The 103,184-nt window shown below is 43.6% G+C and overlaps 2 protein-coding genes across 10 annotated transcripts; one reads left to right on the forward strand and one right to left on the reverse strand.

Moving 5' to 3' along the window:
- Positions 1 to 8,694: 8,694 nt before the first annotated feature.
- On the forward strand, positions 8,695 to 31,435 carry UGP2 (UDP-glucose pyrophosphorylase 2). Its single transcript, XM_057423465.1, has 10 exons — positions 8,695 to 8,887; positions 14,388 to 14,515; positions 15,054 to 15,161; positions 24,034 to 24,219; positions 25,636 to 25,769; positions 26,428 to 26,725; positions 27,783 to 27,980; positions 28,112 to 28,354; positions 29,350 to 29,454; positions 30,344 to 31,435. Exons 1-10 carry the CDS (start codon positions 8,869 to 8,871, stop codon positions 30,449 to 30,451), a joined length of 1,527 nt encoding a protein of 508 aa, XP_057279448.1. The 5' UTR covers positions 8,695 to 8,868; the 3' UTR covers positions 30,452 to 31,435.
- A 1-nt stretch (position 31,436) lies between these two features.
- VPS54 (VPS54 subunit of GARP complex) lies at positions 31,437 to 83,339 on the reverse strand. 9 transcript variants are annotated; one of them, XM_057423460.1, is made up of 25 exons: positions 83,265 to 83,339; positions 82,743 to 82,857; positions 72,446 to 72,607; positions 71,490 to 71,595; positions 71,354 to 71,398; positions 69,796 to 69,874; positions 67,424 to 67,458; positions 65,954 to 66,011; positions 62,913 to 63,298; positions 58,422 to 58,548; positions 57,311 to 57,418; positions 54,286 to 54,341; positions 52,393 to 52,489; positions 51,578 to 51,912; positions 49,773 to 49,902; positions 48,874 to 49,055; positions 48,080 to 48,192; positions 46,765 to 46,828; positions 44,706 to 44,811; positions 41,359 to 41,446; positions 39,702 to 39,823; positions 39,510 to 39,590; positions 36,063 to 36,170; positions 35,074 to 35,168; positions 31,437 to 32,675 (listed from the first exon to the last, which is right to left on the reverse strand). In XM_057423460.1, exons 3-25 carry the CDS (start codon positions 72,579 to 72,581, stop codon positions 32,570 to 32,572), a joined length of 2,763 nt encoding a protein of 920 aa, XP_057279443.1. In that variant the 5' UTR covers positions 72,582 to 72,607; positions 82,743 to 82,857; positions 83,265 to 83,339; the 3' UTR covers positions 31,437 to 32,569. The 9 variants fall into 9 exon arrangements, with proteins under 9 accessions (XP_057279443.1, XP_057279439.1, XP_057279440.1 ...); XM_057423456.1 differs by having other exon boundaries at positions 65,954 to 66,085; positions 71,354 to 71,595; XM_057423457.1 differs by having other exon boundaries at positions 65,954 to 66,085; positions 71,354 to 71,595; positions 82,711 to 82,857.
- Positions 83,340 to 103,184: the final 19,845 nt, after the last annotated feature.

Genomic DNA, 103,184 nt, shown 5'->3' on the forward strand with positions numbered 1-103,184 from the left:
TGAGACAGGCTTCCTCCACCAAGGAGGATGGGGACTGGAGCACAAACCTAATTTGTGCCTGTCTGGGTTTTACTGCCTCTTACTCCCCCGCTGCATTAGGCAGCAAATCCCTTGGGGGTGCTGTGGAAACCCAAAACCCGTGTGCACGGGGACCATGCACTTCTGCTGAAGAAACATCACTGTGTGGTGAAGGGTCAATGGGAAAACACTGCACTTCTCCCCTCCAGCAGGGCTGATGCCCTCCCAGGTCACAAAGCTGCCTGGCAAACAGTGTGCAGCCATCCTCTCCCTCACTGCCCAGCTGCAGGCAGCACAGACAAGCCTTCAGTCGCTATTCCTGATCGAGAAGTGGAAAATCCCTTCTCTGGGGAGGTGCTGTCGTGTTGAAGACGTTTTGAGATGCAGCCATGGCTTGGTCTCACCCATACCAGCCAGGCTGGCCAGGTTGGACGGGGCTTTCAGGAACCTGGTCTAGTGGAAGGTATCCCTGCCTATGGCAGGGGCTGGTACTGGATGAGCTTTAAGGTCCCTTCCAACCTAAATTATTCTGTTCTATGACTTCATGATTCTATGATTTTGGATGGAGACCTATAGGCTTTGGTTCAAAGAAGGGACTTCCTCTATAGTTTGAGTTTGCTTGCTGGCCCCCCTGCAGCCCTTTCTCTGCTGGTGCTGTGTCCTACAGCCACCTCCTGCTCCACCAGGACAGGCCATGATTGCCTCCAGGGTTGAAGGAATGGGCTGTGTTTTGGTCACCATCTCCTTGAAAACAGCTAAACCACAGTAATCATGATTTATCATCAACAGATTTATTGTCCAACAGAGTTATCACCCAACATTTAAAGAACAATACTGTGGGCAAATTTTAACCCCCTCGACCACAAGCTTGGGTAGAAAGGATAGCAGCTGATGGTGTTCCAAGATGATTTGTGCTGACACCAGCAGAGCCTGAACAGCTCTGATATGTCATTGAAGTACAACTCAGATTCTTGCTTTGCCACCAAAATGACACGGTAACAATATGTGGTGGTGTGGGCACTGGAAATAAATGATTTTCTGACATTTCTTCTGTCTTCTCCATGACTATTTAGTACTGTTGAGAAAACATTTAAGCTGGGGCTCCAGCTGAAGTCTTTTGTCCCTCTGTAACTAAGGAAGGGAAGCAAACATGGCCTTAATTAAAAGGATTTACTAAGTGCTCATTTAAGGGAGAGTCTGTGAAAAAGAATTGCTTCAGCACAGACAGAGCAGGGGAGTCCAGTGTGGAGCAGGCAAGAACTCGAAGGACAAAATCCACTCATTTCCATTGGGGAAACGGTAGAAGAGCACAGCAGGGTTTGTGGGGAGTCACTGTCCTACAGCAAAAATCCTCGTGAGCATGTCCCAGGGGCTCCACGGAGCTTGCCTGGCAGTGGATGACTTAGCTAGAAATGAAAGATATGACAGAGATGAGAAACATGCTCATTTGCATCAATAAGTACGTTATTTCTATTATAGACTTAATCTTCAGAGAATGTGCCCAAAATGAGAAGACCTAAAATGAAACCAAAACAAAAGCAATGTCAACAATAACAATCCCATTATTTGAGATGGGTTAGCAGCTGGCGTTTCTTGCCTTCCTCCTACATCTCCTTAAACATAAGCACCTGAACCGACACTGGGGGCCCAAAGGGACCACACGTTCTTGTGCAGATTTCTCCCAGGGCAGGACACCCTCACTGAGCCGTGGCTCCAGGCTTGAGGCCGTTCTGGCTCTTGCTCCAGCACAAGCCTGCCAAACTTCCATGGGGATGCCTCATTCCTCCTCCATGAAATTACGGCAGTGTGACCTCACGAAGGTGGTATTTGCACCACGTGTTGTGTCTATGAGAAGCAGCTGTGGAGAGGCATTGGGCTGTTGGGAAGCCTCATGTTGCAAATTAAGTTTTGGGATGCAGCAGCTGTGGTCATGTTGGATCTTCCCAATGCTGTCACTCCGACCTGCAGCCCACTATATACAAAGCAAACCAGTGGGTCCCAAGGCAGCACCTGAGGACATAGCATGTCTGGAAACCCAGAGCTCACCACTGGCCCTTTGTGCTGCTCCATTCCCTGGGTGCTTGGCAGCACTACCATCATGGGATATGCTTCCTCTAGTCAAATCACAGTGGCCCAGAAAAGATCAGGAGGCCTGGAGAATTTGTTATATGCTTGAGAATGGGTGATATTTGGTTCTTTACCCCAGTAGTGGTGTATATAATCCTGCACATGCCAGGGAAGGAGTGATCTGTCAGTAAGGTACTGCTTGGCACAGCCAAGAAGTAAAGAAATAAAATGCAAATTGATTTATTTTATGCAGTTCAGGGGAAAAAAGGGCCCCTTGGACACACTGGGGCTGGTCCTCTGGTTGGTTTTGCAGCATTGCAGGACTAGGAGTTGGCTGAAGAGCACCATTCCCTCCCTGGGACAAACTCCATCATGCTGCCGCGCATGGGCTTGTGAACATGGCTTTGTTTTCCCTCAGAAACTTGGTGTTTGGGTAACCATGCAAAAAAATTATAAATATTTAAAATGTGCTGATTTGGAAAAAAAGGTCACCTCTCCGGATGGGACATTTGGTGGGAAGCCAGTTGGTAGCACAGCTCTGTAACTTCCCATCCTGGATGAGTGCTGAGGTCTGTGCTTCTTGCTCCTGCACCCCTGGAGTGGGTCTGCTGGTGTGGAAGAAGAAGCTATAGCCATCAAGTGTGGACTCAGGGCAAGGAGGTTGCTGCCTCCTCTGCTCCTCCCCATCCTGATACTTGAAGGGATTGTGACATCTCTGTTTTGCTTCCCTGTTGCATCTGTCTCACCAGCATGGAAATACCAGCAGCCCAGTCCTGGTGCCTCTTCAACAGAGCCTCGTCACCTTGTGGCTTTACCTACAACCCCAAAGCAGGATGTTTTGATGTTAGCATCCCCAGACAACCTCAATGGGGCAGCTAGGGATCATTGGTGGGACTCACTGTGAAGCATTTTCCACCTGGGATCTGTAAGCGGGCACACGGATCTACAAGCACAGCTACCTTGTCTGAGCTAGGTCCTGGGTCCAGCCTTGAGCACACAGGGAAAACCAGGGAAGGCTCTCACCCTGCTGTGGCTGCAACAAGCTGTTTTCCTCCCATCTCCCCGGTGCTTGGCTTTCAGCCCTGAAAGAAAGAGCACCATGCCAGGAATTAATACAGCCATGTCCAACAGGGTGAGCTGATACCTGATTTGCCCTTAATTACAGTGGTGGGAATAGACCCGGGGCAAATGTGACACGGTGATGACTGGGTGGTGGTGAGGACAAGACTCATCTGTCATCTGCCATAAGGGCTTGTCCTTGTTTCCTACAAAAAGTCGGAAGAAAGTCTTACAGTGTGTGGAGAAGCAGCTCATGGGACAGGACATACAGAAACCCTGCCTTCTCCTCTGCCACACCAACATCTCCAGACCAGAAAGGGCTTCGTTGTTCCAAACAAAGCTCCCTCACAAGCTTTGCATCAGGAGTTATGTGCATGCTGTTTGCATGCCGACATGCCATAAGGCACAAGGTGATGCTGAATTACTGCAAGAAGGGTGTTAAAAATAGACGCTGAATTATTCCAGTCTATTTGTGGACAAAATAACCCCCATTACCTTATGGTTCCTGAGCTCCTCCAGCCATTCCCACCGCCACTAAACCCCCTCAAAACCAGGAGACCCTGCCCTGTTGTGTGCTGGTTTGCTGCTTCACAAAAACACTGTTCTGAGTATCAATGCCCAAAACCTCCAGACAGACCCTGCCAACACTAACAGGAGATTTTTGGATGCAGCCACGCTTGTTTCTGATCCACTGGCTTTCAGCTGTTGCCCCAAAGGTGTGCTGTGTGTCCTGGCTTAACATATGTAAAAGAAAGAAAGACAAAGAATTTAAATTTAAAATAGTATTTTATTTCATTTCATTACTTTTAATTTAATTTAAAGTTATTTATTTTATTTCATTTCATTTCATTTTAAATAAAATTAAAAGGAAAAGCCCCCAAATGATCAGGTGAAGCACCTCAACAGTTTTCCCAGGATGCTCAGCAGTGTTCACAGGCATCTCCCTATCCATACCCTACTCATGCAGCCCTTGCTCAGCTCCACCTGCTTCCCTGCTGGAGGAGCCTTACCCTGCTGGCCATAGGCTCTTTATGCCTTTTTAACCACTTGGGAAAGATTATGGAAGAACATAGTCGCAGGTTCCTGTGCCCTGTGTTGGAGTCCTGGGGTATCGCAGGCCAGAGCCCAAGGAGGGTGTTCTATAATGATGTGATTTTAAAGCTGTGAACTGTTTGGGCTATTACATTTGTAATACAATGCTTTACATCCTCCCGGGCTTGTGTTTTAGCTCGCTGGTCTCCAGTCAGCAGAGGCGATTTGAAGGGGCAACTGGAGTGGGACCAATGATGCTTGCTGATGAGCCTCTTCTTGCTTATGACACACTGCGAAAGGGTGTTGGCCACAGGAAACGAGTTCCAGGGCACCCTGGGAATCCATCAGGAGGTGTTTGCGCTCGCTGGACAGGCAGGAGGTGGTGGAGCTCAGGCAGGGAGCGCCCCATGCACCTCAGCCAAGGGGTCCAGGAGGTGGATTCACAGCCACTCACTGCCCCTTCCTGCCAAAAACCTGATTTAAAAGACCCCAAACAAACCAAACCCTAAATATGTATTAATATACTAATATATCGCTATATATAATGACATGTATTTTATGTACCTCAGAGGTATAGATATTAAACATGTAGCTATACACAGGCATTTATATTATACATGTATTTATAGAATATATAAAAATATACAAAATATATTGGACTATATAGAATTATATATAGTAATATATACACAACAATACATATTTATATGATAAATATAAATATATATGTTTATACAAAAATATATACACACATACATCCTTGGGGTTCCATGTGTGTAACGGGTCTGCTTTGCTGGACACCCAGATGCATCTCCTGAGATTATATGTATACAGTATAAACATACATTTGTAATTAATTGGACTTATCTATGTATGTTTATATTAGAGATAAATATGTAAATATCTAATTATATAATATAGAAAATACATCATGCATAGTTATGTATTTTTCAATATACACACATACCCATGGACATTAAAGGGTGCTTTCCTAAGTGCAAGACCCAGGGGCCACAAAACTGGGAGTAGACCATTTCAGAAGAAGGGCAGACCTATAAAATTAGGAAATATATTAAATTTTGCAACTTGCACCCCTATTTTCTTAGTCTTGGGTGCACACAAGGCCCTGACAAGGCAACCAAGATACTCTCCAAGCAGAGCCAAGCCCTCAGGCTATTCCAGCTCTACCCTTATACCGTAAGTTAGGCTCAAGCCCCTGCTCTGAAATAGCCTTAGCAGGGGTCCTGGGAAGAAGGGCTCGGGCATGATGGGGAAAGGGTCTCCCCTTGCCTGCTTGCTGGAGCTGGGGATGCAAGGAAAACAGAAACCTGGGACATCGCCGTTCAGCTTAAAGGAGAAATGGCTGTAAAGCATCTGGTTGCTATTGATCTGATTTGGAGCACTCAAAAACTAACTTTTTTTCTATTATCCCCTGTCTTCACACCTTGGCCTTTTCTCAAGCACTTCCTGCCCATGTTTCCCTGGCATTTGCTCTGTCTTTTCCCCCACAAACACTGATTTGCACTATCTGCTGATCCTGCTCAGCTCAGGCGAGTCAGTTAATTCACAATAAATGAAGTGTCTGAAAACCAGACAGAGGATAGAGGGAAAATAAATGTCCCTAGTGGGAAACTCAATAGGGAGAGATAAGGAAGAAATAAATGAGAGGGAGATGAAGGGAGAAAGCCAGAATGGCTTTTTTACCTCTCATGGCACCACCCACTTTCCTACCAGAAATGAGCCCATCCAAGAGCCAAAACCTGAGCCACAGGATGGGACCAGCTCTTCTGGCAGCATCTTGCATTGGTGTCAGCTTCTCAGTTGATGAAACCAAAGGAAATCACTATTATCATATTTATTTTATATATGAGGTGCATTTACAAAGCATTTTACTTATGAGGCACAAGAAACCAGGTGGTTGGTTTGTGTTTGGTGCCTTTCTCCCGTTGCTGCTGTTACATTAGTGACATGTTCCAGCCTGATGTTCCTGGAGGATGCTGAACCCCTGGGTGAGATGGTGACATCAGGCCCAGGGGGAGCGAAAGCTTAATTTATATTCAGGCCATTTCACTGCCTGTTGTTGTCATTTCTAAGGCTGCTTAACCCAAAATGTCAGTGAAAATGAACGGGCTGCCAGCATGTCGCTCCCTGTGCATGCTGCGTTGGGAGTGCTTGGGAGAAGTGACATTGGGAGGCTGTATGCATCCGCTTGCATGTGTCCTTGAGAAAAGCCTCTCTCATTCTATCTAGCTCTTGGGCAATCAGTTTAGTTAACATAAAGCCATGGAACCATGCTGCACAGCCCAAGTAACACAGTGACCTGATCAATACCATCGTCGCTCACTCTTGATTTTTGCCTTACTTCCATAAAACTCGGTGAAGGAAGGAGGGTTTTTTCTGGTTCCACCACAATGAGACAAGTTACTGACACTAGTTCTATTGCAGGCAGATTAGAAGTTATCCCTGTTTATTACCCCATAAGTTTGTCTGTAATTATCTTGTAAAAGAATGACTGTAAAAGAGTTGTTGCGGTGCTACTTGGAGAGCATCCAGCTTGCATTTTTGGCTTGCAGGTCCTGGTTGTGGGGCTGCTCATGCATTTAAGGTAATAGCAAGTTCCCACCATTGTCTGGAAAGAGGAATCAAGACTTTGCTGAAGTCCTGGATTGAATCAAGGACTTTCCCTGCAGTACATCTAGGGCAGAAGAGGAGCATCTTCCTTGACGGGAGGCATGCAGTGAGCTGCTGAACACGTCTGACAGCACAAAGCCCAAAGGATGCTCCCAGGTCAAGTGAATATAAAATTCATTCAGCACTTTAAGTCTCTGCATTTTTGTTTTTCTTTAAAGCTGAAAGAAATGGGCATATCCAGATGGGAACCATCATCCCAAAACAAACTGACTGCCTCAGCCTTCTCTTTTCCAGGCTGAACAACCCAAACTCTCACAGTCTGTCTTCACAGGAGAGGTACTTCAGTCCCCTGATCATCTTCATAGCCTCTTCTGGACTTGCTTCATCAGGTCCATGTCCCGCTTGTGTTGGGGGCCCCAGAGCCAGACGCAGTACTGCAGGTGGGGTCTCATGTGAGCACAGTAGAAGGGGAGAATCACCTCCACAACGTAAGTCCACGTAGAGCTGGTAGGCAGGCAGGAGCACCCCTGCATCCCCTCAAACACAGCAGAGCTGGGCACGCTGACCCACACCACCACTGAAGGGGGGCTTGGACCAGGGTGTTGGGCTGCAGAGTTGCACCAGGGCACTTCCCTTCTGCAGGTGCTGCTGCAGGGCAATGCTCCAGCATGGAGCTGGCCTTGGCCCTACTGCACCTTAACCCTCATCAGCAAAGCTGCTGATCCCACTTTCTCAAGTCCAGAGTTTGTATCTGCTCCCAGTACTGTTGGACTCCGGACTGTGCTGTTGTTTAGTGCCCAAACTAAACAAACAGGGTGCTGCTATCTACCTGAGAGCAGTCATGGTGGGCAGGGGCACGGGCTTTCCTGCCATCACTGGGTGTCAGCACCTTGAAGGGCGTCTTAAAGCAAAAATGGGCAAACTATTAAGCCAAGAGGGAAATTACAGTGGATCCAGAAGCGGTGCTTGGCCTCCAGCACCTCCTTGCTCGCTAAGGATGCTCCACTAGAGCAGTACCTCCATGCTGCGCGCAGCCAGAACTGAAAGACCCAAGGCTAAACTTGATAAATCAGAGCTATTACCCACACCGGGCACTGAATTTCCTTTAATCTCGTCTACAAGCCCCGTTTCTCGAAGCTCCCACCCTTGAACCGCGGATATCGCGACAGAACAACCACCGCGATTCACGTCCACGGGTCTCCCGTGGGGCGGGAGGCCCCCGGGGGGGGGGAAACAGCGGAGTGAAGTACAACAGCGCTGAACCCCGAGCCGAGCCGAGCCGAGCCGAGCCGAGCCGAGCCGAGCCGAGCCGAGCCGGCCTATCCCGCCACAGCCCCGCCCACTTCCGCCGCCTCTGCCGCGCGGGTCCCGCCGGGAAGACTCCGGGACCCCGCCCTGGCCGGAGGGGGAGGGGGAGGGAAAAGGGGGGTCTCCGCTCCGCCGCCCCGCCCCTCCCCGCCCCCCGCCGCCCGCGGTGCCGGCAGCGACGAGGTGGGTACGGTGGGACCGGCGCACCCCCCCCACGTCCCCATCCCCTCCCCGGTGTGGCGTGAGGGAGCGGCGGCGAGGGGAGGCCCCTCCGGGCCCTCCCGCTGCCTAAGGGAGAGGCGGGGCCGCCCTCAGGCCTAACGGCCGCACGGGACACCCGGCCCGGCCTGTCCCGTCCGGGAGCGGGGAGGAGCCGTGCTGCTCCCCGGGGAGGCGGGCGGCCCAGCCCGGCAGGGAGGAGAGAGGAGGGGAGGGTCGGGGGTGGTGAAACCTGGGGCGCGGCGGGTCCGCCTCTTTCATTGATGAAATTTAAATTCCTCGGGGGTTGCCTCCCGCCCGCCGGCCCGGGAGGGACAGCTCGGCGGAGGGGCGGGCGGCCGGGCTGCTGCCACCACCGGGGATACCGTCTCTCCCGCCTCCCCGCCGCGCAGCAGCCGGACCGCCGGCGGCCGGGCTCCGCAGGGGCTCAGGGAGGCAGCCCGCCCTCCCGCATCAGCCTTGGGGCAAAAACCCCCTGAAACAGGTCACTCTATATTTATAAGGGCAAAGTGGTTGTTTTACTTTAGAGCGAAAATGTCGGCTTTTGCGAAAGGTAAGCTAACGCGCGTTGTAGTGTATTTATTGACTCTTCAGCTGTGTGTACTTAGAGCTCTAGGTTTTTTCCCTCACTTACTTCCGTAGAGCTCAGGCAGCGGTAGGTGTAGCGGCGCGATCGGCTGCCGAGCAGTGATGTGCAAGGGCTTGCTCCAAGTGTTTTTGCTGTTTAGCAGCGGGGCCTCTGCTGGCTCGGCTGCGCTCTGCTGGGGATCGGTTGGATGCCTGGCTTTCTGCTGCGGTAGAGGCATACGGTGGAATCAGACGCTTGTAGCGGCGGGGCTGTTATCCACTGCTCGTGCACTGGTGGGATATTGGGGGGGGGGGGTCTTGAAAGCACAAATCACCCCTTTCCACTAAGCGGTCTGTTAAACTTGAGGATGAAAGAGCGCTGGGGTCGAACGTATTCACTTCTTTTCAGAGTGTATGTTGGCGTTTTCTGATCCCGGTAGGCTCCGGTGCTCTCCTTCACTCTCCGCATGTGTGAGCGTGTGTGTACGTGGTCAGAGTTTCAGATTCCGTTATTGTGAAGAGGGGAACCAGCCCAGAAGAGGTCATTTTGGGAAGAAAAACGACTTCGGTGCATTGCTGTGGCAGTTTTCTTCCCCTGCTTTCCCGTGTTCCTAATGGTGCTTGTGTGTTTTTTGTAATGAAATCCGTGCCTGTAGGTTTCCGTAATAGAAATCCATGCAGGCCTATCAACAAATGTAGTGCTGCCCATAGAAGGAACATGAGCAGTCTTTTGCTATGTGAACTTGGACACTGCAGGCAACCAGGGGCCTTGGCAGGCTCTGGGAAATCGCTGTCTCTGTCCCAGTGGATGTCTAGGACAGTTCAACAGTGGTGTGTAAATGCATTGATTGTCTGCAAATGTCCTGTAGCACCTGGGCAAAATGCAGAAGCTGAACGGGGGAAGTGTTTGAGCTGCGTTGCTCAACAGTCCGCTCTGAAAGTTACCAAGATAAGCCCCTTCTTGCAGTCAAACACATTAGGAAACTACATTTGAATTGTTCTTTCTAAATGGAGTTGGCTTATCTCAGCCTACTGCTGAAGGTGGCCATCTTGCAGGCAAGTGGTATTATTTACGAAACTGAAAGCTGGAGAGACCTATAAAAAGATCATCACCAGTTTTTAAAGTATTACCAGAGACTTGACAACCATAGAAGCTTTTTACAAAAGCGCTTGCCATTTAGATACTCTCTTTTCAGGCTCATAGTACTAAAACGTGTTGCCAGTGTCAAGTGATATGTTTAGCATGAGGATCTGCTGCTAGACTGAGGAATCCAGCTGAGTCTGACTGCAACACCTAAACTCTTGGTGTGTGCAGCTGGCAGGAATGGCTTCCTAGGCTGCAAACTTCTGAGTTAGCTCAGGCTAACATGCTCATCAGTTAAGGAAAGAGCACGTTTAGGTTTTGCTTCACATGTGCTTCAGTCCAACGTGTTGTCAAAGTTGCATCTAGTAGTAGGAAAAGAAAAATGTTTGTAAAGGCTGGGTGGGTATGTTCAGTTCTACAAAATCAAAGAAACTACTGTTTCTTATCATTGCACATTATAGTGTGAATAAGGAGAGATATTTACCCTCATCAGGGATAAAAATTGCCTTGAACTTTTCAGGGGAGTTGGTGGAAGTGAAGGCATTCGCTCTGTACCCTCAGCATAAAGTTCAGTTGTTATAACTTACTGGCCACCCTTCCTGATTTTTGGACAAGTAGTCTGGCTCCAAGGAGACCTAAGTCATATTCTGCTGCAGGTCTTTCTGTGTACTGGCTTGGATTGCAAAAGTAATGACAATTGATAACCCTCAGTCCAAAAGATTCCAAAAGGGAACTTCTTGCTTCACTTGTCCCATGATTCCCTCCTCTCTCTACTGGGTCCTTGTATACTGAGTACCAAGGCAGTGAACTTCTCTTCAGAGTGAATTAATGAACAAAACTAATCGATTTTAATGCATCCTCTGCTTTTAATGTAGAATGAGAGGAGGAAATATGTGCAGACCCTTAAGTAAGGGGTCACTGCTGTTCTGTTCTTGTGCAGTTTTCCTCTCCCTTATTTTGTTTCTGACAGTCTACAAAGACCTCCTTTTTATTAGCTTGATATGGTTTATCATATTTTTGTCATCTTGTATATCAATTCTGAAGTCCTGTATCATAAACCATAAATTCTCAGCCATATGCTGTGAGGGCAGGGGCCAGGTTAGCAGTGAGAGCAGAGCACAAAAGCAGGCTAGAAATAACAGTGGGGGCAGGAGGGTTTGAGTGAAGCTCTCCACGTGTCAGACACCACTGTGAGCATGGTGAAAGAGCTTCACTTTCTCTACTACCTGAGGAAGCTGTTTCTACTAAAGACATTAAAATAAGATATCCTGGGTGGTCACTTTTGCACAGCTCAGTGTCTGAAGCCTCAAGTACTTAGACGTGCTCTTCTGTTCTGTGCTAATAGCCTGCGTGGGCTGGTTCCCCAAGAGTCTTCCACTACCTTATCCCACCCTTTTCTTCCTTCTGATGAGTGTTCAAGAACACTGATCCCATAAAAGTGGGCTTAGGCTGAAATCTGAGGCATTGGTTGCAAAATATCTTGGAAGAATCATTTCTTTTTAAAAGTAATTAGTGAGTTTGTCTGCATGTACCCTTGGAAATCTCTTCCTGCAATTACCCAACACCTCTGCTTCCTGTCTGACTTTCGGAGGCACAATAACTACTTTTCATTAAGCCTTAGGAAATTTTCCTTGCCTGTAGGAAGTAACTCTTTTCAGATATGTAGTTGCACTGGCCCTACTTCCTCATTCCTGCTGGGGTGATTGGGGAAATCAACCTTCGCCCAGGCTGTTATATTTAACAGTAGCTCATGTGGAAGGACTGCTATTATCATGTATAAATACCAGGTTCTTCCCAAAAAATCTGAAGGACAGCAACATGGGAATAACCAGTACTGAGTTTGTTCATTTGGAGTGGATGTGCTAATGCCGCTGTTGTGGTGTTGCTTTGGGGGGCCTTTAGAGAGTGCCATAGATCGCCATCCAGTCCAGATTTTGGTGGGCATCTCTTAAGATAAATGCTGAAAATGCCTTGCAGAGGCACCTTAAAAGCAGAAACCCTTTGAGTTGCTATTTCTCTTGTCTGCTTAGTTACAGTATTCAAATTCTTACTTGGGCAGAATAGATACTTTCCTGCACCAGGCAAACACATGCTTTTATGGACTCCAGCCATGTCTACCTCTTTCCTTCCCCAAAATAATAATAATAATAGTACTCATAATGCTTTCCCCAAGCAACCGTGCCCTGGCATGTTGGATCTGGATGAGATGAGTGGGTGCAGTAGTTGTTAAATGGTCAACATAAACCCTAAATATTCCCTGTTGCCACTGCAGGGTGCAGCTGACAGCTCTGGTAGCTTTGGCAGGCTGGGCTTTGGTAAGAAGTGTCTCATGTAGCAGGCTGCTCTGCTTGGTGCTTGGAACGAGCAACAGGTTGGCTTTGCTTCTCTGTGAGGACACGGGTGATCAAATGTGTTTAGCATTTGCTCATTAAGTGGGGGAGAATTTTTAGTATTTTATATTTTTATATATAAATAATATATACAAAAAGGCCCCAAACAAGCATTATCATACATTTACTTTTATGATGCTTTTTTCTTTTGATTTGTGATGTTACTTGATCTTTAAATGCTTTTATCTGGTAGATACAAGCCTTGGCTAATACGAGTGAACAGGATTTTCCTACTTGCACAGGGAAGTTGCTAGCTGGCTCTGCCTTACTTGGCCTCAGTGTATTTAACAGCATGAATGATGGTCCCTGTTGGATAGTTGGTGTTTGCAGAGTTTCTTTTGAGATGTGTTGCATCATATTGGGAGGTTCAGATGTTTTACAGACTGATGAACTGTGAGAAATGGCCACTGTTGCTGTAGCAGAAATCATGTATTACAACATGTTGCCAGGAGGATTACAAACATAGGAAAGCATCTCCTAGCAGTTATTTTTCTGTGTGCATTAAGCCAAACAGTCATGTTTCAGTGTGCATTAACCCAAAATGTGTGCATGGAAAGACCGTACTTGTAGCTGTTTGCTATGAACACACCAAGCTTGTGTAGACCTCCTCGTTTTCCTGTAGGAGGAAGTGCTTCCTAATGAAGAGCTGTCCTGCCCACGTTTTTACATGCTTGACCTGGAAAGATATGCCTAGCAGGCTTTCAACTATTACCTGCTTTTCTACTAAATGAAGCATTTGAATAAAAAAAAGAACCTATTGTTCGTTGCACTGTTCATCTTGAGCTGGCGTTTCCCCTGTGTTGCACCTCACACACTGTGTGCACTGCAGCACTTGTCTGTCTTTTTTTTTCTCCTCCCCTACCTGCAAAACAGTGCAGTCAGGAAAATGGCTTCTGTGGGCTTCAAAGCAAGGATTAGATACTGTCGCTGAGGCTGTGGAATACTTTGCTTAAAAACCCTAAAATAAAATCAAAATTGTATTAAAATGATCTGCCTCTGGCTTTCTTACGTTCAACAGCTTTTTAATGCATGTTCTGAATCAGTAAACTTTAAATGCAGTTTGCTCTTCTAACCATATTTTCTGGCAGTATCACTCTGATCACTTGCAAAGTTTCCTCGTGTCCCTTTTTGCACTAGTATTCAGGGTGTTTCTAAAATCCAGCTATATTTGGCAATACATGACTCTCCGTGTTGCCGAGAAGTGATTACTCAAGGGATTTGGCAGAAATTAAATTAACTGAGGTCTTTAGAGAACATACTCAGAATGTCTTTGGAGAACGCGCTCACTTCAAACACTTTCTGCTGGAAAATAGTCATGTCCTCTCCCGTTTCTGTCTGTGATGTGGACTTCACCGTATAAAACATTTGTGTATTAACTCTCTTTTTCACTTCCATGGAGCTTGCCACTTTCAAAAGCAAAACAAATGCAGAAGTGATAGACAGACTAATTTTCTGTGTTGCTTAGTAACTGAAACACACGCTGGAGTGTGAAAACACTCACACGATAAAGTAACAGGGTATTTAGTGGAACAAACTGAAGATCGTGTGAAAGTGCACTGTATAAATCATTAAAGCATATGTTTTTATTTGCTTGTGTGAGCAGAGGGATACTCTTGATCACAATGTTCTACATAAAAGAACTTTTTTAGTAAAAAGCTATTTCACACTTCCACTTGCTGAAGTGTGTTGAGGCAGTAGGATGTGAATTCCTTGGCTCTCTAGCAAAAAAAGTGTACTGCTCTGGATTATAAACACTTCTTGAGATGGATCATTGGTCTTCTGAGAATATTGAGTTTTGAGAGAAGAATTGTTGTTCTTTTGGTCCCAATTTAAGGTCTGTTCTCAGAATTACCAAGAATAAAACCTAGATTCATGGTGTGCTAGCACAGTAATAAACTGAGGCTGGATTATATGAGTTTATTAATTTTTAAAAGAAAATTGAAGGCTGTTTGTAGTCTAAATAAGCTACTTTTCATGTTTTCCCTTTAACCCTCTTATAATTTCTATTTAAGATTTCAGCAAAGCAATGTCTCAAGCTGGCACTTCACAGTTTCAGGAAGTCATTCGACAAGAGCTGGAGTATTCAATGAAAGTAGAACTTGATAAGATACTTGCAACTGCACCTTCAAATGAGCTAGAGGTAAGGAGCGTGACATGGATGCAATTCGGAGCATGAGAAATTAGATGCAGGAGATAAAGGCAAATATTATGCAGGGAGACAAATCATAGAATATCATGATCCTTAATTGCAGAATATGCTCTGGTCTTGTGTGGAAGAATAGCCTGGATGTAGTGTAAATAGCCTTTCAGTTTTTATTAACTGGATGACAGAGTTACTAAGTGTTTAATTGCCTTTAGTTAGTAAAGGTTTTCTGTGTAATCTTTAATGGGTTACAGAAAGTGAGGATAAAGCTTTTACTGTGAAAATTGGGCCAAATTCTAGTGGTTATGATTTTGCCTTGTCTTTTAGGTGTCCAAGTTGCTTTTGTACCTTGAGTCTTAGTGGAAATGAGCTCTTGGTACCTTCTAGAATTTTTCTTAAATTTTAGCAAATCTGCTTCAGTGCTGATAAAATTACTCTTATGAATAGATTGTACATCAGGTTTGTAGAAATGCTTCTGTGATTGAATAGATAAGCATTAAATACCAGACTTAAGTAATGCATTTCTTCTTTGTAGCACACTAAAAACGACCTGGAAGGATTTAAGAAGCTATTTCATAGATTCCTACAAGAAAAGGGACCATCTGTGGACTGGGGGAAGATTCAGAGACCTCCAGAGGATTCTGTAAGTTGCAATGAAGTGACAGTCTGTAAGGAACATAAAACTGATAATTGCTGCTTGTAGTAAATTGTGTAGTCACCCATGGAATGAATATATCTGCCATAGTTCTGTAAAATCACATAGGACAACACTTTGGGTTTTAACTGAAAAATAATCGCTTACTGACATATGTTGTATGTGTTTCTGAACATCAGGTCGTGCTTAACATATGTGTTTAGTACTTTGGTGTTATTTTGTTAGCTGTTCTTTGAGCAGAGGAACAAAATGGGACTGATGCCATCTTACCATTTGGTACCTTCTGTGGAGTAAATGGTAACTTGTGTTGGAAGGGAAGTAGGTAGGGCCCTGGTTGTTCCCATTTCCCACCTGCCTGTGTGGAAGAAGGTTGCATGCCTCGGATGAAACTGTTTCCAGCGATCCATGCTGCTAAATAATTTGGAAGGGACATATGGCAAGTGGGCTGGCTTATAGCTCATTTAGCAACTTCTGTAACCTGCAGCAGCTCAGTAAAAGTGAGGAATCTGAAACAAGCAGTTGACTGGGGTTTTCTGGAGTATAATTTTCTAATGTCATCTATGTTGTTATAACTTAAAACGTACCACTTGAGCTGCTGCTGAAAAAGCACTAAATAGGTTTTTTTTCCCCAGCACTGTTTAGTACTGAAGTAAATACTTCCTATTAAACCTAACCATTTTATTGATTCATCTGCAGCCCTAAGGCTGTCTCTTGACTCTTGCATAGCTAACAATGTAGTTGTGCTATGAATTCTTGCTTTTCCCAGTGTAGTGATCTTGGCATATTGCAGGACTTCTGTGTCCTCACACATCTGTGGTTTCTCTTAGCCTCTCTGTGGTGATTCAATTGAGGCTCTGTTTCCAACTGAAAGGCAGGCTGTCCGGTTACTTCCAGAACAGATGCAGTGCTGCTCTCTAAAGCGTTGAAGAATGATGCTGTTTTAGAGCAAGTCTAGGGTTTTTCCAAGGTTGAGTGTTTTCTTCTAACTTCAAAAACATGTGATGTCTCTGTCTTCTGTACTGTAGCACTGAATGAAGTGTTACTTTGGGGAGAAAAATCCACCTTCAGTAAAGAGGCCAAGGTGAGAAACTGGAGTTCTAGCTAATGTGACTTACAAGGAAGACTGAAGAAAAGGGGGTTTCTTTTAGTCTAGAGGGGGTGAGAGACTGGGGAGTGATAAGTCTCTTATATATGTAAAAAGGTAGTTGCAACAATGAAAGGAATAAACTGTTCCGTGGGTCAAGATAAGTCCTGGGATTAAATGACAGCAATTTGATGCGAGTGAATGGACTGCTTTGTGAGAGGGAGACCTATTGTCTGTTTTAAAGTTTTGCACACCTTCAGTGGAAAAACTTTCACGTTCTATAAAGGACTGAAAATTACCGGGTAGGACACTGGGAGCAGATGTTAGACAGGAAGGTTATGATAAGATGTTGAAATAGACTGATAGGAGATTCCCAGGCATGGCAAGCTGCTTAAAAAAAGAATTTAGACAAAGGTCTGAGGTCACAGAGGGCTGAAAGGAGGCAAGATTAGAAAAGAGTTCTCTTTTCTTCTCTGTGGCCTGTACTGGCTGATTCTCAAATGTGTCCCTTAGCTGTGTAGCAGCTTGTGACAGAGAGAAAGGTAAGAATCCTGCCAAATCAAGTCACTCTGGGTCAGGCGAGAGGCACGTGTAATCTTAAATGAAATTTTGCTTCCTAGAATGACCTGCAAACCAAATAGTCACGCTTGGTAAATGTCACAGAAGAAAGCTAGGGAAGAATACCTGCCAACAAACTTCCTTCTATGCATTCTTCACATTCATGATTTAGGATTACTTGGATAATATTTAGACTTCCTGATCTGACAGGATGTGGGTTGAGCACTCTCAAAAAGTGAGAGCAAGCTTTTCTTTATTTGCTGACTACAGGAGTTCCATCTTCCTCCCTTCCTCAAACCCTGCATGGATTTATCCTGCCTCCACCTCCTTTTAACATGTCAGTCATGTAGAGAACATATTGTGAAAAGTGCTAATGTGCCTTACACGAAACCCTTTCCAAGTGACCTGCAGCTTAACTTCTCTCAAATTATTCTTTGCTGAGGGGTGATGCCTTCTGGAATTATTAGATAAAAGGTGATTTCTGAGAGACCAGAATTCCAGAATTGTTAGCGTAGCTAGTAATGCAGCTAAGAACAGTAATGTTCTTACCTAATGTAGGTAAGAACAGTATGTGAGCTTCTAAAAGGGGTAAAGGGTGATGTATTTTAGAGGGGCTTCAGAATTTAGACTGCAGTACTGAGTTCCCTGGGACATGTGAATCCATCTGTGAATATATGCAGGTTTTCTCTTGAGTGTTCAGAGTTTTCTTTTCCTAGCTATAAACCCTCGCAGTATGCTTTCCTTCTGGTCTTTTTAAAACAGCACAGAGACTGACAACAGCACACACAGGACTTTGTTAGGAAATTTATTGGTAATCTCACAAGTGATTTATAATTGCCTGTATGGATGAGCTTGTTTTATGAGGTGATGTGGCAGGGTGCTGGCTGCTTTTGAGAATCTCTCACTAGAAGGATCAAGGCCTAGAAAGCATTGACGTACTCTCCCCAGTGTGAATTTATTTGCCTCTGATTCATAGAATCATGGAATGGTTTGTATTGGAAAAGACATAATCAGTTAGAACCTCCCTGCCATGGGCAGGGATCCCTCACCGTAGACCATGTCACCCAAGGTTCTGTCGAGCCTGGCCTGGGTGGAGCATCCCTGACAGGGGTGGAGCATTTACCACTTTTTTGGGCAGCTTGTTCCAGTGCCTCACCACTCTCACAGTAAAGAACTTATTTATATCTGACCTGAATTTCCTGTGTTTTAGTTTTAACCCATTACCCCATGTCCTATCACTACAGTCCCTAATGAAGAGTCCCTCTCCAGTATCCTGTAGGCCACTTCGGATACTGGAAGGCTGCTATGAGGTCTCCACGCAGCCTTCTCTTCTCCAGGCTGAACAGCCCCAACTTTCTCATCCTGTCTTCATATGGGAGTTGCTCCAGCCCCTTGATCATCCTCATGGCCCTCCTCTGGACTGTCTCCAACAGTTCCATGTGTCTTTTATGTTGAGGATACCAGAAGATTGTTTCGGAGAACTGGTTTGCTGCTTTAACAGTCCAAAGCACTGAGAATTCTGCCAAGTGCAGTCTTCAGCTGGTACCTAGTAGAGCTCAGGGTTATTTGTTCAGGCATATATGTACATGTATGTGTGTATGCATAGTCATACATGTATGTGTATATCTATAAAAAAAGCACCAAAAATGTGCCAAAGTGTGGGCTTTGGGGGCATGGGGGGGGGGGGAATTTGTGTTTATTTTTAACAGCTTAAAAAGTTCCTTAACAGTTTATTGCATTTACAGGCTTTGTCTTTTAATTTTCTACCTTACATAAGCCACTTCTGACTTTGTGATTAGGTTGGAAAGGTGTTTCAGGCTTTTTCCCAATGCCACAGGACTGTGCTATGCAGGGGCAGAATTTCTGATCAGACTTCCACAGGTCATGTAATGTGTTATCCGCTGTGCTTGTTCTTTGAATGTAGCTCTCTATTCTTTCCTGAAGCATCTGCTGATAAGTAAAGGCTCTTGCCAGTAAATTGAAACAGAAGTGATTGTCTTGTAATATTCCTCCGTTTTTATCTTCAATGGGAGATTTCATCCCTGACCTCCATGTTTTCCTTAATACTAAAGGACAAGCAACTTGTAAGCGCCACACAACAATAACAGAAGATTGAACCTGTTTCACACTATATTGGTAAACATGTGACTTGTTTTTTCCTTCCAGATGTTTTGCTTCCATGTGTCCAAATGCTTGCAGTGGTAGCTAGCATAGTTCAGACCCGTTACTGTTGCAGTCTTCAGAGAAGAAGGTATACTTAGTCAGAATGGCAGTTAACAAGGAGAAGAAGATAAAGAATGTGGACATGGCAAGTGTAATTTAATCCTGTTAATGTAGATTGCAGCAATCTGTTTGTTTGAATTGGAAGCAGTAACAAAGTCCTGCTGGGAGGACTGAGAGCTACAGTGATTGAGTAAACCTCAGAGCTGCAATGTAAAACATCGTCTAGGAAGTAAAGAGAGCATCCAAAGCAATGTGTGAAAGGAGCTTGTCTATCAGAGGCTTTTTTTCTCCAGCAGTTGGATTCTTGTCTGTAGGTTAGGTTGACATCTCAATGAACTAAATTATGAAGAAAAAGAATGAATATCATGGTTCTACTCAAAACCCAAAATACCTTCCTAATTTTAAACTCTGGAAACAGTTTTTAAGGGTTCACTTGTTGCTATTTCTTAAACTGTCCATTGGTGCGGAGTAAGTATTTCCATGTTGCTCTGTAAGTACATATTGACTAACATGGGTGTATTCCTTTCCAGTCTACCCACGAAGACAGCCCTGATGCTCATTTTGTCTGTCTCTGACAAACTCTTGCAAACCTCCTTGTAGTAGGAGTATGCTTCTGAAATCTGTTAGTCAAACTCCCAACGTTGTCTCATGCAGACTGTTCTGAAAATCACTTCTGTGACATTGTCTGCAAAACCAAAAGAAGCTGCATATGTCATCTTAGAACAATCCCAAACCACAGTTTTGAGACATGTCTCAAATGAGTAATGCTGTAGTCACAGAATCATAGAATCAAGGTTTAAGATTATTAAGTCCAACCATTACCCCAGGACTGCGAAGACCAACACTAAACTGTATCACTGATGCCTTCTTGGCTGACTGGGCACAAGCTGCTGATGTTCAGCTCTGTCAGCACCCCCAAGTCCTTTTCCATGAGCAGCTTTCCAGCCACTTTGCCCCGCATTTGTAGTATTGCATGGGGTTGTTGTGGCCCAAATGCAGGACCTGGCACTTTCCCTTGTTGAACCTCATATCAGTGGCTACAAACTATCAACCCAGCCTGTCCTGATTGCCCTGCCGGGCTTCCCTACCCTCCAGCAGATCAACACTCCCACCAGGCCTGGTGTTGTCCACAAATTTACCCAGGGTGCACTTCATCCCCTCATCCAGATCATTGAAAAAGATACTAAATGGCACTGGCCACAAGCCCTGAGGGACACTACTAGTGGCTGGTCACCAACTAGATGTGATAGAATTTACCACCACTTTTTGGGCTTGTCCATCCAGCCAGTTTCCAGCCCAGTGAAGAATACACCTTATCCAGGCCATGAGCAGCCCATTTCTCCAGGAGAATGCTGTGGAAGACAGTGTCAAATGCTTTACTGAAGTCCAAATAAACTGTGTCCACAGCCTTTCCCTCATCACCCAGCACACACCTGGTAGATTGAAGTCCCCCACAAGAACAAGGGCAAGTGATGGTGAAACTTCTCCCAGCTGTTTGAAGAACACTTCATGTGTAGCTTCATCCTGACTGGATGGTCTATAACGGACTCCTACTAGGATATCTGCGTGGTTGGCCTTCGCCCCGATTTTTCACCCACAAACATTCAGCCTACTCACAATATTGAGTTCAAAGCAGTTGGTGCACTCCCTGACATACAACACAACCCCACCACCTCTTTTTCCTTGCCTGTCCCTTCTGAAGTGCCTGTAGGCATCCGTTGCAGCACTCCAATCATGTGAATCATTCCACCACACTTCTGTGATGGTGGTTATGTTATGATTTCCCTGCTGCACAATGGCTTCCATGCTGCGGGCATTGGCATAGATGCATTTAAGTTGCCCTCAGTCTGGCTCCGATAGTGGCATGCTACCCCATGACTCATGTCTGGCAAGCCTGGTGTTACCCCCTTCAAACCTAGTTTAAAGCCCTCTCTGCATGCCCTGTTAGCTCCTGGGCTAGGATCCTTTTCCCCCTCTGGGACAGGCATACCTTGTCTGCTGCCAGCAAACTTGGTGCTGTATGAACTTGACTGATGGTCAGAAACCCGAAAGTGCTGGTGGCAGTCATGGAGCCAGGAATTAGTGAGATTTTTCTGATGTAACCAATGACATTGATTGAGACTGGCAGGAGGGATGAGAACACTGCTTGGGCTCCCAAACCCTGAACCAGTCACCCCAAGGCACTGAAGTCCTTCTTGAGTCCCCTTAGGCTTCTTGAAGAGATTTCCTCATTGCCTGTCTGGAAGACTAATAAAGGATTGTAGTCACAGCGCCATACCAGATGAGTGACTTTCCTGGTGACGTCCCTTACCTTGCCCCAGGGAGGCAGCAGACTTCCCTATGAGTCTGATCAGGCTGACATATGGGCCCTGTGCTCCCCTTAGGGTGGAGTCAGCAGTCACCACCACTCTTTTTCCTAGTAGAGGTGGTCGTAATATGAGATGTTCTCTGACTCTTCTGGGGGAACTCTTCTGACCTGGATGATCCGTTATCATCATCTTCCTCACTTTTCTGATCCTCATGTACTGGGGTCTTGAATCTGTTGTAAAGGGAAATGCATGAGGCAAGTAAGATGTAAATAAGCCATGTCATTCCTGCCTGGTTTTGTTCCTGAAGTACTTCCCCATCGACACTTGCTTGGCAAGTCCACTGTTCCAGACCCTTAGAGCAAGAATTGATTTTCATTACTGTGGGGCACTTCTTATGCTTGTGTATATACTAAGAGGTGATGAGTTCTGCATATTGGTGCCTACACATGACAGGAACAGCTAGATGATGGCACTGGCATCCAGCAGTCCTGATGCTGCAACAATCCTTCTTGAATTGTAGTTCTTGACATTTATTATTCTCTGAATTAAAGACCCTTCAAAATCCAGGGCTTCTTTGCCAAGTTGTTGTTTCCAATGCCTGTGCCAGAAGAATTGAAATATTTAGCAAGGCTGAGTTATAAATTGTGTGTTGTAGCTGATGCAACATCCAGTGAACTAAGTCCTTGATGGAGCCATTAACTTCATCAGGATTTTACTCTGAGCTTAATGCATAAGTGATTTTCAGGCATGATAGCAAAGGCATGAAAAGGTAGTCGGCGCTTCAGCAAAAGCAGATGATTTTGAGGCAGTCTGGCCCTGAACTGGGTGGCAGACTGCCTGCTTTTTGGAGAGCTATGTTGTGAATGTTGCAAGGAGAATGTAGTGAGACTTGAGATCATCTTTTTGGCTGTTCAGATGGTTTCTGAGCACTGTGGGTGTGACTCACATCCCACCCCGCTAAAGCTCAAACGTCAGTGTTTTAAATGCAGTTGGAGTCTAATATGGAATGGTATTGGCCTTGGAGTGGATGAGAAGTAGTAAATCTCGAGTGTAAATCTCTAGATCCTGCTGGTAAGGAGTTGTTCAGTAAGCTTTCTAATGTTCCTTCAGTACATCAAAATCAATGTTCATCAGTACATTGAAATCAATGCTTATCATCTTTTAGTGACAAGAAGGGTTGTTTTGTGAGGTGTCTACCCAGCCTCAACACAGTCTCTCTCGTTGACAAAACACAGCAAAGTTCTGCTTTTTGCACACTTCTGTTCCTGAAAAGTTCTAGGGGCTTTGGAAGGAAGTTCCTGCGTGTGTCCTGTGTGAAATGGCAGTGGTTGTGTTGCTGCTTGCTGCCTGAGCTGTGCTAATTCCATTTGGAGTGATCTTATTTTTAAACATGCCATAAGCTTTCCAGATTCCATAAGGCAGAATTTCCCTGATGTGAGGGATCTGCTCTAATCTGCTGCCTGTGGCGTGCTGGAATGCTGGAATACACAAACTCTCTTCTCTACCCCCGCACATCCGGGTGAGAAATACGACTCTTGTTCCAGTACAACATGAATTTCCATTCAAACCTCAGCCTGACTTGCCCAACGCAAACAGTTCTGAAAGCTACTCTGTATGTATTTGGCTTTGGAAGTCAGTTGTGGATCTTACACACCCCTTACCAGAGCTAGAATAAATTCCTTGCTGCTGGAATACAAACAGCACTGAAACGCCAAGGCTTTTCTTCACAAGAAAATCTCTAGAAGGGCAGGCAAAAGGATAATTGTATTGATTTTGCTCTAAGAGTTTTGGCATGATGCTTATCACTGCATTGTTACCTTTGCTCCTTTGACTTAGGTGCTTTGGCTTAGGGGATAACAGTGCCTAATGCAAGGCAAACAGTCATTACAAGCCTGATTTTGCTCTCCGTTACTAGCCCCAAATGTAGCCCATACTCTGTTTGTAAATCTGTAGGATACAGCCGTCAGCAAGGTAGAAGACTTTCTGCAAGATTTAATGTGACCTGGGTGAACTCGTCCTGAAAATAGCAGGATAAGAACTAGGAACTTTCTTCCACATTTTAGCATACTGTTGGAAGAGATAAATTATTATATAGTACTAATAGTTGGAATAAAAATAGGTTTAAACTGAGTCAACCAACCTTTTGTCAAGAATGTTGCCTTTGACAACCTCAAAGCAAAGTTTAGGCTGTTTGTGGAAGAAGAGTCTTATGTTCTGCATGCAGGGCCTGTGTTCCTGAATATTGGCCTGACTGAAGAGGGTCATCTTACAGAGGAAGTGAGTTAGGTGGCTCACAAGAAGACCCCTCTCCTTCTGCAGGATAAGAGGAGGGTTGTAGAAACTGGCATAACAGACCTGACTTCTTCCTTACCCTTCTTCAGTCTCAAGTCAGTCCCCTCTAGCTGGAAGAGCAGAGACATCGTTACATCTGGATGAAGCTGATTGTGACTGGTGTCACAAAACCCATAGAACCTCTCAAGAAGAGAGGTTATTGTAGCAACAAATTGGGTTATTTGTGTTTTGTAACGAATCAGATTATTGCAGACTCATTCTGCAAATATTCTGTAGTAAATCCTGTAAATAAATGTGGATGTTATTGCTAAATTTGAAGTTTTGCAGGTTTTTAGCAGAAAGCAGTTCCCTTCCAAGTATCTGACTGCTGAGGCTCGGTTGCTTGTTTTTACAGATCCAGCCCTATGAGAAGATAAAGGCCAGAGGACTGCCTGATAACATTGCTTCTGTCTTGAACAAACTGGTAGTTGTGAAACTAAATGGCGGCTTGGGCACGAGCATGGGTTGTAAAGGCCCAAAAAGCCTCATTGGGGTGCGAAACGAGAACACCTTCTTGGATCTTACAGTTCAGCAGATTGAGGTAACTTCTGATGGGCTTTGCTTTCTGTGCTGGAGGAAGCAAGACACACTGAGCTTTGCTGCATGACCCTTGAAGAGAGATTACAGTGGAGGCTTGCCAAAAGGAAGAGGAGAGGGACATTAGGTCTGGTCACGGTTGCTAGTGGTGAAGTGGGGAATTGCTTTAGAAAGAATAGGCATGAAAGGGACAGAGCAGCCAGCCATTGAACTCTGTTCACTCAATACATGTTAGCACAAGTGTAATTCAGCTTGTGCACACCAACCAGTGCTGATTGTCTCCAGAAACACCATTATTCAAACTGTAGAGCTGGCCTGGCGTGGCTCATTCCTGTTTCTGACTCCTCCAGGTGCGAGTTTAAGTTTAGCTTTTTGAAAGCCTTTTTTATGTGTATTAGAACAAAGCTCTTCAAAACAGCTTCAAGTTCCTTGTTGAATTAAAACTCTCATGCTGGAAGAGATTGCTGGCATTTTCCTCTAAAGAAAGAGAAGTAAAAGAAAATAACAGCTGCTGGTGTTGAGAGGACATTTCAGCTTATGTTTTTAACGCAGAATATTCCTCACACAGCAGATAATTATGGGGCTTATTAGAGTATGAAATTGGGTGTGCCTGTTCCATGGTTTCTGGAGCTCCACAGTTTTTGCCTCAGTGTGGTGTTTGTTTGGAGTGACTCTCCCATGTCTGTCAGACACTTCTACAGCAGACTTAAATTTATATCCAGCTAATGCAGCCCTAATCCTCTGCTGCTGCGGGTGCTTTCTCAAAAGGGTCCTGGTGGAAGCCTCTGACTACACCAGAGGGTAATGATCCCAGCCACTCCCCAGCAGACGAGGACTGTCAGATATATAAAGCTTAAAACTCACTGCAGTATCTTTTTTTCCCTGCATGCTCTATTTTTGGAGGAGTGCTGTTGTGTTTTTTGATTTTTGCCTGTGCACATGGAAATGCTCTTCTGTATTTCAGCTCCATTCTATAGATTTCCAGGGTGATGTTCCATTATGTACTCTTGGTACTCCTGTCCATCTCATAGCCTGCCAAGACAGCTCCAAAGTGAAACTTCACCCTGATGGACTGCAGTAATTGGAGGGAGAACATGCCTTTCGTAATCAACAGCAGCCTAAAATTTAAAATCATTATTTTGTGGTGGTGTGCTTTTCAAATTTTAAATCTCAATGCAGATTTTAAACCAAAGATTAATTCTACATTAATTATTGTGGCCCTTAGCTTTACTACTTATAAGGATTTGTTTTCCTTTACCTAATTTAGTATCCTTTCTGTCAGCATAAGCACATCTTGCTTTTATCTCATGCATTTATTATTTTCAGTCTGTTTTATCTACTTTTTTTCTCCCAAAACCTCAGGTGTCAGGAGTTAAAGCTAACAATACATACTGAATTTACCATTTTTTTCCCATCTCAGCATTTAAACAAATCCTACAACACCGATGTTCCTCTTGTTCTCATGAATTCCTTCAACACGGATGATGACACAAAGAAAATCTTGCAGAAGTACAGTCACAGCCGTGTGAAGATATATACTTTTAATCAGAGCAGGTATCACAAAGCTTCTGCACTTGGGTTGAAAGGCAAAGCTGGTTTGCATTTCTTCATGTTTCCAATGGTGTGAGGTTTTAGTTTGAGACGCTGAGGTAGCAAAATGTCTTCTGTACCCAGGTTTAGTCTCCATTTTGGCCCTCTCTGAAAGACTGAAGCATCATGCTGTTAAGCGGAGTTAAAGGCATTGTATTAAAAATAGGGAGAGGGGTGTGTGGGGATGACAGTTTCTAAGGAATGCATGGGTAATGGTGTACTGGATGCTGGCCACTTGATTCCTGAACTTGCTTTTTGGGTACCTTGGCTCTGGAGGGAAAGAGAACATGGCTTCTGTATCAAGAACAACCTCTCGTGAAGTGGCTGATGATGTTAGAGGTGTGCTCAGCATGCTCTGTCAGGGGAAAGCTGTTTTACAGCATGGTCTGAGAACTGTGGCTTTAAATCATTGAATAAGAGACTGAACTCTGCTGCTTCTCAGTGATAGCTCAGTATTTGGATGGGTCTTTCAATTTGATGTACTTACACCCATCTATAAACATGATACCTTCAAAAGCTGTATGGAAAAGCCTATGTAATTGCACCTTTACTCTTCTATTTTGTTTTCCTTCATGTTAGTCTGATGTTGGTGAGAACTTCACACAGCCCATTGTCTCCCCAGGTATCCCAGAATTAACAAGGAAACTCTGCTGCCGATAGCCAAGGATGTATCTTACTCAGGAGAGAATACAGAGTGCTGGTATCCCCCAGGGCATGGGGATATCTATGCCAGTTTCTATAACTCCGGTCTGCTGGATAACCTCATCGCAGAGGGGAAGGAGTATATTTTTGTGTCCAATATAGATAACTTGGGTGCCACTGTGGACCTTTACATTCTTAACCATCTTATGAACCCACCCAATGGAAAACGCTGTGAATTTGTCATGGAGGTGACAAACAAAACCAGGGCGGATGTGAAGGTAAAGGGAGCTGGTTGTGCAAGTGTGTCTGAATGCTTGGCATGTTGGTGACAATCACAGCCTCTTGTCTCTTCTGTATGCATGAATTCAGACATACATTACATCTTCTTAGTGCTATTTCAGGCAGCATTTAACACATCAGCTGTGATCTAATTCGAGATGCACAAAATCAGCAAGTTTATGAAGTTCTCATCCGTGCAACAAATTGGATCTAGGTTCTGGGCAGCAGGAGACAAGGACAAGCCTGGACTTGGCTGATAACTGAGAACACAAGTGACCTCTGCAGGGTGCTTGTCACAGCCTCCACACTGTCAGTTCCACAGGGGAGGAGTTTGAGGATGGTAAAAGCAGAGCACTGGGAGGTGGGGTCCAGCAGTTTTATCTCCACTGACTGTAAACCACCTCAGCCACTTACCCAGCTGTCAGTCTGCATTGCACAGCTCTGCTTGTCTCTCAGCCTGCTACTGCCCAAACCCCTGGACTTTGTACAAAGTCAAGGTTTGACAACTTGTGAGGTGTTTATGGCACATACTAAATACTTACAGTATGCAGTAGTTCATCCTGTAACTGTACTTTGCCTCTTTTAAATGTGAGGATGGGAAGAAACGCGATTTTCTCTGTATTCATTAGCTACTAAAAAAGCTCTGGCTTAGTCCTGTGAAACCACAGAAAAGCACTGTAGGAATACAGTTCAGGTAACTGAAGTTGTTTCTCTGTAAGTGCCACAAGTACAGAACTGTTGGATTTCCTTTAGATTTTGCTCCGTAATCTGGCAGAGGACTGCTCAAGGTGACTTTTTACAACAGCAGCACTTGCAAATGATTCACAGCAACTTTCATTAGAAGAATTAACTGTCTTGGAGTGCTGAAACATGATCGTTTGACAGTTCTGACTGTACTTTAAACATACTCTATAATTAGTAACCTGGTAGCTAAACACAAGCACCATGTTTTCACCCAGGTTCAACTTTAAATGCCAGCAAACCAGTGTGTCTCTTTGGGGTTAGGGGAGAGTTTGTCATGAACAAGACTTCAGTCTTCCTCTCTGCCCCTTGCAGGGTGGCACGCTCACGCAATACGAAAACAAGCTGAGGCTTGTGGAGATAGCTCAGGTCCCGAAAGCACACGTGGATGAATTCAAGTCCGTGTCCAAATTCAAAATCTTCAATACCAACAATCTGTGGATTGCTCTGTCTGCAATTAAAAGGCTGCAAGAGAAAAACGCTATTGACATGGAGATCATTGTTAACCCAAAGGTAATCCGCTAGGAAGATGTTAGAGGAAACGGATTCAGAAAGGAGCCACTGTGTTGGCTCGGACTTAGGCTCAGCATTAGTTCTGGGTACTGTTACCTGCTGGTTATGTTGACATGAGTTTTCTCTTCCAGACCCTGGATGGAGGCTTGAACATCATCCAGTTGGAGACTGCAGTTGGTGCTGCTATTAAGAGTTTTGAGAACTCTCTAGGGATAAACGTACCTCGTAGTCGTTTTCTGCCTGTTAAGACCACGTCAGATCTCTTGCTTGTGATGTCCAATTTGTATAGCCTTAATGCTGGATCCCTAACCATGAGTGAGAAGCGAGAATTTCCAACAGTGCCTCTTGTCAAACTGGGGAGTTCTTTCACAAAGGTAAACTCCTGTAACTACACTTCAGGCTTTATCTTTTTGAATAAAAACAGTCCATAGCAATAACTAACTGAAAAGTGAGGCTTAGTTTTATCAACCTCTGGCCATCATCTCAGCTTTCCTATGTGCATGCATGACGTGATGCTGTCAGGTGCTCCTTTACCCTGTTCTTTGAGGAAACAGAAGGTGAATTGGGCATTGGGTGCTCTCTAGAGCTTGTCCAGCATGGGTTAGATGCTGCCCTTGCTGGTTCTAATAGTTACCTCTGAAAAAAAAGGTCACAGAATAGTTAGGGTTGGAAAGGACCTTTAGATCATCTCATTCAACCCCCCCCTGCCATGTGCAGGGACACCTCACACTAAACCATGTCTCCCAAGGCTCTGTCCAACCTGGCCTTGAACACTGCCAGGGATGGAGCATTCACAACTTCCCTGGGCAACCCATTCCAGTGCCTCACCACCCTTACAGTAAAGAACTTCTTCCTTATATCCAATCTGAACTTCCCCTGTTGAAGTTTTAACCCCTTGTCCTGTCACTACAGTCCCTAATGAAGAGTCCCCAGTATCCTTATAGGCCCCCTTCAGATACTGGAAGGCTGCTATGAGGTCTCCATGCAGCCTTCTCTTCTCCAGGCTGAACAGCCCCAACTTCCTCAGCCTGTCTTCATACGGGAGGTGCTCCAGTCCCCTGATCATCCTCGTGGCCTCCTCTGGACTTGTTCCAACAGTTCCATGTCCTTTTTATGTTGAGGACACCAGAACTGCACACAATACTCCAGGTGAGGTCTCACGAGAGCAGAGTAGAGGGGCAGGATCACATCCTTCGACCTACTGGTCACGCTATGTCAATAGCAGGTTGCTTTCAAAGTAGCAACTCCTGCATTAACTCAGATGTACATACTAGAAAGGTGCCTGACAGGAGTTTTCAGGGAGCTCCTACACTTGTCTTGATCCATAGATGGGTTTAAAACTGTCCCTATTCTTTCGTGTCTCCAAAAGGTTCAAGATTACCTGCGGAGGTTTGAAAGTATTCCAGACATGCTGGAGCTGGATCATCTCACAGTTTCAGGTGATGTTACATTTGGGAAGAATGTTTCATTAAAGGTGAGTGTGTAATTGGGATGCTCCTGCAATTAAACATGACTGATCTCTGGTCCCTGGTAACTGAGCCTGCTTCAGCCAGGGCCTTTACACACAGTCCATGGAAATGCTCCTAGGAATTAACTGACTGCTATGGCTCCTTCCCTGTACAGTCCTAGTGAGAGATGAGGCTTATCTGTGCACCTTGGAAACACCACCGACCTCAGGATGCTGGCTCCAAAACAGGCCCAGTTCTTTGTCCATGAGCACATACTACCTTGCTGCCCAGGCCCCTTTACAGCCACAGGCCCCTTCTTATCAGTTGGGGTCCTTGAGTCATTGGTAGATGTTGAAGCTGAACAAGTTGCTTTCTGTCTCAAATGTTTCCTTAGGAGCTGGCCAGTCCTAAGCAGAATTTTGTCATGGTCCTGTATCAGTCCAGGGCAGTTCAGCTGCTGCCACAGATCAGTGGTGCAAGCACTCAAACTGAGGCTGTTACCAGCGTACACGCTCAGATGTGTCTCTTCCCAGTTCTTTCTGTGTATTTGCCTCTGGTGGCAAGCTATACTACAACGTACTCATGTGGGCAACATTTTTGCACCTAAAAGCAAGCACACATTAAGAGTGCTTACAGCAAGCACGTGTCTTCAAAGAAGGCATCAGCTCTGCTTATAAACTGATAGTATCTAGTATGCTGGTAATTGTAGTGTTTCCAATATTGCTTGTTTAAAACCTTTGTTGTGGGGAGAAAAAACAAACAGTCCACGCAGAAACAATACAACTGGCTGCATCCAGGCCCTGGCTGTTACAGCTGGCACCTCACACGTCCTCCAGACAGCGCTTCACTTGCTTGACCCAAATCAACAGGTACTGTAAGGTTTCTAAACACTGGTTTTCTTTCCTGTACGCCCAGGGAACAGTTATCATCATCGCAAATCACGGTGACAGAATTGACATCCCAGCTGGAGCTCTACTAGAGAACAAAATAGTCTCTGGCAACCTGCGGATCCTGGACCACTGAGTGGGTGAAAGAGCATGGTCAGTGCTGCAGACTGCTGTTCTAAACCAGCCTCCCGATGGAAGAACCTTTTAAGCATTAGAAATATAAGTACACAGAGGGCCTACGCTTTGTCATCTCCATAGTACCCTGCAGTATTAATTTCCAGTTACTTTCTCGTGCTTATCTCGTTAAGCAGACACATAGCGCCATGGATGTGCGTGAGTAACACTTCAGTCCTTCAAAGAGATTCTGTAACTCAGTTAATATAACCTTGAAGTGCAATACTGTTTGTCTTGCGGTAAGATGGACAGATCTTCTTTGATAAGAAGAGGCTCGCCTCTGACATTTAGTAGTTTTGAATTGCTTGTAACTGCAGAAAGCAAGCTGTGAAGCAATACAGGTGGGACAACGTGGTTAGCTACGCGCGTGACTTTCATGAAGGCACAGTTGAAAAACCAAACGTTTCACTACTGCTAAATGGGCTGTTAAAACCCCTGTAGTTCATGTGCTCACAACCCCAGAGCCCTCTTCAGCCCCCCCAGACTACAAGCACGATGTCTCATCCCAGTTGTACGTTGCGATAGTTGGGGTGAGGCTGCCGATACCTCCATTTCTGTATTGTGAGAGTAGGAATCGTCGCTGTTCCAAACTCACCCAAAGAATCCAATACTTGAGAAAAATGCCTCAGTATCCACGTGTGGTGTTTGCTTTTTCACATCCCCTTTAAGACTGGAGCTCCTGTTCATATCCGAAGCCTCAATCTGCCCTCTTCTTTTTCAATAAATAGATCACGTTGACTACACCCATGTTCATATTGTCACAGCCATGTATGTTAATTTATCTTCTCTTGAGTCATTTCTAAATTTGTACAGGAATTGAAATCCCTGTCCCGATCACTATTGATTTCTTAATGTTTCTCTTGTATTTACATGCAGACAACTTTTATTTTATAAGCTTAGTATAACACTGGTATGTATCATTAAAGAAGTTGGTCTTTAAAAACAACTGTGATTTTAGAGCTTTATTTTGACCGACAATTAATGACATCTGTTCTGCTAACAGATAAGCATGCCTGGCTGGAGAACCCGAGGCGCACACATACACGCACACACTGTAGACCATTCCATCGTACATCAGCAGCACAGGGTTAGGCACTCGGACTAGGGGTCGGGAGAGAGGTGTGAGGTGAGATACACAGGCACTTTTCCTTAGTACTGGCAGCGTCCAGTCTTAAAAGGTAGTGTTAAAAACTCTTCAATAAATTAATCTCAGCTGCACCTTCCTCGGGGGTGCAGCCTTGTATAAGCAGCCTAAAAACTTTAAAATCCTTCCTGCCCTGTTTTCTGTGTCCTCCTCGGATGTTATACCCATCACTTTTGTGTCTGTAGCACTGCAGAGCAATAAGCAAAGCCCTGAAGCACACTCCCTGTCCTTCCCCTCCTGGCAGTGGCCGTGCCAAGGGCAGGAAGCCATCCCTACCCCTTTTACTATCTGTTCTGTCCTCACTACTTCTTTGATGATGGCTTCAGCCAACTGCCTGTTAGAGTCCTACCTTCAGGTGGCAGTTTAGAGCCCAGCTGTGAGAGCCCCCCTGGAACAGGGCTGCTCCCTAACAAATCTGAATCCTGTATGCAAGCAATCAAAAGACATTTATTTATATAAAGTTCTGTAAAAAAATAAATTTTAAACAGCATAGTTTTCATAGAGAAAAACATTTTCTACAGAGTTCCAACTGCAGGATTTTCATATTGTACCATCATTAAATAAGGTGGGACACCGTGTGAATTTCATTGCACTAGAAGAAATGCAAAGCATCTTTTTAATATAAAGATATACAGAGCATTCTAGACAACTACAGCTGTGTTACAGCTATGTGTTCTTTTGGATTTGGTCCAAAGAAACCTGAGTCTGTTTCCAGAGAGAATGAAAAAACATTGCACAGACAGCTGATCGCTTGTTTCTTGCTGAAGGACACTGGAAAGATCACTCCCTGCAGCTCGCTCTGTGTCTAAGTTTCCCCAACTATCAATAGTGTCCTTTCTTGGACTCTGGTCTTAAGTATTCACCTCACAGTCGTCAAGGCTGCTTAGAAGAAAGTCAGTCTGTTGTCAGCGCCAAGTGACTGCTCCCAATGGATTATCACCTCTTCTGCTCCCAGATTTCAGCCATGTTTAGGTCTAAGTTGTTAAGGCCTTTCAGGGCTTGAAGGTTTCCAGTGTAAAAAGCTACATCTGAAGTAACCAGTCTGCAGTGAAACATACAACAAGGTTAGTACCTGAACCTCTCACATCCACCCAGAGCAGTCAGAAACAAGCAGGGTTTGTTCATGACTTGGGTAATTACAGCAATAGATGTTCAAACACTATGCCTGGATGAGATATTTTACCTATCAATTCAAAACTCACTGGTACAGATGTGGTTTAACAGCAGCGATTGTACGTAGCAGGATAACTGTAGGTGCAAAACTAACATTTGACCAGGTAAAGCTTCCCTAAAAATGGAGAAGTTCAAACATCAAGTTCAGAAAACTCAGCAGGAATCTAAAATCTAAAACTTCTCTTCCTGCAATGCCCGCCTTAATCTGGATTTAAACCTCCATTCCATCAATTGGGATATTAATTATTGCAACATTAACTTCTGTATCCTAGAAGGTTAATCTAAAGCAACCAAACAGCAGAACAGTTACACTGTTTGTAGTAGTTATACAGAGTGAAAATCCCTCATGCCCACCAGGACATACATATCGTGTGATCATAACGTTTCTAGTTTGAAAGGAGCAAGGTGGAGGATTAAGGGTTGTATTTTCATAGTAAAAACATTAAACCAGGATTCAGAGTCCTGGATTGTTACTATTACTACAGAAACAAGCAGTTTAAAACAGGACAAGGATCAGAAAAGCACGTTAAGAAGTAGGTCAGTGAAGACTGCCGGAACAGCAGCAAGAACAACAGCAGTGTTTGATGTTTCCCTTCTTCAACAGCCCTGACTCTGCATTCCCAGAGCTGTGTCCTGAAGGAAGAAACTGCTGTGGAACAAACAAGCTCGGGGTAGGCCTGTTCCTAGTGGCAGCAGGGACACCCTTCTGGCAGGGAGGATGAATGTGCTGGGAAATACACCACCAGTACATCACTGGAACACCTTCCCTCAGCCCTCCCATCTCAAAGGGATCCTTTTAGGCCATCTGACTACAAGCATCAGAGAGCAGGATGAAGACAGCACTGTGAAATGCTCCCCAACATGCTCTGGGTGCTCTCCTTTCTGCTGGGGCTGTGCCCTGACTGCCACACAGTAAGCTTCTTGGCTTACAAATACTTTAGGGGGTACCAAAGGCAGCTGGGTGTTATCCTGCACATACACCACAAAGAAGTACAAAAAACCATTTCAGATAAGCTCTTTCACAGAGTACAAGGATAAATAAGCTTAGAGCAGGACAGGCAAGAATAAACTGGATAGGAACAAAACTTCTGGAATCACAGAACGATTTGGGCTGGAAAGGACCTTAAAGCTCACCCAGTTCCACCCCCCTGCCACAGGCAGGGACACCTTCCACTAGACCAGGTTGCTCCAAGCCCTGTCCAACCTGGCCTTGAACACTGCCAGGGATGGGGCAGCCACAGCTTCTCTGGGCACCCTGTGCCAGGGCCTCACCACTCTCACAGGAAAGAATTTCCTCCTAAGATCTCATCTCAATCTCCCCTCTGTCAGGTTAAAGCCATTCCCCCTTTTCCTGTCACTACGTGTCTTTGTAAAAAGTCCTTCTGATTTCTTGTAGCCTCTTTAAAGCACTGGAAGCTGCTCTAAGGTCTCCCCTGAGCCTTCTCCAAGCTGAACAATCCCAGCTCTCTCAGCCTGTCTTCAGAAGAGAGGTACTCCAGTCCTTCATTGCAGTAATGTTTGAAACGTTCATAAGCTTTCCTCTCTGGCTTCTTCAGCCTAAGACAATGCTTTCTCACATACGGGTACACCAGTATCACCCTTACTACACTCTAAATAAGCACCGCCATGTCATTAAGAACAACAATAAACCCCACTGTTCCAGGGGACAACCCAACTTACAGCAGAATTTGGGCTGCAGGAGGCTGATGGCTCTCCTGGGAGGTGTGGGACACCAGGCACAGCCAGCCACCTCCTCCCCAGAGAGGCGCCACTGACCAGTGTGGCAATGGAGGGCTGTGCTGGACAAGGGGAAGAGCTCTGTTAGCACCACCTCTGTTTCCAATGTAGTTCTACTGCAAAACCAGTTTCAGTGGAGAGCTGCCCATGGCACGGATGAAATACCATTTCCTATATTTGCTTTGCTAGCGCCGTGAGTCATCCTCCACGTTTCAAAACTGCTTCATGAATCATGCAATTCCTGCGAATTAAACTGTGGCTACAGCTGTCACAAGAGGAGAAAAAGCAATCCACAAATGAGGAAAGCTGCAGCAGGTTTCCAGTAGGACAATGCCCAACTCCCAATGAGTTACTAAGCTGTCTGCATTCCTAGCTACAGAGGCACAAGTCGCATCGTCCGCTGTAAGGAAGCTCCAGATGGGACGTACCAAAACATGGAGCGCGGCTGCGTTCCGCAATCACAGCTTCTTGCAGCAGACAAAGCCTGCTCACCTAAAGTAAGCAATAAAACCCCAAATGCCCAAGCATACCCGTTCAGAGGTCCTCCATCATTGACCACATTGAGGTGGGCCAGCTGCCTCTTCAGGTGAAGTTTGTAGCTTGCGTTGATGCGTAAAAACAACATCTGGAAGAAACCACAGAGGCAGGGTGAGGAAGCACCCCCGCGCCTGCAGCACTGCTACAGAGGGGAGATACCCTGCGAACACTGAATCACTGACCTTACCTTTTGTTTTGCAATTCACATGATCTTCCCTCTGGCCTCCTAATCTTCGTGGCCATACACAGTTCGTACCACAGAGGACAGTGGACACCCTCACTTAATCATTATATATTGCTCTTAGAGGTCACATTTTTTAGAACATGAATTTTCCTGTTTCCTGAAGTATCTAGTGACTTGTATTGAGGCTATAAAATAACAAGTCTTTTTCCTGTACTATAACTACTTAAAGTCTTTTTTCCCCCAAGAGAAAAACAGTTTGAAGGGACCATTTAATTTAGTGCAAAAGAGAAGCTCCAAGTTGGTATATTCAGTGACTGGTTCAGTCCTTCCCGGCATTAGATTTACAACTCTGCAGTAGAAATAACTGCAACAAAACACCCAGAAAGCACACCTGGTACATAACACATTCAGGGACCTTCAAAAGCCACCACATCTGAGCAGCCTTTCAGAAGAATTCTCTAAAAGGGCTGGACTTGAGCCTCAAAGTGTTGCCATTTGTGTAGCTCAGCACTAGTTCCTGAATTGATTCACCTCTCTAGGCACTAAAATGCCACTCGAAACGCTGGCATCAGTCAGTTCTTTTGCATGTCTTATCGCTCTCGCTGCACATCCAAACACTTCCTTCAGCTCAGACTGAGTTGTCAATGTGACTGCTGCCAACCCCTTTAGTGTGTGGGCTTCACAAAGACTCAAAAAAGAATTCCCTTCCCCCCCGTACAAAGCAGAAGTCTCTCCTGGTACCCAGTTCATGTGCACTTGCACAGGAGGTGTTACATGGATGTCAAAAATAACATTCACCTGAGTTTGCTCCTCGGGAAGGAGATCATATATAGCTTCATGCATCTTTGCCATTTGCTTGCAGATATTCCTGAAGCATGCTGAAGGAACAGGAGCTTTCACTTCATACTGGAAATAAAACCACAACCAGTTACTCCTTCTTACCACTTTAAAACAGTTTATGTAGGAGAGTTCCCAACCTGAAGCCCTGCGTTGCTAATGCCATCACGAATCAGGGTTCATTTAGGACATTACAAATTAAAGCTGGGCATGACCTGGTTCAGCCAAGGACTCACATCATAGTCTTTTAGCATTTCTTGCTTTATAAGCAAGCAGGAACACTCTAAACAGTATGAAATCTGAGGATTTCATAACTCCATCTATTCATCTTTGTTACCCTGAATTGCTTCTCTTTGCTCACTGCTTTTTGCTGGTTTCCACTACCCTGTGAAACAGAGATACAGAGAGAATAATCACTGTGCCAGCTCCACAGATGCACGCCATGTGGCCTGCTAGCTGGCCCACTCCTTCCTATTTGTGTGAGTCAACGACAGACAAGCAGTTCTACCTCTGAGGAATGTGCCCCTCAAGGACCTGATGACAGAAACCTACTTCTCCGAGATCATAAACGTCCCAGTTTCTGAAGAAACAAGGAAAGGAAAGTGTGAAGTAATGGAAGCTCCTGAAAACTCCATATTTATCAAAGAAAAAACCCAAACAACATCCCCCTTCAGTTCCTGGTGGAGAAGCTGTGCTGGCACAGGCCTGGGTTAAACACTGGTAGGTGAACCTTTGGTAGGGCGATTCTTCCCCACAGAGCCTTGCACAGTTCAGTGGAAGAACTGAATCACTGTAACTGAATTCTTTACAAACACACTGGAGGAGATGGTCTCTCTTAGGCTGGGCTGGGTTGTGAAAGAGATCAAAGCTTGCCTGAGTGTGAGAGAATGAAAGAGATGGGGAGCTTTGAGAAAGTCCTTATGGAAGGCCTGGCTTTGACAGGGGAAGTAGCAGAAAACAGTGCTTATTGCTCCAGGAGCCCTGTGTGGGACAACCACAAAGCACACAGGATTGTGCCTCAAGGCATGAGAGTTAGGCAACAGTAATTTACTATGTATCAGTACGCTGTAAAGCCAAAGGGGACTGTCAACCTGCAGCCATGGCTCTTGCATGACTACAGACACATCAAACTCCTCACCATGATGGGAGAAAAGCAACGGCATCAGAGAGAAACATGAGCTCCAGCCCTGGGAGGTGCTGGCCATTTTTATCTCCAGCTAAGGTCAACAGTCTATAATACCATGAGGGATCAGAGAAAAAAATTACTGCTCTTCTGTCCAAGCAGTCACAAGACAGCAACCTCCAGGAGCAGCTCAGCACTCCCACTGGATTCTTTCCATGAACATTTATCCCTTTATAAAAACCTATGCCTTCTTAACATGTTAATTATAGCTGCAAATACCCTGTTCCTGCTTTATCTCCCTGCCAGAGTTAATGGACAGATGCTGGGACTGTCCATGCTGTTGTGAAGCGCCTCCTGAGTGCACAGCCTCATCCCGTGGCAGTGTGAAGACAGAACCTGTTCCACAGAGCTCCCAGAGGGAAGCACAGCCTGGAAATGGGGAAGTAACTTGCCCATGTTACCCAAGTGCCAGGTCAACGTCCCACCTACTGGAACAAACTGCTGGTCTCCTACAAAGCACGTTTCTGGACTGTGCAATGCCAGTCTTCAAACCATGCTGGACACGCACTGCTGTGAAACTCACTTGCTTAGTCATTCATATTCACACACTTCAAAGCAGGTGATCACTTTAACCAGGCACCACTGAAATGGACTCTCACAAACCAAAGGACACAGTGACATGGGTTGCACTGCCATGCCCGTTTACACATTTCCTGGTTTTATGTTCCTCACAGCCTTCAGTGCCAAGATTTTATTATTTCAGGAACAAGATGAGCCAAATTATGGGGTAAGTTGGGAATGGAGGAAAATCAACACGTGGTCTCCTTTTCTCCTGTGCTGTGTGGGTTGCATTCATGTGAGCCAGGCACTCTCACTCAAGCCTTCGAGAACTCTAAAGGATGGGAATATTCTCAGTTTGTATCTCATGCCAGCTCAGAAGGGGAGAATGGGCTGTAAAGATGGAAGGACAGTAAGGGATGGATACTCACTACCATCAAGAACATAAGCAGTGTCACTGGTCTGTTGTGGGCTAGCTTGTTCAGTATCAATAACCTAAATTCTTGTATCTGTCTCTTATTTGCAAGAGATAAGCGGTAAAGTGATAAAAAAGTCTATTTACTTCATAGAACAGGTAATTTTATATGGGGAAAAAAAACAATAAAACAACAACAAAAAAGCAGCAGATCACTACTTGATCTCTAGAAAAGGACATAAACATGGTTTTAAAAGTGCAAACACAAGAACCCTAATTGAAATGCTTTGGCTCTTTTTCCCCCCGAGTTTCAGTAACACTGTTTAACAGCCCAAAGAAACAGGTGAAAAGAGAAAGCACAATATAAAATAAACAATCAAATAATAGAAACAGCAAAGAAGACAGAAATCCTGCCTCTTACAGCTGTCTCCCTGCAGGCTCCATCAGTCCGTCCCCAACCTCTGCTTCTTATAAGCTCCTACAAGGAAGAGCTTGGTCCATGCCAGTAAACTAAATCTGTCACTAAATAATTGATTTACTTCTCTCATGGAACAGCTTCTTTTTAAAGAACATAAGATCCAAAGCAAAACACTCAGCTCTAAAAGCTCATGTTCTCTCCATTAGATCTATGGGCCCAGGAGATCTCATCTTGGGGCACACTGTCAGCATATTCCACCTTGAGTGGATCCAGCTCAGGACCAACCTGTTCCACTCATGAGTGCTCAGAAAGCAAACCACCAGGAACACTTCATGGGTCAGCTATTAACACTGCTACACAGCAGACACTGCTATGCACAGACCTTTAGTCCCCAGGCCTGCAGCCCAATAGATGGGCTGGTCCTTCCCCTCCATAAACTCATCCTCCTCAGCAGTTTTTGCTGTTTCCTCAGCTGCAGGAAATTACACCCTCCCCACTTCCAAAGAGGCACCGTTGGGATGAGCAGGAAACGAGAACTGGCTCAGCCTGCCTGCAGATAAGAGCTGTCTGTGGATAAAATTGCTGAGGGTAGGAGAGCACTTCAGTTTCTAAACACCAGAGCCAAGCACCAAGCAAAGCAGTTCTGAAGTTACTGCTGAAGGAGAAAACAAACGACTTCTTCTGGTGGGGGCAAATGACACCCAGGTGGCAAATGTTAAACACAAAACACATTCACAAGCACAGCAGAGCTCTGTGTTTACATGGTTTAAAGAAGTTTAAACAAGTCCTGATTAGGAAAGTCTATGTCTCCATCTGAAATATCCAGACTGTTGTATACAATGAGACCTCCAGTTGAAATTTAGAGAGCGTGTAATTATTTCCATAAATCATTACCTTGGATAACAGTTTGTCAAATAAGCTATCCATTATGGCAACGAGCTTTGCTGAAATCTCAGCTACGTGGTCGTGATAATCCTGTAATGGAAGAAAGCAGGTTTTATTTACTACCTAATGGCATTCATATTCTTCAGAGCACATCTGAAAAGCAGAACTTTGTGTTTCATTAGGAAATGGCAGAAGAATTACCTTTGTAATGTGGTCAAAATGCCTGAGCATGCTATACTGCTTTGGCTGCAGACGAGCTTCAAAATGAGCCCTGATAATAGGAATGTAGTGTACGATTAGCTGTAGGCAACGTGAAGAAAGGGCTGTAAATCCAGAAGCGAGAGAGGGAAAGAAAAATAACTTTGTTATTACACAGGAAGAGTCATTTTGCACAGACTGTATCCCCTTTAACATAAATAACGGATCTGACAATTTAACATGCCTTTATTCAGTTTTTAAAACAGGAGGTGTTTGTTTCCACTGGGAAACCTCACCCAGTGAGCGCCCCAGACTAGTACCTGGCTGATAAAACCCAGCTTCTGTAAGATATGGGGCAAGGGACTCATTTTACAAGAGGCTTTAAGTGTCTACTTGACATTTTGAGCCCTGAGCACATGCAGACATCGGAGAGATCTCCAAAGACCTGACTCATCAGCTACCTAACCTCGGCAGCAGCCACGTTCTCAAGGCATCGATATTTCTTCTGCAGGAGAAGTACATAAACACCCAGCCCTGCCACTGCTGAGCTGCTCATAACCTGCTCTTGCCTGTGGCACCAACAGGATTTCCAAAGCTGAGCTTCCCCCGTGCTGTCCAACAGGGCCTGAGCCACAGAAGGACACATGGCAGTGCTAGCATGGTCACCACACCGGCTAAGCCTTCTGGAGCAAAGACCTGAGCCAGCTTTTCTTTCTGTGTTGTCTGCTTTGACACTTTGGCTCATGGGCCCCCTCAACTCGTCCTCCTACTTCTCTTTCAAAAAGGGAAAGGCAGATTGGTGATCAGGACATCCTGAAAGTTTGAACACTTGCTTCAACCATCAACTAAAGGCTCTTAATATCAGGAGACAGTTTAAAACTGGGGGCCTCGAGTAGCATGTCAGACTTTTCTGGAGCATGGAGCAGGGCACCTAGTTCTCCCCAGCTCCTCAAAGCAGCTTAGGCAGTCCAGGCGGGTAAGTTGGAGCTGGCAATTCAGCTAAATAGCTGCACACTGAAAATGAGAAACTCTAATCTAACCCACATCATAACTTGGATTCAGCACACAGCCACAGAGTTCTTAAGCTACCTGACTGTGCCGGGACATTCAGCCACATAAAGACTGCTTGATCCAGAGCCACCCACAGAAATCCCTCTGTGCATTACTGACATGTGGTTATAACCCACAGGAGCTATGTGTGGACACAGCATGACAGAATACAGCACCATGGGGCGGAGAGCCCAGCACAGCTCAGCGAAATGCACAGGGAGATAGGGGTTTGGCTGCATTCCCCTACCTATCCCCAGTCTCAAGATCTGAACACTAAGCAGCTCCCAAGCGTGCCTAAGTCACCACCAAAAAAGCAGCTATACCTTCCCACAGGCAAAACATTGTCACGGAAAACTTTCTAGCTCGTATATTTGTTCCTGTTTCCTTCATGTAACACAGCAAAGCTTTACATCTAAAGTGGTCTGGTAGACAGCAAAGGAACTGTATGGATTTTACTGCAACCCTTAATCAGACAGTCAGCTTTTATATATGTTTTACCGCCTAACCGGCAAGGGCTTACTACCCTGTGTTCCATGCACAGCACCACCAAACATAACTTAACACAAATGTTCAGGGTGTTTTTGAGATTTTAAAATGTAGAAATCCATACCTAGGTTTTTTGTAGTGATTGTTTTCAAACCAACAACTTGTAACGCACCAGCCCCAAGCACTAGTTGGCAACTTCTAGAGTTGAAATACTGCGAGAAAGAAAAAACAGGCAGTGAAAATGCATGCTGGCTCTTTAACTACACATAACCACAGTTTAGAAATACCATCAATAAAACTTTGCAAGATTAAATAGATTATTATGAAGGCCACTTCCAGAGTTTCATATTCTGTACTGCAGAGGAGTCCACAACTGTTAAGACAAAACTACTCTCAATAGTCACTGGCCCATAGTATTTTTTGACTCAGCTTATGCTACAGCACTCAAGGCAGCATTTCAGCAAAGGGAAATACCAGTATTAAAACCACAGTGATTTCAATTCAGTGACTAATCTCTGGTTCTCTACGAGACCTTTGGGTGAGGTTTCAAGAGTGTGAAAGAAAAGCAGCAAGTCAGACTTGCTGCACACTATGTTCAGCCTTGCTTTGAAAGCAGCACACAAAACCAGCTTTGTACTAGGAATCTATAAAACCTGCTTCTCATACCGGGGGCTTGGATGGAGTGAAGGGTAAAGATCTCACTACTTCTGCTAAGTAGAGGAGACAAGTGCAATATCAGAATGGAAAAACATGAAAAGAACAAGTTTCTGTTCTGGCTCTAGACCTTCCCCACTTCTGATGTTAAAGAAAACTTGAAAGCACTGAAACTCACTGCTGCTGAGGTGGCTGCATCTGTGTTTGTAACACTATAAAATACCAAGATTAAGAAATTATGTACAGATGATGTTAAGCCATGTCAAAACCCAATTCTGTAAGAATTCCAGATATAGTGGGCAACTCATGACTTGATCTTCCTTAGTTCCAGGAAAAATGTTATCACCATGCACACAGGCCAGCAAAGTCTCTGGACAGTAACACAGTTCCTTTTAGCATATTCTGTCTTATTTTGGAATTCTGCTCCATCACCCAGCTTGAGACACCAGACAATCTAGAGTGGCTTGGGTAATGCAGTAGAGACAGAGGAGCCATTGCTGTTGTCCCTGTCTCCTGCACCGAGTGAGTCCCAAGGCTCATGTTTGAACAGAACTGTCCTATTGACACTGGGGTGGACACTGGGAGACAAAAACCTACAGAGAGCTGACTGTTCCATGCACCTGAAGAAAGATTCACAAGAATTGTGACAAGATCACCCTGCAGCTTGTGTCTGCAGCACAGAGGATTTCACTCGCAGAGAGCTCCTTTTTCTGGGGGCACACAATCCTGCTTCACAGGTCTTGCTTCACGATAATGCAAGAACAGACCCACAAATTTCAACCCAGCTCAAGTAAAAACAGGAAACAATTTTTCTGGCTATTGCTTGGAGTCAGTCCCAAAACTGAGGAGCACTGTGAACCACGCACACTTGCTCTGGGCTGCCCAAGTTGTGTATCGAGGGCCAGAAAAGCAACCCAGACCTAGTGCCACAACTGAACCTGAAATATGTGTGGTCCCTGAGCTGAGAGGCATAATCTACTCTGCTCTCAGACGGAAGTCAGGTTCTGAAACTGACAGTCATTTCATCTCCTCCTCCTGCAAAGCAAAACCTTTTCTTATGCCTCCTGGTGGACTTCAGTAGTAGATCCACTGAGCCAAAGACCTGTATCCTACACAGCCTAAGCTTCTCTGAAGTTATAGTGCTAACTCTTTGACTGTGTGGCAGACCATTAAAAACATGCTTTATAAAGCATGACAGACACTCATCCTCTCGCCCTGCCTGTTGTGCATATTACTCAGCTATTGGACAGCCTGTTGCAGACAAAGCAGTGAGGGAGCAGCATGCCTGAACCATTGAAAGAGCAATATCCCCTCCTTGTGACTGTTTGGAGGATATCATTCCTGTGTTCTGGCACTGTGGCTGCAAGCCCTCTCGTCTGCACCACCTAGACAACTCCAGGAACTATGATCGTGTTTTTATCCATGATAAAATAGGTGCCAGCTCACTCTGGTTGCAGCCACAGGTCAAAACAGCCTGGAATTCCACTAACTGGAAACTCTTTGCAGTTTCCATCATATCTTGCTACCTTCAAAGCTTGCAAACTTTGACAGCTGTCAAAATGTGTGGTGACCTGCAAAGACAAATGAATGGCTCTTACTTTGTTCAAAGCAGTAGCAAATGAGCTTTTATTTTTGCTAGCTGTTCTTGTCATCTTTTCAATTGATGGGACCTTGCTGCCAGATAGGAAATACAGTATTTAAACTGCATATGATGTGTGACTACTGAGGAATAAAATAAAACACAGAGCTGGAACAAGATATGGGAGGGGGAGAGAAGTAGATGCAAATCTGGCCATGTCTGAGGCATCTCCTGCTACTCTACCTGCCTGCAAAAAGGTGCTGCCAGACTTGAGTGAAGCAGCAACTGGAGAACAAGAGGTGAAGAGGGGCATTCCCAGCTCCAGGTTTACTGATTTCCCTTGGACACTGCTTTCAAAGGGAAAGGTTCATGGATGAACCTGAATGATGACTACAGGGAGGAGTGTATCTGCATCTGGTTATTCAGGTAAGAACTATCAACAGGAGGATTATTTAAAGATCCATCTCCCAGGCTGTGTTTCACCTTCCCTGCCCCTACCGTAAGTACAATATACTTCTGAAGAGTAGAATCTCTTAATCTTTTATTGATTATGCTGATTTTTAGAACTCTCAATATCTGACACAACCTTTGTGGGTAAAGACACAAGTGAAAACCTTGAAATAAATGAACTGCTAGGCTTTGGAAACTATATAAATACATGACCGTTTTAAGGTGCATTCTTGTGCTCCTTTTATTATTGTTTACTTATATTACCTTGCTCTATATGTGCTTTACCAGCTTTTCTCTTCTCTAGTGAGAAATAAACGACAAACAGGTCCTGGTCTTTCATCATCTTTACAACAGAAGCTTCATCCCATACTATTTTTCATGCTTCTACTGACTATACCTCTACTGACTTGTAAAAACCCAGGGACTTGTTTCCACTCCGAATATAGATATATCTCTGTGGCATCTGAGACCAAACTGCTTTTTCTTCAGCAGCATTAATTCTACACCCAGCCTGAAGGACAAGCAGCTATGACAAGTACAACAAGATGGGATTTCCCATTAAACAAGAGGAAAGGCAGCCTTCCCAAAGTTAACTCACATAACCAATTGCATCTTTAATGCCCTTAGTTTAAAAGGCCACCTTATGGCACAGTAACAAACACAATCATTTATAGACAATTTGTATCATTTATATGAAATCATAAAAACATGTGAAGCATCCCAGAGTAAGACACGTTCTCTGCCCTGGGTACCCCTGATTAGCACAGATGGTACATCTAGAGCCATACCTTCAGTAAATCGGACAGGCGGGTAAGCATGTCAGTGGTGATGGACGGAATGTTATCCACACACTGGCAGTACTCAAGGATTATTCTTATTAATAACAATACTGTCCTACAAGAGAGGAAACAGCCAAATGTCATCTCAGTGCACGGAAGACGTTGAAAAAAAAAAACCAAATCAAACATGGGCCAGTCATGCTGACAGAAAGCTACCTAATGCTACACGTTATAGCATTAAATAAACCCACTAACTGATCTGACATAGAAGTAAAACATAAAATAAGATACACATAAAGATGGTTATAAAGAATACCCAACTACACAGGGCGGCACCTGGAAAAGTACTTAACATAGTGAGAGAAAATCTCTGAGGTTCCTTGATATAACTTTCTAATCTCCAAAAAAGCTACTAGTGGTTCTAGCGGAACAAGAAGTCTTCACGTAGATGTTGGCAGGGGACAAATAATGCAAAGCTCCTGTCTTATTCAGCTGTATAATTCTGGCCAACTTTGAGCAAGTGTAAAAATCTAGAGAACGTGGACAACGACCACCACCAACCACCACTGAAAAGGATGCAATGAATGCTAAGGAGTCACAAATAGATAAAGCAGCTTTGAAGAAAAGGCACCAAATATTCAAAGATGCTCAACACCCGCCATTTCCCTTCAATTCAGCAGACACTGGAGAATTTGGGAGCTACTGGATGGAATCCAGAAAGAGCACTTATGCTCCTTTGAATTCAAATACACAGGGGGCAAGAAAACAAAGGCAAGATCAAATGTTCAGAGTAGATATTCTAACATTTCAAAAAGTTAAATCTCTTTCTTCCTTGAAGCAGCAGAGTGCACAAAGATGATGAACAATGAACTGGGATATAAATACCTGGAGAATTATTTGGGCTCCTTTTCATGAACGCATTTTATTTGATTAAATACAATGAAACTATATGCAAAAATGTGTAGAACCGAAACAAATATATGCACCAACATGAAGCTGACTATTGCTTCACAAAGCCAAATATATCAAGTTTCAAATAAGCAGAGATGGATTATCAAACACACCATCCGTTAATTCAATTTTATCCTTTAAAGCATGTTCAAATGCTTCTACTCAACCTGAAATGATCTTTTATAATGATATCAGTTGGCTGGCACAGAAATTCTGAGCCATCAGCTTCTGCTTCTAACTGAACAATGATATCATCGTGAAGCAACTCATAAAATGACAGCTGGTCAAAGACATTATGTAAATCAGAACTTTTAAGTTTGGGGTAAATTGATGTTAAGACTCTGGGGAGTGAGATCTTTCAGGTTTTACTCCCTCCCCAGAAACGCTCTCGTGCATATTTAATGCCCAAGCCTCACAGTTGTTGGAAACACAGCATGCTTTTAAATGAAAGATGTATGTGAGTATCATATTTTAAAATGTCTTTGATACAACCAGCTTTAAGAAACTACTTTCCAGTCCAAAGCAATAGCGTATGCAGCTTCTGAGACAGCCCATATCTTATTTCTTATCCTGAGTAAGATAAGCAATCATTCACGAGTAGACTCATGTATTTTGGGGCTGTTCAGTGTAGAGAAGACAGGGCTCTGGAGAAACCTTATTGTAGCCTTTTCGTACTTAAAGGGGGCTTATAAGAAGGATGGGAACAGATATTTTAGCAGAGGGATGGGGACTAAATGACTTCTAAAGGTCCCTTCCAACCCAAATTATTATATGATTCTATGATTTTAACAGAGATAACCTATATTGCAAGAAATAACAAGTGTGGTATGAAGACAAACCTGTATTTTCATGACTATGTGTTTTCATTAAATAATTGGGGGGTGGGGGGAAGTAAAAACTAATGAAACCATAAATTTCAGAGAAGAAACAGCATTTGAATGCACAGAAGAGCTTGCAATGTTTTAGAACTGTTTGGGAACTAAACAGAATCTAGTCTGTGGAAAGAGAAGGGTTTTTTTACCTTTAAAAGACTGTTAAAGCTATTAGCATTCATCACAGTTCTACTCAAAAGCTCTTGCCAACTAACGCACTGATAACAGAAAAGAGTGCATCTTACCCAACTGTTGCATATTTTTGTCCTTCAACAATAAGGAATTCAGCTGGCTTTCTTTCTTCAGTAGCTAGATACGCTGGCAAGAACAGAAAAGGGACAAGTTGAACTAAAAACAAGTACAAAAAATGCTGGTTTCTAAAAATCTAGTGTTCCCTTGCTAAGTCTTGGAAAAAAACACCATCAATCCTTGGAGCACTGCTCTCTTTTACAGTATTTATTAAACAGTTGGTCACCCATCCTAATTAGTACAACCTGTGAAGTTACTTTGTCATCTGCTAGTATTTTAGACCAAAAATCCCCTAAAGCCCCACAGTTGTCATGTAATTAGAAACTTCAAATACAAGGTTACAAACAGAAGAAGAAAAGCAGAAAAAGTCACTAGGTTTTCTACTACACATTCTCAAATGACTTGGCTGGGTATATTAATATTTTAGTTTCAAACACTTCTTCCTCAGGCTTCATAGTAGAAGCTCTTCCTGATGCAGTTCTTCATGCCACAAGTTTCCTATCTTCTTGAAGGAAGCTACAAGAGCTTAGTTTAAGAGCAATGGTCGATGAGCATATTTTGGTGTCGTGTTCAATAACTGGAGTGATTACTGCCTAATACACTCTCTGTATCTACTATATACCTGTTGAAGGGTCAGGGTTTCTCCACCGTGACGCTACCTGATTTTCTTTTCACTCACTCATCTACTGCCATTTTCCTCCCCCTCTATGTATGGTTTCTTCTTCTAGCTGCTCACACACATTAATCACTACAATACTGGATGAGTATCCCCACAAGGTTAAGAATGCATTATCCATTCCCACTTTGCACACAGGGAAATGGGGCATGAGGAGAAAAAAGTGACTTGTCTGAGTTCAAATGAGGTTTCTGTGGCAAGGTAAATAATTGAATGCACATGGGTTTTCACCTCCATGAGCAGCCACATAGCACGCTGCCTTTCATTTGAACAACTGGCAGATGAAGTAATGTGAAGGAGCAAGCTTTGTTTAACACAAGGGGGCTGAGCACACACTCGTGCTCCTTGGTCCCTTGCAACACTTCACTGGTATGTTCTGGGGAAAGACTAAATTTATGCAAAGACAGTAAATCTCTACACTGGGAATACTTATATAAGAAAGTAGCTCTTTCCCTGTGCTAACACTTCAATGGGTTTCAATAAATAAATACTCTTTTAAGTTCAGCACAAGAAGTTTCAGAGACAGCAAGCAAACACAGATCAAGAGTGACATCGGATTACGTCCATCAACATTCTACAGCATAGCAACATTTAATGCTAACAATTCAGCTAACAGTAGGTCTGAAGATACACACCTGCTGGCTTTTTTTCAGGAAGAGAAATTCTGCCATCTGACACTGAATCAACAAGATCCTGAAACTCGGCAGGAACTTCAGCTTGCTTCCAGCGCTCATTGTCCAAAAGCAGGCTAGTTAAAAACACAAAAGAGAGGAGGCTGAGAAAATGAAATGCCTTGTCTTGACACTTCTCCTGCCTGTAATACCATGGAATCAAAGCTACAGTAACTTAAACAAAGCCACTTGCCCAAAATGCTATGCTATTCATCTTCATTTTCTTCTTTCTAGAGGTGCCCAAAAACTGGTAGGAGCAAACCAGAAAAACACAGCATTGGCTTAGAGATACCAGAGTTTGTTCATTCCATCTGTCATACAGGACAAAAGACTTCACTAGGCAATAAAGATTCTTATGAGATCACTGCCACTGAAGTAATGTGTAAATAATGGAATTTTAAGAGCTTTTGATGGATGAGAATGAACGGACTTGATGCACGTTACTTAACCCCTAAGACAAAGCAATCTGCCCTTCGATGTCAGTCTTGAGTACTTCCTGTAGCTAATTATTGTCCTCATTTAGGTACGTATGATTCTAAGTGTGTAACAATCCAGTTTGAAGAAATTAAATTATGAAAACAGTATAAGTCTAAACCAACTGAAAATATTTGGTGTTTAATATAGTTTTTTTCACCCCCTGCTCTTAAGTACCAGTGTTCTGGCTTACTAGTCTTTCAGGCAACAAGCGATTGTGTTTGCCTGGCATACGACTGATAAAGTTATTCACGCAAGAACAAAAAGATCTTCTACACAGATACCTTAGCTTCGTCTTCCTCTCCTCATGGAATCTGTTCACAAATCTATTGGCTTGACTCTGCAGTGCTCCTCGTAAGGACATACTTTTCCTGCCGCAGATCTGCTCAGTATCTAAAATAAAGCCTTCCATCAAGCGAGAAAGAGTAACAAACTCACTGGAATTCAGCTTCTCTAGGAAGCCATCCTATGGGCAAAGGAAACCATTGTAAGCACACAAATTCAGAAATGTAAAGAAATAACTCATCAGCATGTCTTGCGGCTACTAGTATTTTAAGAGGCAAATCACTTAACCCTATATAGGACAGAGAAGGCAGACTGCAGTGCAAGCTGCTACCTTGTCATACATTTGCATTCTCTGCATGGAGCTTCAAAGGTGGCAAATCAGAACATTTAAAAAGAGAAAGCAGCAGAAACCCACATGACCTTACTGGTAACAGCACAGTATGTTAATGCTTGTGTGCTCTGGGCATTAAGATCAAGTGCCTGAGGCAGCAGGAACAGTTCACAGAATGGTTAGGTAACTTAATCTCAATTGAGAATGCTACTTCAGAACTCTTACTTATTAAACCAGTAACTTAGGAGTAAATTCTCATTAAGGACGAGACACCAACAGCAGTCTGAGCCATAGAATCATAGAATAGTTAGGGTTGGAAAGGACCTTAAGATCATCAAGTTCCAACCCCTTTGCCATGGGCAGGGACATTCGTTCAACCTGGCCTTGAACACCGCCAGGGATGGAGCATTCACAACCTCCCTGGGCAACCCATTCCAGTGCCTCACCACCCTCACAGGAAAGAATTTCCTCCTTGTATCCAATCTAAACTTCCCCTGTTTAAGTTTTAACCCGTTACCATTTGTCCTGTCACTACAGTCCCTAATGAAGAGTCGCCATGCTCCTTACCTTTGCTCTTGCCATGAGGAACTTGACTGAACGATCATGGCAGATATCAGAGGCATTATAAAGTAACTCTTGAATATTGTTCGCCAGCCTGACCAGTTCCAGGTCAGTCAGCTTCATGTCATCACTGATCCTATAAATGACAGAACCAATTGGTTGAGCATCAGTTTATCAGAAAAACAGTATTTCTGCTTACAGGTTGAAAGAAGAAAGAGCCTTGCAGCAACTGTCAAATGCAGACAGTCAGTTAGTCACCAAAGCCACTTGGTACAGTTGCGATCTTCTAAGTTGCTGTTAGTGTCATGCCAGACCCTTTAACAAGGAAATGCACAACTGCACATCCTGATATTTTGTTTTAAATCCACACTCTAATTGCTATTAATGGTCTAAGAGAAAACACAACATAGCCATTACTAATACAATAAATATTAAATACAACAAATATTATTTACTGAGCTAAAATTTACCCAGTTCCTGTAACATTTGAACACTGCAAGCATATGACAGATAAATCACATTTTTCTTCCAATGTAAATGTAAGGCCTAAAACATATACTCTGCACTCCTCATGACCTTGATCTATAGACTATCATTCTATTAGCTCTTTACACTTCAGGCTCCTAATTTAGTGCTTTTTAAAAACATATTTTGTGATTGCCTGCTGTATTGAGGCCAGCCATTAGCACAACCCCGACATTCATGCGACTAGTTAAGATAATCTTCTGGTCTGGTGTGGTTACTCAAGAGACAGTCAGTATGAGAGGAGAGAGAAAACCTGAGAGGCTACAGAGCAGCAACTGGGTTAACATTGTTCTAACTGTGTAATTTTATCAGCCTGCTCCAAACACAGAGCAGAGGTGGAAAGAAAACCAGAAGAGGGATGAAGCGAGTTCATTTCAGAGCAAAGTTACGCAACCAGCCTCAGAAACAACTTTATTGCTCAAGAGCTCTAACTGGGTGGTGTATTTTTAGCTTGGCAAAGTGCTCCAGACCAGTTCAGATCCAATCCCTTCTTCCTTCCCAGCTCCTTACTATAGCCCTAAACTCCACACTGCATTTCTCTTCCAGCATATGACAGATGTTTCGACAAACAGAAGCTTGAATTTTTATTTACATATTTATTTTAGATCTATCTCCTTCAGCAGCATTTTGAAGGAGAAGGTTTCTTTAAAAGCTGACAATTGCCTATAACACACAAGTGTAGACACTTGAGTACCAATCAGCTACAGGAAGCAGGCCACTTGCCACCTTCCATCTTTCAGCAGGGTAACAAGCGAGATGGATTTATTTAACCATTGTTATACAGTGACAATGAAGAGCAATAAATTCTCTAGAATTTATCTATTTATTTACTTAGATGGCTTTATGGAATTTATATTTGTTCCATAAAGCCAGCGTACAAAAAAAAACCCAGGGAAAAAATAGCCTCAGTGAACAAAGATGCTTCTGCATGTTAAAGGCATGACAAACCACGTCTTTCAGGTAGGCTAGGCTTGCATCTCTTCTGCTGTCTACAGAAACGGGCTCCCCAGCAGAGCAGATGGAGAGGAGTCCTTTTCTGTAAGAAGTGACATAATCAGTCCCCATACTAATACACACAGAAGTGAAAATAAGGCAAATAAATGAAACAAAGGTGACTCGGGGACCGTGCGGTCTGATGGCAATCTTTAGGGGTGATGGTGGAGAGCCACTGCGCTTACCTAGAAAAGTGCACTTCCTCAAGCTAATTTTTCTACTGTATCACTAGAAACAACTGCCTGCACGTAACACCTTGTTTCTGACATGTCATAAATTGTGCTTTTACTCACATCATCTCTACTGCCCCTGCAGTAACTGAAGATGAGGTTTGCTCTTTGCTGGATGAGGAATCAGTAGTGCATTCTGGTTCAGAAACTGAATCGCTGCTACACGGCTCACTGTTTGGAGAAGCGTTTCTTTGAGAGGTAGTGTCAGCTGCTACAGGCGGAAGGTCCCCTTCGCTGAACGCATCGCTTATGAACATGCCTTCATGAGTCAGGTAAGCCACTTCTGTGTCTACTGTACTGTCCTTAGAGTTCTTTTGTAAGGTGTCCTCCAGGTCTCTGTTTTTTTGGTTCTTGTCTAGAACCAAGAAAACCACGCTACGGATAGTATTTAATGTTGCCTAGAAAGAAATATGACATTTATTACAAAACAAACCCCAAAACTCTGTGCCACGGGCTTGTGCCAGAAAATTTTCTTTTACCTACAAAACTACGCTAAACCATGGCTTTATTTTCTGTTCTGTAATTAGCATTCAGAGGCAGACCCATCTGTCTAAGACCGTAACCTGTATCAGATGTTTCTGAGAATGGTGAAAGAAACCTCATTTGGAGCAATCTAACACATACAAAAGTTCTGTCCTAATCCCTAGCAGCCTGAAATGGATGTAATCATGCAATAAGAGGTATTATCTCCTTCCCACTGCTCTCTTTGTTAGCGCTAATCATTTTCGTCCTGAATGCTGATATTCACATATCCTTCTTTCAATCAAAAGTTTGAAACTCCACAAGCAAAACCAACATCTTAAGACTTTGAATGAGAAGTAGCTTCATTTCGTTTCATGTCTGAACTATGTGAAGCTCTTGGTAAATGAATGTCTTACCTTTATTCTCTTGAGGAAGATGGTAAACTTAGAAAAAATATTCTTCAGTAAATCAAACCACTGAGGAAAATTCATCATTCTCATCTGGTCTGCAAGCCTAAAAAAAGAGCAGTATTCAGTAAAGCAGAAATGCTGACTGGCCATGATGCTTACTGGCACATAGAAAATACACTGTAAATACAAGGAAAACCGTGTAGACTTTTATCTGGCAGAACAACAGACATCACCTGAACAGTCACTATCAACACAATGTATGCAAGCAGAATGGAAAAGGAGATATATAAAAATAGATCACACTAACACAGTGAAAGCCTCACATTCATCATTCAGTTTTTTTCCAGAGAATAACGTTCTTTTCCCTAGGATAGGCATGTGTTACCAACAAGGGAGGGGGTTAATACCATTCTCACAAATCACGTGAGGAAAATGAGAAAAATAGGAAGAAAATACTTTGTAAGTGTTGCAAAAGCTGTGTTATTAAGCCCATTCTGTTGCACTGCAATGAGACCACTTCTGCTGTTAAAGTGCAAGTCAGCTGTTTGTAGCAGAGGGCAAAAAAGTCATTGAGAACAAAAGTTAAATCCTGTAATACACAGTTAGAACCCAACAGCAGAACAGTAAACACTGGAGAACGGTGAGCAAATATCCAATGTTTAAAAATGACCCTGGGTCCAGTCTTTTCCCAATTGGGTATGAATCCCATGGAGGTTCTGCTACTCACTTTGCTTTATCAGCTGGTCTGTTTTTATTACCTTGGGGTAACTCTTTGCTCAGCAAAATGAATTGCAGAGCTCCAGCAAAACAGTAGCTGCAGGGGCCTCTGGAGCTGGGACCTCTGGAGATGCCTTGTCCAAACTCTGCTCAATGCATGCCCAACCAGACCTGGGGCCATGCCTAGCCAAAGGCCTGACCATGTGCCAGAAGAGAGATCCCACAGATTCTCTGCCTCCCTGCTCCAGTGCTTGACCATCCTTATAGGGATCACATTTTTCCTAAGATTCAATTAGCATTTCTCATATTTCATGTGCTCATCGCCACTTTTCCTTCCCCTGCACACCTCTGGGAGGAGCCCGGCTCTGTCTACAGCTCTGCTATAACCCTCCCATCGGGTAGCTGTGGGCAGTTCTGCCCTGAGTTTTCCCCTCTCCAGGCTGGAGGGGAACTCAGCTCCCTTGGCTGCTCCTTCTACACTCCATGCTTCAGCCTCAATCAACCCAGTGGCCTCTGCTGGATCTCAATGCCTTTCTTGTTCCTTGACCCACAGGCTATGCAAACATGGCCCAGGTTGTGGCTGCAAGGACATGCTGCTGGTCCGTGGTCAAACAGTTCTCCACCAGGTCATGCCCGGCAAAGCTGCTCTGAAGCCAGCCAGCTCCGCCCTCTCCTCTTGCAAAGGGTTGCTCCTCTCCCAAGACACAAGATGCCAAGAACTTGGCATTTGCCTTCGTTGAGCTTTGTGAGGTTCCTGCTGGACTAGTTCTAGGGCTCCTGGTCTCCTCTCTGGATGACACCCCACTTCTGTAGGATGTAGTGAAACTACTGACACATTTTAGTACAAAATCCCAAGTTATGACGATAGGAAATGCTTTCAAGTAGTTAAGAGATACATGCCTAAATACAACAGTTTATGCTTCATACAATGAGATGCTCTGAATTCTAGTATTTATTTTAAAGGTATGTTTAGGGTCACATTAGAATCTGAATGAGAAGGGGAACAGACAATATTCTCACAGAGGCAAACAGAAGCAGAGGCTGAAAGTGAAAGAGAAGGATAATCCTTACAGAGACATTTAACCATAAGTCATAATGTTAAGTTTACCTATGCTAAACAACATCCATCTCCTATCCCCACCCACCACCACCAAAAAAAAACGGATTTGGCTGTATACTTACTTAACAACCACTTCTGTATCTATTTCTTCTATCTGCGATACTGTATTAACCACACACTGTCAAAATTAAAGGGGGAAAAAACAAAACAAAAAAAGATCTTAGCTTCTTTCTAACCACTGCTGAGTTCAATAACACACAAAAGTAAAATAATAAAGATGTATTTGTATCATTTAACAACTCATTTCTCTAAAAACAACAAAACCCCCATAAGAACCACCCCCAAACCAACCCCAAAAATATCTATTTGCAAAATACAGATGATCAAAATGTTCCCAACTACGTATTAAGGCTCTGAAGGGCACAATGGCTCCATCTCAAAGGTACCTGCTTTGCTGAGCACGGATGCTAAGCACTGTTTCAAAACCGTCTCCCAGGTCAGGTGCAAGCCATATTCTTCCTCCTTCCAAAGTGATTGACTTTGGAACATGTTGGCTGACTTCCTTTTCGGCTTTAAATACAGGAATTTAGAACTAACCTACAACAGCACCAGGGAAGCGTGGAAGAACACACCTACAGTCCTGTGCTTTCAAATGTTAAGGCAGCCCCAGTTTCAACTGCTCTCCTAGCAGACATGGTATTTGCTGTCTGTCTGGCCTCTTCACCGCCTGCCTCTGTCTCTAGATTGCTCCACATCTTTATTGCTACGCTGTGGCCTTTCCTCAAAGGACACTTGCTCTTCAACTGCACACAAAACTGTCCAGTTTCATCAGGTCTCCAGCACAATCAATTTTCATTCCAAACACGTCTACTGTTTTACAGCAATTTCACTATCCCTTTTCACATTACTTGCAAGCCCCAGGTACAAATCACCTCCATTCAGACTGAATTAGGTGTTTTCTTCCAAATGCCAATCAGTAAATAACCTGATCAAATGAATCAGTAGCATTTGAACTCATCTTGCATTTAAGTGAGTATGTACAATCCAAATGGTGACTGGGGGCTGCCACCTCAAACTTCATGGATTCTATATGTGTTTTGAATAACGGTGGTCAGTAGAGAAGCTTCTTAAAAACACACTTTGGTTTTGAACTATGCAGTGTGTATGGTGCTTACAAACCTCTGCTCTTTCACCTCTCTGGCCTTAAAGAGCTACTAAAATACTAACAAGAGCCAGTGAAGCAATTCATTTGAACAGGAAGCACATTTGAGACATGGGAAGGAAACAGTTTCCTTATTAAAGAAATACATACTTAAGAGTTAAGACAAGAGGCCACAACACGTGTTGTACAAACCACACAAAAGTACTCCTATCCTATTCTCCCTATTCAATACAAACTTACACTGCAGGTTAATTAAACTTTGTCTATTTAATGAGCAGCGATGACACCTGAAAAATCCAACATAAAGACAAATGTTCCCAGTAGAACAGGAAAAGCACTTTATGGCTGAGAATGAGCAGGAAAACCTACCCATTATGCAACTAAACAAAGAATTTAAAGGGGAAAAAAAAAAGTCTCCTTATGACTGCTGATCCAAGCAAGTGAAAAGCCAGTGGAATCTGGTGGGCAGATGAACAGTTTTATCCTGGTGTTATTAATTCATGTGTATTTTTTCTTTGGTGTTAATCCTTACATGGAGGCCCAGAGCACATCTGTATGCCTTTGTTTTTTCAGGCTTACAATAATAGAGCATGACTAGAAAACAGCGTTCACTCACACCTTCTGCTGATCTTTCAGGGAGGAGGGCAATGACCTGGCCCAGCATTCTACTGATTTCAGGCAGGGAGAGAACAAGGTACAGAAGTGCTTAACTCAATTTAAACTGTATTGGAGTCAAGTGACAAAGTACTTGCATCATCACCAAGTCCTTTACAAGAAGCGGTGGTGCAGCCACACACATCACTGTCTTCTAATTCTGTCACAACGCTGGCAGCGTGGGCCCGCATTATCTATGCCCACCCACAACCAGATCAACAGAACCCTGGGAGTGGACTGGGAGAGCTAATCTGTTGTTTTAAAACAAAAACCTTAAAATAATAATTAAAAATGAAAATACCAACTTTTAAAAGCTAGGCTCCCAATCTGGTTTATAAGACAGCTGTGAACACCATACTGTACTAGGAGAACAAGAGAGTGTCTTCATCTGATGGCAAACCCACAACCTGATTATCCCCCAGACTTTGAGATACAAATCAGAGGTAACTCGTAACACATTAGAACATGACTCTTGAAATAATCACATACCTTTAGGGGAGAAAAACACACAACATCCTCACATACACATACAAACAATTAAGATGAGTAAAATCAAAAGTACCAAAAATAAGCTCAAATTTCAGTCTAAGTTTTTGTTTGCAAACAAAAGCCATCAGGTCGCTGCCCAAACTAGTCCATGCGTTTTCCCCCACAGAAGTCATCTGAACTTTGTTTATTTGTTGGTTTTAGCTGGTCTGATCTACAAAGAGTTTGGTTTGAAAAGACAGATTCACTATCCTAAATGGCAAATAACCACACCAATGTGGACAAGACTTTTTTTCCAACCTTTTATCATGTGCCTATGCTTGGTCTGTGCTAACACTGAGGCAAGCAATGTTTAACATAGCATTTGCTAGGAAATCCATTGTTTCAACTGACAAGATTTAAAATTCTCTTTTATGGATTTACACGAAGAACTTGGAGGTTTTGTTTTTCAGAGGATTTGGGGGGATTTTTGGTGTGGTTTTGATTTTTGGTTTTTTTTTTCTTCGTTGGGTGTTTCTGAAACAGTGTTCCGACAACAACTATACTATTTGGGAAAGCCAAATCTTAAGGAAAAAGCCAAGTTAAACCAGTCAATTCAGAACAATGGTAACTGTACAGAGAAAGCTGTGATGTGCAGTACTTATGCTGCCTACTCCTTTCAGGTCTTTTCTGCAAACAGACCTCTCTTTTTCAGGAATTCCTTAGTGTCTGCAAGCTCAGTTGCTCTAGATGAGAGACCATCCATCACCACAAAACTTTATCAGAGATGTTCTTTAACTACGTGAACAGTAATTTGTAAGGGGTTCAGGCAAGCTTGTAAGATATGTTGGAAGAGTTTGGCTTACCTGCTTAATTATGTTCTTTGCAGTAATAATCATTTCATCTCCATATATTTCATAAAAATTCAGCTTTCTTTGTTTTAGAAGTCCAAATACCAGTGATACAAGTCTCTCCTAGCAAGAAAGGAAAAAAAAAAATTAAAAAAACCCACACTAAAAATATCAAGGTGAGGACAAAAAAAAGTTTTAAGAAATTGCACAGCACTAAGTTCATTTATCAAGCACCCAGTGAACAGTATTTAGATCAGTCCAGGGCCTTGAGACTAATGCCATAATTTAACTGTACAAAGTCTCCTGCGGCAATACCAGCTGAGTCCCTCACAACCCCTTTCATGCCTGTTCCTCAGTTGTGCTCATCCACTTGTGCTTAAGAACATGGGTATTTCTAGAGATTAGCGAGTTTCCTTACCCCGAGCAAGAATGGCACTAAATACAACTGCTCCAGCACAAGTGAGAGGCTATCATACTGCAGCACAAAGGTGGGGAGAAACTACAGGGCAGAAATGGGAATATTTAAGTGGTTTATGAAACCCGTTGATGAGACAAGACCTAACAGTTAACAGGGTCTAGCAATTACTGAAGAATAGTACAGGCAAAATACAGAAAAATCTTTTCCTGGCTAGACAGCAATCACAACAGCTTCATCTTCAGAAGTTTATGATCTTCAGAGGAATGAGGAATATAGATATACTGCAAATAAAGCATGCATTCAGGGCACCCATATGCTTGATATAAGCACCCATAAATGCATAGGGAGACAGAATGAGAACAGCATGCAACCATCAGCTTTCATTGCAAAGCTGACATTTTACAGTCAAGTAGATATGAGAGTCCATGTTCTTTTCCACTTACAGGCTGAGGTTCACAAAGAACTGAGTACATTTAATCAGAGAAAAGAGAACTGATTATTTTTAAAAAATAAAGTGGAACTGGATTGCAGCTCCACAAGGTTGGTTACAATTATTTATCAAGTACAAAAAAGGGGGCAGGGGGAGAAGTGAAATCCTATGAAATTATAATGTTGCTGCTAGGGACCTGAGCACATTAGTTAGTGCTAATTAAGTGTGTTAAAGATGCAAACATATTCATCTGAGTTTATTTTTGATAACAGACATACCTCTTCTAGAATTTGGCAATCATCTTCTAGGGGTCTATTTAAATCATTGCGCGCGTACGTCGAAAACTCTGCAATCATCATTTTATCTATCAGCTTTTCCAGTTCACAAAGCTGTGAGCCAAGATGCCTAAGAAAAACAGCCATGGAGATACGAGCTAAATAATCAACCTGAAAATGAATCATTAGTTCACAGTTGAAGAAAATAACCACCCAGCAGGTAATTTCCATGCAATCAGTGCTGGCTTAATGGGGGGCTCAAATTTTCACTTCTTAGAGCAGTTGAAACCATGCATCTGTCAGAGGCACCATCACCTTGCAGTGAAACATATGGACTTGAATATTGATGGAGGGTAAAAACTGGAATTAGGGCTTTATTTTTGGAAGGTGTTGCCTACCTCTCTTCCCAGTGAAGCAAACCAGAACTGAGAATACTCAATGCTTGTCAGTAGAAATGTGTTAAAAAGAAGGAATACTTCTTTTGCTTGCCCATTTCCTCATCCCATCAGTTCTTCCACTTCAAACATTCGAGCTTTTAGTGTGGTCACAGATTTAATTCATATGACCGAGATGCAGTAATAGCTTTAAATGATACAATGGCTCTCAAAGAACACAGAACACTTTTCACATTTCCTATTTTTATGCTACTCTAAATTAAAAATACTATTCCCATGTACTGCAGATTTTGAAACATATTCTGCAGACTGTTGTCATACAGACCCACAAGGGAATTTCTCACATCAGAAATGTCGATCACTCTTCAGAAGTTGTGCAGCTAGAGAAACTTTTAGCAGAGTAAAATTAAAAGTGAGAATTTCAGACATGCCAAACACTTTCAGCCGTGCTTTCCAACTTCCACTGACAGTGCGAGCACCAAGGATCTGCAAAAATCAGTCTGCTGCTTCTTTTAAGAAGAAAGGAAAAAAAAATGAAACAGACACTTTTGCAATGAGATTTAACAGGAGCTGTGGTATTTTAGATAAACCTGAACACAAAACGGGGATGATGAACACGCATGGCTCACTGGCTTTAATTTAGTGCTGGTGTAAGCTGGACCATTAGCTTGCACAGAGCAGCAAAAATCTCTTGGGACTCCCTGGTAGGAGCACTGGTGAACCAATGCAAAACCGACAGCATCCAGCCTTGCAAACCACCTACAGCGAAGTCAGCACTAGGGTGTGAGGAAGCACAATGCCAGAGTTGCTCCTCCCTGCAGAAGCCCACATGGCCCAGCACTAATCTGAACTGAATGAATTTTGCTGGATCTGAGTGAAGCAGATTAATTTCTTTAATTTTAAGATGACCAGGGATGTGCCTGCTTTGGAAATTGTTGGTCAAGAACTGGCTGGGATAGACAAAATGGACACATTTCAAATACCTGATTTAAGCAAACATGCCCGCTCGGAAATTCAAGCCAGCTGCATCATGGATACGTCAAACCAAACAAAACAGAAACAAACCCTAAAGATTATTATTTGCAGTGTAATGACTGGAGTTGCAAAACTTACTTCAAGACTAATATCTACAACACAAAGGCTTCTGCTTAAGTAAGCACAAATTTCTCTTCAGTAAATTATTTCTGTAACTGTGCCTACATACACTGAAGCACACCGTAACCTACCCTCTCAAACCTCAGGTTATGGAAACATCCAACAAGAGTTCCCAGCACTTTGCCCAAGATGTTCTAGCTCCTAACAACAAAAAAATACCCCTCTACCCTGGAAGATGCAGGAACAAGTTAAACCTTAATTCATATGCCATTGAAACATTTTGGCGACTCTCGTCTAAGAGGTACCAGTCACACATCAGGTCCTTTCAGTGACTGAATAACTACAATCCTCTGATGTCAAATTCGGAGTGCAGGGTAAAAGTTCTTTAAAAATACACAGATGAGAACTGTTTTTCCAAGTATCTGTGTTTTATTGTATAAAAAAAGTATAAACATGTGGTTTGCCAGCATACCTGTGCTAAAAACTCACTGTAACTCCAACAACTCAACCAGGACTGAGAGAACAGTGTAAAAACTGGCAGTACACATTTGCAATTTAGTGAACATGTTAAGTTTTCTCAAGTTGGGGTTTTTTTTGGTAAAATTAATTTGTAAATTTAAAATTTGGTAAAATTAAAAAGATGAACATGAAAGGGTTACAACTTTAATCCTATCTTATAGTAGTAGCAAGCAAAAGTCACAGTTATGACTGATACATAAAATCACTGGGGATATTACCTAGATTAATCATTTTATAATCCCACAGCACCATTAAGGTGCTTTGCTTTCTTGCTATAATTAGAAACAAATTACAAAAATAGAAAAGTTCTTGTATATGAATGAGAAGAGATACTAATTATTTTGAAAAATGAGATACTGAAGTTAACCTCTTAAAATAAATCAGGCATTTAACTCACTTGACAGCTGTGGCATTCTTGCTTAGAACAAAGCAAGAACACCCATTTGGTGTTTCTTAGAAAAAGCTGAAGTATTTGTGTATGCCATCAATTTAGATCTTTTTATAAATACTATTTATTTTTAGAAACACAACATTCAGGATTTCTATCTCTCCACTGCACAATATCTCCAGACACTACACACATAGGCCACTGTGAGAACAACTGTGCAGGGCTTCTCAACTGCACTTGCATCTCTGGTGGAGGTGACAACTTAGGTTGTATAGGACTTGCCTTTCTAAACCATTACTATCCAAAGAAGAAGGGATACTTCCCGCTCACATTACTATTTTCAGCTCTTCCAAAGTGCAGTTTTAAGATACTGGCACATTCTTGGGACATGATGTATACCAACCGCAGTAACAGCAGAACGGCACACTCCGCTGACAAAGCACATCGGTTACTTGATTGCAAAACAGAACTAACTGATGTTGTCATGGGGTTGTAGAAGTACATTAATTATCATCAAGGTAAATACAACTGTGACTCAGTTGAGAGCTGTGCACCATAATCAAGTGGTTAAGAGCAGAAACAGTAAAGAGGAAAGAAACTGCGCTGAGGTGTCTGAAGATGGACCATCTAAGCTAAAAGAAAATGACTAAGAGCTGCTAAGAACTTCCCTTCCAACAGTTTATAGTGTATATATATTTATAAAAATGTTTATATTTTTATAGTGTATTCAGATATTTATAAAAATATTTTAATGTATTTATTTTATACATTCTATTTATATATTAGCTCTTCATAAATATATATATATCGGGGGGGTTATATTTTAAAATACTTTTTCTGAGATCTTTTCTACATAAAATTTGAGTCTTTTTCCCAATCAGCTAGAAGGGATGTTAGAAAAGGAGCTCACGAGAACAGATGAAAAAGAGAAGTAACTGTATACAGTTCTGAACATTCATATTACAGTTACTGAGCAACAACCATGCTTTTATTGTGCAAGCTTGGAACCACAAAGCTGTGGGTACCACATAACCCCTAAACAAAATGCAACCACCACCAGCATCAAGTTCTAAAACTAAGTATACAGCTCCTGAACAGACTGATGCAAGCTTCAGAGCTGATTTAACATAGACTACTTCTGCTATCATCATGCCATAGTGGCAGCTTTGTATACCCCACTTTTAAACTTTGTATGACAGTTATGATAGCTTATTTTAAATAAGATAAAAGGATTCCACTGTATTAAAACTCTTGCCTATCACAGGGGTACCCTGCCCAGTGCAGTGGCACCTCCCAAGTGGAGCTCTAAGCATCCACTGTTAACAGAAGCAGTCAGCACAGGACCTTGAACTCACTAACTCCCATCACTTTAGCAAACACGGGTAAAAAACAGTAGCAACAACAGCCTAGGCAGCACCTTCCCACTGTTTCTCTCCTTCCCAACATCAGCAGCTCACAGAACGGGATTTCTCAGCTAGATGAAGCAAAAGGAAGAATCCCCTGGCCATGTGGATTGCACTCTACAAGAGCAGACATGGCTGAAACCATCCCATCTGACCAGATGTCAACCTCAGACCACATTTTCAGCCATGGTTTGATAGCTCAGCACTGGCTTTTCCTGGCAAAGTTTCTTCCAGCACAAGTACAGGCTGAAGGCTGACCTATGTGACACATGCTCCGTGCATATTCCTGTAACATCACAAGCCTTGGTCAGTCACTAAAGACACTGGCCCATAGTATCTCTGGGGTGCTGCCTGCATGAGGACTGCAGACTACCACTTGGAAGCCATGTCCCAGCTGTGGGCTACAAGCCCTGCAAGATTGTTCAGCCAGTGCCTGGCTCTACTCCTAAACCACCTGTAAACAAGAATGGAGTATAAAGAAAGCATTTAGATGTTAGAAGTTCACTCCCCCCACCTCAAAATGATTTCTGCCACATGCATTAGTCACAGTGCTTATGCCACACTTACATTTTGTACCTTTTGTACTATGCTCTCCAAGAATGAACAAACAAAGGAAACCCTTTCAGCCAACACAATGTGCTCAACATACTACAGCTCTACTTGTGTTTTAGTAATTTCCTAGATGATTACCTACCGGAAACTGTGAATGCCTTGAAGCTCCTGCTGTAACACCTCCTGTGTGGTTGCTATTAAGTCCAAAGCTCCAACAAACTCAGAAGTGGACAGCAGCAACTGTACCGTGGGCTGTGTTTGGTGTACAGTAGCCATTAGCTTCAGTTTATTGTATGCTTTTATACAGTTATTTCTGGTGAGTGACAGTCTTAAAACTCGAAGCGATCCTTCACACATTACTTTATCAATTTGGGCGATTTTCTCTCTAAGTAATTTTACAGCCTGGGAAGTTTTCCTGAGGTAGTCCTGCAACTCATGCTGAGAGGTCATTGCATGAAAAAATGCTTCTGAGCGCAGAGAAATCTGATGTGCAATATTGACTTCCACAATGTCCAGATAATGGCTCAGCTAGAAAGAAGAGGGAGGAGGAAAAACAAACAGTGCTGTCATGACTTGGCAAGTTTATGACCATGCAAATACACTTCCAGGGTATTTGTCTTACTATATCATGAGAAAATTCTGCTAATAAAATTTAAAGCCATTTGACAGATTAGCAAGCAAATAGCTACCTGCTGTGGTTTGATCATTTGTTTCTAAATGAGTTCAAAATCACTTTGGGAAGGCTGACTTGATGCCTCCTCTGCTTGAATATTATAAGGTAGAAGAGCAAATAATTTTAAAATACTCAAGCTTTTGTACCACATGGATGCACACTGGCCCTGTTAGAATATGGCCATTAACCAGGAGACAGCTCTGGATATTGGCTTGCAAATAAGAACAGCATACACATGCAAATACACTATGTACTTCGGATCACTGAAGCTGCTAAAGATGCAGCCCAGCTACACTTGATGGAATGGCTCTGTTCATTTATAAGGCTGTAGCATCTTCTTTGTAGAAAAATACTCAGGATATATCTGGCTGCAGGGGTTTTTTGCCAACCAGCTGGAGCTCCTATTAAGCGTATTTCATGTGCACTGGCACTGTGGGATTCCCAGACACAGAGTATGCCTACCTGTTTATAAGCTAAAATTCAAAATCTCTGTGTCAAACAGTTACCAGAATACTGGGTTGGCCCCGATTATTTGAGCTGTAAAAGCTCTGTGTTCTGGCTTATGCTGAATATGCAAACTCAAAGGACTGAGGCATTAGGATGCTCATCTGAATGCTAATACTCAGATGACCTGGTTTCTAAGAGGTGCCAAGCACTCAAACTTCATGCTGAATTTCAAAAGGCCCATCCAGAGATGGAAAGAATATCAGCTGGAGAATGTTTCCTTCTTACAATTATTTTCATCCTGCATGTATTGAACACCAGGGATTTATTCAATATGCAAACCCATCTTTTCTGTAGTAAGTTTAATCAAAAACATCCTCCACCAAGCAGCTGTGACACACCTAGCCCACAGGAAAAGCTGAGATAGACTGTGACACAGAGATCAGAGGAAAGGTTATGATGATTATTTATCTGATTATACCAACCAGATGCCCCAGGTCCCTCCACTATGCTAAGTGAGGTAGAACAAACAGAACAAAATTATAGTACCTGCCTCATAGAGCTTACAGTCCCAATGTAGGGCAAGACATGGAAGGAGGTAAGGAAGAGAAGAATGTCAGGGAGAAATTGTTCAAGTAGATCAGCAGCAGTCAAAAAGCACTCATAGCTGAAGTATGTATGCTTATAGCAGGGTTTTCCAAACCCTGTTGAAAACCAGTGCCTGGAGCTACGGCTAATTATGGCAGCAGGGTGCCTATTTACACACGATTAAGTGTAAACCTCATGCAGTTCAGAGCCTTTAAAAAGTAAAACAAAAAATTTTGGCCTATTTCAGTAATATGAAGCAGTGTAATAATTTGTCAGGCATGTGGCTTCCGGGGCAACAGAACTGCTTTATATTTGTTATGACCTCTCCAAAGCAGTATGGCTCATGGCTATTCAAAGTCTTACTTTCACTCCACTGCATCAGAGGCCTCTGGGTCTCCTCTGCTCTAAGTTCATGTTGAGTGTCCATCCTGCTGCTGCCAAGCACTTTTTGAGGTTAAATCATATGCCAGGCACTGCTTTTTCATCTTCAGACAGTAAAACTGCCCCAAGAACCTCCAAAGAAGTATTCCTCCAAATTTAGGTGTGGAGGACAACCCAACAAATGATAAGTTAGCCTCCTCCAGAACCTGCCTCTTTCCTCCAGGCCTGGTAGGAGAGCAGAAAGGATAACTCCTGGAAATGTGGAAACACCTTCTGGAGGATCTCTTGTTACTATTTCTTAAGGCACCTCACTACTATTTCTTTTTCTTTCCCCCTCCTTGCTCCCAGAAGCTGTAGTAAATAACACAGGAGGGAAAACTGAAGTTAGAAAACACTCCAAAATTGCATAGATTTTCTATCAGCATTTTATAGGTATTTGTACCATTAAAATGATTCATTGTGGGATTTTTCTATAGTGTAACTACTTAACAAAACAAAACAAAACAAAAAAATCAAGTAAAGACTTCTGTTTCCAATATGATACTCCTCTGTTTTCACACTCTCCAATGCACTCAAGTCCTTTGTGAAATACAAAAATGGATCAGCGCAGATAACATGACAAAAGTGACAGGAAGTGCCTGACATACAAAACCCTTAGGATTTAATATTTCTTTCAGCACAAAACCACAGTGCCTTGAATCTGCTTTTCCTGAGATGTGAGAAAGAAATGTTCTTAAACAGTGTACAACCTCTAGCTTTCCCTTCTCAGGGAATTGCTCTTCCTCCCTAACAAACAGCTCCATACCTCTGAAGTTTCTCAGTATATACCAGCTTCACTAAGTTCCAGTAGCCACAAAGAGCCAGTAATTATGTAATATACAGATTCTTTTTTATCAGATTTGATAGATTCATTCAGCAGGGGAAAAAAGTTCTCTTTCAGCAAGATGCTTCCTGCATTGTTTACTAACAATCTGCAGCCTGGTGTAAAATGAAAGATAAAGCCCACAACAGTGATATTTCAACAAACAGTGCAGAGCAGCAGTAATGTTTCTTTGTAGTAACTAACAGCTGCGATGGATTTTGTTTGACAGTTGTACCTTTTCTTGAAGTAACCTGGAGGAGGCTGCATCACGATTTCCTTTTCCACCAGCAGTACTAAAATGAGACCATGGTAAAACGGCATTAAAGGTTAAGGAATCTTCCAATGCAAAATCTGGTTTCATAAAAATCTGAAACAGAAAAACAAAAGAAATAAATGCGCCTCCCTCACCCCTACAATTTCCTCCCCAGTTAAACACACCTCCCATCTCATGAAGCTAAAAGGGACCTTATTTGTTAATGTCAAAAACCAAGCTTTCATTTATCTGGGCAAACAAACTCATTCCAGACCTTCTAACCAATTTTCTTCACACCTTAAAAACTTGTGTGATCTGACAAAGTCTTATCTTCCTAGAACTGGTAGGCATAGCTCCAAAATTACACAGGCTATCAAGCATCCAAGATGATCTAAACATCCTGAGTGTGAAAGCGTAGGCAGCATTAAACTTCAGGTACATCCCCAAAAGGATCAGAGCAAACTGAATTTTTCAATAGCAGGCGCATCCTACTGCTGATCTGCTCATTTCTGGGGCTATAGCTTCTACCAGAGTGAGGATCCAGGCAGCTGTCAGGGTGCACCAAGTATTGCCTGAGAGGGAACAGCTGATCTCCTTTAGCACAATGCAGCAAACATGCTTGTCATAGAAAACAGTCAGTAACGTGTAACATTAACTACACATCTTGGAGAACTATTAATCCAAAACTCTCCCTGATTATGTTACTTTGACTTGACAAAACTGGTACAAATATTAAGCTTCCAGGCAGACAGTAGCACCCTTTCCCTGTATTTATGAAGTGTCATTTTAAAAGGTTTAACATAGACTATAGCATCACACCACACTCAAAACATTCTTGTTTCATGGACTTTAAACATTGCAGTGACAGCTACTCAAATAACAGCCTACGCGACTGGCACAGAGATGCTGACCCATACTAACACTGACTTCTTAATGTACATAGAAAAAGTTATTCAGCCTGAAACAGAATCTGGAGTTGCATCTTTTGTCAACCCGTCACAAAAAAAAACCCACATCATATACACTGCAAGCATATATGCAACGGGGCTTTGCTCAAGGATTCAAGGAGTTAAATTTAATGTTGTTGTACACTGTGCAATATTCAAGCTTCTATCAAGCTCTTCACTTCTCATTTCCTCCTAGGACACAGAGTGGCTAATTGTTCCCAGCTCTGATGTTTTAACTGTTAAAGATGATAAAAATAATGGCAATTGTATTCTACTTAAAGAGAAAAGTCAAGACCACAGAAAACAGCAGCAACAAACAAAAAAAAAGGGAAAGAAAAAGCAGATTGTTCTTAGTCTTTTAAGTTCTGAGCACTGCAGATCCTCTTGAGAATCAGCTCAAGTAATCAGCTTGGACAAAATTTCTACAAAGAAGAGAGTACATTTTTATACTCATGACTACATGCAAGAAATCCTTATAAAAGCTTAGCATGCACAGGGACCATACCTTAGGTACTTGTTCCAGATCTGTCCTGGATTTATCTAAAATTAAACAAAATAGGAGTAGTCATTCATGAGCAAACAGTTACCATGAATACTGTTAAACCCTGTGAGAAAGTTTTCAAGACAGCAATGCCAGGTTCCACACAGGGGACACACAGGGTGGGTGGACAAGGTTAAAACTGAAATGAAACATTCTGACTGAACACGAGGAAAACCTTTTTCACCATAAGAACAATCAAGCACTGGAGCAGGCTGCCCAGAGGGGCTGGGTATGCTCCATCCTTAGAGGTTTTCAAGGCCCAACTAGATAAAGCCCTGAGCAGCTTGGCCGGACCTCTCAGCCAAACTGGCTTTGAGATGGCACCTGCAGTAAAGACCTTCTGAATTCCCTTCCAACCTGAAATATTCTGATTCTTCAAAACACTCTTTGGTTCTTAGTTGATTTGTTCCTTACTTTATTCGGTTTGAAATACATAAGACAACCTAGGAATCCTTTTGCTGTCCTCAGTCTTTGGACAGACCAACTGCAATGGAAGTGAAAGGCCATGTCTTGTGGGCTAGAGTTAAACAGGTAATGCCAACAAAAGAAATTACATAAAATAAGAGTTTCAGTTTACCAAATGATACTTTTACCAGGAACTGTCCGTCTACCCCAGAAGCTCCCTGCTAACTTTGGTGACACAGTCATTTTCTCTTGTGTAAAAACAAAGAACCCTTTCAAAACGGATTAAGCTAAGCCTGAAGAAGGAACTCTTATTTTGCAGTATGCGCCACAGACAGACTCCAAAGTAACACCAATCACAGAGAAACCCTACAGAAGGACTTCCTTTTGCATGGAAACAGGAAGAAAGCCGACTGCAAGAAACTGATCAAAAGGAGTACACTACTGAATGCTTCTTGCTGTGTTACCTGTAAACATGGATATAGACAAGCCTGATCAAATACTGACTGGCAAACTAACTCTTTTATGGTAATATTTTTGAGAAAATAAATTAAACATTAAAAGCTTGCTCCAGGATGTGATTGTTTATCTTCCTTTTATTTTGTCAGTTCTTTTTCATTTTGCCTCTCAGCTTCCTTTGTCCAGTTTCACATCAGCTGAGCTACATCTCTAAAACCTTGTAATTCAGCCTTGCTAAAGCTGCAGACACCAAAAGAATTTTGCCAGGTCATCTTTGCTAACACTAAACAGAGGAATCCTAAGCAGAAAACTGGCCAAAGCTGAACAGCATGAAACACAGGAAAAGGCAAAATCCCGTGCCTGGACAGAAATAACTCCAGGCACCATTAAAGGCAAGCGGTCTAGTAGCAAGAAAGCACCTCTGCAGAGAGGGACCTGGGATTCTGGCAGGTAACAAACTGACCATGATGCAGCAGTGCACTCCTGCCTATGGCAAAGCATCCTGAGTTGCATTAGACAGAGCACTATCAGCAGGTTTAGGGAAGGTAATCCTCCCTCTCTCCACTCAGCAATGGTAAGACATCTGTGCTCCGTTCTGAGCTCCTCAGTACAAGACAGACCTACATATACTGGAGTGAGTCCAGTGAAGGGTCACAAAGATGACTCAGAGACCAGGAGTGGTTGAGAGAGCTGAGAGTGCTTAACCTCAAAAAGATCGGGGGTATCTTAACAATGTTTTCAAGTACCTAATGGGAAGGTAGAGCAGGCTTCCTAAAGGAAGAGACAGAGCAGGGTCTTCTCAGTGGTGCCCAGTGACGGGACAAGAGGCAATGGGCAGAAACTGATAAATTAAAAATGCCATCTGAACATAAGGAAAATACTTTTACAGTGAGGGTGGTCAAACCCTGAAAGAGTGTTTACACAACTACAGAGCCTGTGTAAATTTATCCATCCATGGATAAACTCAAAATGCAGCAGGACACTGTCCTCCTGTAGGTCACCCTGTTTGAGCAGGTGGTTTGAAGTAGACCATTTTGAGATGTCACCTCCCACCTCTGCCATTCTGTGATGCAGAGAGACAGGAATGGCCCAGTGCCATTCATCACTGCAAAGTCAACAGCTGCTGACACAACAGTTTCCACAGATCTTAAATAAAAGGAAGTTAAAGAAAACACTGGCAGGCACATAATGACCTGCCATGAATGCAAACATGACAAGGAAAAGTTTAAGAGCATGTATAATAAGCATTCTGACCTATAAAATATCAGCAGTGGTCATGAATACTTCTAAGTCAACAGTATCTGGGTTTTCAATTATTCTTACAAAGAAATCATCATCAGTGTTATTGTACATGAAGCCTTCACGCAAGTAAAAGAGATTATCAGTATGCTATAGCATCTGGTTTTGAATGCTGTAACATACTGATAATAAAAAGAAATTACTTTTTAAAGACTAGGGAAAAGCTCTGACTGTACCATGGGTGTGTAGTAGAGTCCTGTCGAAGGTATCTTTAGGAGTACAAATGTTCTTGCATCTTTCATGAACTTTCTCCCTCTGTAGAAGAGAAAATACAGTAAAGAATTATTCTGAAGCTTAAACAAGAGATTTTTTTTCCTTTGAAACAGAATATTCTTTATATTTTCAGTGAAACATAGGTTTCACTGAAATCACATAATTCTGGTAAGTTCTTAACACAACAGTATTTTTTCCTCTTAAAAGCTCAGATGATGTTTGTCCAGGTGAAATGTACCAAAAATTTCAGCCTGTAGCTGATATGCTGTTTTTCTCTGTATCTTTACATCTCAAGAGAAGGGACACAGAAGTTTTTGAAGAGGTATAATAACTTCTCTACATGATGAGACAGAACCATAGTTCAATTGTGTTACATATCCAAACATTTGATTTCTAATCCAGAAAGCACGCTAACACACACAATGAATGATTTTTCATTGTTAAAGTAAAACTGGATCAAAGTAGAAATTGGCTCCACATCTAACGAGTGCCTTGCCAAAACCACGTATCTTGTTTTGTCATGCTGAGTTTCAAATTTTATCTACAGGTGTAAAAACCACCAGAGACCACAGTGGTGAGAAACTGCATTTCTAAAGAACACTGATGTTAGCTAGATATCTGCTAGAAGCTACATCACAAGTCAGCTCCCTCTGCCCAAAATCTTCTTTCATTTATCAGTCACTGCATTACATGCTCATTTCAATGGATTAGCTCTTAGACATTTAAAATGTTGAATGTGAACTAATGGCAATAGCTCAGTTACAGACAATTCACTTTGACATTCTTTAACTGTGATGTATACAAGTAACACTTCCTGCAGCCAATTCTGTACCAGCAAGAAAAAAAAAAAAAGGCAAAAGAAAGTTACAAACCAAGGAAGCAGAAAACAGTGGGAGACTTCTACATATTCTTTCAGTCAGAAAATAAGAAAAAAAGAATACTACATACTTACTGACACCTGTATTTTAAGAGTTTGTAGAAGTCTCCTACTGGTCCTGGTGTCCTTAGATGTAGCTTAAACTTTCCTGTTACAAAAGAAATCATTGAGATAATAGGCCTATTTATAGTTTAAGAACTCCACGTATAAATGTTCAAATTAGAGACTTAAAAAAAACAAACCTCCAATCCTTGCAGTACATAGTCATGTTTTTTATTTGATCCAAAGGTCTGAAAATGCTATGTTGTACTGTAAAGCCCAATCATTAAATAATCCTTAAAGAAAAAGGATTAATAATCAGAAAGAATAAATATGAACTGTAAGCACTGCTGCAGAGCTCAGTATTCAGAAATACAAATGAAAAAACCCATGAAATTGCCTAGAGAGAACTTAGACTGCATTTTCCACACTACTAATAGTGAGATTACAAAACAAGAAATGCCTAATGAAGACTCAACAAGCACTGAAGAGCAAATTAATTATCAGCTAACTGTGCAAGGGACCACTAACAGGGACAATCTCTAATTAAAAGAAGGATCTCAAATCTCTCCTAGTACCGTGTGCTATCAAAGTTTGGTTCTTACCGGAGCGATTTCCTGTTGGTATAATGCAAAATGTTCCTTGGTGATCTGTGGGAGGTAGAATGAAGGCGTGACTTCAGTGTCCACAAAGTCCACTCCCCATGTTTTTGTAAAGAAATCAGATTCCCTTTTTGCTAACCTAGGATCATTTAGTGCTGCTGGGAGATTGACTTTGGAATGATAAATAGTCCATCTGTGCTGATCCGCAACTAGAGATGGGCTGTCACACAAATTATGGGGATCGCCTGCAGGACAAAAGACAAGACAGTTTGTTAAGGTAAGAAACTGAAAATTGTATTTCTGCTAAAGTTTGGTTCTTAAGCAAACCACGTTTTCACAATTACATAGTAGATTGGAATTAGCTATGCAAAAGTCTCCTTCTGCAACACTAACTTGCATTTCTTCTATCAGATTAACCAACACAAGTTTTGGACAGCGGTGTATTCATACTCATTAAATATATTTAGCTCAACAACATTAGCTTTTACTGAAGAGAAAGAAATTCCAAACACAAACATATTTTGAAAAATCTGAGCTAAATCCAAAGCACAGTTGAAATTCATTAGCATTACATTTCATAATTCTTAAGACCCCACCTACTCCTTTTTATAAACCAAGATTTAGCATAGCACTGCAGCTGTAACTGCGACCAAAACCTGGTTTTACAATAGCACTAGAGACTTAACGACAGTGCTAGAGACAGAGCTTGGTCTCTTGCTTCCTACTGCAAGAGGGCTGGGTTACTTCGCAGAAGTAATGCAGCTAGATTCCAAGCACACTGGACAGGTCTGCTACAGGCTCTGACAGAATATACCCTCTTCTTACATGTAGCTATACATATAGTTATCATAGCTATAATGTGAAATCACATAAGCAAGATCCCATCTATAAATGTGGACATCTGAAAGCAAGCTGCAATGAGGAAGACTCTCCCATTGCTCCAAAGGAACACTGGGTGGTACAAAGCAGAATTACAGTGTACTTTTAAATGAGACTACGGTTTAGTACACTACACCCAGTATACAAGAACTGAACAATTGTCAACGGATTAGCAAGTTTAACTCCATTTTCACTCTCCTTGCACACCAACATTACCTGTAGGTTCCTTGGGACACACATCAGGCAGTGACTGCACAGGACGAAAGCGTTTCGTGGCATCCATTTCCTTTTTAAAGAAAGCATCACTGCTGTTTGACTGAGGCACTGGTGAAGAACTGTGGCTTGATGCCATTGCATAAAATCACCACTTGATAAAAGCTAAATAAGAAACAATAAATATCCAGGCTTTAATATAAAGATGTGGTTACAGACTGTACCAAAACAATGACACCCCGTCAGCTGCACAGTAATTTTTTAACTGCAACACTAACTGACATTTCAACAGTAACAGGGGAAAGATTATTTTAAAGGTGAAAATTAAAAGCAGAATGTAACTTCACAGCCTGTTGTCTCCCATACTTTAAGGTTTGGACAGTAGCTTGTTCTTGCATGCAGGACCAATAAAATTGTGCATTTAAGAAAAAAAAGACTTTCAGGCAATTCTTCCTTTCTATTGCTGTAACTACTGCAGCCATACTGCACACATGCACAGTAGAACTGCCTCACTGGTAGCAGAAACCTTGGGTAGACAAACGTAGAGCCCTCCACATCACACAGCCCTCCTACCTACTACGCTCAGTGACTGCAGGGAGCACATCACCTTTTGCATCTGGTTCCCACCCTGCTTTTGATATTTTCGGGGCTGCACTCCACAAGAACCACAACAGCCCAGGCAGGGCAAGGAAAAAGACACAGCTGATGTCAGTCTTCAAAAAACTACTTTACAGAGCAGCAACTACTGGCACTTAAGACAAACCTCAGAAAAACTAACTCATTTGCAGGACGGGCTTAGGCCACAATTAAAAGCCCCCATAACCACAGGTGAGGGAGCTCACAAGCCCATGCCCACCTCAAAGAGGCTTCCTGCAACTGCTCTACTCAAAAGATGGGCAGAGCATCCTGTGAGAGGTCTCACACACCACACTCAGTGAGATTTAACCACAGCGAGACACATGCCTCAGTGAGAAAGGCAATGGGTGAAGATGGGGTATCCTGTGTCCTCACTGTTGCACTGCCTTAACATTAGGACCCCAGCAACAGGAGGTTCGCTCTTTTTTCCCCAAAGGAGGAGGCCTGCAACCTATATTCCTGGTTCTGACAAGCAACAGCTACCCACAGACACCATATATTATTCATGATTTCTAGTAATTGAAATAATCAGATTTCAGACAAATCAGAATCTGAAGAATACAAGCACAACAGAAAAGCATGAGCAGATACTACCCATAAAACACATACATATTTTGTCACCTGAATCAGGAAAATTGACAATTCAACTTTTCATGGCTTCCTAGTAAAATAAATTATAGTTTACTTCAGCATAAAAAGTATTTGCAGAGAGTAGACAACTAAAAAATAATTCAAAAAGCTCTGGAGTAAGGAACATCCCACTAATTTTCAGCTTTCAGGATTTTAAGCTCTCAATTTGAAAATAAGCAGCCTTACAAATTTTACACCAGGGCCGAACAATGTAATGAGTTCTTTCCATCTATAAACAAAGCTGCATTTCCATCAAAGTATGGGTTGAGTCAGTAGTAAACTGCAGAACTATTAGAGGTTTGAGAGTTTATTAAAACACCCCCATAACGTACAGCTCAAAGAGTGCCCATTCAAAGGGACTGATATGATTCCTCACCTTCAAAGAGAAATAAACACAGCTAGCAAGATCTTAGTGTTGAACTATCAACCCTTAATGGACACCTAAATTACTCACTACTCTGTGAAGGAGCACAAAAAGATAAAAGGCCTATTTTATCTTCAATCGCTGAAGTGGCACCAAAGGATGAGCGTACATCACCGTGTCAGCTTGTAACAGCACCACAAATCTCATTTGGAACAGAAAAAATAAAAGTTCTCCTTTCTAAATGAGACTGCAAGTGTCCTACAGAATAACTCAAGAGAAGAGTTAAGATACGTACAGCTGTAATAGAGCATCCTAATGAACGGGCCCATAATGACTAACAAACAAGTATTCTGGCCAAAACGCTGTCCACTGGGTACCACTTGCTCATCTCCTTTTCCATCTGACAACACAGCAAGACAAGGAGGATAATGTGCTTCTACTGTTACTTTTAAAAGTGACTTTTTGAAAGTCAACTAAAGTTAAAAACAGAGCAGCATTCTAAAAATGCTGCACAAGGCCTGAAAATCCATCTCCCAGGTTCTCTTGGAAGGGGATTCCCTTCTTTCTTATACCAGAAAAACTTACTAGTCGAGATAAAGAATGGCAGCACTAATGGAAATCTGGAAGAAGTCAGAAAGGGAAAAACCCTTTCCAGGCATCTGACAGACCCTTTCTTAAATATCATAAAGCATCAGTTCCTCTCCCCAAAAAGCTCCAAAGAAACATTTTGCTCTACTACTGTTGTTGCATGTTCATGTTCTTATGTTCTTCCCTCGACACTTCCAAAACAACTTCTTTCTTTATGAAGCTTTTCCCTAATTTTTTTGGGTGCTTTTGTGAAAAAAAATGTAGTATACGTTAAAGACAAAACACCATCATTATTGCATTCTCAAAAAAACACAGCCAGTGCTGAGTTACAATGATCAAGTCTCCTAAAGGCATACAGTAAATTTATCTGCACTTGGAACTGCTTCAAAGTTCTGCATTTGCAGCTTTTCTCCTGAAAAAGCCTCTGTAATATGAGACACAGCCTGCTCTAGCCAGATGTATGAGCAACTAAGGCAATTTGTAGAAAGCACTGAAATCTCGTACTCTTGCTAGCAAGTCTTTCATTAAGCCTCACATTTTTCCCCATAATGAAGCATATTCTACAACATGAATTGTCTCAACTACATAAATCTCAGTGGAGAAAACTAACTGTGTTATGCCAGTCCAAGATTTAAAATAAAGGACAACACTGAAGACTAGCTTTTCAAAAACAAACTATGCCTACTCTTGCACAGATTACTTAGTGCCATAAATTATTCACATTGCCATTATACAGACAAATCTTAAAATAGAACGAAAAGAGTACAATAAAATATCAGTGCAAGCAGTAACCTTCATACTGTTGAGTGAATTTCAACAAGATATAAGGATTCACAGGCAGAGGCCTTCTTAAGTGGCATGCAATATGATGCTATACTAAATTATTCATAGTTAGCAGCTATTCTAGTAGCCTCATAAGTCAGAACCTTATGGATAATTAACCTCAATGAACAGCCACATTTGCACAGGAATAAACCCATCTGTACTGCCCCAAACCAGGCATTCCTCAAACTGCAGTCCTTAAATTAGCCTAATAAATATCACTTCAGAGAAAGAAAACTGAACAATATTATCTGAATTAAATTTAAATGATAAAGGAATCTGTGACAAGCCTATACGAAGACAAAAATCCTGCCTTATACCTGAGCCCTTCTGTGTACACTAACTTGCACACAACTGAAGAACAGTTCAATTTATTCACCAAGAGAACAGCTATTCTTTGTGCTACACTACTAAACATTTTATAGACAAACAAATCCATAACCAACCTTCTGAATCAGCATTTAAAAATACGTAACTATATATAAATCTGCTGATTTGAACATAAAAACCCCATCAAACAACTCAGCGTTAACACAGAACAAAACTGCTGCAAAATATTTTCACTCACTCAAGTTTCAATGCAAGTGCAATGCAGGTAAATGTAGTTAACTGCACGAGCTGTGCAGAATGAATTATGAAATGGTGAGTCCCCTGAGCTTCCTACTTAGAAGAGCATATGTGCAGCAATAAGAATATGCAACTGTGTAACTTAATGACACCAATATTTATATTATATATGGATAAAATTGGGTTAGATTAGCTCTGTTGTCTCCAGTAATCACCATAATTTACTGACATTTTATCTAGCGATGTGTATTACTAACACAATAAAAAAAACCTTTAGGGGTTAGATACAAGAGTAATGATGGAAGTTGGAACACGTGATAATGGCTGTATCTGCAACATGCCTTCAATATATTAAATTTATTTTGAACACTTAAAAAATGACATTAAGTCAAATGTTAAAACACATTTTTACAAAAAATAAAAATCAACCACTGCAACAACAAACACAGTTTTGTTGATTTGTATTTATGGTATTTTTACAGCCCCAACACATGAAGATTAACATTTCATACTCAAAAAAATCTTACAGCTTCCTCTTAAAAATCCCCTTGTTCAATAACATGCTCAGCAACTATGATATGACACAGCTGTACAACGTACAGCATGGAATAAAATGACTGGGAAGACAAATGTAATAAATAACCACATGCTTGGATACTGTGTAGTCAGCAAAGTAGAAGATCTGTGCAGTTAGTAAAGTATTAATCACATGAATTTTAATAAGCTAATTCTGCGATGACTACACTATGACTCTTGAGTTTCACACCTGAGGTTTCAGCAGTTAGAAGAAAAACACAACAACAAAGTCTGTTACTCAGAATTAATTACACAGGATGGTTATAACTCTTGAGCATGTGCCGGTTTCTGTAAGTACTGAGATCTGCAGGAAGTTCTTGAGAAACTGCCTTTCCATACTGTGTCATTTGCACACTGTTTTTCAGGTGGTAAATCTTTGCTACCAAAACATCCAGTGTTCGCTCTAGCTACCAAAACATCCAGTGTTCGCTCTACATAAACACAGTATTAGAGAAGGTGCAAACTAAGTTTCACCTATTCATGGACATTAAGTTTGTGCTTCCTCATTTCTGGACAGTTTCCCATTAGCACTGTCAAACAATCTTCTATTTCTTACTTAAGGTAACAGCTTTCCATGAGTTAGTAATTTTTATTGGGAATTTTCATGTGCACACACTTAGGTTTGTAAAACTGTAATTTGTATTAATAATATACAAATTAGTATTTATAATACAAATTAATATTAATTATAATACAAATTATAATTTGTATAATACAAATATATTTATACAAATTATATTTGTATAATACAAATTATTATATTAATTAATAATACAAATTTGTATTAATAATACAAATTAGGACTTATGATCCAGCACAACCCCTGCAAGGTGCCTGAAGTCTCAATTCATGTACTGAAGAAACCTGTATTTCTCCCTTCTCTGTGCTCTCCCTCCTATATGAAAATAAATCTACAACCTACTAATAATACCTTCAATTTAAAATTGGTAATGTTGATAAGTTAACTGGTATTACAAGGGACACCCAAGAACATGCTGCTTATTAGCTCCAGTTCTTTATACAATTCATAGAATGTGCTCTCCAAACTTGAGCTTCAAAAATAGTAACATCTGAGAAGAGAAGCTAAGCATCCAGGGGAGACAGCCCAGTGTCTCCACTGACCACACAACACTGAGCAAGTTCTCCTTTAAGTATTCCACATTGTACAAAATAAGCTGCACTTGGACACTACTAGGTACTTTCCAAGAGGTACCCTCTGCATTTCAAACGTAAGGCAAGGAGAAGTTTCTCTATGAATATGAATGGCATGCTAAAATCTCGGCTGCTTTTCATGGCTTTGGCAACAAGAGTGAAATCAAAACATTTTAAAGTACTGCTCTGGTTACCCAACACCCTTTGGAATACAAAACCATCAGAAGCCACCCACAAGTCACCCTAAAGCAAAATATTTCACCATTTCTAGAAGTGATAAATATCAAGGATACTTAAAAGGAAAAGGATACCTGAAATCTAACTACAAGAGAAAAATGCACACGGGATTCCTTCCAGGACCTCGACAACTAACAACATGCCTGTTATTGGTTTAATATATTTACTCTGTCCTCAAAGGTTAGCTTTCCCACGCTGTTATTATACAGCTCATTCTGCTAAATCAGCAGGATTTAATCTGTAACAAGGAAACCATGGTATGAGGAAAGTACACACCACCTTCGGAAGACTGTGAACCAGCCTGGACTAACACAACGTTTCCACTTCTTTCAACCAGCTGAAATTCCTCAGGCTGAAATTTCCACCCTTGTCCCTGTGCCCCAAGACAGACATCCCTCTTTCAGTGGAAGAGCCAAAAAGGTTAGCTTTCAGCAGAAATGTTTAAGCAGTTTCAGAGAGTAAGGTTAAGGCTGCGGAAGCTGTTCTGCTAACACAAGCTCTTTCTGAACACCTATTTCCATCCCGGGGCTTTACACTAAGAAGCAGATGATTGTCAGGTGGACAACAAGGCTAGAGTCAGAGTGACTGTGACTAGTCCCCACGGCAAGCCATCTGCATTTGGCACATGCTCCAACATCAAACCTCCTTACGCAACTTGGAGAGGAGCCTGTGTCAGTCCAACTTTTCTGAAAGCCTAATAAATATACATATATTTATATTCATATATTTATATTAATGGATTTTAGAGCATTCTACACATCTTTTAATAGAATCCCAGACGTCATGTTCCCACACTGAGGGTATGCATTCTCTGCAGAGTTAGTGTGAGTGATGACCCTCTAGATTAGCCTTGCTGGTATGAAAGCAGACTGACAAGGAAGCTATCTATGAGTTATGTGCATTTCTCATCAACCCTGCTCAGCCACATGTGCTGTTACGATCCTGCCCATTCTGCAGCTCCTTGGACAGTGCCAAGCTGAGCCAGACTGTGCAACTTTCTCAGCAAACTACATAATGGGAACTGTGGAAGCGCAAAAGTACTTGAATAGCTTAAAGAGTAATGGCACCACCACCATCCCCTTAATCATCTCTTTTATAATGCCATCTCAAAATGCTCCTCTCAAACAGGGAAACAGGTAAGAAAAAAAGTGATCGGAATACAAAGAAAGAACAGGACAGCTGCATCTCCACTGCAAAGCACTGTGGGTAGATTGCAAGGCCAGGGTCAAACAGCATCTCACTTTCATGTTCTTGTATTTTGTATCGGTTTCTTTTGCCCTCTCCAGCTGAAGCCACTTTAGTTGAGCTTCACTTCTTTAAATACAAGATCCCCTGAAAAAAATCATCTCAAAAAGCCCCACCCCACTGAATAACATAGTTATTTGAATGCATGTCTGCACAGGTTATTTAGAATAATACACAAGTGTAAATATTTTGTCCAGAACTGGAAAGCAATTTATCTCCCTGTAGACAAACTATCTTAACAGTAGTATTTCACTTTTATTCAGGTACTGAACAAAACAATTAAATGAAACATCTGTGATACACCCAATGTACTACTTCTCATCCAGAAACCTAACTTCCCAATGCTGAACACTAACTTGAAATTGGAAGGCAGTTTCTGTGCCTAAGAAACAGACTTCCCTACAGCTATTTAGGTCATTATGTGTCAGGCTCTTCCACGCCAGGGGTGGTAGAATCACTCAGGAATAATTAACAAAGCAGTAGAAATACGTGGGTAAAGGAAAAGCCTTGTGATTAGTTGCCTACACTATCACACGAGAGTGAAATCCCTTTGTACTCCTTTTTTGCAGGCATCTCATCATTACAGTGTGTATTATCCTCTCAGAAAATGGTGAAATATGAGCATCTCATATAGCTCGTACATGCAGCCTGATGAAAGATCAAGGAGCCCCGGCAGGCATTCCAAGCTAGAATTCTGTCAAAGGCAGGGACCACAGAGCAGTGGCATTTTGAGGAAAGGCAGAAGAACTGCACCAGCCCAAGCAAAAATTCTAACACTAATGTCCTGACTTCACAAAAGGAGTCTGACAGAAGCTGATGCAATCTGCACCAACATTAAGTTTCCCTGTGCAGGCTCTCCACTTGCTACCTTAAACAGGATTAGGCTCGGTTTGTTAATCTGAAACCAATTTCCTAAAAAAGTGACTTCTTACGAGAATCACATCTTTCCAAAGCCCTGAACAACTATAAGTAGCTATGAAGGAGCCAAATAAAAATATGTAATAGTTCTGACATTATGCAGAAAGCCGAGAGCAGGGATTATCCAAAAGCAGGCACAGCAGAGCTCATAGCAAGTCTTAATGAGTGGTCTTGACACAGATGCCAGTCCACTTGCAGGAAGAAGAAAGTCACTCTGTAGGGCAAGTACTCAGCAAACAAGATCATCCAAACTTTACCTTGGGTGAGCAACAGAAAATGCTACCAACGTTTGTTGATAGTTCCTGTGGTGTTCATACCAACCCAACAGCATATCAGATTAAACAGATCACCTGTACTCACATCACTTCCTTTCCATCCCTCAAATAGCTTCTATTTACAATAAGAATATTTCTATAAACATGAAAACCAGTATGGTTATGCTACATTTAGATTCATAGAATAGTAAGGGTTGGAAAGTACTTTAAAATCATCTAGTTCCAACCCCCCTGCCATGAATGCCAACAAATAAAAGGAAGATCTTACACCACTGCTTACTGTAACTGTGTAAAACTGATGAGAACCCACTGCCATATTGAAAGCACCAGACATACTACTCCAACTGTAATACTCTATCTTAAACACACATGCCTCCAAAGTGGCTCCTTTTTTTTTGTTAAAGAACCAGATTAATAGGTGAAATATCCTAGCTTTTCCTCTATCCAAATATGAGTATTTTGGAACATCTGATCAGTAAATGAATCCACCACTTTTGACTATGAGGGAAATACATTAAGGATTCCTAACCTTTTGAAAGACTACTCAGATCTTTTTTTAAAACCTAGTTCCTAGGTGAAGTGGGTGCAAAAAGTTAAAAACATGGGGAAGACAATTATTAGATGTGCTTGTAAAGATTTCTTCGTACTTAATCATATAAGACAACAGAAATATGCATGTAGAACAGTCATTCAGGCTCACCCTTTCTTTTTTTCAGACTACATTCATAAAATGAGGAATAAGAAAATAAAGTGTAATAAAATAAAAAAATAAACCAAAAGGAAACTGAGCCTCCCAACTGGAATGAGGGTCAGATGTTTGTGGCCCTTCACTCCTCTTCTTAAGAAACTTTCAGCTCCTCATTTCCCCAGACGTTTGAAGGAGAAAAGCAGAAGTGGCTTTTACATGGACTTGCTGCCCCAAAAGAAGAAACAATACCTACGTGATTCCATTTCCCAACTTCTTCCTGCTCAAACTGCCAAGGAGCAAGTCTGTGGTCTGCCTTCTCCACTCTCTCTAATGGCTCCTGACACTCCTCAGGCAAACAATATTCCTGTTCAACCTTTGAAATGCACATCCCCTTCTCCTCCTGTGAAGTCTGTGCTGTCAACACAGAGGCAAAATTCCTCCACACATGCACCAGACTCCTACTACAGAGAAGACAGTACTGAGGGCACAGGGATGTCAAATGGGATGGAAGAGTTAGAGCCGCTTCCTAGAGTGCGGCCTTCAGACCTCGCTGGCGAGGCTGCCCACATGATGCACAGCAGCTTTAGCTTAGACCACTGTAGATCTCCTGTCAATTAATTCATTTTAGGCATTGTTTTCCTACCCAACAGAAGCACCATCTTTTGCCCAGAGGATTTCAAGGGAACTATAGCTTTTGTCTATGCACAGTTTGGCAAAGAGTCACGCTGGCTCTCATGCTAAAGTAGTAATTACTGCAGCCTCTACAACAATTAATGCACTGCAGTCAGGTTTTTTAGAAAGAGCATTCTTTTACAGGCCTGCAAAGCAGCTGTGGCTACAGAGGGCCACAGCTGTGCAGAAGTCTGGAGGCCTTCCTCTCACTCAGGACTCCATCAGATAGGGTACAGCAAGACAGTGAGGTCAATATAACACCTGCACTTGAAAACTCTCAGAACCACCACACATGCAAAATCTGCTGTCAAATAATATTTTTATGCACTATAAATAGGTACTTTACACTTTTGGGATCACTTCACACATTTGGGATCACAAGGAAAGGCTGGACAAAGCTTTGAGCAACCTGGTCTAGTGGGAAGTATACCTGCCCATGGGAGGGGAGTTGGAACTAGATGACTTAAGGACTTTTCCAACCCAAACCATTCTATGATTCTATAATGCTCTGTAACAGAAATACTAAGTATTTAGAGAATATAAGAAAAAGAGAAAAAGAAAAGAGAATCAATACAACACTAAGGCAAAAACTGGTCAGTCAAAGAGAAAGTTAATTTTTTGTTGAGAGTGCAGGAGGTCGGTATTTTACCAACACATACGGGTATTTCTCTCAATAGTACATACTGTGTTTGAAAAATTACAGTAAGGAAAGCCAAGAAATGCCGTTTGTCTATAAACCCAGGAACTACTGTGAGCCTAAATGGCTTTCGGAACCAACAAATCCTTTAGCGCTCCATACCCCAGTCCATCCCGGTTGCCATTAACATGGGTGCCAGCATTACAGATTAGACCCCCCAACACTTGCTCCAAACACCACTTCCCCGCACCAACTGCTTACAACAGCCGTGCCTGACGAGGAGCCGGCCGCACCTTAGCGAGAACACGCCGGCAGGATCTCAGGGAGGCCGTCGTCATATCTCTCCCCGTCGCATCCTATGGAGAACCGCCCGGTGGTCCCAGCGCTCGGCGATGGCGTGTGGGTGACCTGCGGGAGAGAGCCCACATGAGGGAGGCCCGCGATGGCCGTGCTCGGGGCGGCCCACCACTGACACTGCCGTACACGCTCAGTGCTTCCCTGCCACGCACGGGCACCGCTTCCAGACACCGCCCGCTTCCCACCGGGGGGTTACCATGGAAATACACAACCCAAATTCGCGGAGAACCGGGCGGCACCCCCCGCGCCTCGAACCTGGCGCCGCTTCCCTCACGCCCTCCTCCCCTCCACACGGCCCAGGCCGCCCCCTGCCCTCGCCCCGCGGAGGGCCCGGCCCGCAAAGACAAAGGGCACCCGGGGAAACTCAACTTTCCCGGCCGCTCCCCGGGAGAGCCCCGCTGCCGCGGGCGGAGGCACCTGCACCGCGGCCTAGCGCCGGGCAGCTCCCCGCTGCCTACCTGCGGCGCCGGGCGGCCTAGCGCGGCGCCTCCGCGGCGACACGTCGCTCCCCGCCGCGCAGGGCAGGGCGGCGCAGGAAGGGCCCGGCCGGCGGCGGCAACAGCAGCAGCGGCGGCGGCGGCAGCGGCGGGAGGGGCCGAGGCACCGCCTCTCCCCGCCGCCCGGAGGAGGAGCCGCCGCCGCGGCCGGCGGAAGGGGCTGCCCCTGTCCGGGCGCGCTGGGCTGGGGGTTGCGTCCCTGCGGGGTCGGCTTCGGGTGTTGGTGCTGCGCCCGCCCCGGGGACGCTGCAGGATTGAGGGGGGACGGGGCCCGCCGCCGTCCCAGGGGCGAGGGGGCTCCGCAGTGCCTCACGGCCAGGGCGCCGCCATTTGAGAGGCCTCACAAGTGCCCCATGGCCAAAGCACCACCATTTGAGAGGCCCCATGGCCGAGCTGCTGCCATTTGAGGATCCCCCACAACCAAGGTGCTGCCACATCAGAGCGTGAGGGGTGCCACAAATGTGCCCCAGCAGTGGCCCCGGTGGGGGAGCAGGGTCTCCTTAGGGCTGTGGAGGCCTTGTGGGCTCTCTCCGTGCCAGCAGTGAGCCGAAGCAGCCAGTTTCTGCGGTGGCAGCTGCTCCTCCATGGGGCTTGGTCACCGCCACCACATAGTGCAGTGGTGGGGAAGTTGTGCCAAATGGCCATGGTCTTGCTCAGAGACTCTAACCAGGGGTTGTACTCGTCGGTCTCTGGCTGATAACTTGTTATTCAGACTTAAATTTTAGGCTCAATTCTCCATCAGGCTACAGAAGATGCTGAAATAGAGAGACAAGTTAGGTCCCAAGTAAGCAAAACAGCATTATACCTGATTGTACCTTCAATGCTCTTAAATCCTCAGCCATAGTGCTGTGTTAGTCAACAAAAGGTATCACAAGACAGGGAGGCGCTGATTAATTAACAGCAATAATTACATTTGTGTTGATGATCGGAGACACGTGAGTATGAGGGTATGGGCCACATAAGTGCACGTATGTGGAAATCCATGGGTTCACACCCTGGCTTGCGTCTTGCTAACTCATTTCTGTGCCTGCCCCTGTGCTGACACCAGTCAGACTGGTATCACCCCAGCTGGGCTGGAGATGGCTTTTTGCTCCTTGGTAGCAGATGTTGACAGACAATTGTTGGGTACAACTTGTTTTGCAGACTTTGGATTGTCACTGGGATCAGGTGCTTGGGAGTCACATGGATTCTACGACGGCTTCCTTGAGAGATGTGACTGACCTGACCGATGTTCACCCTTTGGCTTGGGACACTCATTTGTCAGACAGCAGGCTCCTGTCTTAAGCTTGTCTCTTCTCACTAATGTACTAATAGCAACAGCAAGCTGCTGACACCTATACTGACCCCGTGCCGGTTGCCGGCAGAGCAGGCTGGGCTGTTTGCAAGAGGAGGAATGAATTGTAGATGCAGAAGAAATACATGCTTACACACATAAGATAAACAAATACCAGGAAGAAAGTACAAGGGAATTGTGGAGACACTTTGTTCCCCACACAACCCCGCATTAAGGACATTATTTGCTTTGTTCCAGACAGTGACTTGGGGAGGCTGCATATTGTGGTTGCAGTATCCTATTTCATTGCTCCCATCAGACTCAGTTTGCAGCATGCCAAAAGGCTGCATCAGGCTAAAGATATGCACTAGCATCTTTACCACAGGCTGTGGAAGGTTGATCCCAAGGGATAACCAGGTTTGGCCCGTTCAAAGCACAGACTCATCAGCAAGCAAGCCGTTGTACATCCCGCAGTAGAGGCTGTGGTTTCAGGTGCGTGGATGTTGTGCTCACAGGGTGAACTGTGTGGCCTCTGCGTTGCTTCAAGGCTCTGTTTTGCTACTGCTTTGCCTCCAGCTGCAAGACTCACCCAGGTAGTCACACCAGTGTATCGCTGCTGGTATCACACCTCGGCTGCCATTTCCAGTGGGACCACTCTCCCACTTCACATTCCCATGGACTTGAGCACTAGGCTGTCACGGCTTTTGGATCCAGACATGGAACATCCTGGGTCACAGCTATTTGTAGGAGCTGCTCTCTTACCCAGCACACAGTTATCTTCCTGTGGGGTTGTGGAGCTCAAGTCAGATGTTAGCTCTGCAGACCTTAGGACACTGCAGAAAAGAGCACTTCAGAGAAGCAGGTTGAAGGATTTCATTATCATTTGCCAATGGGATTTCCTGGCTGCTTTTTTCCTGCTTTCACTGCTGAATTTCACTTTCTCAAGCCACCACACATCTGGATGAACCAATGGGCCCCACATTTCAGAGTGTGAAATATTGAGTAATGCCATGGGGCAAAAATAGGGATCTGACCATGCAATTACTTCCCTCTCACTTGCCTATCGGCAAGGCCCAGAAGGCCTGATACTACAAAGCCAAAAAAACTCACCCACAACCCGCATGGAAAAGCATGAACGTGGTGGAGATCAGCACAGGACACTTCCCTGAGATAATCACAGCCTCAGCCTGCACATCTTGCAGCCCTGATTGTGCAACACCATTTATTGAGGGCACAGGGAGTACCTTCAAATCCCTTTTATTTACAGCATGAGGACAGCTGTTTTCCAATAGTCAGAACATTCCAGCCCTGTTTGCAAGTGGTCGTTTCATGCCCAGATGGGGTTTTGGGTGTTTTTGTTGTTGTTGCTATTGTTGATTAGTGTTAACGCCCTAAAACCACAACTGGAGAGGGAAAACTGCTGCTGTGCATCCCAAGCTTTTTTGCAGCAGACTATTCCTGGCTGTTTTTACAATGACTGTGGCTTGCAGCTCATGCAGCACCAAACTTTTCATTGCAAAGCTTATTGAAAGCACAGCTTAACGTGCTCCTATGCGGACTGAAGGCTACTCAGCCTGGCCGGCTGACTGCCGCTCACATGTGTATGATGGTCTGGGAGACACTGACGTAAGCTGAAATAGCTCCATTTGCTGCTTTGTATGTGAAATTGCAATGAAATCTGATCTCATCTTACCCAGCAAGAGGTAATGTTTTATACAAGGAGCTTAAAGAGCAGAAAATGTGACACTACTAGAAAGAAATACTAGTTGAATATTGCTGTTACTTCGTAACTGTTGGCTTTAACATCAGTGATCATCACCACCACTGCTGCACCCTCTTTACATCCATTGTACCTCTCCTAGACAGCTTTAGAAAATGAAGATGTACCTTCTCATGCTTCGAAATACCGTCTTTGGCTTACTGAGGTGCTGGAATTAATAACAGCTCAGCCCAGCTCAAACAGGCTTTACTGAAAGATGGAACAGCAAAGGAGTAAAAAACCCCATGTTAAATATGAAATGCTTGTTAGAAAGCCAATGGGAATTTCTCTGCAGCAACCTGCAAATGTCACTCACAATTTTTTCATAGCATCTTTTCCACTACCTGGCAGAAACCTCTTTGTCCATAAATCTTAACTGTGTTCAGACTGCAGACACACAATGGACGTGTTTCTCACGGGTAAAGTGTGGTGGATTTGGGATTTTTTTTTGCTTAGGGATCACATTAGTTACAGTCTGTCTTCTAACCCCTAAAACAAGATATAGTTGCAATAAAGTGAGAGATCATGGGCATAACATAAAACTGATCACTGTGTATAGATCCAGACTGCAGAAGGACTGAGTTTGCAGAATTTTCTCACATGGATAATGTCAATGAAATCACAGAGGCTGTGGGAGGGATGGAGGCTGTGTCAGCCCTGTCCTCCACCACGGTTCTGCTTTGTGTTACGTACTGTAGTGTCAGATGAATGTCCTCAGCTGTGTGGGCTGAGGTTGGCGTTCCTGCCCTGCTGCCTCAGCGTTGCTGCCAGCTGGGTGGGGGTATCCCCATGGCTCCTGCAAGCACTCACCAGTGAGATGGAAAGTTTGGGTTTGCCTAAATCACACTCATTGTTTGCTTTCAGCAGCCTGACTTTGGAAAGGGACCTGGGAGTATCTGCACAACCACTTTCCACTGGTGAAGAAACAGATGGGAGGGGATGGGAAGGGAGGGGAAAGGGGAAAAGAAAGGGAATCCCCAAAAGAGGAGCAGCTATGGGTGGTTATTAACTACAGATGCTAGTTGTGAAGGGAAAGCCCTTCCCACAGCCTCAGTGGTCAATCGGGTTTCCCCTCTCCAGCCCTATGGGTCAGCTTGAGGCTGAAGGTGAGTTCTGCAGTGTGGATACTATTTTCTGTGCCTCGCTTGGATGAATCATAGGCTGACACACTTGACACTGCAGTGTGTCTGGTCCTGGTTTACAAATGGAGCTGGGGCCAAGTCCAGCTGTGTAGGACTGACCTCAGCACTCAGCTGCTGATATTCAGAACTCTGATCTTGAACCATCTTCACCCAAGTCGGGGAGACATCCTGCCAGGGTAATCTCAATTGATTACTCAGAGCAGCTTTAAAAAGAAATTCTGCATCACTCACTTAGCATGAAATGACCTTTATGTAGAGCTGGACTTAGCCCTCAGTTGACATTTACCCAGGAAGTACTGATCTGGCTGAAAACCTCAGGTCTGTGTTTCTCTTTCACCAAAGAGGTATGTTCAAAACCGCAGTGATTAATTTTGCCAGAGACACAGGGGAAAGCCATACCCTCAAAGTGACCTTTTAGCCATGCCCCCTCCCATGACCTTTAATATTTCTCAGTTGCAATGAAGAGAGCCTTGTTACCCGCTCACGCAGGGAAAGTAACAAATTGTTTGACTTCGTGTTTGATTTTCTACCTTGTGCTTCATTGGTGTTATCTCCAAGTTAATGTTATTGTTCTGTTGCATTTTGTATTAACGGCAAAGCCCTCTGTTCCTTTTGGAAAGATTAAACTAATGCTGCATAATATTTGTGGACCAGAAGGAAAGGATGACAGAGGTGCAGTTACCTCCTACTGCTTGCTTTTCTGACTGTCATCTTTTGGCTAAACATCACAGTGGCAGTAACAACGCCAGTCCAGGCCAAGATACCTCCTCCCCCTGCATCTGTCGGATACTCAGTGCATGATTTCTAGTGACTTTGAGAAGAAAGGCTGTTTTAAACTCCCCCAAGACACACAGCCTGTCTGCTCTTGTGAACTCTCATATTTGCAGCCTGAATGTGCTGACGGTTCTTTGCAGATAAGAACAGCCATTGGTTTACCAGCAGAGTTGGGTGAGAAAATTGTGAGTCAGTCAACCATAGTTCACTTGATGTTGTTGCCTGTCCACCTCTTCAAGTACATCTTATTTCCATGAAGTATGCTTTTATGGTAAGTCTTCTGACTGCAGCGTTTCAGTTACCTCTGCTTCCTTCTGACTGCCAAGGGCCACGTTGGCTTTGCAGGGAAGCGTGACTCAGCGCTGCCAGCGTGGTACAGTGCCCCGGTGACATGAAATGACAAACATCCTTACTCCTGTGCATATGGGACGTAGTCCTACAAAGTCTCTCCTAGGTAAACAAGTCCAATCTCCAGCAGTTTTAGCCAGGAAAAATTTTCTACTGCTACTTTTTCAGCTCTGTGAGTTAAATTGGCATTCTTGAAGAACAACAGAAACATGACAGGGTTTTTTCCTACACTCGTTCTGGTTCAGAAGTCTTCCTGTAAAAGAAAGAAGGGAAACAGTGGGTTTTGTGATGTAGAAAATAAGCAGTAAAAAGAACAAAGTAGCTCAGAGTTTTCCCAGATAAGAGAGAATGCAAGAGACAATAAAAAGTAGGGAAATGCGTATTATTGCTCAGTGGCAGAGCTAGTAGCCAACTATTGTAAAAGCTGGGTTATCTCTAGTAATATCTGGGCTCCTTTCCTGGGATGCTATGGTATTTTTAGAAGGTCCTTGCTTGCAGGGTTCTGGTATCACGAGCCTTCAGAAGCTTTCACAGAAAACCTTTGCTCAGCTTGAACTGCAAGTAAAAAAATGAACAAGGTATTTGGATCTATAGGGAATATGAGGGAAAATAATGATTAAATGTAATTAGAGGGGCAGGTCCCCCAGGAACACTGTGTGTAGTGGGTAATCTTGTCTCTAAAAGAGCAGCATTAAACAACGACAGGAACAACCAAAGATCAAGGTAAAGCTCTCTTTGGGGGAAGCAAAGGGTATAAAAGAAATATAAAATAACACTGCAGAGAGAGCAGATGGAGAGTTTCTGCTCTTCTTGTCTTCAGTGATGTGAAGGGATATTAAGACTGAATTTTTCATGCCAATAGCATGTGTAAGTGGAGCGTGGTGCTCAAAGCCACAAGAAACCTTTCAAGACAGGGGCTTAGAAAGACGTAGAACAGGTTGGCAGTTTCATAGAGCAACATTAGGGGCTTTCAAAATGAACACACATGACAATTTTGAACCAAATGCTAACTATTAGAGCTCAGGATCAGACCCAAGTAGAGAAGGTAGATGGGTGGCCCACCTCTGTGCTCCCAGGCCACCACCTGGCATGCTGCATCCTTGCTAGAAGCAAGATATAGGGCAGGATGGTTGCCTGGTCTGACACTGGAGGACAATACCCACATTTTCCTTCAGAGATGAGAACGAGCTGGGCCACTACTGCATGCCAGGGCATACAAAGTGTGAGAAGAAGGGGAGTGCAGGAAGGAAAAGTGGCTGCATCAGGGTAGTGGATCAGGGTAGCTCTGTCTAGGACAGTTTCTTAACAACCACCACCAAGACACTGTCACAACATAAAGGCGGCCCATAAAGCAGGGATGCTAAATCTCTCCCATTGTTCCTAAATGCTACAACATTTATTCCTCCATATCTGCAACAGTAGCGGAGCTCCTTCTGGCTCTAAGACATTCCTCAGCACATTAGACATGCTGAAGATGTATCTGCGTTTAACCCAGTTTCTTCTTGGTACTGTCAGTCTCCAGTAGAGAGGCTGCATAAAATTAAAAGCTCTTGCTTCTGTATCTGGAGTGAGCACAGTTTATCAGATGGCAGCTTATTCTGATGAAGTGGAGTACATTAATACCTGAGTCATCAGGGCCTCTGGCTTTTTTATGTCAGCTTTCCAGGCTAGCTTTGTTATGTGCAGCACTCCCTTTGAATTCAGCCACTGCCACCCCAACATTACAAAAGGAGGGATTCTAGTGGGATGCTTTCAGGGAAGTGTAATGGGAAACAGTCTGGTCCGAGCAGCAACTCCAGTATCGCCAACCATGGACTCTGAGCTTCCCTTTTAAATTAAACAGCAACATGGGAAGTTACTGAAAAACACAACAGATTCCCCTGTTGGGCAACAAGGAATCGCTGTGTAGAGACCAGGTATATCTGATGCATATGGAATTCACCATTAGCATTTACTTGAATCATCCACAGGGATTCAGATGCCTTATCAAGCCCTCCAACTTTCCTGGATCTATGTAAGTCTTCTCCTTTCGCAGCCTGTAGACTCATTCTCTAATCCTGCTGCTCTTTGAGATACTCCTGAAGAAGTTTCTCTCTCTCTCTCATGTCTTTTTTCTGTCTACATCACATCCTGGGTGTTTTCACCAGCATTATCCACACCTTTGTACTGCTGGCAAATACTTACCTCTTTTTTATTGGCCTCCCTTCATCCACCCCCACCATGTAGGCTTGAGTACCTACCATCTGGAGCTGACCAGCAATATATGATGTTAGACCTCCTGACCACTGTAACAAAACACAGCCAAAAATCAGTGATTTTCCTTGGCAGACCTTGCTGTTTCCAACCATCCTGGTATCCCAGAAGAAGCAAAACATCCTGACTTTACTGGATTTTAATGTATTTGGCACCACTTGGCGGAGGGATGGACACGTGCCTACAAGCAGACAATGCACAACCCAGCTGTTCTAAAAACTGCATCTCCTATGTGCATCCTTTTCAGCTGAGCATGGGTGAGAGGTGTTGGATTCTTAAAGGTCTCCAGGAAGATGTCCCTGCTGGAGTTGCCATGCCATAACCATGCAGTAAGTTTCATTTACAAAACGAGCAGGGTGTCAGGAGCTCCTGTCCTTTATTCCCACCTTTTCCCATGCTAACTTGTTTATTTGGAACAATTCTTTCTGACCCCTCTGTCTGTCTTTACTCAGGCAAACCAAAACCTCATCTTTCTGAGATTACTTGCGAATCACTGTGTGCACTTTCAAAGCAAGTGATGATATGGACCGAGAAAAATTAAGTAGTGCAGAAAAAGCAAACCAAGTTGGTGATGTCTAAAGAAGTTACCAAGCACGCAAGGCTGGTTTTTTAGGGGCTTTCAGAGATACAAATTAGGTTCTAGCTTTACCACAGGGTTCAGTACAGATTTTGTTTTAGAGATCAGAAATAAAGGCCCTGTATTATAGATGGTTTTCTAGACTTGGAGCTCCTCTAGGTTGCAAGGTCCACGGGTAGAGAGTACAGCCATAGAATCCCAACCAAGAAATGCTGAAGTGGCCAAGCTAACTTGTTGCTATCTTAGGTATCACACACATACCACTGAGAAGAAAAAAACACATACCTTTATGAATTATGTAATTGTACAGCTGAGAGGCTTTAGAAGTACCTGGGTACCCAGACTGAACTGAGGGAGCAGCACACTGTCCCCTTGCAGCAGACTACTCCACTGTCTCTGACCTTGACTGGGAATCCCAGGGATTAAAGCAGGTGAGGACCACAAGACTAATTCTTTTCCTCTAAGGGCATGGTTTTGTAGGGATAGGCAATAGCCATTATTAGGAGAGTGATCTGCGGGGAAAGCATCAACAGGCATTTTAAGCACACAGTTTGTCTTTGCTTGTCTTAACCTTGCTTCTACCCTAAGCTCACCACACGTGACTACTATGGTTTGATTTAGGTCGGATTTATTTCCAGCAACCGCTCTGTATTACAGCAGATGGCAGCCTTTCCCCGGATTTTCAGAAATGAAGGGTACCTGCATTTCAGACAATACATGTCTTTTCTTGTCTCCTGGTGTTTGCTTGCTCCTAGCAGAAGGCTCTGTAGGAACTGAGTAACAGGATCGAAGAAACTAGAGATTGAAACAAGACTGAAATCACCTCCTTGCTTTAGAAGGGCTTGGCTCCTCACCAGAGGCCTGATCAGCTGTTGCACCATCTCTTTATTCATCTAGGGCAATGTTTCCCTTACAGCTTGTATCAGAGCTCGAGATCAAAGTAGTTAAACCCCCACGTTGGTGCATTTCTTCACCTTGACAACAGCACACAACAGAAAACACATCATACTTTGTGGGTAGCATGGCAAAATCAAACTGACATTTTTCAGTGCTTGACTTAGTGACATGTTTGTGCATATTAAAGAGCACCTCTGTTAGAAGACCTACAGCAGCTGGCTGAATAAACTGTGGTGTGGGTGAGGCCTCCAATTACTTCATCTGCTGGTGACTGTTCAAAAGAGCCTCACATACACTCTGTGGATTCACCCAGCCCTGAAAAGAAAGGAGAAAAGTCATCAGCACTCTTCTGTCCTTCCCCTTGTTATTCCCTGCTCACAGAGCCAGAACAGGAATGCTTATAGGGACATGTCTTACTGAGATGACCACAGGCACACCAAGCTCTTTCTAAGACCCTCTGGATCCTGTGGAAGCATTTCTTACTACCACATGGTAACTCCCTTGTCCACATTGTGTTTTTACACCTACCTTACTGGTATTAATCAGTGCTAGTGGTCTGTTTCACAAGCACGAGAAGGGTGCAAGATGCCTTCCTCTGGGAGGTTGCTCCTGGTGCAAACACGAAAGAACACAGATTTACTTCTGCATAGGCTCTGTCTGCAATTTCCACTTTTTATCCTGCTTCTGTTCTCACAGAATATGTTAATGGCATCCAGATGGTTATTAACACGTTCCATAGTAACAACCAGAGACAGGAAATACAGGCCAGATGAGGAAGAGAGCAGCTTAAACAATAGTTAAGAGAGATGAGAGGAATTCAGAGTCAGCAGGGACAAGTAAAATTTACTCTGGAGCCTTCAAGAAACCAATCAAATGGCTGTCAGTGGGCGACTTTATAAACTGCAGGGCACAGGAGAGGGCCCACAGGGCCAGAGAACCTATTACCAATATCTAGGGAGACATCCAAATACAGCATTAATTAATCTTAAAGGCCCACGTGATCCTAAAGCAGTACAGGCTTACAAAAACAAGCCCTGTCTATCCAGCTCCATTTCTCCCTTTGATAAGGCAGCTGGCCTGGCAGCTAGGAAAGAGAAGTCACAGATGTGCTGCATCTTCACTTGAGTAACCCTGCCTCATGCAGCCACCAAAGGAAACGGTCTAGACGACGTTACTACAAGGTGAACAGGCGAGCGAGTTGTTTATGCTCAAGGTGTAATGTTCATCACATCCCCAGCTCTGCATGTCCCTGACAGCCACCGCCATGGGAACACTGACTCCCAAAATCCGGCCCAAGAGGCAGGAGGCTGCATTTCTGTGCATATACCACAAGGGATGGGAGATGCAGGGAGAAAGTGTTAATTTCACACAGGAAATCACCATCGGTGAGGAAATGACCCAAATTCATCATTATTATTCAAATATTATTATTATTTGAATTATTATTATTCAAATACATTATACTCAAGGTCTTGGCATTTATGAGCATCTTTTCCTTACAAGACATGTGCAACACCCACTCCCATTTCAGCCTTTAGTGAAAGAAACACTTAAAATACTCTTCCACCAATCTACCCAGCCTGCAGACTACTGCTCACATGTGTCCCTCTGAGGAGCCTCTTCATCCCTTTTGAAAGCTGCCCTCTTCTTTCCCAGCTCTGTAGAGAAATCTGGCTAACTACAAATCTTGAGGCCATTATACTGCAGTTCTCCCATCGTCCTGGCTCCATTCATTATTAATAGCTCATCTTTAGACTTTAATAAATTGAGTGTCAGAGGTTTAGGGCTTGTTAGGCACCTTTCCACCCTTTTTTTTTCTTCCAGGTCCATTTGTTGGATGAGTTCATTCAGTGTCAGGTGGGGGAAGCTCTTAGTCGATAACAGGCATACCAGAAAGTTGTAACATCTTTATTTCCACACCCTGCAGAAATGCTTGAACACAACAGCTTTGGCTTTGAGCTGTTTTGGGGTTTTTGATATAAGAAAACAGAGAAAAGCCCCAAACAGTAGGTAAGTGTTTGGTCTCAACTTGCTCTTCAGTTTACTTTATTAGAGGGGGAGTTGATGAGTTCTAGCTTTGTTCATTAATGAGCTGGTTTCACAAGGAAGAGGCTTAGTTGTCTAAGACTGTTGGTCTGTGTAGGACTAATGCTAATACAGGATCTGTCCTCCAAAAAGCAGCAAATTAGGGGTGCTCCAGGAGAAACACAGAAGCCCATGGTAAGGAGGGAGCCTCTCCATCCTGTTTTTCCAGGTGCAATTTGCTCTACACCCATTCCATGGGTGCACAGCCGCACTCCTATGTGCAGCAGTGACACTGTCAGCAGCATCACTGTCAGCAGCACTAATATTTGCTCATGTAGGGTTGTTTTGGTGTGGATCATCCCCTTCACTTTGCGGTTAAAACCTGGAAGGACTCTGTAGAAGAACCAAATTGCTCCATGTTCTACTCTCAGGCACCCAAAATTGAAATGCTTTCCAATGGGCAGAAGTATACTGAAATGAAGGTATATCTTTGAGCAGTGGAGGAGGTGGGGAAGAGTCTTTGGAGGACATTCAGCATTCAGGACACCAGCAGGGACCTTCTCACTTTGCTTGGCAGGTGGAGGGCCTTGGGGAGGACATGGTGAAGTTGAACGCAACATTCAGGATACAGAAGCAAGAACCCCAGCAGCCTTGCAAACACAGCCTAGGAAGATCAAAAGGAGGAGAAGAGGATGAGGAGAAATATGCTCATTGCCTTCAACTATGTAAAAGGCTGCTAGAAGGAGGGAGAAAAAACTATTGACTCCACATTCTATGGTGGGAACAAGCAGTAATATCCTATAAGCTTTCCTTCTGGGGCTTTAGGTTCAGAATGAGGAGCAATTTCTCACTAGGACAATAGTTGAACTGAGGAACAGGCTGCCTGCAGAAGTTGTGGAGCTCCAGCACTGCAGATTTTCAAAGGGTAAGTGAAATGAACACTTGGCAAGCAGGATTTGAGCAGAACTGACCCTGCCATGGAGCAGATTAATGCAGGAGAGGACCTTCCATGGATCCGTGAGTACATTATGAACACAGTGTGTTTTAAAATCAGCTGATGAAAAGAAGATCTCATCTAAAACTGGTGAAAAAGTTTTTTGATGGAACCTGGGAACTCTCACTTTTTTTTTCCCCCTTTGAAATAGTAGGGAAATTCCAGAGACACTAAGATCTGCTACTCAAAAGAGAGCCAGAACTACCATTTTAGACTAACTCATCTGACATCCCTACTGAGCAAAATAAAGAGAAAGCTGATCAGTGCTCACACATAAAGGAAAACAACATAATGCAAATCAACATGGCTTTTACCTGAAGAAAAACATCTGGCAAACCTGCTTTCCTCCTTTAAGATAACAGGTTTGGCAGATATAAGGCAGTCGCAATGGAGTTCTGTAAGACATCTGACTTGGCATGGGGTGACATTGTGGGTAAAAGATTAGCACTGTCCCCCACTGTCAGAAAAGCCCACATTAAGTGGATTAGCTGACAGCTTCCCTGATGGAGGTTCTGCCATGGATGGGACAGAGCCACCTGTGAGGTGCTTGGACCCAACACTGCTGCACGCTGCCACTCAGATTCTGGGATGAAACAAGGTGATGGCTGACCAGATGTGTACAGGATGGAGCACCTCTCCTCTGAGGAGAGGCTGGGAGAGCTGGGGTTGTTCAACCCGGAGGAGGCTCCACAGAGCTGCCTTTCAGTTCTTAAAAGTGGCTTATAAGAAAGGTGGGGAGAGACTTTTCAGCATCGCCTCTTGCGGTAGGACGAGGGTTTCAAACTAAAAGAGGGGAGATTCAGGCTGGATGTGAGAAAGGAATCTTTTACAGCAAGTGAGGGTGGTGAAACACTGGCACAGGTTGCCCAGGGAGGTGATGGATGCACCATCCCTGGAGACATGCAAGGCCAGGCTGGATGTGGTTCTGGGCTACCTGATCTAGTTGAAGATGCCCCTGCTCATTGCAGGGGGATTGGACTGGATGAGCCTTGAAGGTCCTTCCAGCCCAATCTATTTTGTGACTCTGCCACTCTGGCAGGTGGCAAGCTGGGATGAGAAAAGTCATTCAGAGACTGCTGCTACACAGAACACACCGTGTAGCATTGAGGACCTCGAGCAAAGGTGGGTTAAATACCCCCACCCTGGGGACTCCCACAGCTGCTCTTCTCTTCCTCTGCTCTGTCCTGGGGAAGCCAGCCTGTGACATCCCACCTTTATACTTCTGTAGTGTGAATCAAGGCCAGGTTGGATGGGACTTTGAGCAACCTTATCCCATGGCAAGGGGCGGTGCAACTAGATGAGCTTTAAGGTCCCTCTCAACCAAACCATTCTATGACTTAGCCACTAAATTACATTCTGAAAGACTGTTTGGGGCCAGCAGAACCCAAGCCTCTTGCGTGATACATTCAACACATTTTTCACTGCAGGAATATAAAACCAGCCTTGGCTTTATTAACCATTAGCCTATAAAGATCAAAATATAACAAAAAGCAGGCACACATGGTCTATAAATATATTTATGCTGTTGTGAGGAACACTAATCCCAGCATTCCACAGAATGAAAACCACTCCACTGGTTAACTACAGTGCATTTGGCAATGTTGTTTGAAAGACTGAGGGATGGAGTGATTTTTCCCTTAGGGCTGGCACGGGCTCTACCCGAGGTCCCCTTTTGCAGAGTCCCTTGCCCTGGCTCTGGTGATGGCTTTCCCTGGCAGGCAGTTGCCAAGGAGTGCGACATGAGCGACACAGCACTGATTCATCAACGCCCAAAGGCGCTTCCACACACACCTTCTGCTGCTGCTGCTGCTGCTGGAGAGCAGGCGGGGTGAGATTTCCAAGTGATAAAGAGTGACGCTGGCAGAAACACTGAGTAACACTGAGAGCACCCGGAGCAACGGCGGAGCAGGTCCCGGCATTGCTCACCCTGCCTCTCCGGAAAGCTGCTCTCAAGCCACGCTGAAAGCATCCCATACCCATGCTCTGTACTGTTATGGGGCATTTCAGAGACCACCTGCTGTAGCTCCCCTTCCGAAGTGAAGCGAGCTGACTAAATGGTTTGAGGCCCTGGCAGCTTTGTTCTGAAGGGCCTGTACTGGCTCTGCCTGGCTTGCCACCCTGACCACCACCTGTATGGGGTGGCAGATGATATGTGCCCGTGTTCCTGTGACCCATATCTCAGACAACATTTACCCTCCAGCAATGGTAGAGGATGGCACCACAGGCTCATCCCGTGGTGGGACCCACAGACACGTCCCCATGTGCTCCACAGAATGGCAAGCTGGGCAGCAGACAGCAAGACCTCTCAGTCCACCACATGCTGGAGCCTTTCACCCTCTTTAAAGTCACATTTTGGGCGACCATCCAGGCAAAATGAAAGCGGGCACACCAACACCCCAGACCTATGAAGACATGAAAGTGTCAACTGGAAGCACAGGGCAGAGAGACACAAAAAGAGGCCAGTTAAAAAGCCAGGCTGGCTCCATGTTGCTCAGGGCTAACAGAACAGATGATGGCATCGCTGGAAGCTGCGTTTGCTTTTAATTGTCCTCATTCCACTGAATAACTAATTCTCTCCTCCTCCCACACGGCAGGGAAAAAAAAGACAGAAGCATGGGTTTTTGGAAAGGAGGAGTTGACTCAATTCCTCTCCTACAGCGCATGACAGCGAGCTGCAGTTTTTAGCCTTGCATCCAGGCAAGTTTAGAATATCACTGCATGCATTTGTTTTGTTTCAAGTCTTCTGGGATCAGCTAAAAATACTGTTTCAGAGAGAAGAGGATATGGAAGCACTAAAGGCTTTGTGCTCACTCAGCTCCTAAATTGCAGCCAACCAAAGGGAGTAGTGAAGGTAGATCCCATTTGTGAAGTGATTGCATTAAAGTGTTATTTTACAGGTATCAAGGGGCTGGGATGTGGGAGGTGCTGGGGATCTAATCCAGGGAAAGCCCAGAGATGAAATGCTGTGCTTACTGCAAGACTCATCGTGCATGAGGCTGATGCCTGGGAGCCCAGGAAAGCCACTCCTTAAGCTCTTCCCTTATCCTTGACCAGCTCACATTGACAGCATTCTCCAGTTTAATGCATTAAAAGTCACATATATCAATAGAAACGCTTTAAAAAGTAATCATAACCACAACGAACGTGAGTGAGAAGCTGTCAGATGAGCTGCAAAGTGAATCTGATTTAACTTGGGGGGGGGGGGGGGGGAGCAGAAACAAAAGAAAGGGACAAAAGAACATGAGCTGTTGACAAACAGCCAGGATGATCCTGGGTGTTAGGAGTAAAGAACATGTATAAGGAAGCTTCCTCCCCAAGTGAGTTAACAGTGTACTGCACTTCTCATCTGCTGTCTCCGTGCCTCATGTTTTGTGTGGCACACTCATGGGGAATCCTTAGGAGTCCATCATGTGCTGCCTTCTAATGAGATGCTTTCAATATGCAGAGATAAAATAGACAATTCTGGCACAAGTTATCACTCCAAAGGACTCTGTACCCTCACCGTGTTTCTGAAAGGCATCGCATCTCCAGTAGCGATCTCAGTACAGAGCTGTTGTTATGTATGTAGACAGCGTAAAGGAAGGAAGTCAAAGCAGATTAATAATTCACTGCTGCCTCAGAGCTGTTTAGTGACACTAAATCAGCAAAAGCCTTCAAAATGAAAACATCACGATATTGCAGGCACTGCCAAATTACAAAGGAGATGCCTGTGCCAGCAGGAAAGTGTTCCTCTGCTTGATCCATAAGGTCACTGGTGCCCACGCAGAGGATGTGAGATGTCTCAACCCCTGTGTGATAGCGATGGGCCCTCATCAGGGGCAGCAGAACTGGATATTCGCTGGCGCCTTCGCTGCTGCCGCAAGTGCACCCCTAGCAGCAGAGCCAGGCAAGCATCACAGGCCAGAGAATAGGGTGATGCCGGTGCTGGTTCCCATTCCAGCCCTGCAAGAGGGGCAGTAGGACAGGGATGGAGAGCGCTAGCAGCCAAATCAAGAGTGTCAGGGAGCTCTTGACTGCCAGAGCTGGCGCTTTGCCTCTGGCTGCTCATCTCCTCCCAGGCTCAGCCTCAGGGGATGCAGCCCCAGCCAGTGCCCAACCTGATCCCACACAAGGTTCTCCCGGGGGGGCTGCTTCTGCAAAGTCCCCTGCTTACTGCGGTTGTGGAAGGGACCGTATCTGCTGGGGCAGGAGGGAGGAGGATGTGCAGCAGCTTGCAGGGGGACCAAGGCAGCACATAAAGATTCAGGCACTGGAGCTTGTGGCTGAAATGTAAAGCCTCAGGCACGCATGAAGCCACTGCAGGCTCTGCAGTCCCCAGGGCTGTGTTGGGTATGGCTGCTTGCACAGGGCACCACCTTGAGGAAATAAAAGCATTTTTCTTCTGCTCTTTAAACCTGTCCCATCTTTTTCTTTCAGGAGGGAGACGGGACCAGACCGACAACCAGCAGCTCCTAGCACAGCTAAGCAGGCTGTTCTTCGTGCAGTAGCACACATCGGTGTTTCCCCGGCTCGGTGTACGTTACCATGGGATACCGCATCCAACAGCAGGGCTTGACACAGTGCTGTTCTCTGCAAGGAAACGGGGGCCTCAGCTCTTGCTGCTTTCCATACAGAGGCCACACTTGCCACAGAGTTGCTAACACAGGTCACTGGAATCATTGCAGCTCCCAAAGAGACGCTTTCCCAGGTCTTTCTCACAGGATGCACAACAGCGCGTGTACAAGTGATCTGTAGCCACGAAAGAGCCTCAGAAGCTGCATTTCCAGGATGATCACAGCCCTTATGTTTAAGCCTAGTGCTACAAGTAAAAATAGACAAGCTTTGCCAATGATTTTATAGGAAAGGAAACAGGGATCGCACGAGCCAAGAGTAGGACCAGGAAATCTGGTCTAACTCAACAGCAACCAGTCCTAATCCAGGCTGAAAGACAGTGTGCAGGTAGGTAGCTGCAGTCATCGTGATAGACTTAGATTGTGAAATTGGAAATGTATTTTTAGCATCAGGTCTGGAAAGTGTCTCTTCAGAAGCAGACCAAGCACACCACAGCAGGGTCACTGTGGGATTTGCAGAGCACCTTCAAGCAGAGGAGGGTTGCTGGGGTGACTTCATCACCTAGTTAAACCTCTCAGGGTACCAGCCTCATTCTTGCAGGTGTAACAAGCCTGGCACAGATGGCACCAGAAAACCTCATCCCCAGCCTGCACCACGCATCTCAGAGCTACACCACGTGCTCACGGTGTTGGCTTGAACCTGGTGGCTGAGTCAGTGAAGGGAACAGAAGGCTCTGTTGGCGCTGGGCTACCCACAACCTCCCCAGAGAAAACCCCCAGCAACCTCCCATCAACATGCTCCTGCCCTGCTGAGTCAACACAGCAAGCTGCCCCACTCCTGCTCTGGGAAAGAAGAAAGGGCTTCATTAGCCAGTGCTGTGCCAAGCTGCTGCCTTTTACCAGTGTTAGAGCCAGGCAGTTTCCTACAGCTGAAAAGCAAATTAGCTCATTAAATCACCTGCTTTACACATCACACAAAGAGCTGTGCAGAACAGAGCAGCCATCACAAACCAACTGCAGAAAGCATAGCTGCTCATTTCCAGAGGCAGGTCTGCACAGAACTTTAATGCTAGAAAAGGACCTACCCTCACCTCATCTCATCCCCTCATCTTCTCCTCATACCTGCAGTGATTTCCCATCCATCCTGTTCCATCATCATGGATGCCTCTTTCCATTCAAACAAACCTTTGAAAGGAGGTTAAGGCCATGGATGTCATTTAGGGATGGTTTTCTGCAGGTTCAAGGGGCTGATTTCGGCTGCACACAAGTGGAGCTATGATCATCTTGGAGCTAGCACGGTGCAACCTCTTGCAGTTCTCCCAGCTCCCACACTTGTTCAGAAGCAGAGATTCTGAGTTCAGAGCGCCTCAGTCAGCTGGTTGAGTCAAAGGGATCATTTTACTTTTAATCTGACATTCATTTTACAGTTTACAGAGTACGAGGCCTCCTATTTAAATTGTTTATTTAAGAACAGAAGCCCAGGGGAAACTCCAATAGGGAACCACAGTCAAAGTTAACTGCTTTTAGCTACCTTGCATGTTGTATGGAATTGTTCCCCAAACAACTTGACTGCTGCTATCCTGCTTTAGACAGTGGGATTTCTGTGTCTCAGGCATTTGAATCCATGTTCTGCCCTGTTAAAAACAGGATTAACAGGCCCAGGTTGGGTCAAGAAAAGCATACAATAGGCAGTGTGGAGCAGGCTCGGAAGGGTTATCTCAGTATGATGTTACCCAGAGAAACAGCCAGTTCTGTGAAGACTGCACCTTCTTCCGGGGGGTTTCTCGTGTCTTTTTGGCAGGGTGAGGTAAAGAAGTACAATGAAAGCATAACGTACCACCTTAATAGGGCAGAGGCTTCACGGTGGTTGTGCGTTGGGCATCAACCTCTTTTTGTCAGGTGTGCATGTGCCCAAATGTGCTGTTGGCTCCACATGAGCATCCAGCTGTGCCTCCGACACGGGGTGAGCACACCACTTTGCATACGCCTGCTACCATCCTGTTCTCTGCTTTCACAATTCATCTTTACGTTATTCATTCTGCTCTGTAGCTTGCTTCACATCCTTTTCTGCTTTTTCATATCCCCTTAGCCAACAAGATCAGGACCAGAGAAGATACGTCAATCCGATATTGTGGAAGTGGAACCAAGAGCTCTTGCTGCTTTCGAAAAGCCATTTCAAGGTTATGCTTACATTTCATTATTTGTAGCTATTGGTGGAAGAGCTCATTTAACTGCATCTTTTGAACAACAACCTTGCTTCTGTTAAAGCAGAGTTAAATATAAACCAGGACACATCTGAAAGGAGCCATTCAAATCCATGACCAGGAGAACATGCAAGCTCTTTGCAGTTGCTTTTCTGAGACCTTAATCCACACGTGCAGAACAGATGCATGAGAGCAGAAGGGCCATCTCCAGCCACTTTTCCCACCTCTTGGAAACAAAGCAACAGACAAATCCCAGATTTTCTGTTTTTGAAAAGTGTTTACTCACGTAGTTTGAATAAATTAATTTGCAAATAAAAATTAAACTACAGTATACTATAGTTTGAATAAAATGATTAGAACAACTACAATACAGGGATTTCTTGCTGCATAAGTTTCATTACTTAATGCATATAATCTGGAAAAATGTCAAAATCAGTTATATTTCTGTGGACAGGGAGTAACAGCAGTTACTTGTACATGACAGCTAACTGAACTTATAATACAGGTTTCCTGACACATGCATTTCCTGAGTGAACCAAACAATATATATAATTTTCTTTTAGAAATGGAGAAACAATTGACAGTCAAAGTAAATAATTCCTGACATCTAAGCAACATAGGTCTCTCTTTAAACCAAGAAAACTTTAGAACAGCTTCGAAAGGAAAACTTAAAGCTACGTTATAAAGTACAGAAATTTGCTACTTCCAATTATACAGTACGTATGTTGAGAAAAGAACAAAGTGTGAAGCTGGCCATAAAAAAAGCTCAACTCAATCCTAAAAAGGTCAGGTTGTGAATTTGCCATGAAGCACGGTCGGTTAGCAGCAAAGCTGGATGTAGTGCACTGGCCGTCTCTGGTGGATAAAGAGGGAAAGGATGGATAGGGAGAGCAGAGAGATACTTACTAGAGCCCACTGCAGTGTGAGTGGACCTTACCAAAGCATCACACACTGAGGTCTGTGAGTCCACTCCAGTCCCAGCTCAAGCTCTCCCCTAACAGACTGCCAACTGAGACAGGATGCGCAAGGATGCAGGCGCGCATCCCTTGGGTACCAGGCTTCAACTTTGTTCCACGTGTGGCCGA

The sequence above is a fragment of the Pezoporus wallicus genome, unplaced genomic scaffold, assembly GCF_028554395.1.
Source record: "Pezoporus wallicus isolate ANWC-B61680 ecotype Strahan unplaced genomic scaffold, APGP_CSIRO_Pwel_v1 contig_4191, whole genome shotgun sequence".
NCBI classification, from domain to species: domain Eukaryota; kingdom Metazoa; phylum Chordata; class Aves; order Psittaciformes; family Psittacidae; genus Pezoporus; species Pezoporus wallicus.

What these genes read in the sequence shown, in the direction of transcription:
- UGP2 (XM_057423465.1), top strand. An exon ending in AGAGACCTCCAGAGGATTCT is followed by an intron (nt 15,162 to 24,033) that starts GTAAGTTGCAAT and finishes TTGTTTTTACAG; the next exon opens with ATCCAGCCCTATGAGAAGAT. An exon ending in AAACCAGGGCGGATGTGAAG is followed by an intron (nt 26,726 to 27,782) that starts GTAAAGGGAGCT and finishes TGCCCCTTGCAG; the next exon opens with GGTGGCACGCTCACGCAATA.
- VPS54 (XM_057423456.1), bottom strand. Translation starts at nt 72,581, where the DNA reads ATGGCATCAAGCCACAGTTCTTCACCAGTGCCTCAGTCAAACAGCAGT. An exon ending in CAAAAATATGCAACAGTTGG is followed by an intron (nt 44,812 to 46,764) that starts GTAAGATGCACT and finishes CCTCTCTTGTAG; the next exon opens with GACAGTATTGTTATTAATAA. An exon ending in GCCTGTCCGATTTACTGAAG is followed by an intron (nt 41,447 to 44,705) that starts GTATGGCTCTAG and finishes TCTTTCTCGCAG; the next exon opens with TATTTCAACTCTAGAAGTTG.